The 143,071-nt window shown below is 43.8% G+C and overlaps 7 protein-coding genes and 1 long non-coding RNA gene across 17 annotated transcripts; 2 read left to right on the top strand and 6 right to left on the bottom strand.

The window, feature by feature from the left end:
* Positions 1-728: 728 nt before the first annotated feature.
* LOC111839437 (BOLA class I histocompatibility antigen, alpha chain BL3-7-like) lies at positions 729-3,872 on the bottom strand. The gene is made up of 4 exons (XM_072705799.1): positions 3,571-3,872; positions 2,827-3,111; positions 2,587-2,691; positions 729-862 (listed from the first exon to the last, which is right to left on the bottom strand). Exons 1-4 carry the CDS (start codon positions 3,689-3,691, stop codon positions 801-803), a joined length of 573 nt encoding a protein of 190 aa, XP_072561900.1. The 5' UTR covers positions 3,692-3,872; the 3' UTR covers positions 729-800.
* Positions 3,873-38,068: 34,196 nt separating this feature from the next.
* Positions 38,069-48,649, bottom strand: LOC140581904 (uncharacterized). The gene is made up of 2 exons (XR_011984945.1): positions 48,428-48,649; positions 38,069-41,349 (listed from the first exon to the last, which is right to left on the bottom strand). It is a non-coding gene; the product is annotated as an uncharacterized lncRNA (long non-coding RNA).
* A 15,378-nt stretch (positions 48,650-64,027) lies between these two features.
* LOC111858210 (cingulin-like) lies at positions 64,028-89,015 on the bottom strand. 3 transcript variants are annotated; one of them, XM_023839773.2, is made up of 20 exons: positions 88,627-89,015; positions 78,658-79,600; positions 78,473-78,570; positions 78,060-78,129; positions 77,478-77,599; positions 77,257-77,389; positions 76,478-76,690; positions 76,118-76,266; positions 75,552-75,669; positions 74,931-75,143; positions 74,640-74,840; positions 74,203-74,451; positions 73,925-74,095; positions 73,280-73,441; positions 67,431-67,520; positions 67,258-67,341; positions 66,899-67,017; positions 66,596-66,704; positions 66,179-66,342; positions 64,028-65,713 (listed from the first exon to the last, which is right to left on the bottom strand). In XM_023839773.2, exons 2-20 carry the CDS (start codon positions 79,567-79,569, stop codon positions 65,575-65,577), a joined length of 3,516 nt encoding a protein of 1,171 aa, XP_023695541.2. In that variant the 5' UTR covers positions 79,570-79,600; positions 88,627-89,015; the 3' UTR covers positions 64,028-65,574. The 3 variants fall into 3 exon arrangements, with proteins under 3 accessions (XP_023695541.2, XP_023695540.2, XP_072561652.1); XM_023839772.2 differs by having other exon boundaries at positions 88,642-89,014; XM_072705551.1 differs by lacking the exon at positions 88,627-89,015 and adding an exon at positions 88,300-88,603.
* A 1,101-nt stretch (positions 89,016-90,116) lies between these two features.
* pygo2 (pygopus homolog 2 (Drosophila)) lies at positions 90,117-94,461 on the bottom strand. 3 transcript variants are annotated; one of them, XM_023839748.2, is made up of 4 exons: positions 93,857-94,461; positions 93,609-93,674; positions 92,694-92,743; positions 90,117-92,586 (listed from the first exon to the last, which is right to left on the bottom strand). In XM_023839748.2, the coding sequence occupies exons 2-4, from the start codon at positions 93,664-93,666 to the stop codon at positions 90,955-90,957; spliced, it is 1,740 nt and encodes a 579-aa protein (XP_023695516.1). In that variant the 5' UTR covers positions 93,667-93,674; positions 93,857-94,461; the 3' UTR covers positions 90,117-90,954. The 3 variants fall into 3 exon arrangements, with proteins under 3 accessions (XP_023695516.1, XP_023695517.1, XP_023695518.1); XM_023839749.2 differs by having other exon boundaries at positions 94,314-94,459; XM_023839750.2 differs by lacking the exons at positions 93,609-93,674; positions 93,857-94,461 and adding an exon at positions 93,397-93,592.
* Positions 94,462-94,518: 57 nt separating this feature from the next.
* On the top strand, positions 94,519-109,200 carry LOC111858200 (SH2 domain-containing adapter protein E-like). Of its 2 annotated transcripts, XR_011984924.1 has the most exons (7): positions 94,519-96,585; positions 98,281-98,407; positions 99,511-99,717; positions 102,786-102,945; positions 107,634-107,753; positions 108,231-108,735; positions 108,925-109,200. XR_011984924.1 is itself a non-coding variant. In XM_023839755.2 (6 exons), the coding sequence occupies exons 1-6, from the start codon at positions 96,085-96,087 to the stop codon at positions 108,412-108,414; spliced, it is 1,299 nt and encodes a 432-aa protein (XP_023695523.2). In that variant the 5' UTR covers positions 94,519-96,084; the 3' UTR covers positions 108,415-109,200. The 2 variants fall into 2 exon arrangements, 1 of the variants encoding a protein (XP_023695523.2); XM_023839755.2 differs by having other exon boundaries at positions 108,231-109,200.
* A 2,249-nt stretch (positions 109,201-111,449) lies between these two features.
* LOC111858199 (neuronal acetylcholine receptor subunit beta-2-like) lies at positions 111,450-128,116 on the top strand. 4 transcript variants are annotated; one of them, XM_023839753.2, is made up of 6 exons: positions 111,450-111,747; positions 117,304-117,449; positions 117,702-117,746; positions 118,415-118,524; positions 122,617-123,652; positions 126,890-128,116. In XM_023839753.2, exons 1-6 carry the CDS (start codon positions 111,705-111,707, stop codon positions 127,040-127,042), a joined length of 1,533 nt encoding a protein of 510 aa, XP_023695521.2. In that variant the 5' UTR covers positions 111,450-111,704; the 3' UTR covers positions 127,043-128,116. The 4 variants fall into 4 exon arrangements, with proteins under 4 accessions (XP_023695521.2, XP_072561656.1, XP_072561655.1 ...); XM_072705555.1 differs by lacking the exon at positions 111,450-111,747 and adding an exon at positions 111,754-111,804; XM_072705554.1 differs by lacking the exon at positions 111,450-111,747 and adding an exon at positions 112,102-112,230.
* Positions 128,117-128,342: 226 nt separating this feature from the next.
* Positions 128,343-132,905, bottom strand: LOC111858201 (protein S100-Z-like). Its single transcript, XM_023839756.2, has 3 exons — positions 130,273-132,905; positions 129,061-129,217; positions 128,343-128,932 (listed from the first exon to the last, which is right to left on the bottom strand). Exons 2-3 carry the CDS (start codon positions 129,214-129,216, stop codon positions 128,777-128,779), a joined length of 312 nt encoding a protein of 103 aa, XP_023695524.1. The 5' UTR covers position 129,217; positions 130,273-132,905; the 3' UTR covers positions 128,343-128,776.
* A 147-nt stretch (positions 132,906-133,052) lies between these two features.
* On the bottom strand, positions 133,053-137,325 carry LOC111858204 (protein S100-A16). Of its 2 annotated transcripts, none has more exons than XM_072705558.1 (3): positions 137,150-137,325; positions 135,032-135,159; positions 133,053-134,532 (listed from the first exon to the last, which is right to left on the bottom strand). In XM_072705558.1, exons 2-3 carry the CDS (start codon positions 135,149-135,151, stop codon positions 134,350-134,352), a joined length of 303 nt encoding a protein of 100 aa, XP_072561659.1. In that variant the 5' UTR covers positions 135,152-135,159; positions 137,150-137,325; the 3' UTR covers positions 133,053-134,349. The 2 variants fall into 2 exon arrangements, with proteins under 2 accessions (XP_072561659.1, XP_072561658.1); XM_072705557.1 differs by having other exon boundaries at positions 137,146-137,318.
* Between the last annotated feature and the right edge of the window lie 5,746 nt (positions 137,326-143,071).

Here is a 143,071-nt window from a genome sequence, read left to right as displayed (position 1 = left end):
TGTCATATCAAAACTAAAACAACCAGTAATTTATTACAGCTATTGTATGTATTTTTCAAGTGATAAAAACACCATAATCATATCTCTGCTATAATAAGTATTGCGTCTCAGGTCCATCACTGGACAGGCATCTATCTCCATTAAAAGGCTCCACAAGACCGATGTCCCATTTCGCCCCTTTGGCTAGCAAACCAGCATCGCTTAGGTTTCCCTGCATTAAAAGCAGTGTGGTTCCTTGGTGGTGGAATGAGCTGCCGAACCACATCCAGTCATCAGACACCCTCTCTACTTTCAAGAAATACTTTAAGACTCATCTGTTCCATGAATTCCTCTACTAACCTCATTGTTCTTTGAATGCTCTTATGTTGCACTTAGTGGATCTTGAATAATCTTCTTGGTTATGATTTTCTTAATAGCTATGTGTACGCTTGGAATCACAAAGATGAAAGAGTTGAAGCACCTAACATCTACCAGCCCAGATCCCTAGTATACTTCACATTTTTTATGGCTAAAGTGACATCAGATGTTATATCTATTGTCACCTGCACAAAAGCCAAAAAGCCATTCACTTTGCTGTCTAATCTTATTTAATTCTTGATAGGCAGCATGCTATTGTGCTACATGTACTGAAGTCTGCAGGCAACTCAAGACATAACTAATGTTCTATGGTCATTAGAGAGAGAGAGAGGGATATTGATGGAGTGTGAGAAGAGACGACCCACAAAAGGCCCAAAAAGGTGACAGGATGGCTGATGACAGTAGAACTGTCAGGTTCATCGAGGTCTTTAGCTACAGATGAGTCACTCACTCTGGGCTGCAGTGTATCTTACAGGATCAGAGGTTTGACATGGATCCAGTGGACCTGGAACACAATTATACCAAGCGTTTGGTATAAAGTACATTTAAAGTTGCTTTATCCAGCTACATGTTCAAACACTTCAATCAGATCCTCCTGACCTTATCATAAATAACAGCTTTTTGGACTCATTCATGGCCAGAGTTCTGCAGGATTTATACCTCTCCCACCGCCGCATCATCAGGGATGCCAGCCAACCAGCTTACACCCTCTTTACACTCCTACTTTCCTACTCAGGAAGTTGATGATAAGAAGGCCTATGATGTCATCTATTTAGATTTCCAAAAGGCTTTTGATGTTGTTCCCCACAAGAGGCTCTCACTTAAACTCAAAGCGACAGGTATTTTAGGAACTGTAGCGACTTGGATTGATAACTGGTTAACGGATAGGAAGCAGCGAGTAGTTATAAGAGGCTCGATGTCACAGTGGGCCTGCGTTCATAGTGGGGTACCGCAGGGTTCAATTTTAGGACCACTTTTGTTCCTAATTTACATAAATGATATAGACACCAATATATACAGTAAACTGGTGAAATTTGCAGATGACACCAAGGTGGGTGGTGTAGCAGATACTGAACTAGCGGCTCAGCAGCTACAGCGGGATCTTAATTTAATTAGTGACTGGGCTGACACCTGGCAGATGAAATTTAACATAGACAAATGTAAGGTACTCCATGTAGGGAGCAGAAATATAAAGTACAGGTATTTTATGGGACCTACTGAAATAAAGGTAGCTGATTATGAGAAAGACCTTGGTGTGTATGTTGATGCTTCCATGTCTCATTCTCGCCAGTGTGGGGAAGCAATAAAAAAGGCCAATAGGATGTTGGGGTACATCTCCAGGTGTGTGGAGTTTAAGTCAAGGGAGGTAATGCTAAGATTATACAATTCCTTGGTGAGACCTCACCTAGAATATTGTGTACAGGTTTGGTCACCATATCTTAAAAAGGACATAGCGGCCTTAGAAAAGGTGCAGCGTAGGGCCACAAGAATGATTCCTGGTCTTAGAGGAATGTCATACGAGGAAAGGTTATTTGAGCTAAATCTGTTCAGCCTCAAGCAAAGGAGACTGAGGGGGGACATGATCCAGGTCTATAAGATTCTAACAGGTTTGGATGCTGTTCAACCGAATAGTTACTTCAGCATTAGTTCAAATACAAGAACTCGTGGCCATAGGTGGAAATTAGCGGGAGAACATTTCAAACTGGATTTAAGGAAGCACTTCTTTACACAGCGTGTAGTCAGAGTATGGAATAGTCTTCCTGATAACGTAGTGCAAGCTGAATCCTTGGGTTCCTTTAAATCAGAGCTAGATAAGATTTTAACAACTCTGAGCTATTAGTTAAGTTCTCCCCAAGCGAGCTCGATGGGCCGAATGGCCTCCTCTCGTTTGTATAGTTCTTATGTTCTTATGTTCTTACCCTCTGGAAAAAGGTACCTGTGCATCACCATCTGCACCCCCCACCTTAGGATTTCTGAGAGATTCTGTATTCCCCAAATACATGTTCAAATAAAACTTTAAAAAACTCTTAGAACTTCTGGACAAACCCAGGGTATTGTATAAGAAGAGTTAGATAGTATCTGTTATTGCCTTTGAGGATAACTAGTGCCTGTTATTGTCTGATCAGAGAAACACTAAGTGAGGTCATTCACTATACAATTAATTTACATCAATACACTAAACAAGTAAAAAACCAGCACAGATAAATCCCAGATTTAACCAAAACCCACTCATTTGTCTTCTCCAACAGAGGACGACGGCTACAACCAGGACAATCACAGCAAGGACAGTCACCAGGACAGGGATGATGATAACATCTGGATGATCTTCCGGTTCTGCTGACACACATCAGAGTCACATGTTATATACAGCCATATCTCCATGGTAACAAGCCTGTGTTTCTTCTACCAAACACTCTTGGCAAGTCATAGACCAGAAGATGTGGAAGCTACTCATTTAAACAGACATACCCAATCCAAAGTCTTCCTTTCTGTCCATGTGTGTGACAGTACAGGTGTACTGGTGCTTCTCCCTCAACTGCTGCTCACTGACACTGAGGCTCTTTCTCATCTGGAATGTTCCATCTCCATTAGGCAGCACCTCCCCTCCTGTCAGATCCTGCTCTGGGACGGGCTGGCCGTCTCTCAGCAGGGTCATGTTGATGTGCCGGAGAAAGAAGCCAGTGGCCAAGCAGCACACCTGTGCTCCCCCAGTGCCTGGGTCTCCCTTCTGGATCACCCTGACCCTGGGCCACTCTGTGGAGTACATGAGCATTTCCATGGTACCGGTGATACTTAATAACTGTCAACTTTGAGTGAAAGCATTAAGATACATAACTAAAACCGTATTCTGCAAAATTATTTTCAGCAACTGTGTGAAACATCAATAGCATAGACTTTCAGCAATTGTTTGTCCAAAGGTTAACTGGAGCCAATTTCAAAAACAAAAAAATATTTAAAAAGAAAAATGTAGGTCACCATCTCTTTCTCTCTCTGCCAGTTATCAGCTGAATCAAGTGGCATTTTGACAATGTGAGGATATTACAAAGCCATACACAGAGCTACTAGCAAAATTAAGTCTGCAAATAAAGACGTGAGCGGGCAGTTCTGCCCCATGAAGCATGATGCTCTCATCATCCAGACTAACAGACACATCAGAATAAACACTTTGTTTTGGCGTCTGACAGGTATTAAAAAGACCTCTGTGCTCTGTACCTCTTCTCATTAACACATTCTTGTCCTGCTGGAGGTATTGCCTTAACAATTTAAGACAAAGAGGCTGGTACACATTTATGTAAGTCAGCTTTTTAGCTTCCATTTTTAACTTGGTCCACATCAACTCTGGCACATGTGGATTATATCTTTGCTCCAGGATGTCATAGGTCCTCGTCTCCTCGCCCTCATAAGCATCTCGGAGGAAGAACTGGCTCAGGCGGTCACCTTCCAAGGTACATGCAGCGAATTTCTGAGAAATACAAATCCCTGTGACAGATCAACAAAAAGGGACATTTTCCCAGTTAGTCTTTCAGCAATTGGCAGCTGTTACAAAGATAGAGCTGAATGAAGAGCATTTAATGGAAATACAATTTGCAGATCTGATGTTCAGATTTCAGTGATTTCATGTTCATTTAGAGCAGTGGTTCTCAAACTTTCTCTGCAGGGCCCCCCTTTTCTAGATAGGGACATTATTGACCCCCCCACCCCACCCATTCAAACTACACAGGTTCAGATTCAAACTTTATTTGAAATACAACTCCCTTTTCTAATTGAGTGAAACAAATGCAATTACAAAATACAAATGGTGAAATTTCACCACTGTGGGAGAAAAAAGAGCACCAATTAAAAATAAAAGTCCAGCATATGTTTGAAATCATGCAAATACAGATTTAACGTTCCTGTTAATATTCATTGGCGTACACAAATTAAAGTTTGTATTATGATTTCCGCATTTTGTTATTGATGATAACCGCAGGTTTCAGCCTATACTATAGCACAAAACAACACTAAATCATACCCATTAATTGATAGTCTCCCTGCACTTCATGTAGAAAATTTTAAACATAATTTTTCATGACATTTAAAAGTGATCTTGAAAACCCAAAAGGTGTGCATTATCCTCCAGAGTCCACTGATGAAAGCACACTCCATAGGACATGTCCCATTTTGTTTTAGAGCTATTAACCCCTTAGTTGCTGACCCATTGCACTTTAAGTGGATGCAATATAATAATTGATAACTATTACAGACAAAAATAATCTGAAAATGCAAGGGGTGTGCATTGTTCCCTGTAGTCCACTGATCATAGCCAACTATTCGGACCTCGAAAGGTACAGGTCCAAAAAAATCTAACCACAACTCAACCAACAACTAAGAGCATAACAAAACAAACCTGCTAAAACTTGTATAGATCAAGACACATCTCTGAAGGGGTGAAGCAAAGGCAAATAGACCTACTGGGATGTTTATGCCTTTGAATCACTCTTAATGTCATGGTACCTCTTGACCGAGTTCGACTTGTGAAAGCTTTGTCCTACAGTATGTTTTTGTGCTTTATCTACAGTACACTTAGTGGTACAGTAATCATGGTCCCTAAGAAAGGGGGCAGTGATGGCAGTAGGGTTGGGTATCGTTTGGTGGTTTTTCGATACCGGTGCCAAATAGATACTTTTAAAACGGTACCGGTGCCAAAACGGTGCCTGAACTGATACTTTACAAAAGCCACAAAATGATGGTGGATGACTCAAGAATACATTTTTATTGAACAAAAAATTGAATGCTTAAAATTGAACAATATATAAAAAGTTTAAAGTATATATGAATATATAAGTAAATACAAAAAAGAACAACAAAACATCCTTTCTTGTGAAATACAGCCACACTTTCGACCGTTTAGTTTTAGGCATTTTAACGAAAGTTTAATTTAGCAAGCTAAGATAGCGGTAGACCACCTGCTGCCGTCAGAGCAAGTGTAATGGTGCGTTCGATTATTTCTCTCCAAGTCGGAACTCGGATGAAAACGTCACGAAAAACGTCACTTCCCGTCGGAAACACGCCCCTTTTATGACGTTGAAGTCGGACAAGATTTTTGGTGTGTTCGATTATTTCTCTCCAAGTCGGAACTCGGATGAAAACGTCACGAAAAACGTCACTTCCCGTCAGAAACACGCCCCTTTTATGACATTGAAGTCGGACAAGATTTTTGGTGCGTTCGATTATTTCTCTCCAAGTCGGAACTCGGATGAAAACGTCACGAAAAACGTCACTTCCCGTCGGAAACACGCCCCTTTTATGACGTTGAAGTCGGACAAGATTTTGTTGTCCGAGTTGCCCCTGTGACGTAATTTCAACATGGCGACTTGGTTTGTTTGTAGTTTGTTTACCGATCGAAAAAAGAATATCGCTATGAATGTACTAAAATATTTTATAAAGCTTTTAATGTGGTTTGACTAGTTCGTGTTTCTTGTTTATCTCTCGGAAAAATCTCCATTTCTCAATTTTCTCCATTTGGAAAACTCCAAATCTGCTAAAATATAAAGCAACAACACACAGCAACGTGTTCATGGAGGCAGCCATGTTTGTTCCGAGATGTGGGTAGCTCGAACGGGAGATTGTCGGACGTGATGTCACTCAACTCGGAATTTCCGAGTTACTATGGAGTTCATTTTGTGCCAAAAGTATTAATCAAAATTTTGAAAACCGCCAGCAAATCATTAAGTATCAGAATGAAAATATGGATTTTCCAAAATGGATGATTCAATATCCCTTCCTATTGCAAAATGGGAGGCAGATTTATCAATCAGCTGGAACCACAATTTCTGGTCTAAGACATGCTTAAAAACCTTTGAACTGATTAGAAGTCCCAATTTACAATTAATACAATACAAAATCCTGCATAGAGTGCACTATACAGGGCATCGGATGTTCAGGATGGGTTTTACATTTTCTAACAACTGCTCACACTGTCAAGGGGATACACCTGACAATTACATCCATGCTCTTTGTTTCTGTCCACCTGTTCAGATGTTTTGGCGCAGGATTTGTGAGGACTTATCAAAGTGTCTGAAATGTACCATTCACTTCAGTCTGCTTGTTGGGCGACCTAGATGGTGTCACTACCGAGATTAACACAACCCACATGGCTTTCACCGCTTTATGCATTGCTAAGAAGACTGTCCTCATGAACTGGAAAAATAAAAATAACCTTAATATCAACCAATATAGAGAGAGTTTGCTGGACCATATTAGTCTTGATACAGCTTCTGCCGCCACATTAGACCAATCTCTCTGGGCTCCTTTGATCAGCTCCATCACCTAGTGGCGGTGGGGGGTCACAGGTTTGTCCCGCTTCGGTCTTGCATAGGCAGCCATGTTTGTTGGTTGTTGTTGGTGCGGGGGGGGGCCTATGGGCTTGGGGTGTCTGGGGGTTCCCTGGGGGGGGGGGGTTTCTGGGGGGGTTCGGCGCTGGGACTGCGGTCCTGGCCTGGATGGGGATTTGGTGGCTCTTGGGTGGCGTCTTTCTGGCGGCTGCACGCAGCGCTGCTGGGGTAGCCTGTGCCGGCGGACGTAGGTTGCCGGCCTGGCGGCCGTGCTGCTCCAGGGTGGGTCCGGGGCGGGCTTGGGGTTCTGGGGGCGCTCTGCCTCCGGGCTGGGCTGGGGGGGCTTGGGTCCTGGTGGGTGGGTCGCCGGGGTGTGGGCTGGCGCGTGCACTGGGGCCCGGCCCCGGCGCGGGGACCTTCGGCGCATTGGAGGGGCTGGGGGCCTCTTTAGCTGGTGGGGAGGTTGTTACCATCTGTCCGCAGGTGGTCCCTGCCTTAGGGGTATCCACTCTGCGGGGGTGGGGGGGAATCCAATAGAGTAGGAAAATGGACCCAACCTGGGTGTCTATTGTCTTATGTAATCTGGGAGTTGACTGAATGGTGGGGTGGGTGTAGTTTTTCCCTCTGTGGTGGGGTCTGGTTGGCTGCCCCGGGCTCTGTGGTGCCCGGTGGTGCCGCTGCTCTGGGCCCCCGGACTGGATGGGCCTCGGCTCTCCTGCCCTGGGTGGATTTCGGGGAACGGGGGTGCTTATGGGGGTCAGCGGGGGGGCTGGCTCCAGAGGGGGGGTACTTTGCCCCCCCCGATCCTTTCCTCCCCATCCCTAAATGCTTCCCTCCTCCCGCTCCGTCACCCCAACACACATATAGGGCTTTGAGGTGCAGGTGCATCGCTGGGATGCAGGGGAGGCATTCCTCCTCTGTCCCCCCGTGACCACCTGTGTCTCAATCACACATCACAACTTAGACACTCTCATTACTTACTCTCTCATGACACATACATTTAGGGCCTTGGGGGTGGGCACAAGGAATGGCGTCCAGAGGGCGGTCTGTTCATTCAGCCTTACCTCTGGTACCAGTGCCCACTTCTCAATTTTAAGTTGCACATAGACATTGAGGGTTCTGGGGAGGGGCCGAGCTGACACCAGCTGCTGATTGGCAGAGGGTGGTTAGCACCATGCCCTTCCCCTGTTTTAAAGCACTTTAGAACAACACGCACCAACACCACATATGAGCGGGCGGAGGGAAGCATGGGGTCTTTTCACACCCCCGTTCTCTGTTCACCATCTGGGGCCGGGGGCTGGGAGGAGCTGGCCGTCCGGTCGGGGTCTGGGCTGGTGGGCTTCTCGGCTGCTGTGGGGTCCGGGGTGGTCTTCTTGTCCCCATGCCAGAGGAAAAAAGGGATCCATCTCCGAGGTCTGGTGGCGGTGGTGCCTAGATCTCGGAGTATAGAGTATATATGGGGAGTGTGAATGTGCGTACGGCGTTCATTTCTGTGTCTTCATGTTGGGCGAATGGGTGAATATTTGTTTATGTGTGCATGAGGGTGGGAACGTATGCTTGTGTATGTGTACGCCTGTTTGTCTATACGTATGTGTCAGGTTGGGTCTTAGACTCCACCTGAAATAACATCTCAGGCTCTATTCCCCCCCGCCACACTCCCTGCTGGTGGATGAGGCCCCCGGCTGCCGATGCGTTGGTGGTTCTCGATGTCCGGGGCTGGATGCTCTGGTGTGTGCTGGCTCACTCTCAGCGGTTGCCTGCCGGGGCCTGGCCCTTCCGGCTCTGTCGGGGCCCTGGCTGGGGGGTGGGGGGGCCCTTGGATCTCTGGGCCCGGGGTCCGGTCTGCCCTGGTGTGGCCGGCCGCCGGCGGGGCCTGCGTGCTCGTCGCCACGGCCCCCTGGGGCTCCTGTGATGTGGCTGCCGGATGGCCCCCCTCCGGAGCGCTCCTCTGCCCTTTTCTCGGTGGGGGCTGCAATTGTCCCTGCGGTGGTCCTCCTGGGGTTCCCGTGCCCTGGGGGGCCTCTGGATATCTGGGGCCCGGGTCTCCTCCGTGTCGACTTCATGTCCTGGGTGGGCGGGGCTGTGGCTCCCCACACACACTACTAGACAATTACATGGAGAAACCTTAGGAACACCAGCGCGCTGACACACAGGTGTACACACAGGTGCTCACGGACACACACTGTCTTGATCGGCTGTTGTTTCTGGGCATGGGTTGTAAGGCTGGTTGTGTGTGCTGTTCAACAACATTTAACGTTTGATGGTCGTTGTGATTAGTACAGATGTCGTATGTTGTCTTTCTCTTTTCAACAGACATTGAAGCAGATTATCTGTTTTGTTTTTTTTTTCTTGTGTTTTTTTTTTCTTTTGTTTTTTTTCTTTTTTCTTTCCATTCCTCTCTCTCCCTCTCTTCCCTCCTTCTCCTTTGTCCCCCCCCTCCCTCTCCTTCTTTTGAGGAAGTAAATAAAAATATAAAATAAAATAAAAAAAATAATAATAATAAAAAAAAAATAATAATAATAATAAAAAAAATAATTAATAATAAAATAAATTAATAAATAAATAAATAAATAGATACAGATAAAGTAGTCCTCCGCAGAGGGGGGGTGGAGGAGGGAATATATATAAAAAAAAAAAAATAAAAAAATGAAAATATGTTTTCCAAATATCAAAAAAGTTTAATAAAATCATTTGTTTTCCTTCTTCTCTAATTTGTTTTGCTTCTGGAATGCTTTTCTTTGCTTTTGAATTTTTTTTTTTTTGCTTTTGCAATTTTTTTTTGCTTTTGGAATGCTTTTTTGCTTCTGACTTTTGGCACTGTTTTAATGGGTGGGCGGGCCTTAGCACCCATTTAACCATCTGAGCACGCCCACTCCATGATGCTTCAGAACATCGCAACATGGGGGACGCACTGTCATAAAACTAATATTTTATGTTAAATGTTGGGGTGGGGGGGAGGTCCAAACGAATAATTATGGAATGTCAGGGGAACACGTCCCCTTCAGATTTAATGGCGGCGACGCCCATGATTATATCGGGTATCGACCATATATAATATGGATACAGCGTACTAATTAATAACTTAGAAAGTTATTCTGAAAATGCAAGGGGTGTGCATTGTCCTCCAGAGCCCACTGATCAAGGCACACTTCATAGGACATGGCTGTCCCATTTTAAAATTGTTTCAGAGCTGTTAACCCCTTATAGTGTGATTTTATTCGACTTTTTTATATTTGTAAAACATATTTTCATTCTGATATTGCTTGCGGTTTTCAAAATTTTGATTAATACTTTTGGCACAAAATTAACTCCATAAGTTCCGAGAGACCCCATATGATGAGAAAAATATTGGAAACACGTTTTCCCTTGCCCGGACGCGGGTCACCGGGGCCCCCCCCTGGAGCCAGGCCTGGGGGTCGGGCTCGATGGCGAGCGCCTGGTGGCCAAGCCTATACCCATGGGGCCTGGTCGGGCACAGCCCGAACAAGGCACGTGGGTCCCCCTTCCAATGGGCTCACCACCCGTAGGAGGGGCCATAGGGGTCGGGTGCATTGTGAGCTGGGCAGTGGCCGAAGGCGGGGACCTAGGCGGTCCGATCCTCGGCTGCAGAAGCTAGCTCTTGGGACATGGAATGTCACCTCTCTGATGGGGAAGGAGCCTGAGCTGGTGCGCGAGGTTGAGAAATTCCGGCTAGACATAGTCGGGCTCACCTCGATGCACGGCTTGGGCTCTGGAACCAGTCTCCTTGAAGGTGGTTGGACCCTTTTCCACTCTGGAGTTGCCTGCGGGGAGAGGCGCCGAGCGGAGGTGGGCATACTTATTGCCCCCTGGCTGGGCGCCTGCACATTGGGGTTTACCACGGTGGACAAGAGGGTAGCCTCCCTTCGCCTTCGGGTGGGGGGACGGGTTCTGACTGTTGTTTGCGCATATGCGCCGAGCGGCAGTTCAGAGTACCCACCCTTTTTAGAGTCTCTGGAAGGGGTGCTGGAGAGCATTCCTTCTGGGGACTCTCTTGTTCTGCTGGGGGACTTCAATGCTCACGTGGGCAATGACAGTGAGACCTGGAGTGGCGTGATTGGGAGGAACGGCCCCCCCGATCTGAACCCGAGTGGTGTTCTGTTGTTGGACTCCTGTGCTCGCCACGGATTGTCCATAATGAACACCATGTTCAGGCATAAGGGTATTCATATGTGCACTTGGCACCAGGACACCCTAGGCCGCAGTTCGATGATCGACTTTGTAGTCGTGTCGTCGGACTTGCGGCCGCATGTCTTGGACACTGGGGTGAAGAGAGGGGCGGAGCTGTCAATTGATCACTACCTGGTGGTGGGTTGGCTCCGCTGGTGGGGGAGGAAGCCGGCCAGGCCTGGCAGGCCCAAGCGTATAGTGAGGGTCTGCTGGGAACGTCTGGCTGAATCCCCTGTCAGGAGGAGTTTCAACTCCTACCTCCGGCAGAACTTTTCCCATGTCCCGGGGGAGGCGGGGGACATTGAGTCCGAATGGGCCATGTTCCGCACCTCCATTGTGGAGGCGGCTGACCGGAGCTGTGGCCGTAAGGTAGTCGGTGCCTGTCGCGGCGGCAATCCGCGAACCCGCTGGTGGACACCAGTGGTGAGGGATGCCGTCAAGCTGAAGAAGGAGTCCTATCGGGCCTATTTAGCCTGTGGGACTCCAGAGGCAGCTGACGGGTACCGGTAGGCCAAGCGGGATGCGGCTTCGGTGGTTGCTGAGGCAAAAACTCGGGTTTGGGAGGAGTTTGGCGAGGCCATGGACAACGACTTCCGGACGGCTTCGAGGTGATTCTGGTCCACCATCCGCCGGCTCCGGGTGGGAAAGCGGTGCAACATCAACACTGTTTATGGTGGGGATGGGGTGCTGCTGACCTCAACCCGGGACGTTTTGGGTCGGTGGAAGGAGTACTTCGAAGACCTCCTCAATCCCACCAACACGCCTTCCGATGTGGAAGCAGAGTATGGGGACTTGGGTGTGGACTCCCCTATCTCGGGGGTGGAGGTTGCTGAGGTGGTTAAAAAGCTCCTCGGTGGTCGAGCCTCGGGGGTGGATGAGATCCGCCCAGAGTTCCTGAAGGCTCTGGATGCTGTGGGGCTGTCTTGGTTAACACGCATCTGCAGCATCGCGTAGACATCGGGGGCAGTGCCTCTGGACTGGCAGATCGGGGTGGTGGTAACCCTCTTCAAGAAAGGGGACCAGAGGGTGTGCTCCAACTATAGGGGGATCACACTCCTCAGCCTCCCTGGTAAGGTCTATTCGGGGGTTCTGGAGAAGAGGGTCCGCCGGATTGTCGAACCACGGATTCAGGAGGAGCAGTGTGGTTTTCGCCCCGGCCGCAGAACAATGGACCAGCTCTATACTCTCCGCAGGGTTCTAGAGGGTTCATGGGAGTTTGCCCAACCAGTCTACATGTGTTTTGTGGACTTGGTTTTGTGGACTTGGAGCAGAGGTGTTGTCCGTGAACTAAAAGGTGAGTTTTTTTTGTTTATTTTAACATCCTGATCATACCATTAATTGGTCTATTGGACATTATTAGACTAATCTGACGAATCACACACATAACTGTGGAACGTTAACTTCTAAATAAATATCTAAATAAATATATGCAAATAAATGTAACGTTCAAAGTTCATGACAAAATTCTGCAGTGCTTTAATGGTTAAAATCAGGTCAAAACAGGGGGTAGTTTTACTTGCTTGTTGCCTACAGTTTTTCTCAGAGTAACTCTAGCTAACATAGCATTAAAATAATGTTTCACAGTTAAGTATGTGATTCGTCAGATTAGTCTAATAATGTCCAATAGACCAATTAATGGTATGATCAGGATGTTAAAATAAACAAAAAAAACTCACCTTTTAGTTCACGGGCAACACCTCTGCTCCGACCAAAAGCCACTGAACAAATAATCAGCTCCCAGGTGGGTTCGTCACTTTTTGAGGTCCCCCTGAAACATTTCCGTTGTGGTCCCTGGTATTTGCAGCGCGTTTTTGTGTTTGCAGCGCGTTCGTGTGTTTGCAGCGCGTTTCCGTATTTGCAGCGCCTGTGTTGTCAAACTGATGGAGACGTTTTCTTAATTTGTTGTGGTTTTTTTTACGTTTGCATGTGTTTTCTGAAGTTGCAGCATGGTTTTTTTCTGTTTGCATGTGTTTTCTGAAGTTGCAGCGCGTTGAGCTCTCTCGGCCACCGTACATTTCTCCTCTGCTGATCTCTCGGTGATATTGGCGAATTTGTATGAAAAAAAAAACATCACTTCATTCTGAGTTAAAAATGCATTGTAATGCACGTTACTGACATTTATACCGAGTAAAATATTACCAGTTTTTTTTCTGTAATGCCTTACATTACCGCATTACAGAAAAAAGCAATGCATTACAGTAATTCGTTACTTTTGTAACACGTTACTCCCAACACTGCCGGTTATATAGGTACCGGTGCCGTATTGGCACCGGTTTTCGGTACCCAACCCTAGATGGCAGCAAACCACAGAGGAAAGCAATGAGAGTAACTGTAGAACTTAAAAAGGAAATTATAGCGAGACTTCAAAGTGGTGCACGTGTATCTGCTCTGTTATTCATTTAATTTTATTTTGTTTATCACTTTTGTATGTGTGCTTTGTCATGTGTGTATTAGCGTTAACAATCAATATAAGACTTTTTATCATTAGCTAAGTAGGTTAGGTAAGTTTAAATAGGGATTCATTTGGGGGTCTAGAGTGGATCAAATTAATTTCTTATAGGGAAATTCAATTTGGGACTCTACCAAATCACAACTCGACAAGCTCTCTGAAATGAATTAAGTTTGTGTTCCAAGGAATCGCTGTATATCCTAGAACAGTGGTTCCCAACCTTTTTTAACTCACGGCCCACACAGCCAAACACGTATGTTTCCGCGGCCCACTGCAAAAGAATTTAAACGATCCCGCTTTTTGTGTCGGGTTAACTAAGTACTCGGAAGCAAGGCTGTTAATTGTCTTTATTGAATAAACTGGTAATGTATTGAATAAACAGAAAATATACATAACGGATCAGCAAGCCCCCACAGGCTCGGGTTGACATTTCGAAAACGGGAAAACGAAATCCAGGCAGAGGTCGGATTTGTTTCCAAGTGCCGTCGTAGTTTGATTGGTTTTAAAGCTTCATTTGACAGTATTTCTGAGCACACAACACAGAGCGGTAGCTGCTCGTTCTCTGCTCCAACATATGTGAAACCCAGCGCTAGGTAGTCGCTACTATATTTTCTTCATTTAGGTTTATTTTGAGGCTTTTCAGTGTCAGGCTTACTTGTTGCTGAAGAAACGTCTGTATTTTTTCTTTTCAGCGATCCTGTTGTCAACCATTTATCCATTTTTAAATCTGCTTCAGCATGTATGAATCAAAACTATCTTAGATAGTCTAAGTTGGCGGGTTGTTATTAAACCAATCAGCGAGCTCGAATAGTGAACGCATAGTAACAGTTTATTATTTAATTTCTCATTATTTAATTATATATCAAATTATGATTTATTTGATTTTGACTAGACATTTTTTATTATATTAACAATATTACAATTTCTATTAATAATAATTGGCGGCCCCCCTGCAATACCGTCGCGGCCCACTAGGGGGCCGCGGCCCACAGGTTGAAAACCACTGTCCTAGAAGACAGACATACATACACACACATGCATGCACGCACCCAAGTAGGGTGACAGATGACCAATCAGACAATGAGAGGGTGTATCTAGTGGGATCTAATCAGGGATGGACCATATGGTGAATGGGGACCAAATAGCACACTTTTAGAGTCTGTTTTCAAAAGTCTCTGTATTTACCCATCCACACTGCAATTGTGAAATGGGGTTTTCAGAAGTATATGGCTGTAACAGTGTTTACAAGTTTTTGGGGGTGAAAACTCCAGAGGAGTGTGGACAAAAAGCAAAAATGGAGACTAATATCTGTGTTTTAAATGAAAACATAGCAGTGTGGATGTAGCCTCATACCAGCAACGGGACTAATAGCAGAGCTAAAATCACTCCCTGTCAGCACTGACAGAGAGGACAGACAGACCAGGGTAGGAGGGCCCTTGTAGGGAATTCCTGACAGTCATCTACAGCAATGGCACGCCTCATCCCTATGCTAGCTCCGATTCTGAGCAAGACCAAACATTACCCTATCTAAGCTAGCCGAAGTGCAAGTAAAAGTGTTAGCGACTGTACCAGTAGTTAGCAAGACAGATAGCCTAGTTGATCATAAAGCAACTTGTGCGTTTGGTGATATTTGTTGAGCACTGATCAAACCCACTGTAGGGAAGGGATGAGAATGGAAAAAGGAGACATGTTGAGTGTGGGGGCAGGGCCATCAGGACCATCAGGGCTATGAGGTGACAGCTTCAGATGGGGGTGCTGAGTGACTCAGCAGGCTAAGCCTCTGTGATCAGAATGTTGCCAGTTCAAGCACCGGCCTTAGCAGAAGACTCACATGTCCATGGGCCTGTAGAGCAAGGCCCTTAACCCCCAGCTCCAGGGGTGCTGCACATTAGCTGACCCTGTGCTGTGACCCTCCCAAGCTATGAAGAGTAAGATGGGGTCAGCAAAGAAGCATCTCAATGTACTTGTACAAATAAGCACGTTTTTGTTTGATTTGTTGAGTATCTCAATTGCATCAGCTGGAAGGAATGCAGCACACAAAAAAATGAACTAGCTTCACATTATTACAGATGAAACGACCAATTACATTTATATATTTGTATATTGATCAATGGTGCCAGAACACTGTTCATGATCATTTCGGCCCACTTCAACCCTTGCCAACAGTCCAAAATACAAACTTATGTAAACTGGTGTGTCTATACTATGCATTGTGTGTCTTGCAACAGCAGGGTATATACAGAAATCCAGAGGTTAAATTTAACACTTTTTAATACCTTCTCAATATTTTTTAAAACCCGCACGGCATTGAGTTGCAACCGTTTTTAAACAAGTTTCAAACTGATTTAAAGATTTATAATGTTACACAATTTTGGCCTGTACAACAGAATTTAAATAGGGAACATGGGTCAACAGAATAAATTTAGTGACTGTGATTTTGAAAACATCTTGCATTTAACTTCTTCAGTCACAAGTCCATATCTTTATCCACTAGGCTATTCATGGCAAGTGCCTTAATTGTTTGGCTTTTTCTTCAATGAGTTTGTCGATTTGCTCCAGTTGACCAACTGCTCTCATCCATGCATTCCTGATTTATGAGTTGTGCATCGCATATGCTAAAAGAGAGCGCTGACTGTCATTATCATAAATTTATCACGCTGATTTAAACTCTTGGTGTGTAAACCTTGTAGTTGCCTGCAGGCATCTTACGTTAGCAAGATAAGTTTGGTGATAATTAATGCAGCTAGCGAATTACTTACATAAAAACCTACTACTTGGGGTTGCAATAAGTTATCGTATTGACCAGTAAACGACAAGAAACATAAATAACACAATCAACAAAAATCTGCTGCCAAGTCAATCAGTACTTGTGTTTAAACTAGGGACTGGGGGGGCAGGGAGGTTAGTTAAGTATGTAACTGGGGGGAAACGGAAAGCCCAAAAAAATCATATTATAAGTAGGCACTGTAATAAGCCTACCCTTTGTTGTCTGTATTTAAACGCCAGGAGTATTAGGAATAAAATTCATGATTTAGAGGCTCTTATCTCATCGGACTCTTATGATATTATAGCAATAACTGAAACGTGGTTGAGTGATAAGGATGGACAAGAATATAATATGGATGGTTACACATTGTTCCGTAAAGACCGTATAGGTAAGAAGGGAGGTGGTGTTGCAGTATATGTAAAGGAAATCTTGCAGGCAAGGGAGCTTACTGATATAAGTAAAAGTACGGAAGCTATATGGGTAAAATTAGATGCTACAAACTCAAATAGCCTAATTGTCGGTGTTTGTTACAGAGCACCCAATGTAGCTGCTGAGGAAAGCAGATTGTTATACAGTGATATTAGGATTATGAGCAATAAAAATGATGTGGTAGTTATGGGTGATTTTAATCTACCGGGGATACAGTGGGACATTGTTGCTGGCTCTTCTGAAAATGAACTTGAGATGGTGGAATTAGTACAGGATTGTTTTTTTACTCAGTTTGTTAACACCCCTACCAGGGGAGATGCCATTCTTGATCTTGTTTTGTCTAATAACCAGGACAGGATTGGTAAATTAGATGTTTTAGAACCACTTGACAGTAGCGATCATAACATGGTTAAATTTGAGGTTAAGTTTAGTGCCCGAAGAGCAAAGTCCAAATCAAAAATATATAATGTTAGGAAGGCTAACTTCAATTGTATGAGATTAAAACTAGAAACCGTGAACTGGATGGAGTTAAATAACAAAACTGTTGAAGAGGCATGGGAATTTTTTAAAAGCACGTTATTGCAAGTACAAGAGGACTTCATACCTGTTTCTAGCAAAAATAAATCTAGGAAATTGCAACCTAGGTGGTTTAATAGGGACATAAAGTATAAAGTAAGGAGGAAAAGGGCTTTGTTCCAGAGATGGAAAATAACTGATGATGACATAATAAAGCAAGAGTATCTAAATCTACAGGCTGAATTAAAAAATGACATTAGACGAGCTAAAAGGAATGTCGAAAGGAAGATCGCATTGGAGGCTAAGGATGACGTTAAAAGTTTCTTCCAGTATTTTAACTCTAAAAGAGCTCTAAAAGCTGAAATTACTAATCTGCAGGATAGTAAGGGTCTTATAATTGAAAACGACATTGACATAGTAAATGAGTTCAATGATAGTTTTGCACGGGTATTCACTGTCGAGGACACTAGTAACTTACCAGTTCTTATTACTAATTCAACATCGTCTATAACTAATATATATATAACTGAAGCTGATGTTTTGCAAAGCCTAGCTAAGCTCAAAATAAATAAATCACAGGGCCCTGATGGCATCTTACCTATAGTGTTAAAAGAGATGAGGGATATTATTTGCCGACCCTTAACATTACTGTTTCAAAAATCCTTATCTGAAGGTGTGGTACCTTCTGATTGGAAGCATGCCAACATAACGCCCATTTTCAAAAAAGGGGATAGAAGTAATTTGTCAAACTATAGGCCAATCAGTCTAACTTGTATAACTGGTAAAGTTATGGAGGCTATAATCAAAGAGAAAATGGTAGATTACCTGGACTCAAATAACATTTTGAGGGATAGCCAGCATGGATTTAGGAGAGGTAGATCCTGTTTAACAAATCTGTTGGAGTTTTTTGAGGAAGCTACTCAGGAAGTTGATGATAAGAAGGCCTATGATGTCATCTATTTAGATTTCCAAAAGGCTTTTGATGTTGTTCCCCACAAGAGGCTCTCACTTAAACTCAAAGCGACAGGTATTTTAGGAACTGTAGCGACTTGGATTGATAACTGGTTAACGGATAGGAAGCAGCGAGTAGTTATAAGAGGCTCGATGTCACAGTGGGCCTGCGTTCATAGTGGGGTACCGCAGGGTTCAATTTTAGGACCACTTTTGTTCCTAATTTACATAAATGATATAGACACCAATATATACAGTAAACTGGTGAAATTTGCAGATGACACCAAGGTGGGTGGTGTAGCAGATACTGAACTAGCGGCTCAGCAGCTACAGCGGGATCTTAATTTAATTAGTGACTGGGCTGACACCTGGCAGATGAAATTTAACATAGACAAATGTAAGGTACTCCATGTAGGGAGCAGAAATATAAAGTACAGGTATTTTATGGGACCTACTGAAATAAAGGTAGCTGATTATGAGAAAGACCTTGGTGTGTATGTTGATGCTTCCATGTCTCATTCTCGCCAGTGTGGGGAAGCAATAAAAAAGGCCAATAGGATGTTGGGGTACATCTCCAGGTGTGTGGAGTTTAAGTCAAGGGAGGTAATGCTAAGATTATACAATTCCTTGGTGAGACCTCACCTAGAATATTGTGTACAGGTTTGGTCACCATATCTTAAAAAGGACATAGCGGCCTTAGAAAAGGTGCAGCGTAGGGCCACAAGAATGATTCCTGGTCTTAGAGGAATGTCATACGAGGAAAGGTTATTTGAGCTAAATCTGTTCAGCCTCAAGCAAAGGAGACTGAGGGGGGACATGATCCAGGTCTATAAGATTCTAACAGGTTTGGATGCTGTTCAACCGAATAGTTACTTCAGCATTAGTTCAAATACAAGAACTCGTGGCCATAGGTGGAAATTAGCGGGAGAACATTTCAAACTGGATTTAAGGAAGCACTTCTTTACACAGCGTGTAGTCAGAGTATGGAATAGTCTTCCTGATAACGTAGTGCAAGCTGAATCCTTGGGTTCCTTTAAATCAGGGCTAGATAAGATTTTAACAACTCTGAGCTATTAGTTAAGTTCTCCCCAAGCGAGCTCGATGGGCCGAATGGCCTCCTCTCGTTTGTATAGTTCTTATGTTCTTATGTTCTTATGTTCTTATCGCTTGCTCCATTTTGATCGCGGTTCCCGAAGAGAACTCTATCGGCAATCTATGGCTCATCCTGCTAGTCCCGGATGTAGAGGGTTGAATTTCGGATCGTATTTTAAACCACTGAAATTGTGGCAGCGTATTTGAAACAGCGAAAATAACAGGACTGAATATTGTAAAGCAGAAATAAGAGGACTGAATGTTACTGCTTGAATAATAAAGATGCGAATAAAACACATGGAATATTTTCAACTGAATTTGTTGAATTAAATTAACTGAATTCATGTGGTTGAATTATAAACATGCACTTTAAAATACGTATCTTTTGGAACTGAATTTTGGAAGCCGAATATTTTTGTACTGAATATTTAAGCAATGAAATTACGATTCAAATGTTTTCAGTTGAAATGTTCAATGTTTAAATGTATGCACATATTAAATTACAGTCCCCAAAAGCGTCATTAATGCAATGCGTTTTTATTCGATAAGTGTAATTCAACGTGTTTTTTTTTTTCATCGACGACATTTGTCATTAATTTACTTCCATAGTCCTTAAACGCTGGGTCCTCTAACCACTTACGTGCAAATTTTCACTTACCCATGATGACTATATGACTTAGCTTTTCTGAGTGTAAGCAGCCAAGATGTACGGAGCCCCTAAGGGGACAAAGGAGGAGAAAAAAAAATGGCAGAAGAAAAAAAAAAGAAGTCATTTTTTGCGTTTTAACCCAAAACCTTTGCGAAATAACCCAAAACCTTTGCGTTATAACCCAAAACTTTTGCGACATAAGGCAAAACTGTTGTGACTTTGAACTGGAAATATGAGTAATCAGTCAGTGCAAGGAACATAATTGATAGGAAAACATGGAGCGTTTAATCGAATTTTACTTTGATCTTGGTCTACAATATATGGACATTCAGTTTGTTTTCGGATCTATGCATGATATGTTCACATAAGTCTGAGGCAGATTAATAGGATTTTATGTGAAAGGGGATTATTTCAACGAAAAAACTACTCCGACTTGGATGATGTAATTAACTTTAATTTGTGAGCAGCTTTTGCACTCTGGGCAGCTTCATGGTTATCGATAGATGTATGCAAAATGCAGAATAAATGGACTTCATGTGAGAAAAGAGTGTGCATTTGATTTATATTAATTCATTATAAACATGAAACAACAACAAAAAACGAACAATTCTTTAGGCTTAAATCAACCTCAACAGATTAATTAGCAATGTTACTGAAACGTACTTTAATACCAAGGCTTGCTTTACAAATTACTAATTATGAATTAAACAATCAAATCTTACCACACTGAACTCTAAAAATTTTTTTAACCGTTAAATTAGATTAATAAGCGAAGCGGGGATCAACCACATTATGCAAACAGCGGCTTTGGAAGTTGCACTTGAATGACCAAAAGTACACTAGTCACCTGATTTTATTGTTGCATTACTACGGAAAAGTTTTGGGTTATATCGCAAAAGTTTTGGATTATAACGCAAAAGTTTTGGGTTATAACGCAAAGATTTTGGGTTATATCGCAAAAGTTTTGGGTTATAACGCAAAACATGACGTTTTTTTTTTCTTCTGCCGTTTTTTCTGTTCCCTTGTCACCATAGTATGGAAGGCCAACGGGGCCAAAACGTCTTAAAAAACACGTCGATTTTTCACATGCAAAAAATCAACACGTCGGTTTTTCACATGCAAAAAATCAACACGTCGGTTTTCACGTGCAAAAAATAAACACGTCGATTTTTCACATGCAAAAAAATTAACACGTCGATTTTTCACGGCTAAAGACGTATTTTTTTTAACGCCTTCAGACGTCATAAACAGGCAGAATTTCTCTCTTTTTAAATGAGGACATACACTTAATTATTGTAAAATATGATAAAATATGTGCATGTGCCTATATTATTAATATTCTTAATTACAATTCGTTGGTACTAGTAGTTGTATTTAACAAATTCTTACTACTCTTCTTCTTATTATTATTATTATTATTAAAGTGAGTAATAGCTTCCTCATAGCTATGTCATAGCATTCTGCTTACAATCTTGTCAAGTTTTATACTGTATAACACGTATGCCCACTTCACCTCTATTGGCACACACAGATATAGAGAACAGTCAGAGAGAAGGAAGGTGATTCAAGATTCAAGATTCTTTATTTCTCACATGCATAGTCATACAGGTACAACATGCAGTGAAATGTATAGTGAACCGCTCTTTTTGACTGTGCCTCCATTAAATAATTAAACAAAAAATCAAACAAAGAACACAAGTTAAAAAGATAACATTTGTAAAACAATGTAGGAAAATAGTAAAACTTTGAAATAGATTAAACAAGTCTGAGACAGATTTACATATGTGCAAGTTATAAAGTTAAAGTGCATTTTGCAATGTCTGCACAACAGTGTGAACAGCTTAGAAACCCTTGTAATAGTGTAGCAGCATGAACAGTGCATGTACAGTAATAAATGATAGAGGCAGTATGGAATGACTGGAATGACAGACAATTATTATTAATACAGACAAAAATTAGGCTGCTCTGCAGTGATCAAGAATGTAATACTACAAAAAGGAGGGGTTGTACATGTCTCAGTTGAGAAGCTGAATGGCCTGAGGATAAAAACTCCTCGCAAGTCTCTCTGTTTTGCCCATAATGGTGCAGAACCTTCTGCCTGATTGCAGAAGCTGAAACAGTCCATTCCTGGGATGAGATTAGTTTTTTACAATCCTTGTTGCTCGGCCCATGTCAGCCCCTCTGAGATATGGATTCCTAGGTACTTGAATATTCAACAGGCCACACCACTTCATCTAGACTCATAGACTTTATAGATCTAATAGATCTAGAGTATGTATACGTATTTGTGTGTGTATATATATAAGTATTAATAAAAGCCCTACTACAATTATACAATATATATATATATTGTATAATTGTAGTAGGGCTTTTATTAATACTTTATACTAGTACTTTCTTTTGTGCTCACATGTATTTACATTTCTAGTATTTATTATCTTGATTGTATTGGAACAAGGTTTGTTAGGTCAAATTCCTTGTAAATGTCACATTACTTTGGCAATTCTGATGTACAATTTTCCAGGTTTCTCCTAAGAAAAACTTGGGTTTACGTGCGTAGATTAGCTGCACCACTCTGGATTTGTCAATTAATGGCTGTAGTGATTTTTTATGCTTTGGGACAATTGAAACTGTAATAATAATATACAATTGTAATATATGTTTAATATAATACACTTGACAAACCTTGTTGCTGAGTGAGTGTTTGAATCTCGGCAACAAACTCCGAAATTGTTATCATCTCATCAGCAAATTCATTTTCAATCAATCGCCCACTTGCCCAACGTACACTGCTTTCCATTGTAGTCATTCTATTATAGCAAGATAGAGATATTCAAGGACACGCTAAGGGCATAAATCATAATAACAGCTGTTATATTAAAGTAGCGAAAAATGAGTTACTTCGTCAGTATTAGAGACCGGATAGGCAAGAAGGGAGGTGGTGTTGCAGTATACGTAAAAGAAAACTTGCAGGCAAGGGATCTCACTGATATAAATAAAAATTCAGAAGCTGTATGGATCAAACTTGATGCTAAAGATTCAAATGGCCTAATTGTCGGGGTTTGTTATAGGGCACCTAATGTAGCTGTAGAGGAAAGCAGAATATTATATGATGATATCAGGATTATGAGTAATAAAAATGATGTGGTGGTTATGGGTGATTTTAATTTACCTGGGATACAGTGGGACACAGTCTCTGGCTCTTCTGTAAATGAACTTGAGATGGTGGAATTAGTACAGGATTGTTTTTTTACTCAGTTTGTTAATACTCCTACCAGGGGAGAAGCCCTTCTTGATCTCGTTTTTTGTAATAACCAGGATAGGATTGGAAAATTAGAGGTTTTAGACCCATTGTACGGTAGTGATCATAACATGGTTAAATTCGAGGTTAATTTTAGTGTCCGAAGAGCAAAGTCTAAATTAAAAGTATACAATGTTAGGAAGGCTAACTTTAATGGTATGAGACGGAAATTAGAAACTGTAAACTGGACAGAGTTAAATAGCAAAACAGTTGAAGAGGCATGGGAATTTTTCAAAAGCACATTGTTGCAAGTGCAAGAGGACTTCATACCTGTTTCCAGCAAAACTAAATCTAGGAAACGACAACCAAGGTGGTTTACTAAGGAAATTAAGAGTAAAGTCAGGAGGAAAAGGGCTCTGTTCCACAACTGGAAAATAACTAATGATTTCAAAATCAAGCAGGAGTATCTAAGTCTACAGGCAGAGTTAAAAAATGACATTAGGCTATCAAAGAGGGATGTAGAAAGAAAAATTGCATTGGAGGCTAAGCATGACAGTAAAGGTTTCTTCCAATATTTTAACTCCAAGAGAGCACTAAAAGCTGAAATCACTAATTTGCAGGATAGTAAGGGCCTTATAATTGATAACGAAATTGATATGGTAAACGAGTTTAATGATTATTTTTCAAGGGTGTTCACAATAGAGAACACAAGTAATTTACCACCAATTAATACGAATACAGCATCGTCTATGACCAATATATGTATAACTGAGGTTGATGTGATACTAAGCCTAGCTAAACTCAAAATAAATAAATCGCAGGGGCCTGATGGCATCTTACCTTTAGTCTTGAAAGAGATGAGGGATATTATTAGCCAACCTTTGACTTTAATATTCCAGAAATCGTTATCTGCGGGTGTGGTACCATCAGATTGGAAGCATGCTAATATAACACCCATATTCAAAAAAGGGGATAGAAGTAATCCAGCAAACTATAGGCCAATCAGTTTAACTAGCATTACTGGAAAAATAATGGAAGCTATAATTCAAGTGAAAATGGTAGATTACCTAGATGCAAATAACATTATAAAGGATAGCCAACATGGATTTAGGAGAGGTAGATCCTGCCTAACGAATCTGCTTGAGTTCTTTGAGGAAGCTACAAGTGAAATTGATCACAAAAAGGCCTATGATGTGATTTACTTAGATTTCCAGAAAGCCTTTGATGTTGTCCCCCACAAACGGCTCTTGTTAAAGCTTAAAGCTGCAGGAATTTTAGGAACTGTGGCAGCTTGGATCAAAAACTGGCTAACTGATAGGAAGCAGCGAGTAGTTATTAGAGGCACTATGTCACAGTGGGCCTCCGTTTATAGTGGGGTACCGCAGGGTTCAATTTTAGGACCACTATTGTTCCTAATTTACATTAATGATATTGACACGAATACATACAGTAAACTGGTTAAATTTGCAGACGACACTAAGGTGGGCGGGGTAGCAGATACTAATCTAGCAGCAGAGAGGCTTCAACGGGATCTGGATTTAATTAGCGAATGGGCTGATACTTGGCAGATGAAATTTAACACAGATAAATGTAAGGTAATCCATGCAGGGAGCAGAAATATACAGTACAGATATTTTATGGGTTCCACTGAAATAAAGGTAGCTGATTACGAGAAAGATCTCGGTATGTATGTTGATGCTTCCATGTCCCACTCTCGCCAATGTGGGGAAGCAATAAAAAAGGCGAACAGAATGTTGGGTTATATCTCTAGATGTGTGGAGTTTAAGTCAAGGGAGGTGATGTTACACTTATATAATTCCTTGGTAAGACCCCACCTAGAATACTGTGTGCAGGTTTGGTCACCATACCTCAAGAAGGACATTGCTGCCTTAGAAAAGGTGCAACGAAGAGCTACGAGAATGATTCCTGGTCTTAGAGGAATGTCTTACGAGGAGAGGTTAGCGGAACTGAATCTGTTCAGCCTTGAGCAAAGGAGACTAAGGGGGGATATGATTCAGGTCTATAAGATTCTAACGGGTCTGGATGCTGTTCAGCCAAATGACTATTTCAATATTAGTCTAAATACTAGAACTCGTGGCCATAAGTGGAAATTAGCGGGAGAACATTTTAAAACAAATTTGAGGAAGCACTTCTTTACACAGCGTGTAGTCAGAGTATGGAATAGTCTTCCTGCTATTGTAGTGGAAGCTAAAACCATGGGTTCCTTTAAATCAGAGCTAGATAAGATTTTAACAACTCTGAGATATTAGCTAAGTTCTCCCCAAACGAGCTTGATGGGCCGAATGGCCTCCTCTCGTTTGTAAATTTCTTATGTTCTTATGTTCTTATGTTCTTATGTAGTATTGTGTCTACATTAGCTTGTCCATTATTAGACAATGCCAGCCGGGTGTATTCTGTAAATATCTGATTGCAGTTCAAAAGAAAGCTTCTAAGAGCCATTTTCCTTTGCGCTCCGAATCAAGTTCTCTATCTAGTTTAATGGCACGCACACCTCCGTTAAGCAGTCTTCTGTGGCTCATCACAACCACGCAAAGAATCCGTAATCAAAAACGTAAAGTGATGCAGAAATACGTACCTGCGGCGAAGACCTGCGTTGTCTCTTAGTCACGATACGTTTAAACACGTACGGCGATACGTCCCACTGCTTATTAGTATAATTTATATATTCATTGATGCGACACGAAACTTCCACTTTCGTAATAATAAATATTTATATTATGTTAATTTTTTCTATGACGTAAGTACACGCGTGGATCGTTGAGGTGTGACTGCAAATTACTTGACAGTGATGTAGGTTAACTATTGTTGTCGTATTTCCTCTTTTCGATTATTCAAATTAGAGCACAAGGTGATTCTGTGTTTATTATGTTGGTTTTACAACTTCAAATCTACAACGTAAAGTGAAAACGAGCCTAGAATAACGCAAAATGCCGATAACAATTTCGATGAATGAAGCACTAATGTGACGGATTTCTCCATCGGGGGAGCTGATCAGACATTGCACGGATGATGTATTTGCGCGTTGCAGTTTTTCTGCACAATCGACCATTTTCACTGATGCCCGAAATGGTAGTCAGAGGCACAATATGCTGCCATCATTTTAACATGTTAAATTTTTAAAATGCAGTAATTTTTGCTCCAACATTTTCATGTTGACTAACTTTAAAATAATGTCTGTGGGACAACGAATGATGAGAAAAAGTAACAGCTGTATATTACAAGAATTAAAATAATAATAACTAATATGTTATGATCTGTCCTTGCGTTTGGAGACTTGTGTCATGACCTGCTCGTATGATCCTCGTGTGTGCCACGCCCCCCTCGTTAGCTCGTGTTAATTCCTGATTGTGATCACCTGTTGCCTGTTATTTTCGCCTTGTCCTGTGTATTTAGTCTGCATCTGAGTCCGTTTTCCCCAGGTCTGTCATTAATGTTCGTCCTGTGCTGCTCCCTGTCTGCTTTAATAAACCCCGTTTACCCGTCACGGCTTCCTTAGTCTGATTCTCCGCTCCCTGCTCGTTCGTTCGCGCAGGTCTCAACAACTTGTATGTAAAATGCCATTTATACATGGATAATAAGACTTCAATATAGACACCATTAAATACCAGCAGTGCTGGGATAGCTGAATAAATATGTTGAATGTAGTCACTGGATGGAAGTTACAAGTATGTGCAATTGTTTGTCTAATGGACAAAAGTACTTGAGGCAGGTGTATGACAGCAGATAGGCAGTATAAAAAGGCAGTATATCCATGTTTTTTATGTTCAGTGTGCATGTATTAATTGATAATGAATAGATAATTAAAAAAGAGGGAAACACTCAACTAAGGGACGTTTGTGGACAGGAGTTGGTGGTGCTTTTATTTTGAAAGGGACGCTTTGTCCATTTCAGCATACGTTGCAAAATGCTGCCTGTTTTTGACGTCTGAAGGTATGAAAAATCGACGTGTTGATTTTTTGCATGTGAAAAACCGACGTGTTGATTTTTTGCATGTGAAAAACCGACGTGTTGATTTTTTGCATGTGAAAAATCGACGTGTTTTTTAAGACGTTTTGGCCCCGTTGGCCTTCCATACCTTAGGGGCTCCGTAAACATGTACTTCAGCGCGCAAACTGTTTAAGACGTCGCTCGACCACCGAATATGACGTCAGCATCACAGAGATCATCTATGAATGAAGGAATGAGCTAATCCACATTTAAAATAATTTGCGAGAAATTTAGCAGATAAACTTTAAAACACAAATGGACAATTTGTAGTTAAAAAAAAAATCTAAAATTTAATACCTCGTAAATTTGCGTGTAATACCTTTTAATACTTTTTAATGGCTTTAATTTTTGCTTATGTGATTTACTACCTTTTAATACTTTTTAAAACCCCGCGGACACCCTGAACAGACTCTTATCCCATCTAGGCTATCCCCATACCCTGTGATTTCACACTCACCATAACATTCTATGGGATGTAACAGTATGGAAAATGGAGTTATTTGATTTAATGCATTGGTCTGATAATCACACATGTACCAGTCAGTGAGACAAGTCGCATTCGTTCTGATAAAACATTTTTCTGACCTTTGGGGTTCTTTTCCACCGCACTAGCTACTGTACTTTTGGTATGGTAGTTTTTGTACCTCGACCTCCTGTCAAGTACCAGTTCCAAAAGTTCCAGTACCTTTTTTGGTACTTTGATACTTTGGGGTGGGACTAGAAATTCTTCCTTTTTTGTCGATTGGTTATGCAAATAGTCTGCATCTGAGAAACAATACAATTGCCATCTTGAAAAAAGTGGCAAAAAATAAATTTAGAATTAGGTGATCAGTGGTCATTGTTGACACCCCACAGTGTGAAAACAATGACTAAATGTGACCTCTGCATTTATCCCATATGTGACATAGTGATACTGTAGCAGGGGGTAGCTAATTCAGCGCCTGGGGAGCAGTGCTTGGGGGGGGTACCTAGGTGGTGCCTTACTGATCGGGGATTTGAACCAGCAATCTTTCAATTACAAGTGCCCTTGTTAGAATAGGGATAAATGAAAAGGAAATTAAAACAGTGGACATACCGTTAGTATGATTGAAGCGCTCCCTCAATCTATGAGTCTGACTTTTCATACTTCTGTGCACATTTTCCACCACAAAATATTGGCGGTCAGTATCCTCAACAAAGTTGTTGGCCCTCCAGTGTAGTGTCTCCGTGAGATAATCTTCTTAATATTGTTGTCGTAGTACTCAACTGGGACATTGTTTACTGTCACTACCAGTGTAACTTCTGGAAATGGGGTCTCTCCATAGATGAATGTCGCCATGAGTGACAGTGAATGGGATGCTGTACATATACAAAGGAAAGACTGGTTTATTGATATTGGCCAGCACAAATTCTTATAACTGGCCAAGCATCACACTACATCAGCAAGCTATATTAAGAACATAAGAACATAAGAAATTTACAAACGAGAGGAGGCCATTCGGCCCATCAAGCTCGTTTGGGGAGAACTTAGCTAATAGCTCAGAGTTGTTAAAATCTTATCTAGCTCTGATTTAAAGGAACCCATGGTTTTAGCTTCCACTACAATAGCAGGAAGACTATTCCATACTCTGACTACACGCTGTGTAAAGAAGTGCTTCCTCAAATTTGTTTTAAAATGTTCTCCCGCTAATTTCCACTTATGGCCACGAGTTCTAGTATTTAGACTAATATTGAAATAGTCATTTGGCTGAACAGCATCCAGACCCGTTAGAATCTTATAGACCTGAATCATATCCCCCCTTAGTCTCCTTTGCTCAAGGCTGAACAGATTCAGTTCCGCTAACCTCTCCTCGTAAGACATTCCTCTAAGACCAGGAATCATTCTCGTAGCTCTTCGTTGCACCTTTTCTAAGGCAGCAATGTCCTTCTTGAGGTATGGTGACCAAACCTGCACACAGTATTCTAGGTGGGGTCTTACCAAGGAATTATATAAGTGTAACATCACCTCCCTTGACTTAAACTCCACACATCTAGAGATATAACCCAACATTCTGTTCGCCTTTTTTATTGCTTCCCCACATTGGCGAGAGTGGGACATGGAAGCATCAACATACATACCGAGATCTTTCTCGTAATCAGCTACCTTTATTTCAGTGGAACCCATAAAATATCTGTACTGTATATTTCTGCTCCCTGCATGGATTACCTTACATTTATCTGTGTTAAATGTCATCTGCCAAGTATCAGCCCATTCGCTAATTAAATCCAGATCCCGTTGAAGCCTCTCTGCTGCTAGATTACTATCTGCTACCCCGCCCACCTTAGTGTCGTCTGCAAATTTAACCAGTTTACTGTATGTATTCGTGTCAATATCATTAATGTAAATTAGGAACAATAGTGGTCCTAAAATTGAACCCTGCGGTACCCCACTATAAACGGAGGCCCACTGTGACATAGTGCCTCTAATAACTACTCGCTGCTTCCTATCAGTTAGCCAGTTTTTGATCCAAGCTGCCACAGTTCCTAAAATTCCTGCAGCTTTAAGCTTTAACAAGAGCCGTTTGTGGGGGACAACATCAAAGGCTTTCTGGAAATCTAAGTAAATCACATCATAGGCCTTTTTGTGATCAATTTCACTTGTAGCTTCCTCAAAGAACTCAAGCAGATTCGTTAAGCAGGATCTACCTCTCCTAAATCCATGTTGGCTATCCTTTATAATGTTATTTGCATCTAGGTAATCTACCATTTTCACTTGAATTATAGCTTCCATTATTTTTCCAGTAATGCTAGTTAAACTGATTGGCCTATAGTTTGCTGGATTACTTCTATCCCCTTTTTTGAATATGGGTGTTATATTAGCATGCTTCCAATCTGATGGTACCACACCCGCAGATAACGATTTCTGGAATATTAAAGTCAAAGGTTGGCTAATAATATCCCTCATCTCTTTCAAGACTAAAGGTAAGATGCCATCAGGCCCCTGCGATTTATTTATTTTGAGTTTAGCTAGGCTTAGTATCACATCAACCTCAGTTATACATATATTGGTCATAGACGATGCTGTATTCGTATTAATTGGTGGTAAGTTACTTGTGTTCTCTATTGTGAACACCCTTGAAAAATAATCATTAAACTCGTTTACCATATCAATTTCGTTATCAATTATAAGGCCCTTACTATCCTGCAAATTAGTGATTTCAGCTTTTAGTGCTCTCTTGGAGTTAAAATATTGGAAGAAACCTTTACTGTCATGCTTAGCCTCCAATGCAATTTTTCTTTCTACATCCCTCTTTGATAGCCTAATGTCATTTTTTAACTCTGCCTGTAGACTTAGATACTCCTGCTTGATTTTGAAATCATTAGTTATTTTCCAGTTGTGGAACAGAGCCCTTTTCCTCCTGACTTTATTCTTAATTTCCTTAGTAAACCACCTTGGTTGTCGTTTCCTAGATTTAGTTTTGCTGGAAACAGGTATGAAGTCCTCTTGCACTTGCAACAATGTGCTTTTGAAAAATTCCCATGCCTCTTCAACTGTTTTGCTATTTAACTCTGTCCAGTTTACAGTTTCTAATTTCCGTCTCATACCATTAAAGTTAGCCTTCCTAACATTGTATACTTTTAATTTAGACTTTGCTCTTCGGACACTAAAATTAACCTCGAATTTAACCATGTTATGATCACTACCGTACAATGGGTCTAAAACCTCTAATTTTCCAATCCTATCCTGGTTATTACAAAAAACGAGATCAAGAAGGGCTTCTCCCCTGGTAGGAGTATTAACAAACTGAGTAAAAAAACAATCCTGTACTAATTCCACCATCTCAAGTTCATTTACAGAAGAGCCAGAGACTGTGTCCCACTGTATCCCAGGTAAATTAAAATCACCCATAACCACCACATCATTTTTATTACTCATAATCCTGATATCATCATATAATATTCTGCTTTCCTCTACAGCTACATTAGGTGCCCTATAACAAACCCCGACAATTAGGCCATTTGAATCTTTAGCATCAAGTTTGATCCATACAGCTTCTGAATTTTTATTTTTATCAGTGAGATCCATTGCCTGCAAGTTTTCTTTTACGTATACTGCAACACCACCTCCCTTCTTGCCTATCCGGTCTCCACGGAACAACGTATAACCATCCATATTATATTCATCACCATCATTGTCACTCATCCATGTTTCAGTTATTCCCATAATGTCGTAATTGTCTGAAGAAATTAAAGCTTCTAAGTCATTAATTTTGTTTCTAATACTCCTAGCATTCAAATACAGACCACTAATGGTAGGCCTTTTACAGTGTCTACTTTTAATATTTATTTGGGCTTTCCGTCTCTCCCCACATAAATTCTTAACTGACCTCCCTGCCCCCCCAGTCCCTAGTTTAAACATTCCTCAACTATTCTGCACATACGCCTTCCCAATACACTGGTTCCCCTATGGTTCAGATGCAACCCGTCCGGCTTGAACAGGTCCCACCTGTTCCAGAAGGTCTTCCAGTGCCCCATAAACCTGAACCCCTCTTTCCTACACCACCATTTTAGCCACGCATTTAATCCCCTTATCTCAGCTAATTTTGCCTGACTTGCACGTGGCACGGGAAGTATTCCAGAGAATACCACCGTGGATGTTCTGCTTCTAAGCTTATCCGCGACCTCTATAAATTTATCTTGCAGAACAGCCCTTCTGCCCTTTCCTATGTCATTGGTGCCAACATGCACCACGACCACTGGATCCACCCCGGCTGGGGCCAAAAGCCTGTCCACTCGATCTGGAAGGTCCCCTACCTGGGCACCAGGCAGGCAAGACACCGTACGGGACCCTCTATCACGGGTGCACACATAACTATCTACACCTCTTATAATTGAATCCCCTACTACCACAACCTCCCTCCTACTGGGGTTAGGTGGCTCCTTGGTGCCCAAGGGCCCACCTGCCTCCCCAGTCTCTTCCGGCTCTAAAGCTGGAAGCACCTGAAAGCGGTTAGAAACCGTTACTTCAGGTGATGCCGCCTCTGTGAACTGTGTACGCCCTTTTCTACGTCTACGACCTACGTTCACCCAGCTCTCTCGACCTACCTGTTCATCATTCTCCCCCCTCCCCGCTTGTGACGTACACACAGTCTCCCTAGAAGGCGTATTAACTCTCTCGTTTAACTCATTGCTATGCTGGATGAGAGCCAGTCGCTCCTCTAGGTCACGAACCTGGACCATGAGTGAGTCAACTAACCCACATCGCTCGCAGACGAAGTCCGACTGGACGCAAGCATCCAGAAGGGCAAACATCTTGCAAACACAACACTGAGCTGGCCCCATAATTACCTAACTCACTATGTCCCCGTCCTTTACTCCCAGCCCAGTATATTAATAGAGAATATTTAAACTTTTAGTTGATCTAATTAACGTATAGTTAAAACAAAGTGCCGAGTACACTAAAACACTAAATTAACACTTGCGTTAAATCGGTACTTTATTATAAATTATCCGGCAGCGTCAGCGATAACAACCTTTAAATTTAACTTTTAAAATAACCAAATTTACAATTACTTACCCGAGATTAACTTCCTGCTGAACCACGTTTAGCTAAACTAAAGTGAAGTTGCTCTAGGGAGGCCAAAAAACCACAAAAAACCCTCTCAAAGCAGGCTACTGCCGGAGCGGGAAAAAAAGTGGAAAATGTCCTCCCGGCCCCGACCGGCGACCGAGCAAAGCTCCGGAGCAACTGACCTTTGTTGGAGCACGGCGTCTCCACCGGGTCCGTGGATGAGAAGAGATTCACAGCTGACACGGGGAGAAGTTGCAAATCACCGGTTTATTGTCTGACAGATTGCAATCCGGGAGCGGCCGTCTGACATACATTCAGCATGTACAGGAGGAGGCTCTGCCATATGTATCAGCTGTATCCCTTTTAAAGCCCTTTGGGCATCCCCCCCCCCTTTCTCGGTACCTTCCGTCTACGTGACAATTACAATTACAAAAAAGAACCACATGTGTGATTCTAGCCGGCTCGTAATTGTCCTTCTGGAAGGCTAAAAGATAAGTAGGGGCCGCTGATATTCTCTGTCACCCCCCCTATCTGTTCCGATTAGGTAGCCTTGCCTTGCCGGCGCGCCAGTCAGTTCTTGTTTTGATTAGTTACAGCCTTATAGAATCATTCCCTTTATTTTATTAATTATTCCCTCAATTCCCCCTTTTGATCTCCGCAAGGAGATCACCCTGATTATGCTGATTAGTAATATTTTCCCTTATTTATGAAATTTTGCATTCCCACTTTTGATCTCCGCAAGGAGATCACCCTATTGGCGGGGGAGTTGTAGTTCAAAGCTGTCCAAATGACCTTTGCCCCTCTCCGGCCCGACAGGCAGGAGAGGCATCATCTGCGCATAGGTGCCATCCCGCTTCTCTATCACGGTAGTGATTAGACGAACTGACAGTGTGCGCAGGCAGGGAATACAACAACACCCGCAAGTAACTAAAATCGCAGTAAAAGTAGCAAAGGATAATAAAAGCGAGCCCATTAAGCCTTTCCACTGTCCGAACGCTGAGGTCAGCCAAGCATCCCAAATGTTATTGATCCCGGAGTGTGCATGCATCGTTTTGGAGAGGGTCCGGAGACCCTCGAGTGCCCTGGTCACTGAGCCGTCTGGTGCTGTGTTGTTGGGAATGTAAGTACAGCATTCTTCCCCAAACATAGCGCACACTCCCCCCTTTAGGACTCCAAAGAGTTCCACACACAATCTGTCCATCCAGCCTAGGAAGGAGGGCAAAAACCCTGAGCTTCAGGGAAATTCCTCTCCCAGCCCGCCACAGGCGCGGCCCCCCTTCGGGGTCCATGGCTGGCATGGCTCACAAACCACTAATCATTAACACTTTAAGCATTTTAAGCATCACACATAACACACTTGTTTCCCCCAACATTCCCCTTTTTATCTTGATCTTCATCCAGGTCCTAGTGTTGTCTGGCGGTGGATGAGGTGCTTTTGTTCTTTCTGGTCGTTGGAGCAGGGGTGGACTACCCTGCTCTGGTTGCTCAGGTCAGGGGATTATTCTGCCCCTTCTGTTGAGACCTGAGTTGCGTCTAGTTCAGCCGAACTGACGCTCTGGATTCCTTCCCTCAGGGCCTCCTGGATCTCTGCTGTGGTTCTCCCTGGGTCCTCCGCAGCCGCGCACTGGCTCCAGTGAAACCACGTGTCGCCTTTGCCTTTCAGACGAACCGCGTGTGACGTCCTCTCCGTAACCTGGAAGGGGCCCATCCACCTGGGCTCTGACCACTTCCGTTTGATGACTTTCAGTAGGACCCACTCCGCCGTGTGTGGTTTGGCTGGCTGGTTCTCTGGTCTCGCCTCCGGGATCTGTTTAGAGAAATCTGCAACGAGACCTTGCAAACAATCATAATATGCTCTAGGATTTTGCTCCCCCTCCTCGTCGGGGGTCCAGGTTAACCCTTTCTGGGGTCCTAGGAACTGCCTGCCTGTCTGGAGCTCAAAGGGGGTGAACCCGGTCCCCCTGTTTATGGAACACCTCACTGACATCGTTGCCAGTGGTAAAGCGTCAACCCAATTCATTTTGGTCTGCGCGCAGATTTTTGCCAATTTTTGTTTTATTGTTTGGTTCATTCGCTCCACTTTTCCCTGGGACTGCGGATGATACACAGTTCTGAACGCATGTCTCAATCCCAACGCTTTCTCCAGGGTCAGTCGGTAATTCGGGTGAAGTTCCTCCTCTACCGTGATCATCTGTTTGGACACCACGTACCCTGTGACCCTCTTTGCTTCCTCATCTGCGGCCTGATTTCCTTTCGCTACCATTGTTCCTGATCCTTCATGTCCCTTGCACTTGACCACTGCCACTTTTTTGGGAAGCATCAAGGCCTTTGCCAATTCCCTCATTTCTGCTTCGTGTTTTATTGGCTTGTTTCCTGCGGTCAAGAATCCTGTTCCACATGCACTGCGCCTATAGCATATGCTGAGTCTGAGTATATGGTAACTTCTTTCCCTTCTGCTAATTTCAGGGCCTCGATAACCGCTATCACCTCGGCTCTCTGGGCTGACTGGGCTCCCCCCAGTCTGTCTGCCTTCAAGGTTACATAATCCTGGCCTTGTCTGGCCACCACTGCATACCCTGCCTGCAAACCTCCTGTGTCTGTTCTTCTCTTGCCGTCTTGCTTTCCCCTCTTCCTGCTTGAAAATAACTTTGCATATTTGAGTTAGACACCCCATGTACAACTTCAACTCATAAACCTTGTTTTTTTTTCTTTTCATAGAACTCCCCCCTTGCGCAATGGTCAAGACCATGCACATGCATTATTAGGGTGTCAACCACACGACAAAGGCACAACCAAAAATCCATCACAGTTGTGAAACAGACCATCAGAGTCCTTAGCATCCCCTTTGTTTCCACACAGAGGCCTCATAAGGGCCCCTCCCGTGGCTGAACTCACACCCCAAGCATGCAGCCTGTTCTTATCAGTATTGCAGCTTAGCTTTGTGCACCTCAAGCCCCCCTTTCGCTAAGACCTTCAGCAACGGTGGCTTCAGTGCCTGTGTATATAACACAGAGCAGATCACCCAAATACTGTAGCACTGTGATTCAATCCATCCAAATCTGCCCTAAGCATGTGTTCACATCCTTGCAGTATCCTCGCATGGATGAACTGCTGACCCCTATAGGTGATCGCAAACAAAAACTGTGACTGTTGTGTTAGGGACACACTTAAAAATGCCATCTACAAATCCACAACTGTGAACGACTCTGCAATGGGTGGCACATCTGTTAGCAGGGTGTGAGGACTGGGATCTCCCACTGATTGATCCTCCACTAACTATTTCGCTGCACACAAATCATAAACTAACCTCCACATTTTGTCTCCTGCCAACATTCCTCTACACTTTATTTCCCTTCACACTGCACTCCTATCATGCTCCACAGCCACAAACCTCTTAAGTTTCCTACATACTCTGCACTCCACTGACTCTCACCAACTCACCTTCGGTAGCAGCCTGCATTCCCTCACACTGAAATCTCTCCATCGCAACAAACAAGTATGTTTGTTCTATGTCCAATTCAGCCTATTGCTATATTGTTCCTGTATAAATGGGCCCCACTGTTCTAGAATTTCCCCAACTTTATCAGTAACATCTTCAATCCCGTATGAACTACTGTATGCTGTCCCCTATTGAACAACAAATTTTGTCGCAGAAGGCTGTACTGTCCACTGAGCACCTCTACGCCCCCCTCTGTACATTTTATGTCTATCTGCAGCTGACACAAAGCATCTCTGCCTGACAAATTCACTGGGATATGCTCTAATATTAGTATGGGCATATTTACATGTTTGTAACCTATCTGAACTTCCACTAAACAAGATTTTGGAACATACAGGTGTGTCCTGGCTGATCACAGCTCCAGCACACCAGCTGAACCAGCCTGTTCCCCAGTCTCTCCAGAGTCTGGGATCATCAAATTTGTGGGTAAATGGGTGCCCTTTGAGGAAACCCCCATCCATTGTATCTACTCACTCTGTTCCAATTAGGGACCTGAGGCCAATTAGTATCATGGGGGGCCCCAGCGACAGGAGACTGTTGGCTGTCCACAGGCTGCCCCCGGGGCTTGGGTCCGGAGAGACCACTGGTCCCTGGACTTTTTCTTTCTAGTGGTCAGCTCCTCCAGCTGCATCTGATTCCATTTCTTTGTCAGTTCCCTCTCACGCTCTTTAGCAAAGTCCTCCTCCTCTCTCTGAATGCCGGATTCTGCAGGTCCTGCTCCGTCTCAGTGCGCCACCGCTTTTCTTGAGCTTGCAGATAGGCAGCTGGGCTCTCCCCCTCCTTGATGGGCTCCACCTTCATTTCAACCACACTCAGCCATGGAGGAAACATTAGTCGCAGCTGATGCCAGCAGTTAGCACGGTAAGTTATTCACAGGAGTCCCTGTCGCCGCTGCCAGGCCACTGCTTTGCAGCAGTCTCTCCATTCCGTCTACCCCAAAAACGCAAGTCAGAACCACCTTTATGTCCCCTACCGCCAGGAGCCGACCCATAGTTTCCTCCTCAAATGCTTTTATCCATTTTCCGGCCCCTTCTGCCAGAAGTGGGAGTCTGAGAATCAGGCCCTCCAGATCCTGTCCTGCCCACGGCACATACTGTGTCTGTGCTCCGTTCACCCTCAGCGGAAGCATCGGAGTGTACCTGGTGGGGGGCTTCACAGCACTCCTGCTTCTCACTATTCTATGATCTGCATTATCCTTCTCTACTCCTTCCTCACTCTCTGTTTCTGTCTCCTTCTCCTGAAACTGACTCCATCCTTTAGATGGAGGGTTAGGGGTGTCCAGCAGATGCACCAGCCCTTCTGCATTACTATCACTTGCTCCGTAACCCACCTTTATCTCACTCCCTTGTTTCTCAGGCCCACATGCCTGGCCTTCTGTTCTTCTCTCACTCCCTCGCAGTCCTTCCTGTACTGCCTGCCGCAGCAATGCACTCACTTCCCTGTATCCATCTAAACAACTTGCCGTTCCATTCTGCTCCCTACTTCCTTCATCCTTCTGTGTCACCTCACCTCTGAATTCTACCTTCCCCTCTATTACTGGAAACTGACCCTTGTATGAAGGAGGGGGGGCTTCCACTAACGGACACTGACTTTGATATGACAGTGGCCATATTTCTTCCTGCCTCATCTCTTCTTTCTCACCCCCCTTCTTCTCATTTAGTGCCTTTCTCACTGCTTTCTGCTCCCTTCTCCAGGCCTCTCCCTTTGCTTTAAATAACCTCAATACCTCCAGTTCCTCACTCCTTTTCTTTTTACGCCTTTCTGTGTTCTTATTAGCCTTATGATACTTTATCAGAGTCTCCATCTCCTCACACACTGCCACATCCCATGTGCCCCCTTTAGGCCACTTAGTTACCAGGGCCTTTGATCTATTCCCCCACTTTTTAGACATCTTTTCTATCCTCGCTTTAAGCAGGGGGTGCTCTCTCCCCAACTGCTGTACTGGTGTTTCTGCTGCCTTTACCGGGGCCTGCATTTTAATGCTTTTCTGCACTCTACTGTCACTTGAACTGTTTTCCTGTCTAAAAATGAACAGAGTTCCTCACAGTCAACCCTTGCTCTGTTCTTTTTTTTTTCCCTTTATTTTATTAATTATTCCCTCAATTCCCCCTTTTGATCTCCCCCTTTTGATCTCTCCCTGACTGTAGCTACCTTGATGTATGGCTCTAAATTATTTATTATTATTTATTATTATTATTATTATTATTATTATTATTTATTTTCTACTTATTTCCTCTCTTAACTAAAATCCCTAACACTGCACCCAATTATCTACGGGCACAAATATACTAAAACCTCTTGTCTATAAACTGTTATTTTTCTCACAAAGATGTGCTTTAATACCCTTTATCTCTAAACTTAGTCTCTATAATCCATAAAATCTATTAATCACAATATTTTATTCAAATACATTATTTTAAGATTTATCAAAGTTCTAAATTTACCAACCCGCACTTCCACTACTGTCAATGACGTTTTATGGAAATGCACAAATGCTCTATCCAGACCCCTGCTAACTTGATCTCTTCTACTTCGTACTTATTTCTGCTTTATACATCTTTACTTGCAACTTATCTGTTGAACATATACGTGGGCTTCCCCCAATTTAGCCCAAAACTGCGTACGTAATTATTTTCCCCACTTCTGCATCAAATTAGCGCTCGCTCTCTGGCGTGCTGCTTCGTCCCTCTGCCTAGCATGCTCTCTCTCCGTTTTCCAGAATACCTCTCCCAATGAGCGCCTGTCTCCTATCTGCTGTTCAGCACCCCGGACCACTGCACACATACGCCCCCAGGCGTCAGCTACCTCCTTATCCTTATCTTCTTCACCACTTGCCCCTTCTATGGCTTCCTTCACCACCTGGATCTGCTTTCCTAGTGGCTTTCACACTGCATTTCCGGGGGCGCCCATCCCCCGTCATCTAGCTCCCGATCAAACTCGCGGTCCATTTTTAATCAGTCCTGACTGTTTTAATTCCTCGTCTAGCAGCCCTTCTGCCTCCGGATGTGGGTTCAGCCACCCACACTCAGTACACCACCTTATCTTAGTCGAATGTCCTACCAACAAACACCACCAATACATAAATCAACAACTTCTAAAATAATAAGACTATATTCAGAGCAGCTTACTGTTGTGTCCCCCCTGAACAGGGCATGCCCCACAAGCCCAATCCCAGTCAAACAGACCCGCTCCCAGCCGAAACCCCCCCGATCCCCAGCAATGTCAACTTGGAAGGGGGTGTTCTGTGAGAACTCCCCTTCGGTTCTGACAAACTGTAAGACCGCAAGCAGTGACAGCAGAGCCACGGGCAAGTTCAACCAACAGAGAGCGAGTGATAAGCACCCAGGACAGGAAGAACCCACAACACTGCTCACACACAAACCAGTCCAACTGCACCCAAGCTGGTGCTTTGATTCACCCTTTATTTTTTTTTTTAATTTTTTATTTTTGGGAGGAGGGACCTTATTCCCTCCTCCCAATCTAGATTTCGGGGGTCCTGAATTCCCCGGGTCTCCCACCCAGCTTTTCTACCGCTCGTCAGCAAATAGTGGGGTTGCCACACCAAGGACAACGCGGGGGTCCCGTACCCTCCGCTCCCTAAAATTCTATTTCCCTGCGGGGGTCCCGTACCCTCCGCTCCCTAAAATTCTATTTCCCTGCGGGGGTCCCGTACCCTCTGCTCCCTAAAATTCTATTTCCCTGCGGGGGTCCCGTACCCTCCGCTCCCTAAAATTCTATTTCCCTGCGGGGGTCCACAAACACAATACATAGACAACACAGTGCGTGCAACCTCTCCTCCGTCTTAATTTACCGACGGGCCCCTGGACACTTCAAACTGCTCAATTTGACATATCCAATGTGCAGATTTTGATGTAACAGGCTCTGCTCACCTCTTCTAGTCGGCGCCTCGCAGTTCTCTGTGTCCAAGTAGGCTGCGTCACCACTTAGCCGAATCCTGCGAATCTCCTGGGGATCCCGGACGAGCCCCCAAATTGTTGGAGCACGGCGTCTCCACCGGGTCCGTGGATGAGAAGAGATTCACAGCTGACACGGGGAGAAGTTGCAAATCACCGGTTTATTGTCTGACAGATTGCAATCCGGGAGCGGCCGTCTGACATACATTCAGCATGTACAGGAGGAGGCTCTGCCATATGTATCAGCTGTATCCCTTTTAAAGCCCTTTGGGCATCCCCCCCCCCCCCTTTCTCGGTACCTTCCGTCTACGTGACAACCACATGTGTGATTCTAGCCGGCTCGTAATTGTCCTTCTGGAAGGCTAAAAGATAAGTAGGGGCCGCTGATATTCTCTGTCGCCCCCCCTATCTGTTCCGATTAGGTAGCCTTGCCTTGCCGGCGCGCCAGTCAGTTCTTGTTTTGATTAGTTACAGCCTTATAGAATCATTCCCTTTATTTTATTAATTATTCCCTCACCTTTTAGAGTTAATGTTACCGATGTTCGATAATATTACCCGCGGGTGTTTGATGCGAAGGACGCAAACAGAAACGCCACTCGCGCCCGCAGCTGTCGGTAACACTCACAAGGACAGACAAGTACACACGTAAAAATAAGAGTAAAAAATGAAAACAACAACAACCACCCACGTAACCGTGCTGGCACACAAACGCTCAAATATACTTTACAGATAATTCAAATCAAATCAACCGCTTCAACAGGCACACAACACAACACAAGTGCACACAGCGACTACACCACTCCCGAACAGTACAGCAATCCCAGCAGCCTCTACAGCAATCCCAGCAGCCTCTACAGCCTCTACCTGCAAATTCGCTCAGGTATTTATGTAATACTGTATAGAATGTACATACTGTACTGCACAGACGCTGGTTTGGTTTCAACTTCGGTAGGGACCAAATCCACCCTAAATGCCCCATTCTGTGTGTTTCCCATGTTCTCTGAATGTGGTGTCTCTTTGTTAGCACTATATATGTTTTGTACTCCTCATAAATAACTTGTCTGCACTACACATTGTGATTCCTAGGTGATGTTCATGTTGCTCGAGCACCGAGTACACTGATTGAAATACCATCTGACTCTGAATATTGTGATTATGTACAGCAAATTAGTCTGAGGTGCTCTTTAAAGAAAGGTTTCTATATACATGACGTGAGCAGAGCTCCTGTGTGAAGTTCTAATATCAAACAGCTCCAGAGCTGAGTCCTACCTGAAGAGGCACGGTGAGGAGAGCCCAGGACCAGCAACACCACAGCAGGGAAAACCATGAAGCCTGATGTGTCTTTGAGTAGGGGCCCCATTTTGAAGGTTTGAGGGTTAAGTATTGTTACAATTCCAGGAAATTAGGAAACCACTAAATATGAAGTCGATATTCAAATATAAAAGCTGTGGGGAAGAAACATTTGGCAATGAAACATGATATTGTTTCCTTGTTTGAGGTAGATCACAGTCCATACTTTAGTGCAGATATTCTCAACCCATGGGTCGCGACCCAATTTGGGTCATGGCAAGTTTTGAAAGGGTCGTGAGGCAGAGTTGGAAATGTAAGCATTTTATAAACAGCAAGCTCTTATGCTGATCCACGATCAGATTTCCCTGGCCCAATCCTAGAATTAACCTATATAAACGGGTCTTGCGTCTGCAAGTGCTTAGCACAAAACTAGTGAACACTCAACCAATCCACAAAGCCAACACACACATGCTTAATTTAAGATTCACTGGCACATCCAATCAGATTTGTGCAAAACGGTACTGATTAACGTAAATTGCAGAGTGCACTCCATGGTCATAGTGTTCATTTAAACCTACACTTGATATAGGATCATGACTAGGGTTGCCACCTATTACTTGTGAAAAACCAAGACACTTGGGGGGGGGGGATTAAACCATTTTTGCAGATATACTATGTTAATATTTGTAGGACACCCTATCGCCTCTCTTGCCTGGATTTGTCCTGACGCAGACTCAGTCTCTCTCACTCAGGACTCCTTTGCCAGCTACTGTCCCTTGCTACATTAAATGCAGATTTTTTGCTTTAACAAGTAAATATACATGGTCTAATTATAATCTATTATAAAACCTAATCCTAATATGTCTGAAGGTATACTCCCTTTAGAAATGAAAACATTATTATAAGTATAATCTATAATCTATATACTGTAGTTGGATACCTGATGTGTACTGAGAAGTTGATATTTTCCTGGCCCAGAGAGGTTTAGGCCTGCAAAATAACTGGAAACCTGGCAGCTGATTTAAAGTAATGTGTACAATATCTGATTTTTGCGGTGTTAAATCAATCTGGGTCAACACAATTTCCATCCATCCGTCCATTGTCCAACCCGCTTATCCTACTGGGTCGCGGGGGGTCCGGAGCCTATCCCGGAAGCAATGGGCACGAGGCAGGGAACAACCCTGGATGGGGGGCCATCCCATCACAGGGCACACTCACACACCAGTCACACACACATGCACATCATAGGGCATTTTCAGCAACTCCAATTAGCCTCAGCATGTCTTTGGACTGTGGGGGGAAACCGGAGTACCCAGAGAAATCCCCACGACGACACAGGGAGAACATGCAAACTCAACACAATTTCATTTTTTCTATATAGTGAGATACCAGCTGTGTATTGACAAGAATATGACGTTTTATTCAGGTGTCATATTTCAAGAGAGGTTTATTGTCAATACAACAATATACACTGGTATACAGTGTTATCAAATGCTGTTTCACGCCAGCCCCACATTGTGCATTTATATAGAATATCAAAATAAATCAATGAATAAATAAATACAATTATAAATAAAAACGTTAACGCGTGAACCGCGTAGTTTTGGATGCCTGTCCAGCTACAAAAAAAAGCTACATATGGTAAAAGAAAAATTACCAATAATTTTCATGAAAAACATTTTCATTATATGCGAAAGTTCTATCGTTTAAATTCACTGACAAAAGGTCTAACTGATAAACTGCGCAGCTTTCGCCACCTTGAACGCTCCCGCTACTACAGCGGCGAATAAGGAATTAACTTCAGTTGCAGAACGAGCCGCTGCCAAATAAGAAGCCAAACGAATCAGAAGCTGCGAATAAGTAGCCGACTTCAGTCTCATCTTGAAACCCCAGTTTAATAAAACGCACTGAACACAGGCAGCCCTATGAGTTCTGCGCTTCCATTAGCTAAGGAAAGTGTGTCAGGGTCAGCTCCTGTTGTTCCACTCTGTGTCCCTTCCCCGTATAGCCAGCAGGCGTTGCTGGTCATCCTGTCCCTCCTGTTGTCAGTCTTTGTGTTTTCCCCTGCTCCCTGTCGGCCTCATTGAGCATACGGTTACCTATTAACTCCTCTGTTGTGTGTTCGAATCCCACCTCCTCTGTTTTAGTATTTTGTTCCCTAGTGTTTCATTTGTATGAGTTTTTCTAGTTCCTGTGTCTTGTGATTTGTATTTGGTTTGATTATTTGTGCCCATGCTTGTGTTTCTACCTGTCTGTTATTCCCCTAGTGTAGATTCTGTTTCCTTGTTTCTGTCAGTGTCTTAGTTTTCCCCTCCCAGTCCTTGAGTTAATTATTAGTTTCACCTGTGACCTGTTTTCCCAACCCTTGTTGATTAATCTCACCTGCCCTTTGCTAGTCTTGTTACCCCTCTGTATTTATAAATCCATGCTTCTGTTCAGTTCCCCAGTTGTTTGTTGTGATTGTTGGATGTCAGTAAAGTCTGTATGTTACTAGATGATGATATATGTAGTTTGTGTTTAGTTCTTTACCTACCTGTCAACCTGCTCCTGGTAACCATAAACCTTTTGTTGTTTAGCCTTAGTTATCCCTTTTCAGTTTTGACCCCTCGTGGTCTGTTTTTTTTTTTTTTTTAGTTATTTCTAGTGTCTTTCTGTTTAAATAAACCCCGTTTTGTCTGGTGAGCCGCAAGTGGGTCGTCCACCTTCCTATCTGCCTGCATCATGCCTTGGCCTCGCACCAAACCCGACCGAGTGCTTCAAATCCCCTTCTAGAGCTGAACCTGTATCTATCAGGCCCCTTAACAATAAGCCCCTCATATACACTCACCTAAAGGATTATTAGGAACACCTGTTCAATTTCTCATTAATGCAATTATCTAATCAACCAATCACATGGCAGTTGCTTCAATGCATTTAGGGGTGTGATCCTGGTCAAGACAATCTCCTGAACTCCAAACTAAATGTCAGAATGGGAAAGAAAGGTGATTTAAGCAATATTGAGCGTGGCATGGTTGTTGGTGCCAGACGGGCCGGTCTGAGTATTTCACAATCTGCTCAGTTACTGGGATTTTCACGCACAACCATTTCTAGGGTTTACAAAGAATGGTGTGCAAAGGGAAAAACATCCAGTATGCGGCAGTCCTGTGGGCGAAAATGCCTTGTTGATGCTAGACGTCAGAGGAGAATGGGCCGACTGATTCAAGCTGATAGAAGAGCAACTTTGACTGAAATAACCACTCGTTACAACCGAGGTATGCAGCAAAGCATTTGTGAAGCCACAACACGTACAACCTTGAGGCGGATGGGCTACAACAGCAGAAGACCCCACCGGGTACCACTCATCTCCACTACAAATAGGAAAAAGAGGCTACAATTTGCACGAGCTCACCAAAATTGGACAGTTGAAGACTGGAAAAATGTTGCCTGGTCTGATGAGTCTCGATTTCTGTTGAGACATTCAAATGGTAGAGTCAGAATTTGGTGTAAACAGAATGAGAACATGGATCCATCATGCCTTGTTACCACTGTGCAGGCTGGTGGTGGTGGTGTAATGGTGTGGGGGATGTTTTCTTGGCACACTTTAGGCCCCTTAGTGCCAATTGGGCATCGTTTAAATGCCACGGCCTACCTGAGCATTGTTTCTGACCATGTCCATCCCTTTATGACCACCATGTACCCATCCTCTGATGGCTACTTCCAGCAGGATAATGCACCATGTCACAAAGCTCGAATCATTTCAAATTGGTTTCTTGAACATGACAATGAGTTCATTGTACTACAATGGCCCGCACAGTCACCAGATCTCAACCCAATAGAGCATCTTTGGGATGTGGTGGAACGGGAGCTTCATGCCCTGGATGTGCATTCCACAAATCTCCATCAACTGCAAGATGCTATCCTATCAATATGGGCCAACATTTCTAAAGAATGCTTTCAGCACCTTGTTGAATCAATGCCACATAGAATTAAGGCAGTTCTGAAGGCGAAAGGGGGTCAAACACCGTATTAGTTTGGTGTTCCTAATAATCCTTTAGGTGAGTGTATATTTGCATTATACCAACAATCAGATCAGAGGCATATTAGCCAGCAGAATGTTTAATCTTGATTCATTCATCCTCCACAATAAATAGACTTAATGATAGAGGGGGGACACAAAACAATCTCCAACGCCGGTTACCCCAGTCACCTTCGAATTTTTAAAACTCAGGGATACTTTACTCACGGACAAAAACGCATTTTCCCATGTGCGACTTCCAGATTCAAAGTTAATAATAATCAGCAATATACGTATGGAGCTAATATTATGACAAAACTATTTGAATGTGAATTGTGTAAATTTGAATTATTTACAAGTGTTATTTATCAAAACTGAATATTATATGGGATTTAAAATAGCTTTGAATTTGGTTTTGATTTTATTTTGGATTTGAATTTGAAATTATTTTACTTGAATATTAAACATTTGAAAATTAACACAACTGATTTTTTTTAAGGCAGAGTTTTATAGACATGTATTTTCAAACAAGGAATGTTTTGTTCTGAATTCTAAGACTGTAGATATCCAGTTTTTTTTTTTAAATACAACTTAAAGTTTTCAAGATGAAGAAGAAATTCGGAAAATCAAATTCAATTTTCTAAAATTCAAACACAGAAATTCAGATCGTACAGAAAGTAGGTCAGAGGTCATCCACAGGGAGGCGTAGATGATCTCCGAAAAGTCGAACGAAGCATTTTGGCCAATTACTACGGATCCCCTAAGGTGACAAGGGAACAGAAAAAAAAACGGCAGAAGGAAAAAAAAAAACGTCATGTTTTGCATTATAACCCAAAACTTTTGCGATATAACCCAAAACCTTTGCGATATAACCCAAACCTTTTGCGATATAACCCAAAACAAACAAACAAAAAAAAAAAACAAACAAAAAAAACAATAGATCCCTGCCCAAAACACAATAGAAAATAAGTAATGGATTTAATGGTTATAATGGGAATTGCATTGGTTTTAATGGTGTATACTGGTATGTGATGGATTTTATTGGTGTTAAATCCTATTGGAAAAATGCCCAAAACATACTACAAAAAGGAATTTTGTAATGGTTTTACTTGAAAAAGTTAATGGTTCATAATGGTATTATAATGGAAACCATTAGAATTTCTGTGATGATTTCTATTGGGCTTCTATTGTTTTTTTTTTGTTTTTTTTTCAAGCAGGGAAACATGCCTCTGTGAAGTTTCTTATTTACTCAAGTGATCTGAATTCCCTAGTTCAATTTTTATCAGATTATTCAAGTCAGCCTATGTGTTTCTATGATGCTTCAAAAACATTATTTCTCTGTTCACGCTCCACTTCATCTGCCAATGAATTCAACGATCTTATCAGATCTCCAGCCGCCACGTTTCAAACGATCTTAACGTAACACGCTTCCGCCAATCCCCGCCTTGACGCAATGATCGCCGTAGGGTGGGCGTGGTCAGCTCGGAATGCATTTTCAAAGCCGCATTGAATTTTGCTACAAATATCTCACGGCGTCATGATGAAAATGCAATCGTAAGTGTCCTAACTGTTAGTCTAAATGCATTTAGGACAAATAACATTTAAATGATAATTTTGCTACTGTTTCTGCTTGGACACGTTACACATATCAAATCAATTTGGGTTATACATTTTCATTTTAATTTTGCTACTTATAAAGCATTAAAATAGTATGCACTTTACAACTTAAGACTACTGTTGGAAATGGCAAATGTAAATAATATAATTTAATTTTCAATTTCATTCTGCACCAAATTTTGCACGCGTGGAGGTGATGGAAAATGTAAATTTACATACAGAATTACATTGCCATTTTGAATATTGCGTTGCCATTTTGAATATTGCATTGTCATTTTGCATATTGCATTGCAAATTGAATTTTGCTACACATATGCTTCCATAGCCTACTAATTTGCCTAGCGCTTTGCAGATAAATATTTGCTCGCATAGCCACCAATCAAATTAATTCATATTCTAGCCAATCATAAAGCTGCAGGTAAGGTAACAACCAATCCTGGCCTTCCAGTAAAAAACATGCTGAAGAAGATGAAGGTGTTAGACCAGGACTTTATACGGGAAGATAGTAGTCAGAATTTTGAATAAATCCAACGATTTGATAAAAATTGTACTGACGTACAGAATAAATTAGCCACGCTAGCTGTAATGATATGATAACGCCTTATCAAACTATGATGCAATTAATTTGTTTACCGATGCTAATTCTATCATGACCTGCTCGTTCGATCCTCCTGTGTGCCACGCCCCCCTAGTTGCCTCCTGTTAATTCCCGATTGTAATCACCTGTTGCCTGTTCTGTTTGGCCTATCCTGTGTATTTAGTCCGCGTCTGAGTCAGTATTCCCCAAATCAGTCATTGATGTTGTCTGCCGTATTGTCCTGTCCGCTCCAAATAAACCCCGTTTCTACCCGTAATCACGGCTCGACTCCCCTGCTTCCCCGCTCGCCCGCACGCGACGCAACAAATTCCATTTTTAGCTGGGTGTTTCAGCTGACGTGTTTTTAAAATTAGCAATAAACTTTTTTGAATGCTTATAGGTTACTTGTTAAATCAGTGTTTCATACCAAGTCTACTAAGACCGATATGTTTTGTTTTTTAATGTCTTACAACGTACGTAGCTAATCTAATAATAATAATGAATAGATATGTTATTAAAAGGAGTGCTGTAGTATTTTATTCTAAGTTCTAAGTTACATGAACATACAGTATAAAACAAGTAATTCATGATACAGTAATTATCCAGTAGTACGGTTATGGTATGCAGGACACCAGTGGTTTTATGATTGGCTAGAAAATGAATTAATTTGATTGGTCGCTATGCGAGCAAATATTTATCTGCAAAGCGCTAGGCAAATTAGTGCCAAAATTATTTATATGCGCAAGTGTGAGTTTGCACTCGCAGGTTGGTATTTGCAGGAGGACTTGGATTTGCAAAACAGGTTTTGTACTTGAAAATCATTCTATCTTTGTAAAAAAAATATTTTTATGAAGATGTTTGGTTTCGCATTTACAAAAAATATTGACTTGTATTTGCAAAATATTTTTTTTTGTGAATGAAAATTGTGTTCAGTGCGAGCAAATTTCTTTTTACGGGTGCAAATTGGAAAGTACACATACAAGTACATATGGCACTATTCTGACTCCATAGTAACTCTTGCGTCTTGCATTCAGATGTGACCAACCTGGATGCCGGTGCTGATCCAGGGCCGGCGGGCTTTCTTCGCTTTCAATGAAGCGGGGTCCTTGGTTCCCAATGCGCAGATTCCGCAAGTAAGCGGCTTGTATGTAGAAATATGGACATTCAGGCTACACCCATCGGCAGGTAATGGAAGGCAAGCTACGATTACCCTGGACCGCAGAACGCATCTGATCAAGGCTGGGACATGTAAGGGGATGTGTGCACGATTTCCAGTTCCAGTAAACCACGCCCCTTGACCTCATTTTTGTAGTAGGCTAACAGCGTCCGTAATTACATTTTTGCTTGTAAAAACTCACTTATGTATATGTGGACCTGGAATTCTTGCTAGTCAAAATGTAATTAGAGATATCTATAATAGGGGTTCTTACTAGTAAAAATTTTATTATAGAGCTATATATGATTTTTTACTAGTAAAAATACACTTCTTACTAGCAAAAAATTATCGTTCTTACTAGTAGGAATTGCATTGTAGACATCTTGAATTCATATTTTTTACTAAGAATTAAGTTATGACAATTTAGTCTTATACTAATAAAAGACAGTTTGTCTTACCATAGAACTGGAGTCATGGTTCAGTGTTAAGCAGGGAATGGGTAGTATTTTCTCTTAGTTTTCTGACCCATGTAAGTTGGAGTGTACTAAAGTTGAAAGGTTGCAAATTACAATGTTATTTGTCAGATGCTCAGACACTAGGGTGACCACCTAATCCATGTCAGGAGGGACACTATGAGCTACTTCAGCTTTTACGAACTACTTTAAAGCTGAAAGGGTTCTGTGCTCTGCTAAAATGTTTGGTTAGTTCCTAGATTGAAAGACTCATCCAGCTGTTTCGCATTAACATTACTGATACATATGCATGATTATAGGAGACTGACCAATCAGCACACGGCAAGAACCCAGTGATTAAGTGAAATCCTGCTCCTTTTAATTGAAATGTATGAAATGGTGGTTTACAAATCCTGTTGTAGCTCATAGTGTCCCTCCTGACATGGATTAGGTGGTCACCCTATCAGACACACAGCCTCTTATAATGGGAATAGACTTGGCCTAAGATTTCTTGTGTGAGCGCATGAGATTGATGTTGAAAGGGCGAGTGTCCTGCCAGACAAGGCTGTGGGGGATGTGGGAGTGTCCTGGAGTTTTTGCTCAGAGGAGCAGAAGAGGGGGCCCTGGGGGTGAAGGAGCTATAGTCAAACCTGTTGAAAAACACTGCTACTTTGGAAATTTTGGAGCATGTCAGGAAAGGTAACGTGTCTATTTTCAAACTTGTTCTGACAGGAATTTTTTTCCCCTTCTTTTTTTTTTTAGTTATTCATGTAGTTGTTGGAGCAAGTTTTGGAATAGATGCATTATAAAGTTTGCTGGTGACTAGGTCATAGTTATACTGGGGGGGCTTGATCACGGTCCAGTGTGAACAATTATAGTGCAACAATGTCTTTATTTTTTGAGAAAAATGCATTCTTTTAATGTGTGCACCAAAACCACACCGTGACTATGTTTTATAGAACTTCTATTGAATTGGTTCTGTCCTTTTGTATGGTGGCATGATTTGGGAACCTGAGTCAGGCCAATAAAAGTAGCCTTTTTCGGCTTGTTAGGATGGTCAGTAAAGTCACAAACTCAACTCTCTGACCTTTATGATTGGCAGGTCATAAGGAAGCTTTCTGCCACCCTATAGAGGGAGTTTGTGCTTTAAATAGAAGATTGCCCTGTCCTGTCCTGCCCCCTTCTATATGTCAGTTCCCTGTTCCCTGTTCTTTCGACCAAACTGCAACTGCTCCTAAAGGTCTGTCTGAAGATTTGAGGAGAAATGAATATACAGAGGAAGCAGAGCTAGAAAAGGCATTATTAAAAACATTAAATTACGGAGAGGATGTGGAGGCAACTCTGCATCTAAAGGGACCCCATAGGCATGGAGAGCTGATCTAATGCGCAGATACATAAAGAATGTAGATGCCGGAATGTTATATTGAGCCTTAATATCCTGAAATGTCCTTAGACCTTTATCATTGAACAGATCCCCAAAAGTGGTAATATTGCATTCTGCCCACTGAGAGCATCTAAATGGAGAGTTACCAGATAGAAACCTATGGTTATTGAAAAGAGGAAGATGATAATGCCAGTTTGGTATGGGGCCAGCCTGTCTTTCCAAAGACTTCCACATGGACACTAGATGGGATATGAGCATAGAGTTTAAAATTAGGAAAGGAGAGACCTCCATCCATCCTACTACGCTGAATAGTGGTCAACCTGATGCGAGGGCGCTTCCCATTCCAGATATACTTGAGTAGGATGGAATCCAATCGGTTCCAGAAGTGAGTAGGGGGAGGCAAAGGTAACATGGCACTGAAAAAGTTCACACGCGGTAGGATATTCATTTTAACAACTGAGATGCATGCATATAGGGAATTAGGTAAATGTGTCCAGTTTGAAAGATCGGCTGTAATGACTGACAGGATTTTCTTAAAGTTATTGTTCACAGTATTGTATAGAGAAGGATAGATGTCTATGCCTAAATAACAAAAAGAGGAAACAGCTGGTGTGGTGTCAGGAAGTGGGAAAGAGCTAGAGTCAAAATTTAGGGGGAGAAAACATGACTTGCTCCGGTTAATCTTGTAACCTGAGAGATAATTGAAATGGTCAAATAATGCAAGAATATGTGGTATAGATGAGGCAGGTTTATTTACAAATAATAAAATATCGTCGGCATATAATGAAATGTGGTGAGATGTATTTTTCACATTGATGGGAGGGATTATGTCTGATTGCCTGAGCCAGGGGTTCCAATGACAGAGCAAACAACAGAACAAGGGGAGAGAGGACAGCCCTGGCGCGTGCCTCTACTCAAAGAAAAGGACTGTGAACATATTTGACCTGTTAAAACAACTGCCCTGGGATTACTATATAAGACTTTTATCATGTTAATAAAGTCAGAGCCTAAACCCATATGTTCCAGGACAGACCAAAGATAGTCAAACTCAAGGCGGTCAAAAGCTTTCATAGCGTCCAAAGAAAAAACACCACAAGGGGCCTCTGATTGATCAGCAGAGTAAATTATATGTAGTAAGTGACGGATATTGTCAGAGGCTGAACGAGATTTTATAAACCCTGTTTTGTCTTCATGAATCAACTTGGTCATAAAAGATTCTAAACGGCGTGAGAGAACTTTGGCATACAATTTGACGTCTACTCCAAGCAAGGAAAGTGGACGGTAACTAGTTAAGTGGTCCTTATCTTTTTTCAAAAGAAGAGAGATAACAGCTGTGTTGATATCTTGTCTAAAGGACCCTTGTTTAACAGAGTAATTTATCATGTCAAGCATGAGTGGACCCAGCTCCAACCAAAAAGAGAAATACAACTCAACAGGAATCCCGTCCAAGCCCAGGGATTTGCCCTTTCTCATACATTTCTTGTATGAATCTTGTAGTTCTTGAAGCGTAATTGGTTCAGCCAGAGAAGTGGACTCAGAATTAGACAATCTGGGTAAGGTAAGAGACGAAAGAAAAGATGAAAACATAGGTTTGTCACAGGAAGACTCAGACGTGTACAGGGTAGAGTAGAGAGAATGGAAGGTGTCATTGATACGTTCAGGGTCAGTAAGGACCTCACCAGAGGGGTGCTTTATAGCAGGTATATTAGCAAACTTTTGATTGCTCAGCAGTTGTAGAGCCAGCAGATGGCTGGGCCTACTCCCGTTGAAATAGTAATTTTGTCTGGTTCTCTGAATCAGGAATTTCGCTTTGACTTTAAGCAGCTGATTCAGTTCCGTTCTCACCACACTAATTCTAGTGGCTGTTTGGAGAGAAAAAGAAACTTGATTTGATGCCTCTAGAGAAGTGAGCTCAGCCTCTAGATTAGAAATTTTCTTGGTACGAGATTTATGTAGATATGATGCATATGAAATTGAAAAGCTACGGATAAAGCCCTTGACTGCATCCCAGAGTATACATGAATCATCCACTGAGCCTTGATTTATATTGATAAATTCTAATAGACTAGCCTTGAATGAAATGCAAAAATTTTCATTGGGAAGTAATGTAGGATTAAACCTCCAACGAGGGGCCGGTGAAGGTCGATTAACTAGTGCCAGTCTCAAAACATTACTACTATGGTCAGATAATGACATAGGACAAATGTCTGAGCTAAGTAAGGAAGAGAAAAGAGTGCAAGAGAGAAAAACTAAATCAATCCGTGAATAAGACTTATGCCTAGAGGAAAGAATGTGTAGTTCCTTCCAGAAGAATTAAACATATGCCAGGAATCCAGCAAAGACAACGAAGAGGTACACCGGCTGAGGTTGTCAGTGCAGAGTGACTGTGAGTGGGATTCACTCTCACCTGATCTATCCAAATCATGTGACATGACTGCGTTCATGTCAGCCCCCATCACCACCTCGCAGTCAGACATATTGAGAAGGTAACTGGTCAGTATAGAGAAGAGGTTAGGATCATAGGTAGGAGGAGCGTAGACAGAAAGAAAGGCTAACTTCCTATTTTCAAACAGAACTTTTACATGAGTTATTCTGCCATCTGTATTACTACCCTGCTCAAGTGTATCAATACAAAGGTTCCTATGTATCAAAATCATCATACCCTTAGTTTTGTCAGTAGCTGTTGAAGTAGAGACGACGTTGTAAAGCTTATTATTGCACCTGTGAATATCCTCTTTCTTAAGGTGAGTTTCTTGAATCAGCGCTAAATCAATTTTCCTCCTTCTCAACAAATCTAGAGAACAAACACGTTTATGTGCCATTGACATTCCAACTAAGAATATTTAGATTAGTCATAGCTATCAAATGTTTGAGTAGATGAAAAATGTAAAAGAATATTAAGGATTAATCTCACCAGATGCTTACCATTAGCCCACCCCCCTCCTTCCCCAAAAATAAAAAGTAAAGGAAAAAAAACCTGAAAAACAGTTCCCTCAATGCAGACTGGGCACTGAACAAGCCCAAGTCCACCATCCTCCCTTTTAGTAATCTGTGACATCAGTAGTGGTCTGCACACAATCTGGGAGCCGACACAAGCTCACTAATCTAATTAAAAAATGATCACCTCTATGCTTAAGTATGAGGTAAAAAAAAAGACAAGAAAAACAACAACAACATTGCAAACATAAATTGGCCATATTACACAAACAGCAATGTTATGATTCAAAACCGATTGAATTCACCACATGGGAAACAACAAAGATCAAGCATAATAGCCAATAGAATAAAACAAAATTGACATTTTCCTGGAAAACAGAATCAGATATCATAAAACACATAAGACATAGTTTGCAAGTTTAACTCTGAGGAGAGGAAGAAACAACGCGAAGCCCTACTGTTATGGAGAGTTTCAAAACAATGGTGCTAACAGTACTAGTGGTAAAGGCTTGGCTAGCATGAAAGATTCCAAACATCATTAGTCCATAGCACGACGTTACCTGTGTCGATAGCTTCAGATAGGGGTGGGCGATATAACCAAAATCTTCTGTCACGGTAGAAGCAATTTTCTACCTCGATAACGATATATATCACAATATAGCAATTTGTATCTGGAAATGCATAAATAAAAATTCAAACACAAAGAAACTGTTTTATATAATGTAATTTTATTTAAACTGTGAATTGCAGCATTACTTTAAGTAAAAAAACAACCATACTGTTTACTGCAATGTATTGTACTGCATTTTTTGACTTTGGCCATATTCGTTTGGATGCTTGGATTTGAGATGATAGAAAAGGATTGACGTGTTTCCACCGCTTGCTAAAACAGTGCTCTTGCATACCTTGCAAATCACATTCGTCTCATTCGTATCACTTTTCCTATACCCAAACTAATTCCACACCACAGACGATGCACCTTTTTTCTTTACAGTCTCCTCGTTGTTGGTTTCGTCACATGTAAGCAAACTATCCGCTGCACCATCTTCTTCCATTGTCAAAGTGAAAGTGTATTGCGTGGTTACCAAACGTGCAACGTCAGGTGATCTCAATCGCAATTAAGACAATAGACCAAAATCTCTATCGGTTGACAAATTTCTACCGGTTAGTCGTGTCTACCGGTATATCGCCCACCCCTAGCTTCAGATAAGGAGTTGAGGAGCAGACATGCCTCCTCCAGTGTTTGCAAAAAAGAAGTCTCATCCTTAAAAGTCACTTTAAAAGTTGCCGGATACTGAAGAAATGTCCTTTAGCTCCTTCCTCACCGCAGTAAACAAGTTTAGTTTCTTGGCAGTAGTGGGAGAGTACTCAGGAAAAAAGCTGAGGGTCCCTCCGTCGTCCAACCGAATAGGCCCACATTTCCTAGCTTCACGTAGTGTGACATCTCGGTCATTGGAATGAATAAGTTTAAAAATGCCGAATCTGGGTTTCTTGTTGTTAGTGGCTGTTTTAAGATGATGTGAGGGGGATATAGGGCTTTCGAAGGAACAAACAGGCACACTTACACTCACCTAAAGGATTATTAGGAACACCATACTAATACGGTGTTTGACCCCCTTTCACCTTCAGAACTGCCTTAATTCTACGTGCCATTGATTCAACAAGGTGCTGAAAGCATTCTTTAGAAATGTTGGCCCATATTGATAGGATAGCATCTTGCAGATTTGTGGGATGCACATCCAGGGCACGAAGCTCCCGTTCCACCACATCCCAAAGATGCTCTATTGGGTTGAGATCTGGTGACTGTGGGGGCCATTTTAGTACAGTGAACTCATTGTCATGTTCAAGAAACCAATTTGAAATGATTCGAGCTTTGTGACATGGTGCATTATCCTGCTGGAAGTAGTCATCAGAGGATGGGCACATGGTGGTCATAAAAGGATGGACATGGTCAGAAACAATGCTCAGGTAGGCCGTGGCATTTAAACGATGCCCAATTGGCACTAAGGGGCCTAAAGTGTGCCAAGAAAACATCCCCCACACCATTACACCACCACCACCAGCCTGCACAGTGGTAACAAGGCATGATGGATCCATGTTCTCATTTTGTTTACGCCAAATTCTGACTCTACCATTTGAATGTCTCAACAGAAATCGAGACTCATCAGACCAGGCAACATTTTTCCAGTCTTCAACTGTCCAATTTTAGTGAGCTCGTGCAAATTGTAGCCTCTTTTTCCTATTTGTAGTGGAGATGAGTGGTACCCGGTGGGGTCTTCTGCTGTTGTAGCCCATCCGCCTCAAGGTTGTGCGTATTGTGGCTTCACAAATGCTTTGCTGCATACCTCGGTTGTAACAAGTGGTTATTTCAGTCAAAGTTGCTCTTCTATCAGCTTGAATCAGTCGGCCCATTCTCCTCTGACCTCTAGCATCAACAAGGCATTTTCGCCCACAGGACTGCCGCATACTGGATGTTTTTCCCTTTGCACATCATTCTTTGTAAACCCTAGAAATGGTTGTGCGTGAAAATCCCAGTAACTGAGCAGATTGTGAAATACTCAGACCAGCCCGTCTGGCACCAACAACCATGCCACGCTCAAAATTGCTTAAATCACCTTTCTTTCCTATTCTGACATTCAGTTTGGAGTTCAGGAGATTGTCTTGACCAGGACCACACCCCTAAATGCATTGAAGCAACTGCCATGTGATTGGTTGATTAGATAATTGCATTAATGAGAAATTGAACAGGTGTTCCTAATAATCCTTTAGGTGAGTGTAGGTCCGCTTCTAAAAACGCTTTATTACAAGTAATACAAAATAACCCTGCATTATAATCAATACCAAAATATTGGATCAAAGATAATGCAAAATAATTCCATATCACAAGTGATATCAAATGGTATTATAAATCATAAACAATAATCAAACTGCCAATACAACTGATTATATGTAAATATAAAAAGTGACAATAAAACATGCATATATAGGAAGTACCAATTAGTAAAGTACCAATTAATATTATTGTTACTGTGATTCTCATAAAATGATAATTAATCCCAATAATGATTAAATCAGTACACAAACATTGCAAAGCTATTCACACTCGGACGTGCCATCATCACCCACCTTCACTCTTAGACTGGGGAGCCCATTTCAGTCCTTGTAGGAGATGAACACGTGAGTCCCGAGAAAATGCTGGGTGATGCGCGCTTTATCCCACGGCTGAGATCCAACCAACACTAAGATCTCCCTCTTCCTTTATACTAATTTTTGGGCATTACATGCGGACAGGGGACGAGCTGGCCAAGCTCACCCCTCCCCTCAGGCAAGGCATTCTCAAATTTCCAATCTTGTCCGGGTAATGCGGCTTGTGGTTAAAATTAAAAGTACAAAAACAAGTTCCCATAATCAACACATTCCCCTTTTCTCTAGATAAGATCAGTATCCCACACACCAACTGCTAGATATGGTTTCAATCAAAAGTAATTAGACAGGTATCCTTGATCAACTTCCCCTTTCTCATGTGAACATCTTCTGAGAACAAAATAAGCGGCCCACACACTAATCGATAATGCATAAAACACATGTTGGACCACCCTTTCTTCCCAGGAAAACCCCTAAAATAAGCATCTTTGAACAGGGTTAACATCTCATGAATCAGAAATAACAAGACAAGTGTCCGTTGAACAGAATAAGTATCCCAGGACAAGATAAGCTGATTCTTCTCATGAGAAAGAAGTTATACAGTTCAATCACAGTTCAACCTTGACACAATAAACCAACAATATTACTGTATAAGTGAATCATGGATGATATGGGCACTGTATCTGAATTTCAGGATGATTAGTCCACACAAGGTCAGAATTGATCCACACCTCAATCACCTCATATGTATGTCTGCTAGGTGCAGTTGGAGGTACTCCACCAAATCGTGAGTAATGAAGCCGGACAATTACTACCTCCCAAATCATCACAGTGACAGGGGAACATTCAACATATTTCTTTAATTCTATGCTACTAGGGCGACGTTGCCAGTTACGGGGCCACCTGTAAGTTCGTCTTAATACAGTGACATTGGAGTAAATGCGATGAGCTCTTTCTATGTCAATCTCTCTGTCCAGCAGTGTGGGCAGCCAGATTGGTAGAAATCTTTTAAGAAAACCCACTGTATCATCCTTCTCCATACATTCAGGGAGCCCGAGCAGACGGATGTTATTGCGTCTGCTCCGGTCTTGCAATTCAACTAACTGTTGTTCAACAGTGTCCGAATGTCGGGCATGGCTATTCAAGATTTTCTTTTGTTCTCTCTGTTCCCCTGATAACGAGTCAATTTTGAAGCAAATAGTAGCCATGTGAGAGGATAATTCGCTCCTCATCGACGCCATTTCAGACTTCACAACGGACACGCATCTTTCCAAAGTATCCGCCATGTTAGCATTAACTGTAGCCCCAGCATCAGAACTTTCTGTTAACTTTTTCTTCTTTTGCTTGGAGGACGAGGGCGTTAAAGTCAGCTGTTTACGTACCATAGACATTTAGAAAACTAAACATAAAAAAATAAAGCAGCACATATGATTTAGCGAGGTTAAACTTTGAAAAAAGGTGGCCTTGTGTCAGAGCTCCCTTAATGTGCGTGCAGCGCCATGGATGCGTCACGTGATTCTCCTGTATATTGTATTTTTGATGGATTATTATTTATGCTTTTTCTGGTTGCAACTAAATTTCACCTAGTGGGATAATATTTTAATAATAGATCCTTTATTGTCCCCATGGGGAAATTCTTTTTACACCTCCCTCAACTTGCTCTTTATAGAGTAAGCTATCCACGAAGGGCAGCCACCTGTTGGGTCACCCAGGGAGCTGGGGGTTAAGGGCCTTGCTCAAGGAGCCACAGACGTGCTGAGGCTGGGTTTGAAACAGTGACCTTGTGATTACAGGCCCAGCCCACTGAGCCACACATTGACTTGACTTTTAATCATATTTCATCAATGAAAACTTTCTGACATTACTAAAGGGTTTAAATAAGACACTAAGAAGGTCTGCAGACAGAATTAGAGAACATGATACTACAGAAGAAGCCTAAAAACTGATTTTGTCCACTTTTTTGGTGATTACAACTTTCAGAAAGTAGGAATCGTAGAGGCCATTGCTTTCAATAACACTGCTCTACCCATTTTGCAGTGTGGCATTGTCTATTCCTACTTCAAGGCTTTAAACTACCCATCTTTCTTTTAACACTGCTAAGTCAACTGGCATAAAGTAGCTGAACAGAATAAGAAAATGGGCACACATGCTGGAGGGGACAGAACCTAACAGCTATAACAGCTGGCACTCTTCTGGGAAGGCTTTCCACAAGGTTTCGGAGTGTCTGTAGGAATCTTTGCCCATTCATTCAGAAGAGCTAACACTGAATCTGGAAAAGTGCCAATTCAACATAGACAGATTTTCATGGGAAATTTCAATATCAGAGAAATGCATCAGACTGACTGAGAACAGACTGTGAGCTGCACCAGAGGCAAAGGAGCCGCAGAAGGCCGTGGAGGTGAGGAGCTTCCGTGGGATTGTGGGTTATAGCAGCAGATTCACCTTTCAAATTTGGACCAGAACAGAAAAAAAGCTTTCAATGCCCTCAAAACAGAGTTAGCCAGAGGTACAACTTTAGCATACTTTTACAGAGATGCACCAACACACGTTATAGTAAATGCAAGTCCAGTTGGGCTGGCTCTGCTAGTATAAATGCAAAGGTTATTGTTAAGTCCTTATTGTTCCATATGATGAGACCCTATCAAGAGAAATTCTTGACCTGTCCACAACTGCCACAGACACTCTGAATATTATCCACTTCTCTCACATGCGCATCTTACATGGGCGAATGGCCTTTTTTCATGACTTAAATGTCTTAATTTCTTTGTACGGCTTCGATATTCAAGAAATAACGTTCTTGGAATGACTAACTTCCCTTCCAGTGGCTGAGAGGGTCCATCCCATCAGCCTTCATTAGAACAACCTGATGACTCAGGGTTTTAATCTCCTTGGAGAGGCCTGTCATTGTTCAAAATGCCCACCAATGCTGCTAAATACAACCACAAGTCAGAAACAGTTGGGATGCTATGGGAAAAAAAACGCAGTGATTCTGAAATTTACTTTGACTTTTATTTCATTGCAGACAGTATGAACCCAAAATATTTCATGTTTTGTCTAGTCAACTACATTTCATTTGTAATATACATCCATTCCTGCATTTCAGACCTGCAACATTAAAACTTCTGAATATATACTGTATATACACACACACACACACTGTGATGGCTACAGCCACACAGTAAGATCTGAAACATAGTTACATCCTTAGTTGATTTATTTTGTATGCTTTTTGCTTTATTTACAGTAATTCTTAGTTGATGTGTTTTGCTTTTTGTTGTGGTGTTTGTGGTAGTATACATATTTCGATATTGTAGGGTTGTGTGCAATGATTAATTTAGACAATCATTTGGTTTGCAGTTACTTTGGTTGTGGGGGATGATCTTTTCTATTCAGCATAAAGGTGTGGCTGAGGGCGGAGATCTCTTAAAAGGACAACCCTGGAGCAGGAGCGAACCATGTGCTGCCATGGCAAGAGGGAGGCGTTAAGGTTTAATTACTGTATATGTAGTGATTATTTGGTGTACCCCTTTCTGTGTTATTTGGTTTGCCCAAACTACTATATATGTTCCCTCATATCTCTTTATTAGAAGGTCAGTTTGTCTCAGTTAATACTTTGCTACGTAATGTTAAGTTTTGTTCATTTTTCTTAACCTCATGATTTTTTGGTTTGTGTTGGCTTACTGCTGAGTCCCTCACACACACACTAGGGCTGTCAAAATTAACGTGTTAACGTGGATTAATCCATCATCATGATTAATCTGATTTACATTTTTAATGCAATTAACCGATCTGCAGCGCAGAATGACTCAAAATCCCTGAAATGTCTCTGTCAACCCATTTCGGACAGTTTTGGTGCATTCCATTTGCCCTGGGAACTTGTATTCGGAGTCGGATTCCGAGTTTTGAAGCCGGAAGTGACGACATGCGCGCTCCCGTTTCTTGGAGATCTGAGAAATATCTCGGAGCAGCACAGAGGATCCCGAGTTCAGAATCCAAGATTTTCCTTCTTTTATCAACAGAAGGGAAAGTTGTAGTTTTATACTGTTTATGCACTACTTCTCATTTGTGGCTCATTATATTACACACACATAGTGAAATTGCCATTGCTGTATGGGAGAGGAAATGTAACAGTTCACGCAAGAAACACAAGCATGTTTATTGTGAGGGTTTAGCTGTGTTTTTGGTGGGGTGCGTTTGTCACAGAACTGCAAGAAAAAAACTTTACATGTTTGATTTTTAATTCCAATAACATAGTTTGACTCAGTGAAAATGGTAGTAGTTGTAACTCTGTAAATGAAAACTCTTTACACACACTTTTCAAGTATATCAATATACTTGGAAAGAAATTCATAAGAACAAAAAAATTGTAATTTTTCACAATGCCATACTGCAAAATGGTTAGAAAGCAAATGTCAACCAAAGAAAGGGAAATTCCTGACATTTAAGGCACCCTAGGATACCAAAAAATCCTAATGCAGCCTCTGCTTGAAACATACAGCTTGGTGCCCTTCTTTTTTGCTGCTGATGTATGGCATGAGTGACTGTGTACATCACTGACTGTAAGTCTGACTTAGTCATGAAACACCCGAGTAAAAATGCCATAGTTTGTCAGTTAAGTACAGCTTATAAACGCCGGAAATGAAACAGCTGGCTGACTCACAATGTGGAAGACAGTGTGCATACAGGGGACTGCATGATTCAACAACTGAATATATCACAGGGTGGGAAGACCTGCAACATCCAAAATAGTGTATCACCTAGCATTTTGGGGGGTAATTGCTGAGTGACACAGACACACCTGCGCTCGCAATGGCAAAGGCAGCAGAATTTGCTTCTACAGTAATGAAGGTTGTTGTACAGATGTTACAGTGCTGAGTAAATACTGTAGCTCAAACTTGGCAACATTGTTCATAAACTGCAAGCCATTTTCTTCACCATAGTAGTTCTCGTCCTTCATTCCGGTCGATGTTTACATCCCACCCCAGGCCAGCTTGATTGATGCATTGCAATTTGCAAACCTTAACCGTCCAGATAACCATCCTGGGAAAAAACACATGGAATCACTTTTCATAATCCTTGTAGACTTTAACAGAGCCGAATTAAACCACACACTACCAATATATAGACTGCATACTAATTGTCCCACAACATACAGTACTGGACCACTGCTCCACAATTCTTAGACGCATATCATTCTGTTCCCCAGGCAGCCTTGGGGCACTCTGACCACTGCCTGGTTCATCTTATTCCAACCTAGAAGCAGAAACTAAAATCTGTACAACCTGTGGTAAAAACAGTGAAGAAATGAACCAGAGAATCAAAGCAGGAACTGCAAGACTGTTTTGACTACACCGATTGGAGTGTTTTTGAAGCTGCATCTGGCCAAACTTGGATGAACTGACTGAGACTATGACTTCTTACATCAGCTTTTGTGAAGATATGCGTCTGCCAAACAAGACCTTCTGCACATACTGTAATACAATAACAAGCCATGATTCACAGCCAGACTAAGACAAGTTTTTCAGACTAAGGAGGAAGCTTACAGAAGAAGGGATAGAGCCTGATACAACCAGACTAGAAACTCATTGACAAAGGAGATCAAAGGGGCTAAAAGAAGCTACACTGAAAAGCTGGAAAATAGCTTTTCATCCAATGATCATGCATCAGTGTGGAGAGGTCTGCAAGATATCACAAATTCAAGAAGACCACCCCCACTGCAGAGGAAAACAAATTCCTGGCTGATGACCTGAATATGCTCTACTGCAGGTTTGAAAGGCAGGAACTTTGCTACCAAGAACTGAGTCATACAGTGAACTGGCAGTTTTGCATTATAAAGTATGCAAGCCATACCTGAACCATAGCCACTCAGACATAACCCTGCTTACTAGCTAGGCCGAAAGTGTGACCAAACCCAGCTGGTTGCATCACCACCATCTAACTGGTTGAAATGCATGGAGATACTGATGTTCTGCACATGGATTATCTGAAGGAAAAAGGGTACAGTCTATATATTATTAGTTGTAGTATCACACATTGCGATGTATTGATGGGAAACTAAAAAAAAAAAAAGCTCAGAACTTGAAAATTTACAACCTCCTATTAAAAAAGGACTATAGAACATCTGAACGGAATGGATTCATAATGCATATTTACGCAAGCAAATGCTAATTCCGCTATTGATAATTACATAACACAGCAATTCACACAGATGTGCTAGTAGATCTTGGGGGGGGGGGGGGAGAGAGACCAGAGCCTATCCCAGGAACAAGGGGCACAGGTAGGAACCAACCCTGGGCAGTGGCCAACACACTGCAGGATGCACACACAGGGTCAATTTAGCCTTGCCAATGACCCTGCCCTGCACACTTTTGGACCATGGGAGAAAACCCACACAGACACAGGGAGAGCGTGTGAACTCCACACAAAGGACCCTGCACCAAACCCAGGACCTTGTTGCTGTGAGGCAGCAGTGCTAACCACTGTGCCGTAGTAGTAGTAGTACGTAGTAGTAGTAGTACGTAGTACATCATGATGTACACCTTGAGAACAGTAAATAAGCCCCTCTTCCCAGTATGCCAGGGGAATAGCACCAAAATTCACAGACCTCACTAACTCCAGCCTAACAATAACAGGCCCGTCACACCTCTGGACCCCCCCCAAGACTGTGGAGATCACAGTGCACTTTCAGAGATACCCCTCACTACTGTCCCCCATCACAATATCCAACAGAGATAGAAAATCACTAGATTCCTCACACCCTGGACAACTTTTTCCAGCTCCTCCCCTCCAGCAGACATTACAGGACCCTGTATGTCAAAACTCCGACACAGGAGCAGTTTATTTCCGTTTGCCATCGCGCTCATAGCTGACAGCTGAACAATATCATCTGCTATGCCTCAGCTACTGCTTGAGCACAATGACTAGGTAATTAACCGAATTCTCATATGACTTACCAATTACCTTTGGGAAAATTTTTTTTTATTTTCAGTAAGTACAACACATTAAGTTTATGAATGATTGATATGATAAAAAATAATTCTGTTTTCATAATGAAATATTAGGGTTGTTTTGAAGTAGCTAGGCTGGGTTTCTATAGCTACTCCAAGCTACCACTTGGCATTGCCCCAGCACAGCAGAGCAAGGTTCTTAGCACCCATCCATCCATCCATCCCACCCACTCCAAGCAACCAATGCAAGGCTTTAATCATTCACTTGGGCAACAAGAATTCATAAATGTACGACAAGACATGACAAATGTAGCAAACAGCGGCTAGTATATAAGAACATCCAACACTCCTGGCACTGGGACAGTCCACAGGCAAACTCTTAAGTGCATATTATTTCCTCGCACTTGTAAAATTCCCAGAACATCTGATAAGTATACAAATGCCAAAGGTTAGTACATATCAAAGAAAAATTGACTGGTAAATCAGACGATTAACACTGGTGCCTGTAGCAGTTGAGCACTATGTTTGGGCATGGAGCAAACACACACTGAAGTCCTGTTTAGGGAAGAAGGGCCACATACAGCACTCAGGTACATATTTAAAAGTAATGAGATCAGACACACAATTTGTCACATTTATCCCTTATGTTTGTTGCTTTATTTCTGGCAGTATTTGCCTTAGAATATTTCACTGTGTCAATAAATACAATGGCACTGTCATAATGGGACATAAAGGGGAGACAGTATTAAGGAGACCAAAATTTGAAAAAACTTAAGTCGACAGCTTTGTAAAACCATACTATCTTTTGACACAATATGAATTATTCCATTAAAAATACATATTATATATTCAGATTAGCATCTTTAAATCAAACACTGAAACTTAAATCACTGACAAACAGAGCAAATATGTACAATTAATTTCAAAAGCACAGAGATTGCATAATAGGAACAATTTTCACAATTTTAAGGCATCAGGATTTATCAGAACCAAGGAGATGAAAAACCATGAATACAGGTGTCAGTGTGTGCAGGAATGTTGTATAAACAGACATTCTGGGAGGCCTGAATATTCTCTCATCCGGCTGTGTGGTTATGTACTGTACACACAACAGGGCACGTCAAACCTGTTTTTGGAACAACAGTAGGGTCTCACTCTGCTAATCGCCAACTTCAATTAATGTCCATAAAATGTTTATCCATTAAATGAACACTGGTGGTGCCTCTTTTACTGAGCAATTTCCATATAAATCGATAGCTTGTCAGCCTAATAGAAGCATTACGAGATGAATTTCCTTTGGATTAGCTTCCTTTGGTGTGGTGATCGTGTTGAAGCTCAGTCACTGACTGACTGAAAATTTAACAGTAAAGTGCTCAGAAGTAAAGCCAGTAAATTTGTGACCTATTAGGACTGGACTGTCCCATAACATCCTTACCGCTAGCCAGGTTCACACCCTCCTTCAGTATAGCTTTCCATGTGAGTGTGTGTCTCCCTCCCAGCATATCACCACAGCAGTCGTGTCAAACCGCCAGTGTGCATCCCGAACCCCCCAGCAAACAGGAACTGCCACTGAACAGAGAACAGCATGGAGACACCAAGCGACCGCCACCTACCGTTTTCAGGACTAACCAAACAAATGTGAATAAATAGGCCAATTAGTAGAAAAACATACAAAACTTTCCTTGTGTCAAGTTCATTCTAACCAATGTATCTGAAGTGGTGATATATTGGGCTGATAATAGGCTTCATACTGCAGACCATTACATCTCAAAGCAACATTCCAGTGCCGACAAGCAGGATGGGGAACCAAGATGTTACACACAAATTTCTTTTGAATTAATGTCTTCTGTAGAAAGCTGAATGCCTTCTGCAATGTCCTCACACACACCTAATGCTTAAGTTCACATCCCAGAGCCTCAGAGTGTGAGAAATCAGTGCCATGTGGCGAGTTCTCAGCCTAGTGAAGCCTGGTGCCAATGCACAGGAAATACTAGGCGTGACTAATGCCAGGCACTGCCCACCTGTCACAGAACAAGCAGTACAAAAACATATTTGAACATTATGTGGAATTAAAATTATACAATATAGTGTTTCCAAAGCTATTTGACCACAGCATCTACGAAATACCCAAGAGAACAGAGGTTGCCCAGGGGAACCTGCGCTGGTCCTGACTTAGCAGCTGCTGTTCTGTAGGTGGGGCTCGATCAGAGTGGAGGGGAGGTTGGATGTGCTGAAGAAGCCGTCCTCAGCGTCATCCTCGGAGCTCAGGGTCGAGTCCAGAGTGGGCCTGCGCAACTGCTGGGCCTTCCGTCTGAAAACAGATGACACAGTCTGTTCAGCGTGTGCACGCCCGCACACATGCTTGTACTTACATCTTTATGAGGACTCATTCATTTCTTAAATCATTTCTTAATCATTTCATTTCTCATCCCCTAATCCCAGCTTTGACATCCGTAACCCATACCAAGCCATAACCTTAACCATAAATAATCAAACTAAATACAAAAGTTTTGACCCGTTTGGTTTTTTCACTGATCACAGATTTTTATAAAATTGTTATATTTGTGGGGGACCAGAAAAATGTCCCCACAAGGTAAAAATTACAGGTTTTTAAAACACAATGTGGGGAAATCTGGTCCCCACAATATAATTATAAAAGCGCCATACTCAATGCATGCCATGCATACACACACACACAGACAGCTGCCTTTCAAGGTCTTGAACCATTAGAGTAAACTCCCCCTCTTCCTGGGCCAGCAGGCAGAATGATACTGACCTAAGCTCCGCCTCCAGGGCAGACACACGGGCCTGCAGCGCATCCTTCTGCTCCAGGTGCTCCTCTGCATCCCTTAAACCCTTCCTGCGCAGCCCTTCAAGACGTTCCACCTCACCCTCACTCTCATCAACCTGCCGCTTCAGCGCTTTCACACGTAGAGCCATCTGCAGGGTGCCAGAGGGAGCAGAGTGTGAGAGAGTGTGTGCATATGTGTGCGTGTATATGTATGTGCGCGTATATTATGCAAATGTTCAGGGGCCTTTAGTACTGTTCAAGGCGCAGTGGCATTACATGTAACTGCATTCAAACACATGGACACACCATGAAAAGGCTGCACTGCATCCCCCAGGTCTCACTCGCCAAGCTCTAACAGCCCCCTGACCCATGTGCGGCCCTGAGCTCATGGCACACTTTCACCTGCTCCTTCTGCTCGGCGTGCCGGTTCCTCTCCTCATCCAGGGTGATATTCACCTCCTTCAGCCTCCTTTCCAAGCGGCGCTGCGCTGACTGTATGCTGCTCTTCTCCCTAACAGCAACCATTTTGATCGGTCAGGTTGCTTGATTAGAACTCAACCTTGTTGAGTTGAAAGACTGTACCAGGATACTATCTTAGGAGGGGTAAGACATGCGGACGCAGGCTGAAAAATCCCCACAAATACATCTAAACAAGCATACAGTATGAGTGTATCCATGTGTGACTGAGAAAGGGAGCGCCAGCACCTTTCCTCACTGTGCAGCCTGCCCTCCAGCTCCTGGATTCTGCTTTCTAGCTGGGAAACCCCAGAAGTGGGGCGTGGTTGGTCTCTCAGCTCCTCCACTTGACCTTTCAGGTCCTTCAGCTGAGGCACATGCAAGAGTGGTCTCCATACCACACCATGCTTGTAAACACTGACAGCAGTCACCTCTCAAAACCATCATCTGCCATGAAGATCTTACAGAAATCACACCTGCCCGTTTACGTCATTTTAAAATGAAATTGATTTAAGTGAGAAAGGTGGACAGGAGCTGCAGTGATACTGAAAATTACTGCTCTGACATGCAGGTCCTGTGAGTAAAGTAGGAAAGCTGATGGTTTGCACCTGTCTATCCAAAGCTCCCTTGTCTAGTTCCAGGTCTTGCTTGAAGGACCTCTCCTGCATCAGCTCCGACCGCAACTGCTCCACCTGCGTGTAAAGGGCTGGGCACATGAGACACAGGGAACAGGCCAGAGGCTCCTCCCCTTGCGAAGAGTGGGCGGAGCCCGGGTACCCACCTGGTCACGGCTGCGGGTTACTCGCTCGCTGAGCAGCTCCACGCTGCTCTTCTCTTCATCAAGCTCCAGCTCCAGGGTCTTTACCTTGTCCTGCAACACAGGCAGCCTGGCCATCAGAGACACCGCCATGCTTAAACCCTACAGGTGGGTAGATTTTATCGTGCATGCAATGCCATGAATTTTGCTACTCATGCTATGCATACAAGATGATTTGGTAAAATTATACCCAATGTCAGAATTGCACGCGTCATGCTATATGCTAACAGTTAGGTAGTTGTGATCTCCCTAGCTACAAGTCAATTTATGCAAGGGGTCAAATTGCAAGAACTTATAGCAAACAGTCCAAGTTAACATGATAATAACCTGTAGCTACAGGTACTAGTATGTTACTCTGTGTTTTAAGCAGTTAGATAATCAAGCAAAATGTGCTGCTCAGGGAGTTTTTTAATGTTAGTTAACAGATAAACAGAAGAAAACAGAAGAAACTGCTGTAACCTTTATCGGCCCTTATATTATCTGCAGTGGAAAGTAATAGTGAGGAGTTTAATTCCATTTTAGTCTTATTCCATCCTTCTACACTCAGTGACAAAAAGTTAAGCACCCAGACAGAATGGTAGAAATGAAATGAATCTGTAAGTAGTGTAAGATCATGCAACTCTATCACAATGAATATGATATCAGATCAAAATGGAAAACAGAGTTGCCAGTAAGGACATACTGCTGGTCCAACATCAGTAGGGTGTGGCACCCCCCGGGCCTGAATTCATGTGGTGATACTGTGCGGAAGGGAGTCGTACAACCATTGTATCCTCTCCTGTGGTGGTTGTAACTGGCCCTTGAAATCTTGTAGATTGGCACTGGGTTCGAGTTAAGGTCCGAGCTGATCCCACACATGTTCAATTGGGGTAAGATCGGGGGACCTGGCTGGCCACAGGAGGATCTCTATGGACTGCCTGCGTCAGGTTGACACCTGTGCCGTGTGTACTCTGGCGTTGTCTTGTTGAAACGCCGTACCAGGATACTGTCTTAGGAGGAGTAAGACATGCAGACGCAGGATGTCACTGACGTAGCGCTGTGCGATCAGGGTCCCCCCACTCACTCCCAGAGGTGACCTGAAGTCATACCCTATGGCTCCCCACACCATGATGCCAGGAGTAATGCCAGTGTCTCTCTCCACAACATTGGCAGGATTGGTCCTCTCCCCTCGACGCTACCATATGCACACACAGTGGTCAGCCGTGGTAATGCAGATCCGAGATTCATCATTGAGCATGGTACGACATCATTCATCATCAGTCCATGCCTCCCGGTTACGGCACCACTCCAAACGCTGCCGTCTCTGCGCTGGTGTTAACGGCAGCCTATGCATGGGATGGTGAACCTTTAGTCCAGCTGATGCCAGTCAAGACACGGTGCGGGGTGACAGAGGGTGTTGTAGAGAGTCCAATACCTGGCAGGTGCAGATGTCATGGGGTTCTGTAATGCTTGTCGCACAATATGACAATCCTCCCTAAGTGTGGTTTGTCTTGGGTGACTAGAAGCTTCACAATGTGTGTGGCTGCCCTCATGTGCCCATTGGTTCCAACATCAGGTGACTGACACCTGCATGCCCCACTTGTTGGACAATTGTACAATACGACCAGCTGGCCTCAAGCAAACCCAAAATGCGACCCCTATCGAACTGTCAAGTGCTGGTAATGCTGTCTACTGCATCTACAAGGCATCCTCTGTCTGGTGACTAGACGTGCCAACTCCTTGCAAATTGAATAATTTACATACACATCATTGGTCTGCACATGTACCAAATTACATCCAAATTGGACTATTACTTTTGTCACTAAGTGTATCATTTCATTGACCTGTATGTTAGTTGCTTCTCTGTCTTTAGTTTTATTTTGATATGTGAGGCACTTTGAGCTGCATTCCTTGTATGAAGTGCTATATAAATATCCATCCATCCATTATCTCCCGCTTATCCGAGGTCTGGTCGCGGGGGCAGCAGTCTCAGCAGGGAAACCCAGACTTCCCTCTCCCCGGCCACTTCATCCAGCTCCTCTGGGGCAAATCCCGAGACATTCTCAGGCCAGCCAAGAGAGATAGTCCCTCCAGCGTGTCCTGGGTCTTCCCCGGGGCCTCCTCCCAGTGGGACATGCCCGGAACACCTCACCAGGGAAAGCATCCAGGAGGCATCCTAATCAGATGCCCGAGTCACCTCATCTGACTCCTCTCAATGCGGAGGAGCAGCGGCTCTACTCCGAGTACCTCCCGAATGACCGAGCTCCTTACCCTCTCTCTAAGGGAGAGCCCAGCCACCCTGCGGAGGAAACTCATTTCGGCCGCTTGCACTTGCGATCTCGTTCTTTCGGTCACTACCCACAGCTTGTGACCATAGGTGAGGGTAGGAACGTAGATCGACTGGTAAATCGAGAGCTTCACCTTTTGGCTCAGCTCCTTCTTTACCATGACAGACCGATGCAGTGCCCGTATCACTGCAGACGCCGCACCGATCCGCCTGTCGATCTCCCGCTCCATCGTCCCCCCACTCGTGAACAAGACCCCGAGAAACTTAAACTCCTCCACTTGGGGAAGGATCCCATCCCCGACCCAGAGAGAGCATTCTACCCTTTTCCGACTGAGGACCAAGGTCTCAGATTTGGAGGTGCTGATTCTCATCCCAGCCGCTTCACACTCGGCTGCGAACTGTCCCAGTGAGAGCTGAAGGTCATGGTCTGATGAGGCCAACAGGACCACATCATCTGCAAAAAGCAGAGACCTAATCCTGAGGTCACCAAACCGGACACCCTCAACGCCCTGGCTGCGCCTAGAAATTCTGTCCATAAAAACTATGAACAGAATCGGTGACAAAGGGCAGCCCTGACGGAGTCCAACCCTCACCGGAAACAAGTCCGACTTATTGCTGCCCATGAGGACCAGACTCTGGCACTGGTCATACAGGGACCGAACAGCCCTTAAAAGGAAGCCCGGCACCCCATACTCCTGGAGCACCCCCCACAGGACTCCCCGAGGGACACGGTCGAATGCCTTCTCCAAGTCCACAAAACACATGTAGGCTGGTTGGGCAAACTCCCATGAACCCTCCAGAACCCTGCGGAGAGTATAGAGCTGGTCCACTGTTCCACAGCCGGGACGAAAACCACACTGCTCCTCCTGAATCCGAGGTTCAACAATCCGGCGGACCCTCCTCTCCAGAACCCCCGAATAGACCTTACCAGGGAGGCTGAGGAGTGTGATCCCCCTATAGTTGGAGCACACCCTCTGGTCCCCCTTCTTAAAAAGGGGGACCACCACCCCGGTCTGCCAGTCCAGAGGCAGTGCCCCCGATGTCCACGCGATGCTGCAGATGCGTGTCAACCAGGACAGCCCCACAGCATCCAGAGCCTTAAGGAACTCCGGGTGGATCTCATCCACCCCCAGGGCTCGGCCACCGAGGAGCTTTTTAACCACCTCAGTGACCTCCGCCCCCAAGATAGGGGAGTCCACACCCAAGTCCCCATACTCTGCTTCCACATTGGAAGGCGTGTCGGTGGGATTGAGGAGGTCTTCGAAGTACTCCTTCTACTGACCCAAAACGTCCCAGGTTGAGGTCAGCAGCACCCCATCCCCACCATAAACAGTGTTGATGTTGCACCGCTTTCCCACCCGGAGCCGCTGGATGGTGGACCAGAATCGCCTCCAAGCCGTCTGGAAGTCGTTTTCCCTGGCCTCACCAAACAGATGTTCCCAGCAGACCCGCACTATACTCTTGGGCCTGCCAGGCCTGGCCGGCTTCCTCCCCCACCAGCGGAGCCAACCCACCACCAGGTAGTGATCAGTTGACAGCTCCGCCCCTCTCTTCACCCAAGTGTCCAAGACATGCGGCCGCAAGTCCGATGACACGACTACAAAGTCGATCATTGAACTGCGGCCTAGGGTGTCATAGTGCCAAGTGCACATATGAACACCCTTATGCCTGAACATGGTGTTCATTATGGACATTCCGTGACGAGCACAGAAGTCCAACAACAGAACAACACTCGGGTTCAGATTGGGGGGGGGGGGCGTTTCTCCCAATCACGCCACTCCAGGTCTCACTGTCATTGCCCACGTGAGCATTGAAGTCCCTCAGCAGAATGAGTGCTCTCCAACACCCCTTCCAGGGACTCTAAAAAGGGTGGGTACTCTGAACTGCTGCTCGGCGCATAAGCGCAAACAACAGTCAGAACCCGTCCCCCCACCCAAAGGCGAAGGGAGGCTACCCTCTCATCCACTGCGGTAAACCCCAAGGTACAGACGCCCAGCCAGGGGGCAATAAGTATGCCCAGCCCCACTCGGCGCCTCTCCCCGCAGGCAACTCCAGAGTGGAAGAGGGTCCAACTCCCTTCAAGGAGACTGGTTCCAGAGCCCAAGCCGTGCGTCGAGGTGAGCCCGACTATGTCTAGCCAGAACTTCACAACCTCGTGCACCAGCTTAGGCTCCTTTCCCATCAGAGATGTGACATTCCATGTCCCAAGAGCTAGCTTCTGCAGCCGAGGATCGGACCGCCAAGGTCCCCGCCTTTGGCCACTGCCCAGCTCACAACGCACCCGACCCCTATGGCTGTTGAGCCCATTGGAGGGGGGACCCACGTGCCTTGTTCGGGCTGTGCCCGACCAGGCCCCATGGGTATAGGCCTGGCCACCAGGCGCTCGCCATTGAGCCCCACCCCCAGGCCTGGCTCCGGGGGGGGGGGCCTGGTGACCCGTGTTTCCATCATGTTTTTCTTCATAAGGGGTCTTTTGAGCCGCACTTCGTCTGGTTCCTCACCCAGGACCTGTTTGCCTTGGGTGACCCTACCAGGGGCATAAAGCCCCGGGCAACTTAGCTCCTGGGATCACTAGAACACGCAAACCACCACGATAAGGTGTCGGCTCCAGGAGGGGCATATAATATTATTTATTATTATTGATTAGAAGAGAGATACTTCAGTTTTGCATGGTTCCCCCCCCCCATTTGTCAGAGCAGCACCCTTTCAGAATCCATATAACAAATCATATCCATACTGATCCTCCTCTCCCCCTCAGCCCCCAATACTCTCCTTACACACTTTTTTCACAATGCAGGTTTGAAGAAAAAAATAAAATGATGCGATCTGAACAGCATGTACACTATACATGTGTGCATGTGTGTGTCAATCACATCATCGACGTCATGTCTGTGTTCCGTACTTGGGCACGATTAGTGAACACATTGTATCCATACCGCGCCCGAATCCGACTAACTGTGCTCTAGCACACCGCTCCAAGCAGGGCAGGGCGAACTGCACCTGCGCATGGTACAGCGCCATCACACTAGTCAAAAGAACTGGAACAATCTTGGGCACAGTATGGATCGGTTAGTGTGAGTGCATCTAAGTGACACTGCTCATGTTCCTGGAAGTTTGCATAAGACCCAAATACTTTATAAAAAAAGGGTTACTCTGTTAACAAGATGAAGTGTTACACAGCTGTCTTTTCCTTCCTCTGCTGCCACCTAGTGCTGCTGCTTCAATATTGGGACAATTAGTCTCTAAATGAAATCAAGTGTAGATCTTCTTACATATAACACTTTTGTGAAGTGGAAATAAAACCCATTACTTTGAGTTATTGTGCTAGCAAGTGTCTAAGACTGGACTCAACCATGTATTCCCTGACTGGGGAAAACAAATATTAAAAAACTGCATGTCTTCATTCTCTACTTCAAGCTGAATAGACTGAAGCTTTCAAGTGCAAGAAAGGGCAGGGACATCTTCATACACAAGATCCTGGCTACTGATCGACAATGTTATTCATCAATAATAATCCAAATCACACTCAAACCTCCACCCCCCTCACCTCTAGGCCTCTCACTTCCCTGGCCCTCTCAGACAGGGAGGCCCTCTCTGCATCCAGCTCCTCCTCCAGATGTTTGAGGCGGTTGCTGAGAAGCTGTTTATCCAGCAGGGCACTGTCCCTCTCCTCACTGCATACCAGAAGCTCCTTCTTCAGCCGAGACACCTGGAGAACCCAGAGGACACCCCTCACTTACTGGTTCTCTGAGATTACAGAAAACATCACACACTAGGACAAGGGTGTCAAACTGCAGTCCTGGGGGGCCGGAGCCCTGTGTAGCTTAGTTCTTCCCTGTTCCACCACAACTGATTCCGCTCAAGAGCTGCATGGTAATTAGCACAAGGAGTTGAATCAGGTGTGTTAAATGAGGGGAAACCCAAAAATGTGCAGGACTCCGCCCCCCCAGGACTGCAGTTTGACACCTGTGCTCTAGGAGGTAGTTAAACCCATGACCAACAAGGGCTGAGTCTCCCTTAGCCCCAAAAGCATGTGACTGATCCAAATATACTGAAACTCAATGCATCCTTCCTTGTAGGAACCAAACTGGCTGTAGGGAATTTCAAAGCTCACACAGGGACCTGGGAGCATACCACTGCTTCCAGGTAAAAGACACTGGAACTGCCCAGGTAGCACGGCCCGCTTCCCCACCTCCTCCTGCAGGCTCCTCAGGGAGGCCTGCGCCCGCTGCTGCTCGGCCAGCCGCTCCTTGGCTTGCCGCTGGGCTTCCAGCTGCTCCCGTCGCGAGCGCTCTCGCAGCTCCTCCAGCTGCACTTGCAGGCCCTGCACGCCCTGCCTGGAGTCCATACTCAGCTGCTCCATCTGGGGGGGAAGAGGTGGAACCATGATCTGTAAGTTGTAGGTGTTATTTATAGAAGCTTCCTCACAGGGACAACAGTTTGTAGGGTTGTAGGGAGGCAGGCAGATACCTCCTTGTTGAGCTTCTCGAGTGCTCTGTCCAGGAGCCTCTTCTGCTCTTCCAGGTCCCCCTTGCCCCGGCGTAGTGCCTCCCTCTCACGTTCACGCTCCTCGAGCCGACGGTTCAGCTCCTCGCGCTCCTGGCTCAGCCGCGCTGCCCCGCGCCGCGCCTCCTCCAGCTGGGTCCGAAGGCTCTGGTTCTGCTCCTCCAGGGCCTGCTCAGCCTCTGAGTTCAAGCACACGCTAGACTGGAGCTGCGTCTGGGGCCGCATGCCAGTGAGCCAGTGTGCCAGAGCGAGAGAGAGTGAGAGTGAGTGCATGTGCAAGTGCTCTCACAACCCAAAAGACCCACAAAGTTCACCTGCCAAAAGACCCCAGGTTTCACTCTTAACTTCTATAGTTTCAGGTCCATAAACAGGGGCAGTCTGCAGGGATGACATCACCTCACCTCCAGGCGGCTGAGCCTCTCCCTGAGCCGGCTGTTAGTCTCCACCACTGCTTGCTGGGCTTCCTTCTGGGCAAGCAGCTCCTTTTGTGCAGCACCCAGCTGCTCCCTATGGGCCTGCAGCTCCCGCTCGCTCTCCACCAGGCCGTCCTTCAGGCGGCCCGTCTCCATGCGCACGGCGCCCAGCTCCTGCGGCTCTGGGGGCTGGTCCACATAAACCAAAATGAAAACCGTGAGAGGAGAGCTTATAAACGCAGCCTCAGAGGCTTCCTGTTGGCCATGCTGAGGTCATACCTGCTTAACCCTCTCCAGGGCTTTTGCCAGCTCCTTTTTGTCCCTCTGTAACTGGTCCCTCAGCCTGTCCATCTCAGCCCTCACCTCAGACTGCTCAGCTTCCAGCTTTGTACAGTTTTTCTTCAATGAGATGAGCTCTGCTTTAGTCTTCTCCAGATCTTCCTGCTTCTTCTCTAGCTCCAGGTGGGCCTGCTTGAGGCTGGCCTGCAGGTCCTGAGACAGGGAGCCCAGGGTGGAACATGGAGAATGAATAATATCAACATCTCAGCTGCTCAGGGCTGTCCTGCAGAGTCAAGACAAGCTGACCTGATAAACAGCTAGAGCTGAGAGTGTGACCATTACTCAGTGCTGCAAACATCACTGCTGGCTCACACACCTCTTCGTTTTGCAATGTTGTTCCAAACTTTGTTAGAATACTTTCTTCTTGGGTAAACTAGGTGAAATATGCAAAAAACTAAGTGTGAATAAATTGGGGGTGAGAGTGTGCAGTGTGGGATGCAGCTGTATGCACTCCTGCTTATACAGACAGGCCTGTATACACGGGGCTGTTCAGCCAATTTGCTTTTGCATTATTCCACTGCGCCTGCATGTCAGTTAGTGTCACGCATGTGTGCACATTACCGAGTTCTGCGTTTGCATGCTTGGCCCTGGAATCTGTTTCTTCATGGCCACTAGTCTGTCTTGCAGGTCCTTCAGCTCCTCCTCAAACTCATCCTTCTCCAGCTGAGCCCTCATGAGCCTAGATATCACCAGCACACAGTTAACGCCGTTCAGCCATTTACTACTGCACTAAGCCCAGGCACTCGCAGTGGTTACCTTCATGTCTTCACTTATTACCGATAATCTAAGGGCGGCATACTTCACTGTACAGATATTGTGGGAGGGTGTCAATAATAAAAAATAAAAATAAAAACGCAAGCTAGAGGCATGTGGCAGATTGACAGTGGCTGCTTGTGGAAATACAGGGCAGATGAAGTATTGCCAAGCACTGCAAATCTCTCAGTACTTGGTCTGTATAGACAGCATAGACATTGATAAGTAGATAGTTCACCCAGGTAGTGGACCCAAGTGGTGTAAAATACAATAATATACATATATAATTTTTTTTTTAATTAAATCCCAGAAACATACTAGCATGATAAATATGACACATCAGTGTGTTAGATGTGACCATGGCAGCTACTCACTCTTGTTTGGTGCCAAGCAGTTCATCCCTGGTGGAGTCAAACTGCGCCCTCCAGTGGTCAGTCTCACCTCTGCAGGCATCTTGCTGCTGCTGCAGGGACAGCACTGTGGCGTTGACCCGCTGACGCTCAGTCTCGATGCTCAGCTGTGACTGAGGGGGTTGTGATTAGGGGAGGGGGGGGGGGCAGTACTAAAAGTCAAGGATGCTTTGCATAGAAATTTGCCTGTGGTCCTTCAGCAGAAGCACACCCAGGAAGTGCACTGGGTACTCGCCTCCGTTCCCACAGACTGGCAGACACACGCAGCCATGGTGATCAGCGTGCGCCTGAGGCTGCCGCACGTGTCCGTATGTGGGCATGTACCTGTGTGACCTCCTCCATGCTTCTCCTCAGCTTCTCCATGTCCTGGCTGTACTCTTCCCTCAGGGCCTCCATCTCCTGGTCATGTGTGGCCACCTCATCCTTCAGCACCCCCTTCAGGGCGGTCAGTTCGCGCTCTCGCTGCCGCAGCGTCTCTTCCTGACGCTGCCGCAGGGCCGCCGCCTCCGCCAGCTCTGCCTGCAGCGACATCACGTCCTGCCGATGCAGGGAAAAGGCAGCACCTTGCATCTTCAGACTAAAGAAACAACCTGACGCTGATTTCAGATCATGCAGGAAGCCATCTCTCCCCATTCACATCCACGTTTAGAAAGTCTTACCCTCTATGTCACTGCCGTCACCAACGTAATGAAAAGCTCTCATGTTTTTTGGTAATGATGCAAGTTAATTATGATTTAAGGATTCTGAAGTATAAGCTTGTTTACAGATGCTGCATGAATAGTTATGTTGCAAAGTTTAGCAAAGCCCAATTAACATAAATTCACAGCCATTTGGAAGACGTGGGACTGGGATCTTGCATCCCCATGAGCCACAGGCACTATCCAGCCCCATGAGGACACTGGTTTGTGACCAGCCACCCTCCCCAGAACCTCCCACATTCATGCACCGCCCCCCCCCCCAACAGACAACCAGTTTGTGGGCTTTAAGCTCCCTGGTCTCAGTAGAAGCTACGGTCTCCCCACTTTACATATTCAAAGTATCACGTTACCGTGGCAGCGGCAGTGGAACATGGCCAGGCAGCATGTGTGCATGTGCTTACATACCGTTCTCAGCGAGTCCGTCTGGGTCGTTCCCTCAGACAGCTGCCGCAGCTCCTCCTGCAGCTGAGCACGCTGGTCCTCCAGGACGCGGGCGCGAGCCTCAGCCTCCTCCCTGTCCATCCGGAGCGGAGTCAGCCTGGGGGGGGGGGAAGCGGGGCACCTTCAGCATCCCTCTGTCACATGGTCACAACTCCACCCCCCACCCCAGGCCTCCCGTCCCTCACTCAGTTTGGGCTTCCTGGAGCTCAGCCTTCATCTTGTCCAACTGCCCCTGCAGTCGCAAGTTCTTCCCAAGAAAGTCCTCCAGCTCTGCCTTGAGGAACTGATCACCACCACCCTTCTGGCTCTGGCGGGCATGACAATTCCCATCAGTCATCTTACAGTGGAACAGTTCTTCAGAGTAAGATGGGTAAGAGTAAAATATCATCCTGCATCAACCAGTGCACTGGATGTGCCGGAGACCAGCTACAGTCATACAAATCTACTGCCCACTTCCTAGTTACAGACACACTGCAGTATACCCTAGCACAGCACACTGTCCTCTCTCTCATGGAGAAGACCTGCTAGTGCAGGACGACATTACCCACCCCCCATTGGATTAGGATTAATAAATAATTAAACACAGAACAGGCAAAACACACACACAGGTAAGTAGGGCTGGACGAAATGGATCAAAAACCACATCTAGATTTTTTTTAGGCAGAATAGCGTTTCACGAGATACAGCTCAGTATCCACCTCAGTGTCCTAGAGGCATTCAAATAAAGGCGCTTTGAGCAGGAACACGCTGATGTCGAAACAACATACCTTTGGGCTCAACGTCTTTTCAAAAAGAAAGTCGACTTTGCACTTGAGGGATGCATCACTTTCATTGGTCCTGAGAGAGAGACCGACAGACAGAAAGAGAGAGAGAGAGAGAGAGAGAGGAGGACACCTGTGAACAAGGTCAAGCTAAGCTGGAAGCAACCATTGTCAACAGAAAAATTAAGTCACTATGCCACTGACATTTTAACACAAACTTAAAGACTAAGTTAAGACATAGATTCTTAACTCCTTAACAATACTTAATGAATGTGCTTGGTCACGCAGGGGATCATGCCTGGGGGGGACGCCAGTGCTGACTGCTGTGCACTTTGCCAAGGTGCAGCTTATGATAAAGGCTAACTGTCAATGTGAACCACACAGCCCAAATGCAGCATCAGAAACAGGCTTCAGTTTACCCTTCTTTTAAGATATTGTAGATGGCTTGTTTCCGTTGGTCCTCCTCGCTGTTCGTCTCTGCACTTTGTCCCTGATCCCTCAGGAGGTCAGGAGTGGCCTTCATGCAAAACAAGGCCAAAGGTCATGCAGAGCAGAAATTTAAGCAGGAACACAGGTATTCTGCACCTATTGCTCACTCACTCACCTGCATCTCACTTGCAACCAGCTGTACTTGTTTGAACTCGGGTCTATTTGGAGACCAGCAGGCAGGCCTAGAAGAGGCGGCCTTTGACCTGGAGAGGGAGCCTGACCTCCGCCCCAGGCTGCTGACAGAGGAGGCAGAGGAGGCGGAAGGCAGGGAACCGTATGGATTTGGAGCAGGAAGAGACACCGAGCAGGACAAGGAGGCATCCGACTCACTGCTGCTAGAGACCAGGCTGGAAGGAGACTTGCGGCTGTCCGCAGGGCCCTGCTCTCCAGTGCGCCACTTAGTGCTGTTGCTACGGCCACCACCATCAAACTTACTGATGAGCCTGTCGACCGGGCTGATGGAGTTTGTGTCGACAGCTGGGGTGGGGTCTTCAAAAAAGTGGACCGGAGGTGGTGGTTCTGGGAAGGAATCTGCCAACAGAGGATGGCTCTCGCTCTTTTCGCTGTCCTCTCTATTGTACTTCTGCTCTGCCTCCACCACAGCCCCCCCACTCAGGTTCCCGCTGCTTCCAGAGCGGCCATCCCCTGGGGGCCTGCTCAGTGGAACCCCTTGGACCTCCCCCTCCAGCAGGGAGTCCTGAGAACGGCCCCGGCGCAGGAGCTGGCCCTCCCCTTTTGACACGTATGGGTTCAGGTTCTCCTCCTCTACCCCGGGGCTCAGGGGCGGGGCCTTCAGCTGGACCCCATATGAGTCTGCCCTCTCGCCCTCCTTCAGGACCACGTAGGGCTGTCCGGACACCCCCTGCACTCTGACGGCCACCCCGTACTTAGAGGTGGTGCTGCTGGGACTGTTGCCCTTGCTCCTGCCTCCCTGATACACCCCTCCAGTTTCATGCAGGTCCTTGATGAAGCGGATCTGGACACCATAGTCCAGCGGTGCCTTCCTGTCTGCAGAGAGAGAGCTCATCCCTGCACAGGATGTCCAGGTAGAAGAGGACCTGCAGGACGACAAGAGGAAAACAGCCCATTTATAACCTGATAAAGGATATTAAGCATCCAGAAGCTAGGAAGTCAAAAATAAAACATGGTGCGCAGAGGGCGACGTGTCACTCTGTCAGGAGACTGAACTTCACCCCGATCCAGAGGGGGTCACATTCAGAGGAGCACATCCATCTTACCCTGCATTTACATCTGGACCCTGCGGGATCCTGCAGCAGCACACTGAAGTGTGAAAGATAAGTTGGAAGGTTTTATGTCACCGTGCAAATATCTTATTGCAGGTTAATATTAGAAAAACAAGCATATGGATTACACATTACTTTCATGTTCATATATTCTCATGTTAAAATTGTTTATGGCTTTTGAAAAAATTTCAGTTTGACTGATTTACTTATGCATTAACTGAATGCCAGAACAGTAATTTAGCTCGTGAATTTTCAATAAATGTTGTGAATAAGATTAAACTGATGCTTTTACACTAAAATTCAATCATGCAGTATATCCAACTGTAATCAGATCAAAAAAAATCTGCAGACGTACTTGAAACACTAACATCTCTTTACAGCTCAGTAGCATCTCTCACACACACAAACAAAATAACACCCCATGAACTGAGCACAGCCCACAGCAGTACTGGTCCTCCAGGCCCTTTCTGACCGACTAACCGGCCCCCACCACACCTCTGAGAATGAGCTGTCACTCCGCCTGCGTGGGCTGCAATGCACCATCTATTACTGCACATAGACCAACTCTCTCTCCCTCTCTCTCGACACCCTTGAAGGGGCACTTTCGACAGCAGGGTTACAGGCAGTAAGAAAGATTTCCTTGTTCCATTTTACTTCCTCATTTTTTGTGTATCCAGTGTAGGAATGTAACATGGGCTCTTTGAAGATAAAGGGCACCAGAGTGAAACTGGAGACATATGGGTGTAGCAGCTCAGGGGGTGGGGGGGGCTAAATCAGCACTGAACACCACTGATAACCACAGGAGGGGGGTCACCTCAGGTACACCATACTGCCGGGGGGGTTGTACTGAATACTGTAGCTACAGCATATGGTCACTTGATCTCAAAATATTTTTACATTTTCACCAAATTCCCACAGTTAGACCCGTGCAGTTAGCTGTACTCCTCCAGCATCAATTCAGCTGCTCCATCAGACTCAGTAACTTCGTCAGGCGAAATCTCTCTCACCTTCTCACCAGCCATCAGACATTGTACATCAGACATCTGCACATGCATTTTCGAGCCTGTGTGCACCGCATTACATTTTATGGCACTGTCAGATCCACCATGACATTTCACTGTAGATGATATGGTTTACTGTAACAAACTACTGTACAGTGATTGATGTCATGTTTAACAAGCATGGGTGTTAATGATTCTGCTGATTGGAAAAAAAATAAAAATAGTTCTCTTTGCTTGTCGTTTTTAAGTGTTCACTCTGATTTCAGAAGTCACTCTCGTCATCTATATCCAGTTCTTGGATCAACACCATTACCTAAATATCCCATATCTGAAATATTAGTGTATATTTCCACCGGTTTAAATTGCAGCTCTCCAGCAACATGGCATTTTAGTATAGCTTTCATAGGCTTAATTTTCATTTAGCTTTTTTTTTTTTTTTTTTTTTTTTTAAGCATTTTGCTAGATTTTTCATTTATAAATATATTAATAGAGTTAAAGATCCTGCTTGTTTTCTCTTCCTAGTTTTTTTTGTTTAACAAAGCTGTACAGCTTTGTTAATTTCCAGAAGGGACACTTTTTATGCTTCCATAAAAAAATGGTTTCAAGCTTCAGCTATAACAAAGTGCTTATTCAACCAAAATAATCCATTTAAGGGTCCTTCTAATGGAAAATAATTGATTAAATATCCTACACTATGATACCATGATATTTCCAGAGATTATCATACGGTCAGTATGTCATGCCCAGGTAACCCTAATGCCATTGGTATATGAATCTTGACGGAAGCTACAGTCTACAATTTGGGGGGGGGGGCTCCTTGACCTTTGCATGGTGTCTGCGCCTGTGCTAGTCTCTGGATCGGGACCCACATAAATGGCCAAACTTAGTCTATTGCTAGGAGTATTAGAAACAAAATTAATGACTTAGAGGCTTTAATTTCTTCAGACAATTACGACATTATAGGAATAACTGAAACATGGATGAGTGACAATGATGGTGATGAATATAATATATATGGTTATACGTTGTTCCGTAGAGACCGGATAAGCAAGAAGGGAGGTGGTGTTGCAGTATACGTAAAAGAAAACTTGCAGGCAAGGGATCTCACTGATAAAAATAAAAATTCAGAAGCTGTATGGATCAAACTTGATGCTAAAGATTCAAATGGCCTAATTGTCGGGGTTTGTTATAGAGCACCTAATGTAGCTGTAGAGGAAAGCAGAATGTTATATGATGATATCAGGATTATGAGTAATAAAAATGATGTGGTGGTTATGGGTGATTTTAATTTACCTGGGATACAGTGGGACACAGTCTCTGGCTCTTCTGTAAATGAACTTGAGATGGTGGAATTAGTACAGGATTGTTTTTTTACTCAGTTTGTTAATACTCCTACCAGGGGAGAAGCCCTTCTTGATCTTGTTTTCTGTAATAACCAGGATAGGATTGGAAAATTAGAGGTTTTAGACCCATTGTACGGTAGTGATCATAACATGGTTAAATTCGAGGTTAATTTTAGTGTCCGAAGAGCAAAGTCAAAATTAAAAGTATACAATGTTAGGAAGGCTAACTTTAATGGTATGAGACGGAAATTAGAAACTGTAAACTGGACAGAGTTAAATAGCAAAACAGTTGAAGAGGCATGGGAATTTTTCAAAAGCACATTGTTGCAAGTGCAAGAGGACATAATACCTGTTTCCAGCAAAACTAAATCTAGGAAATGACAACCAAGGTGGTTTACTAAGGAAATTAAGAATAAAGTCAGGAGGAAAAGGGCTCTGTTCCACAATTGGAAAATAACTAATGATTTCAAAATTAAGCAGGAGTATCTAAGTCTACAGGCAGAGTTAAAAAATGACATTAGGCTATTCAAGAGGGATGTAGAAAGAAAAATTGCATTGGAGGCTAAGCATGACAGTAAAGGTTTCTTCCAATATTTTAACTCCAAGAGAGCACTAAAAGCTGAAATCACTAATTTGCAGGATAGTAAGGGACTTATAATCAGAGCTAGATAAGATTTTAACAACTCTGAGCTATTAGTTAAGTTCTCCCCAAACGAGCTTGATGGGCCGAATGGCCTCCTCTCGTTTGTAAATTTCTTATGTTCTTATGTTCTTATAATTGAAAACTATATTGATATTGTAAATGAGTTTAATGATTATTTTTCAAGGGTGTTCACAATAGAGAACACAAGTAACTTACCACCAATTAATACAAATACAGCATCGTCTATGACCAATATATGTATAACTGAGGTTGATGTGATACTAAGCCTAGCTAAACTCAAAATAAATAAATTGCAGGGGCCTGATGGCATCTTACCTATAGTCTTAAAAGAGATGAGGGATATTATTATCCAACCTTTAACTTTAATATTCCAGAAATCGTTATCTGCGGGTGTGGTACCATCAGATTGGAAGCATGCTAATATAACACCCATATTCAAAAAAGGGGATAGAAGTAATCCAGCAAACTATAGGCCAATCAGTTTAACTAGCATTACTGGAAAAATAATGGAAGCTATAATTCAAGTGAAAATGGTAGATTACCTAGATGCAAATAACATTATAAAGGATAGCCAACATGGATTTGGGAGAGGTAGATCCTGCTTAACGAATCTACTTGAGTTCTTTGAGGAAGCTACAAGTGAAATTGATCACAAAAAGGCCTATGATGTGATTTACTTAGATTTCCAGAAGGCCTTTGATGTTGTCCCCCACAAATGGTTCTTGCTAAAGCTTAAAGCTGCAGGGATTTTAGGAACTGTGGCAGCTTGGATCGAAAACTGGCTAAACTGACAGGAAGCAGCGAGTAGTTATTAGAGGCACAATGTCACAGTGGGCCTCCGTTCATAGTGGGGTACCGCAGGGTTCAATTTTAGGACCACTATTGTTCCTAATTTACATTAATGATATTGACACAAATACATACAGTAAACTGGTTAAATTTGCAGACGACACCAAGGTGGGCGGTGTAGCAGATACTGATCTAGCAGCAGAGAGGCTTCAACGGGATCTGGATTTAATTAGCGAATGGGCTGATACTTGGCAGGTGAAATTTAACACAGATAAATGTAAGGTAATCCATGCAATGAGCAGAAATATAAAGTACTGGCGAGAGTGGGACATGGAAGCACTTTATACCTCAAGAAGGACATTGCTGCCTTAGAAAAGGTGCAACGAAGAGCTACGAGAATGATTCCTGGTCTTAGAAGAATGTCTTATGAGGAGAGGTTAGCAGAACTGAATCTGTTTAGCCTTGAGCAAAGGAGACTAAGGGGGGATATGATTCAGGTCTATAAGATTCTAACGGGTCTGGATGCTGTTCAGCCAAATGACTATTTCAATATTAGTCTAAATACTAGAACTCGTGGCCATAAGTGGAAATTAGCGGGAGAACATTTTAAAACAAATTTGAGGAAGCACTTCTTTACACAGCGTGTAGTTAGAGTATGGAATAGTCTTCCTGCTAGTGTAGTGGAAGCTAAAACCATGGGTTCCTTTAAATCAGAGCTAGATAAGATTTTAACAACTCTGAGCTATTAGTTAAGTTCTCCCCAAACGAGCTTGATGGGCCGAATGGCCTCCTCTTGTTTGTAAATTTCTTATGTTCTTATTCCAAAGCTAGCTCACCCTAAGGCCCAGGGATGGTGGAGCACCGCCTGCTGGAATGGGTCCCTGCATGTTCAATAAAGGCCCACAGTTCATTACCCACCGCTGCTCTGGGTAAATCATTGACTACACACAACATGTTTGCTTAGTAGAGTTTACTTTATAGCTGGCTGTTCTACACTGGTGCCCCACATGCACTGGACACAACCCAGCTACCAGCAGGCCATGGGGGGTGGGGGACCTCACCCACATGTCAAAGAGAAAAGAACAGACCAGACCCTTGCTTACATTCATCATCACTCAACCACAGGGAGCAAACAGTAATGCCAACATTCTACAACATCCATGTCTCAAGGTAAAGAGTCATTTTACTGCAAAATCTTCATGTTACAACTTATATTTCACACATAGACATCCAGCTATAGCCAAGTACATCCTTCCATTCATTTCCACACCCACTTGTTCTATGCAGGGTCATAGGGGTTTAGAACCTATCCTGGAGATTACGGGCACAAGGCAGGGAACAACCCAGGATGGGGCGCCAACCCATCACAGGACACAAGGCAGGGAACAACCCAGGATGGCGCCCCAACCCATCACTGGGCAGACTCTCACACCACTCACTCACACCTACAGAAAATTTGGCAACTCCAATTCCTGACATCATGTTTTTTGGACTGTGGGGGTAAACTGGAATACCCGGAGGAAACCCCACGATAACTGGGAGAACACGCAAACTCCACACACATGAAGCCACAGTGGAGACAGTGGAGACTCTGACCCTTAGCCAAATACAGAATTTTAAAAGAGTACAGGTCTACTTAATTTTCCAGTTTTTTTAAATAAAGCTAAACAGGAGGAGTACTTTGTGATTCACTAAATGACTAACAAAATCTAAACTAATTCTGAGGCTTAACCCTTTCAGGCTCAAATTGAGTTTTTGTTGCTAAAGGACAACCAAGACCTGCAGTGGTACTTTTGAGTAAAAAAAACTCATAAAATATGTATCTGGGGTAGTAATAAGGTAGTTAGTTTTTAACTGTTGCAAATCAGCAACGCCTGCCTTGAGAGGGTTAAATTGTAACAGCATTTTACTAAATGTTTTGTGCTGGTCTGCCTTGGGTAGTTTTAGTTATGAGACCATCAGTTTGAGATCAAAAGCAAATGTTTCACCTTTTAATTTCAAATGAAGGTTTAGTGATGGATTGAGCTGGTATTGGGGTAGCATCCTACATGTGACTCTTCCAGCATTTCAGAAAGGCATGAGGGGGGGGTGGTCTCAGAGTCTGTATTAAACATTAGTATACTACTATACTTTCCTATTTAACCAAAAATGCCAGACATTCAGGCTATTCTTCATAACTATGATCTCTTTCCACAGCACAGTATATTAGCTCGTATTAAAATGTGCATTTAACTTTTGTAGGTTTAATTATATGGATAGATTACAAATGGGCCAATTCTGGACATAGCAGGCAATGCAATGAGAAGGGAATTTTGGATAGAGGAGGCAAGTCTCAAGATGCAAGTGAATCCTGAAGAAAGGAAGCAAGCAAGCACAACACCAGCAGCAGAAGCGAGTAACAGCTGAAAACTTTCTATGAAGGGCCTTCATATTTCTGGAGGTATTTTGCTGTGCACATTCAGTGTATGTATGACTGCCAGCACACATGGGGAGGGGAGGGGGGGCATTCCTGATCCTATTGTCGACATGATGCAGAGCAGAAAACAAGGGCAGCTATGCTAGGAACTCACTCTCACCATACCAACCTGGCTGCATGCTCCACCTCCGAGTCTCTGTCATGGTACATGAGCTCTCGGTACAACTGGTTCAGCCATTTGACCTTCATAAACAGTGCGATCGTTTAGTGGAATTTCTGCCGCAAGGGAGGAATGTTTACATAAACACCAAACAAAGATGAACGATTGAAATCATAGATTAAATGACCAGAGCAGGAAGCCTTGCCAAGTAATTGAGAAATTGTTAACTAGCCTGACACACAGTATATCTGAGGCACCCCACAGAAATCGTTCACATGTTTATGTGCAAAAGCCCCAAACAGCAGCAGTGCGGTCAGAAGACTGGAACTCCTGCATGCACAGGAAGACTAGAAAAACTAGAACTCCCATCTGTAATGCGAGAATGTTTGTTGGAATACGAGACAAGCTGGTTTATTCAGGCAGGAGCCATCCCTAGACAGCCCGGCCTGGTTTAGCATTGCAAACCTGCACCCTCACCAGCTGTTGCCGCTAACCTGCTGCTGACACCCCCTTCCCCACCATTCACCTATTGGTGTTGTTGCTGCTGCCACTAGCGCTAACATGCTACGGCTATCACTAAGCTTCCATGGTGCAATGTTAACTTGTTAATGCAGTCAACCTGCTGTGATTCCAGTCGTCATTAATGCAGTAACCTATCCTCCTGTGTGGCTGCATAAAGTTAGACCGGCTCTCCCCAAAGCTCAGGATCTATGATCCATTATGATTAAACTTCAAACTGCACAAATAAGAATTTTAATAAGAGAAAATACTGAAAGGGGTATTCCTTAAATCTTCTAGTTCTCCAATTCTGAAAGGTTAAAACACGACAACAGAACAAGCTGAAAGGCTGGGACCTAAGACCAGGGTGTGGCGCTTAGGGTAAGCGAGCTCCATTCACACCTGACCTCATTTCTCTGAGCCCCCATGCACAGACATTTTCAGGCCCTGTCCCTTTCCTGAACCAACCGAAACTCTCACATGAGGATTGATTATAAAGTACCCAAAGCCCATGCACTGCTCCTAAATGCAAAGTAATGCCAACCAAAGATGACTTCCTGTAATCATTCATGATTAATCAATAAACAGCAGATTTAGCCCATACCTCTGTGTTGACATTGCAAGGTGTTCCTACTAAGCCCATACTAAAAATCTACATTATAGGAAGGGTACCACTTATATCCATAAAACTGTATTTGACACAGCCAAAAAAAAAACATCAGGCAGACCACTACATAGCAAGTTCCCCTCAACAATCTTTGACTCCTTAATGGAAAAAAAAGAAAAAAATATGGAAAAGCGTTACTGTTTGTACATTTGTATGTTTTTCCAAGATGTACTTTCAGATTAATTTGTGATAGACAGTCATACCTACAAGATCATGTTAAATCAGAGACCAATTCACTAAAACCAGTAAAAGGCTTCAACTACAGAAAGGATCGAAAGTGTTTCACTATATTTAGAGCTTCCAAAAAAACAGACTTGAATTGTCCCCTAGCTGGAAATCTGTAAATATCAGTTACCAGATAGAGATACTTTATTAATTCCGAAGGAAATTTAGGCATAATAGCTCAAAAACACAATGATAGACACAGAATACACACAATAATAGAATAAAGCAGAAAATTTAATGTGGTGTAATGGCCATAGTAATTCATCTTGCAACTTAGACCATCTGCAGTTAGACAATCAGCTACTTCAGTTTAATCAATAAAACAAAGATTAAAAGTACAGGATATTAAGTAACTTAATTTTACCGACCCGACACAAGCTGCTGGATATATTTACAAACGGAGAACTTCCTCACGTTCCGTACCTTTGAGGTTACCCAAGTTTCTGGTTTTCAATACTAAGGCGCGAATACTCAGTAAATACACAACTATTAAAAATGTGAAAGTGCTAAAGCAGAGTTGATGATCACCCTTTAGTATGTTTACGAACCCTGTAACATCGGAAAGTGACCTGATTGTGTCCGTAAGTAATAACATATTGCGCTCGTTAAACGGCATTAAAGTATAGCGGAAATTAATATATAACCGGCACCACATTTCGCACACCGAAAACGAGGCTGATTATACAACACAAACAGGATAATAGTGCCGTTACGGCAACTACAATTAAACAGCATCGAGGGAGTACGTACGTGCTGGGAAAAGGAAACGAAAACTAACAGAGGCAACGAAAGATGTTCATGGAAACGAGATTAACATACGTAATGAAATATTCAACATGTAGGTTTGTACTTGCATGAAGAAAATGAACATAGCCTAAGAGGGCTCTTGACACCCACGGGTTTAAGATTAAAGCCACAGGTGTTGCACCTGCTCTTTGTTTCAAGATGGGCTGGCCATTGTAATTCAACGATAAACTCAATCAGCAGTATGTGAGCCTTCCAGTGCAGAGACGGAATAATTGCGAATTTACAAACAAATGAAGGCAGAATTGAAACAGTGCCGACACGTCACTGTACCTGTTTATTACTTACAAATCGCTTATCTGTAGATCCAAAGGCTGTTAACTTTCAAAATCAAGTTAAAGTCCTTCTTCTCTCAAACTACACTTCGAATCGTACTCAAGGTTGTATTAGAAAACATACAAGTTAATATAATAGCTGGCAGCCGGCAGCTCGTATTTCACAGTGACGGCAGAATTAAATTCACTATGCGGATGCAACCTGTTACTTCGCGACGGCTGGACTTCAGTCCTGCCCACGTCACTCCCTCATTGGCTGAGAGGACCAGGGGGCGGAACAACAGGCTGCAGAGTCCTTCTTCAAACTGGCCGGAATAGGACTCTGACAAGCAGACGCTGCTCTCTCGGTTACCTTTTTGGCTGTCAATCAATCCAATACATTCGCCAAAACAAACCAACAGCAGAACACTGGCTACTTCTCAAAAAAGGGTTTTGAAACAATTTCCCCCCCTTATCATTACAATGCAACTGGGAAAATGAAGATAGGAGTTTAAAAATAAACTTAATTTTCCTGAGATAAACCGCAAAGGGCAGTATGTAACTCTCTGGCATAGGATTCATGATTCAGAAGGTCATTTGTTCAAATCCCGTGGTTGGTAGTTGCAATACTGTTGGGCTCTGAACCTCAATTGCTGTATGGCAGGTGTAGGTAACCTTGACCCCGGAGTGCTGCTATCCAGCCAGTTTTCCATCTTCTGTGATGAGTTACTATCTCCCTGAGATCATGTGTGATTCATCAAGGAACAGGTAGGATACAAACCCTGCTGGATACCAGCACTGCAGGATCAGATCTGCTCTCCACTGCTCTAGAGACTGGCCAAGGGCATAGGCTAAGCATACAAAGTACTTCCACAGTATTGGTAGGGATATGTCCCTATTGTCCAAACACAAATCTACACTAGGGTGACCACCTAATCCATGTCAGGAGGGACACTATGAGCTACTTCAGCTTTTACGAACTACTTTAAAGCTGAAAGGGTTCTGTGCTCTGCTAAAATGTTTGGTTAGTTCCTAGATTGAAAGACTCATCCAGCTGTTTCGCATTAACATTACTGACACATATGCATGATTATAGGAGACTGACCAATCAGCACACGGCAAGAACCCAGTGCTTAAGTGAAATCCTGCTCCTTTTAATTGAAATGTATGAAATGGTGGTTTACAAATCCTGTTGTAGCTCATAGTGTCCCTCCTGACATGGATTAGGTGGTCACCCTAATCTACACCCTTGTGACTGGCTAACCCTGCTTTCTGTAGCTAGGAAATTTGCTGCATCCCCTCCCCCATCATCACATCAGCAACATCAACTGAGAAGGGTCTATCAGTAGCATTCCTGGCTATGGGCTCGACAGCATGTCACTTGGGATAAATGCGTCGACCAATCAAATGCTACATGCCTCCTATGAAAATACAGAAATATGAAGCCCTACTTAACTGAGAGCTTGATAATTTCAATTTAGAAATAAAAGCCAAAAAAGAACAAATAAGTACAAAAATGTCCTCTTTACTTCAGTTCAGTACCTTCTCCTCCATTGGAAAGTCACCAACACAGCACATGGAACAGCACAGATATCGGTACAAAAATTCACAACATAAGGAGAGATGCTAAAAACAAGGCAACTTTAACAAAGTCGTGTTAAAAAAAGTTACACTATTACAGAGGCCTTTACCGAGGCGATAACATTTTTTCATTCAAATTATCAAGTTTACCTTACAGCCTCAAGCAGAGACCACACAAAACAAATATCTTACTGCATTGAAGTGTACAAACACCATACAAGTATGATTTGATACAATACACTTTGCTATACAATGTGATTCATTTAGCATTTAATGCAATGCTCTCAAGTGTCCAGCTAATGAATACAAAAAAATTTAAAGCAGGGAGTGTACATCTTATTGGATTTTCCTGCAATCCATGTGAAATGGGGGGAAAACATCACATGTTCATATCTACACCTTTATACAGCCTGGTCTTTCCCAGACACATTGAAGGTCCATAAGGACCATGGGTAAAGCATGGACGACCGTGGGTGAAGCGTGTAGCGGAGGCCTTGGTTGTGCATGCTGTGACATGGTCAGGCGGCATGACAGTCAGTCACAGCACACGTGAGGTAGCGGTTTGGGACAGCGTCAGTGGGTCGGAAACACCATGCAAAGGATGCCAAGGCAATGACCAGGGTGTCTCTTGATCCAGAAAAGAAATGAAAGAGCGATTCGTGAGACTTCTTAAAATAATAATAATAATAAAAAAAAAAAACACAAAAAAGAAAAACAAAACTCCAGTGGCACTGAGCTGGGGAGAAGAAAGCTCCCCGAAACAGCATCAGCCCTCATTGGCAGCCACTAGCTGGCCCAGGCCCTGGCGTATGTACACAGCCTGGATCTCCTTGGTCTTGAGGCAGAAGTCGCAGGCCCAGACGGCAGCGCTCTCACGAGTCAGCAGCCCGTAAGCCGGCTCGGTCAGGCCCGTGCAGTCCCGGTGGAACCAGCGCTGGCACGACGCTTCACACAAGATGGCCTCTTGGTCATCGTGAACCTCTGACAGGCAGAAGCCGCATGGGAAAACCATCCCGCCGCCGAGCTTTTGGGGCCCGGGCACGGCACCGGATGGAGGGGTGGGACCAGGGGGCAGCGGGGACTGGGTACTCGGGGTGGGAGTAGAGTTTGAGGGAGGGTTGGGATTGCTGCTGGAACTGTTGGCGTTGCCATTATTTGTCATGGTGGCTGGACCAGAACCCGGTGGCTGGCTGGGCAGGGGAGCCGGGCCCGGGGTGCTGTTCTGCTGGCTGTAAGGAGTGGGACCAGGGGCAGAACTGGGGGGTGTGGGCTGCTGCTGTTGCTGGGCAGGGTTTCCTGTGGGAGCACCTGCAGAATTAGGGCCTTGCAGCTGATTGGACACTTGCTGCTGGGGAGGCTGGGGGCCATTCAGAGGTGCAGATGGAGAAGAGTTGGGATTTGAGGGGGGCGGGACGGACGGAGGTTGGTTGGCTGCATTTGGGTTGGGTGGCTGGACATCAGGGTGACCAGGGAAGCCACCTCCGCCAGGCTGAGGGGGTGGGGGCCCAGCGGACGAGGGCGGCCCGGGGGTGACATTGTTAGGGGGTGGCTGGTTTAAGTTTTGCTGCTGCTGAGATGGGGGCATGCTTTGTGGTCCCACTCCTCCACCAAAGTTCTTCCCTTCCTCACCCCCAGGAGGGCTGGGACCGGGGTAGGGCCCATCCTGAGAGGGAGGAAACGGCCCTGGCGGGGGTAATCCAGGAAGCCCCCCCACCATATTTCCTCCACCTCCTCCACCAGCTCCCAGGCCACCCATTAAGCTGATTCCCCCTGGCATGCCAGCCATGGGGGTGAGGGGGCCATGCGGGGGCCCTCTCGGACCCGCCCCACCAGGTAAGGGGGGGCTGTTGAATGGGTGCCCACCCCCTTGTCCATGCTGGGGCTGTTGTGGTGGCATTCCGAAACGTGGGTGTGGGGGACCCCCCCCTCCTGGAGCACCCATGCCCCCAGGAGAGAGCATGGGGTTGAACCCAGGGCCGGGGTGCATGGGGGGGCTGAAGTTAGGGGGAATGCTGAACTGCGAGGGCCCACTAGGGGGAAAGCCTCCCCCACCAGCACCTCCCCCACCACCCCCAAAGCCAGGGATGCCCCCAAAGCCCAGCTGGTGATGGGGCCCTGCATTGGGTGGCGGGGGCCCGAAAGGTGGTCTACGATTGGGCTGCCCGCCACCTGGCCCCCCCGGACCTCCCATGAACCCCATGCCCCCTCCCATCCGGCCCCCACTTCCATAGCCCCCAGCACCGCCACCTCCCGGGCTGGGCAGGAATGGAGCCCCAGCCCCTGCTCCTGGACGTGATGGTGGGCCAAAGTCATCATCAAAAGGGTTGGAAGCGACAAGGTGGTCCACCATAGGAGTGGGAGGGGGTGCAAACTCAGAGAGGTGGGAAAATGCAGCTCCCTTGTGGAAAAAAAATGTAGGGACAAGAAGAGAGACATTAAAACATGTGGACAAATGGTGCAAGAGGAAGACCTGAAACACTGATACATTCCAAGCATTGCCAATACCTGAGTGCTGGATTTTCTCTTCTTTTTCTCTGGACTTTTCATCTGTGCACCTGAAGAAAATGGATAGAAAAAGATGGATTCAGAAACACACACAAAACTGAGAAAACTCCTACAGTTTCTTTTCAGAACAGTTACCCTTAAGATATCACTACAGCTAACACTAAAGAGTCTGACAAGCATGGAGCAGGTTCCACGTTTTAACAGCTAGGACATCACTGATCCAAAAAGCAAGCTTCCACACTAGAAATACAACCAGTCCAGCATCAAGTTTGCAGAGGCAGACTAAACCAAATGGCAAACTGTGCCAGGGGAGTTCTACACCCTGTCTATGGTGCATTCCCTATCCCCATGCCTTTGGTGACGATCTGCCTCTGTAAATCTGACTGCCATGCTCCCATGTACGGTATGAATCGTCCGGGTCCTCCGCATAAAATTTGCCCTTGCTCAGGGCATAATGGCAGGTGGACGAGGCATACAGACACAGACACCCACACAAAAGATATCTAGACATGTTTGAAAACCTTAAACCCAACACCTAGCTGGAAATCTTAGGAAACAACAACAACAAACAACAACAAACAACAACAAAAGAGGCTGACAGCTATTCAAACTGTTAGGGTTATAAGATAGACATGACAAACTAATTTAATAAAAAATAAAAAATGGACAAAACAATATCAGTAGCTGCAGAAACAGACAGTACCTTACGGACTGGCGAGTGACCGAAGAAGATAAGAGACCGAGAATGGACAGACTAGCGGAGACGCCGGCAGGCGGAAAGCTCGACAGATAGCCAAAGACAGACCCATTGGAAAACAGACAACCAGACATTCAGGTACGTGCGTACAAGTTGAGGTTTACAGGAGAATTTCCAATCAGATGTGAAGGCAAAGGGACGGACGGACACACGCCTACCTTTGCCCCGTTTTCCTTGACCTTGTCCTGCCGGCAGCCTCCCAGATTCGGCAGCCATTAATATGACTGTCGGTGCGGTGCCATGTCACCGTTCGTATACAAAGAAGAAAAAATCTAAATAACTAAAATTGCCTTTAGATTAGGCGAATGGACTCGAACGATCAAGACAACTGGGATATCAGTTCATATCATGCGGACGGCCGTGTCCCGATCGCCAAGTTTTCAGCTGTCAAACGGTTGGGACTCACCCTCGGCCCTTTGCCACGAAACAGCCGCGATTAGACAGCGAACGTCGGCGAAACTGCGGGCTGCACAACAGTTTAAAAAGGTAAAGAGAAGGCCGGCCGGCGGTGAAAACTGGGGGCGGGGGTAATGGAGACAGGGGCGCCGCCGAAACACCCCCTCCTAAAACATAATCACTAGCAGATGCTCTGCCTTTAGTTAAAACGCCGCAATACGCGTTTAATCATGGTTTGGCTTTTTTGTAGTACCGACAAAAGTGTTTGCGAATCGCGTGTTTGCCGCAAAATCTTCGACGTGATTAGCCGCGTCCGTCGATCGAATCGGCAAAACGCACGAGCCGTCGCAACTCAGCCTGGGGGCCGCTGTCTTAGCGAGCCTCACCCGCTAAGCAACATTAACCATCATTTCCCTGTGAGCGTCCCTCCCTTCGCTGCCTGCTAGTCAAAACGCGCCGCTCCTCACCGTCATATCCGATACCCCGCTCCTCACGGATGACAATAAATTTACGTCGCGACTAAACCAGCTAAATAATGAACTCAAAAGTGAATACAAACCGCAGCTTAATCTAGCCTACGGTCGCCACCGGACAAAGAGGGACCGACGGGAGGGACTCGCACCCTGGAGCAATACCATCGCTTCAAATTGTAGGGTACACCGTTTCCAAGATACTGTGGCATTTCGTGTATTTTTTATGGCTTCGAGAACATTTTTATTTCTTCATTGGAATATATTAAAACACGAAAAAAAATGTTTGTTTTTTTTTATCTATAGACATCGTATAACCTTTAATACAATGTGTGTAGCTGCGTTTCAACCCGAATCATAACCCCTACTTTATTTTGAAGTTTTGGAACAGTCGAGGATGGGTCACTTTTAAACATTACAGTAGGGGCGGAATGTCTGAGGTCTGCATCGCGGAGTTTCTGTTTCTGCAGTTATTATGTAAATTTCACTAAAACAATTATTATGTTTCAGAAAAAGTCCAACATAATTTTAGGTTATGTCTCCAGAAGCCTTTGGTGGACACTTCTATAATATGGCTTTATCTGGCGGCTTCACTTGTACGCATGCCCAGTTAAAACACACAAAAGGCACGTAGGATCCTGTAGTTTTTCCGTAAATATAATTTAACTACATCTCAGTAAATTGCTGAAACCATTTAAAACGCAGCAAATTATACGGGCAGGGAAAATGAAGTGAAGTGTTCAAACGAAATCGCCCAGGAATATATTTTTAAGGGCAAACATCGGTCAAATTTACACACATATAGTAAAAAATAGCCTTTAAAATACGCTTGGCACATACTTATAAGTATCGTATTTTTCAGTGAGCTTAAATGTATATTAACAAGAACATTTACAATAATATAGAACACGTTCCATAATCATTTTCATACTTTTTTAAGATGGTGGTTATTGATAATACATGTGGAATATTTAAAAACAGGCTGTTGATTAGCACCATAACAATATACGTTTATTTGGGGAGATAAAATGAGAACTGCTTAGAAAACACATGATTTTCTACGCATTCTTATAACTACAGCACTTTAGTAAGAAGGTGAGCTGTAAAACCCTTGAAGCCAGGGTTCGTACAGTTTTAACACAATGCAAAGTCGTCCCCTTAGATTCCTTCACCGTCCTGTTACACTACGTACACCCACCCCCTCTCCCACCTCCGCTGCCTCGGACCCTGGGCTCTTAGTTGAAAGAAGACAGTCGCATAGCTTGGACACTCTGGGATGAAATCTTTGACAGTGATTATAATAAGGCTGCTATTTCTTTTCTTTTACAAGTCTATCGTTTGAACATCAGGTTGTATTACGACAAGAGATTTAAAATAATAAAGGAAACGAGATTCTATATTAATAGCTTGTTAGAAGTTAAGAAAGAATATTAGAGGCTATCTTGTGGCCCATGAGAAATTGCTTTATATCGGTTTTGCATTGTTAGTGTATTATTTAAACAATTTGTTCTCTTCCTACTTTCATAAGAGTAGTTCGATTAGTAGGCTACTGTGTACGAATAACGATATGCAATAAAACTTACCCATGAAATAATGCATTAAAATATTTACACCTATGAAATAACATTAGGCTGTATTTAACTGTTAAGACATCTGTGCACGTGTTTGCTTAATCGAGTACAGCTAATTCTTTAAAGTGCGGGACAGCGTGTATGGCTTTGAGAAATATAGCTAAGGTCGAACTTTGTAGACAGATACATAAGCGACGATGGCGAAGTGGTTCAAAGATTTCCCCATCAACCTGAAGAACGGTAACGAGAGGATACGCTCTGCCTCGGAATCAAGCTCGCACGCTCGGGCCAAGCCTGGAGCCGCAGCCAGCATGGGCACCAAAGTGGGCACTAAGGGCAGCCAGCGCAAGTACTCGGGAGCTGAGAGTGGCGGCGGGATGACTTCGCTTATGTCCGTCAGAAATCGGAAAAATTCGGCCGTCGAATTGGGACGGAACGGAGCTAATACCGGCGGTTCGATTAAGGACGGAAAGGTCTGGGATAGTCTCATACCCGGGAAGAGTCGCAAAAACCAGTTCAAACTCGACCCGGGAATGGAGGAGCACCGGCCACTTAAAAGCTTGAGTTCATCAAACGCATACATCAATCGGTTGATAAAGGTAGACAAACTGGACAAAAACCTAAATTACAATAGCGGTACCGGAGGTCCAGTGGTACAGGAAACCGAAAAAGGAAAGGGGACTCGCAAATCAGAAACGGTGAGTGAATTGATTGTAAACTCATGTGCAGATGTGTTTCTTATTTCGAAACATATGTAGTTATTACCTCAGTAGCGTAAAATGCGAAGAGAAAGTGTTTTGTAGCAATTTTTAAAACGTCCCATTGTGAAAACACTGGCGAAATTTCTCATTAATACGAAGTAGTCCAGATTTAACATGAATGAATGATATTTTTGGGTTGGACCACAATAATAAAATACACAGGATTTAGTTTTGGCATAAGCTAGTGCAGAACAGAATTTGTTGTAGTAGGTGTGGCAATTCAGAGAATCCCATATTATACCAAGGTAAACTTCTTTAATTTAATTATTACCAGAAGCCAGATATTAACATTAATATCATTACATGTATACTTAGACTGTTTGTGGAATACATTATAGCACCTTGCAAAGTAAGAAGTTGTATGACAAAAAATTTTGTCAAGGCAACCAAAGAAAGTTGTGTAGCTATGAAAGCTGATATTGTTGTTTCTTCCTCCTCTTCGTCATCTTTTGTCTCCAGCATACTGTACAGACTCCTCCCTGTCTGCCCTCCACCTCCCTCATCTCTTTCTCATTCCTCGCCCTCATTTCACTCATCACCCAATCCTTTCAAATCAGAGTGAACCTGTGATATAATTTTGCAAATGCCAGTTAGATATAGCTTACCCATTCACAGTAAAACTGAACATAGTTAAGCTCTTTCTCCGCTTTCTCTGTCATTGTTTATTCTTTTATTCTAGTCGTAAGTTCCTTTTTCAGAAGGCTGTCGTGTCACCTGACGCTCTGTTCAGGTGCATGCCTCTGGCTGTGCTTTGAAGATGCAGGGAGGGGGTTACTGTTATGGGGGAGAGACAGGCACATAAAGGAGAAGAATAAATGGCCGGGCGTCAAGTTTCCGTCTGCCCATACCTCTTTCATTTCTCTTCAGTTTTTTTTCTTTTGCATTTTTTTACCGAGCATGATCACAGTGTCTTTTAGGAGCCTAGCAGAAGAGATTACGCAGTCTGGTGGTCGACGAACTTGCCGTGTAAGTGAAAGGTTAAAATTTCAAATGACTGGAAAGGACCCTGTAGCAGGACTCAAATTTGAAATAAAAGGCATATCTGTACTTCCAGGTAAAACTCAGGGCTGGTCAAGCCTATTGGCGTCATAGAGGTGCTGACCTGCCAGCCAACTTAACATTGCCTCGGAAAAGGGTGGCACCGCTGTATATGCTTGCCTAGGATGCCACATCAACGAGGACCAGTACTGAAAAAAAGCTATACTAGTGCACCTGGACCTTCATGCAGATAAGGATAGCTAATTTTTCTAGAGATGAGCATCCATCTTAAGAATGAGTGTGAATGCATGTGAAAAGAGTCTCTTCCTCAGGACCAGGGTTGCGTGTATTTTCTGGGGCTACACACACATCCGAAATATAAGTAATCTCAGCTCTGTTTGTTTCCCAAATCTCCATGCCCTGATGCTCTGCCTGTCTCCGGCCATCTCAGTGTGCTTGTGGCCACTAGCCTGTGAGATGCCAGTGGCTGTATTAGCTCTGTGAATGCTTACATGCTGTTGAATGCATTCAGCACATGGTGACGCCTGCTCATTGGACCTAGTATGAGACCTATGGGGATACAGTATTTTAGGTTAGTCTGCTGGAGTTAGGATATGTAAAGACCCATGTCCTGTGGCCGTATCTTTCATCCAGGTGATCATTCTTGAAGACTACTCTGACCCCTTTGATGCTCAGAAGACCCGGGAACAGAGGGAGGCAGAGCGTGTAGGAGAAAATGATGGATATGTGGAGCCATATGACGCCCAGCAGATGATAACAGGTGTGTGTGTATGTGTGTGTGTGTGTACACGTGCACTGAACTCAGAAGGCCAGCAACCTGCAGCGTGAAAAACTTTTGGCTCCTCCAAAATTGCCATGGCAACCGTATTGTTCTGGGACAATGGGTGCAGTTTCCTGTCCCTGCATCCTGTTTCCTGTCTCTGTTTCCCAGTCCTATTATCTGTAGGAAGTTGCCCCCCCAGTCCTCGCGCTCTTACTGTACGTACACCCACATGTGGGAAGGCCCATCTATACCCTACACTTCTAATAACTTTCCAGAATTCAGGAAGAAGCCAATCACTTGTCCAATCATATGGCTGCTTGACCTTTCTCTCCATTCACTCCATTGTCTCAGGCTAAACAGCCATACAATAGGTCTGACACATATTGTTATTCATGGCATTTCTTATGAAACCACTGCGTTCTGCCATTATGCAGGCGTGTGGTCTCTTAAACTTATTTTAGAAAGTTAATTTTGTGCTTTTTTGTTTTATGGTAATGCAAAATTTGTATGTTTTACCAACAATTTATGTATGTAGACAACTGCTTATTGTTTTGTTCCAGTTATGGGAAAACAGGAAGAACTCCTAGCTGGCATATGGAGGTATATTAGAAATGATTGTGTGCAGTGGTGGCTCTGAGGCTAGGGATCTGTGCCAGCAACTGGAAATTTGCTGCCTCAAACCCCATGAATGCCCGGAGTGATTCTATTCCATTGGGCCCTTGAGCTTAACCTGCAATTGCTTCGTCCTGGGTATGATGTTAATCTACATCCAGCCCTGTAAGGAGGTCCTCCAACTTGCAGGGAAAAACTTGGGGGTTTGGAGGATTGGCACTCCAGCCACTGGGAAAAAAAAAACTCACACTGGTCCATTCGGACTAGTGTGGTGCTGAGGTATCACCTGCCGCATGGCTGCACTCAGGTTCTCATCCCTGAGGTGGTTTGTTGTGTGGTGGGTGTGGCAAAGCACTGTAACCAGTGCATGCTCTTTACCCCCCCCCCCCCCTTAAAGTAACAGTTCAGGTGAAAATCTGGAAATGCTGTTGGAGATTAACTTTACTGCCTACCCCTACCAACTGCCCTATGTACTTTGCTTGCTTCAGAAATTCGACGGAGAGGATCCAAGGACCTGTTGAAGATTTGTGTCCAGATGGAGGGTGGGGAGGGGCCCACTGAGGAGGCTCGGCCACCCCCAGCTCCCCAGATATATGATGTCCCGTACGAGGGAGACACAGATGATCTCGGAGATGCGGGCGAGTATGAGCTACCTTGGGAGTGGAAGAAGGAACAGCTAATGAAGACACAGCCAGGTACAGAAGCACAGCTGTTAAAGCACTTCATATGGACCATGAAACTGAACATGCTGTTGTACCCTGGAGTAGAAGGCTTAAACGGAAATTCCTCCAGAAAAATAACAGAGAACAGGCCCTTTTCACAAAATTGTCACCTTCTTATATAATCAAAAGACATCTATTTCGGTTTTGTATTGGCAGTCTATGGAGATTTAAATCTTTCCGCTCTGAACAACAGTGTTTTCTGTCAGTTGGTATGCAATATTTAATAACTTTTCAATATTCTCATCTTTGCATGGAAAGTCAAGGCTGGGCCAATCCAGTTTCTAATTGGTAATACTCCCATTGTCTAATCCTACATCCCTGGTGTCCATCCACCCATCCATCCATCCATTATCTACCACTTTTCCGGGTTGGGTCGCGGGGGCAGTGGTGTAAGCAGGGAAACCCAGACTTCCATGTCACTTCATCCAGCTCCTCTGGTTGAATTCCAGGAGGGAGACATAGTCTCTCTAGCATGTCCTTGGTCTGCCCCGGGGCCTCATGTCCTTGGTCTGCCCAGTGGGACATACCCGGAACACCTCACCAGGGAGGCGTCCAGGAGGCATCCTAAGCAGATGCCTGAGCCACCTCATCTGGCTCCTCTCAATGTGGAGGAGCAGCGGCTCTACTCTGAGTCCCTCCCGAATGACTGAGCTTCTCACCCTATCTTTAAGGGAGAGCCCAGCCACCCTGCGGAGGAAACCCATTTGGGCCGCTTGTATTCTCGACTTTGTTCTTTCGGTCACTACCCACAGCTCATGACCATAGATGAGGGTAGGAACGTAGATCGACTGGTAAATCGAGAGCTTTGCCTTTTGGCTCAGCTCCTTCTTCACCATGACAGACCGATGCAGCGCCCGCATGACTGCTGACGCCGCACCGATCCGCTTGTCGATCTCCCGCTCCATCCTTCCCTCAGTCGTGAACAAGAGATACTTAAACTCCTCCACTTGGGGAAGAACCCCCTCCCCGACCTAGAGAGAACACTCCACCCTTTTCCGGCTGAGGACCATGGTCTCGGATTCTCCAGAATCTCCTCGAAGCCGTCCAGAATTCGTTCTCCATGGCCTCGCCAAACTCCTCCCATACCTGAGTTTTTGCCTCAGCGACCGCCGAAGCTGCGTTCCGCTTGGCCCGCCGGTACTCATCAGCTGCCTCCGGAGTCCCACAGGCTAAAAAGGCCAGATAGGACTCCTTCTTCAGCTTGTCCACCAGTGGGTTCGGGGATTGCCGCCGCAACAGGCACCGACCACCTTACGGCCACAGCTCCGGTCAGCCGCCTCCACAATGGAGGCGCGGAACATGGCCCATTCGGACTCAATGTCCCCTGCTTCCCCCGGACATGGGTGAAGTTCTGCCGGAGGTAGGAGTTGAAGCTCCTTTTGACAGGGGATTCCGCCAGACATTCCCAGCAGACCCGCACTATACGCTTGGGTCTGCCAGGTCTGACTGGCTTCCTCCCCCACCAGCGGAGCTAACCTACCACCAGGTGGTGATCGGTTGACAGCTCCGCCACTCTCCTCACCCAAGTGTCCAATACATGCGGCCGCAAGTCCGATAACACGACCACAAAGTCGATCATCGAACTGTAGCCTAGGGTGTCCTGGTGCCAAGTGCACATATGAACACCCTTATGCTTGAACATGGTGTTCATTATGGACAATCCGTGACGAGCACAGAAATCCAATAACAAAACACCACTCGGGTTCAGATTAGGGGGGCCGTTCCTCCCAATCACGCCTCTCCAGGTCTCACTGTCATTGCCCATGTGAGCACTGAAGTCCCCCAGCAGAACAAGAGAGTCCCCAGGAGGATTGCTTTCCAACACCCCTTCCAAGGACTCCAAAAAGGGTTGGTATTCCGAACTGCCGTTTGGCGCATAAGTGCAAACAACAGTCAGGACCCATCCCCCCACTTGAAGGCGAGTGCCCCCTCTCGTCCACCGCGGTAAACTCCAATGTACAGGCACCCAGCCAGGGGGCAATAAGTATGCCCACCCCTGCTCGGCGCCTCTCCCCGTGAGCAACTTCAGAATGGAAGAGGGTCCAACCCCCCTCAAAGAGACTGGTTCCAGAGCCCAAGCCGTGCGTCAAGCTGATGCTTCACAACCTCGCGCACTAGCTCAGGCTCCTTCCCCACCAGAGAGGTGACATTCCATGTCCCTAGACCTAGCTTCTGCAGCCGTGGATTGGACCACCAAGGTCCCCGCCTTCAGCCACTGCCCAACTCACACTGCACCCGACCCCTTTGGCCCCTCCTATAGGTGGTGAGCCCATTGGAGGGGGGACCCTCGTGCCTCCTTCGGGCTGTGCCCAACCAGGCCCCATGGGTGCAGGCGAACAGGTGGTCGCCATCGAGCCCCACCACCAGGCCTGGTTCCAGGGCGTCTGGGCAAGGGAAAACGTGAATCGATGTTTTTACTCATCATAAGGGGACTGATGAGCCGCACTTCATCTGGTTCCTCACCCAGGACCCGTTTGCCGTGGGTGTGTCCTACCAGGGGCAAAAAGCCCCGGGCAACTTAGCTCCTGGGATCATTGGAACACGCAAGGCCCTCCACCACGATAAGGTGTCGGCTCCAGGAAAGGAGATCCCAGGTGTAAGAAATGTTAAATGGTGGCTTAGGTCATAGTGAAAAGTTCACTTGGAAACGTATTTCAACACACTAGCAAAGACAAAACAAAAAAGGGAATAGCCTGAAATAAGTCCACATTTCAGTGGGGTTTCACTGGAATAGCTGTATAGGCAGACACTAATTATACAGCACACACTTAGATGCTGTGCAAGTCCGCAGGTCCAGGCTCCTGGAGACAGACACTGAGTTCAGCAGTAAAGTTGGGGCCTTCATCTCTTTCTCTCTCCCTCTCTGTGTTTGTCTCTTTCTTTCTATATATATACAGTATATATATATATATATATATATATATATATATATATATTTTTTTTTCTGTCTCTGTCTCACTCTGTCTCTCATTCTCTGTATCTTTCTGTCTCTCTTTTTCTGTCTCTGTCTGTCTCTCTCACTTTGTCTCTCTTTCCCAAAGGCAGCCCTACCACTGTCAGGGAGGAGCTTCCGCATCCAAGCCGCCACCAGCACCTGCGGCAGAAGAGCTGGAGCCAAAAGATCTTGAAAAGCTCGCTGTCCTCCAGCTCGGAGTCAGAGGCGAACCTGGTCAACCGCACTCTGCCTTTGGAGAAGCAGTGGTGAGGCTGTGAGACAGGCTACGCTGTGGCTGCATGTATGAGTAAGATGTTGCAATCCAATGGGGAGCTGTTGAATCAAATGGGGAGCTGCGATTATAATCTTGATACAAAACAGGATGGGCAGATGCTGCTGCTGTGCGCATTGGGAGTGGTTGTGTCCATTCCTCTGTTCCTTTTCCATTACCAATTAATATACTGTCCTTATTCATTTAAACTAATGATCTACATTGTTTGTTGTTAGCTTCCATTATCAGTCCCTTCTTCGTTCTGAGACATCTGATAAGTAACCTTCTTTGCCAGATCTTTTTTATTTGTCTGATTTCTACCAAACTTTGCAGACACGTTGTATGGGTGAAATTCTGAGACATCGCCATTTCCTTTCTCAAATTATGGGGTATGAGATGATTTTCTGAATACAGTGGTACCTCGGTTCTCAAACTTAATCCGTTCCGGACTCCTTATCGAATCCTAAAAAGTTCGAGTTCTGATCAAATTTTTCCCATAAGAAAAAATGGAAAACCAATTAATTGGTTCCCGGCCCCCCAAAATTTCACCTAAATATGTTTTTTTATTATTATTAGCATTTAAACACAAAATGAACAGGATAAAACAAGAAGAGAATTTTTTTCTTAATGGCTTCCAAAACAATAAAGATCTTATCTCAACATTACCCATGTCCTGCCCCGATCGTCTACTCCTTCCGTGTGCCACGCCCCCTCGTTAACCTCGTGTGGGATCCCCATGTGATCAGCTGTTTCTGGTTGTTGTCATTAGTCCTCTGTATTAAGTCCGCGTTTCAGTTTGTTTCCCCAGTCCGGTCATTCGGTGCGTTCGACTTGCTTACATCGCTGGCTTAAAGCAATGATCCTGATGCAATGCATTACGGTTAGATGCATTGCGACCTCTCACCCGGCTGCACAAACTGGAACCGCCTCCGTGACGACACACCTTTGCCCTTAGTGGCTGAAGAGTTTAGTTACATGCATGACGTTTGTATCCCAGGCAGTTCCGATGCGTAATCTGCCATTTCTCCCGAATATCACGTAAAGCAGTGACAACTGGTTTTCAGTTAATTAACCTGGTAAAATAAAGTTTAAATAAATGATATAAATGCTCTAATAGTACACGTAAGTTAGTGGTTTATTTATTGTTAGTTACTGTAATGTTGCGCTGCTTTATTTGGTTAATTGTCCAGTCTGTGAAGAAGGCATACATGTAAGAATTGCATTGTAGTATGACTCATTTCCTGGCATGTACAATTTATATTAGGTCAGCGTTCACGGTTCGACTTCTGATATTCGGATCGAGTTCTAGGTCAAACTGGTTTGTTCGACTTTCAAGAAATTCGAGTTCTAGTGAGTTCGAGAACCGAGGTACCACTGTATTATAAAAATTAACTCAAATTATATATATTTTTTTCTGTTGCCAGCACCTCTGCTTGACAAATTGTCTCAGTAGTATTCCAATAGTCGATGCAAAATTCATTGTGGGAAATTTAGGGGCAATTTAATTGTGCCCTCGTCCAAGTCAGTGGTGGCATATGAAAGAACAGCCACAGATCTGGTGAACCTGATCACATTAAGACAAGTCACACCAAGTACTCCAGAGGCGACAGATAAATAGCCTAACCCCAAGCTTTGCTCTTGGCTGTGAACATATGTATGTGTGTGTGTATGTCTGAAAAGGAGAGTGATTAACCACATGTAATCATTCAAAATGTGCGTTCAGCCATCTTGTATGACAAAATCATTTGTTCAGCAGTAAATCCTGCTGTATTGTGGATGATGAATTTGTATTCTTTGAAAGTGGCTGTAGACTAAATCAAAATCAACATTTTTGTAGCAATACAACGTCAAAGAAGTGGTGGTCACCACAGTGATCACCATTCTGGTGGACCGTCAGTGCAGGGTCCGGACCCCTCGCAACCCAGAATGGGATGAATGGTTTCAGATGAGTGGTTGAAAATGAATGGTTGGATGGATATATGACATATCTTATGAGTCTCATGAGAATTGCCTGGTAATCGCCTCAACTGAATGTGCCAAACTCATTAACTTGTTGATTAAGTCGGGAGTAGTGATGGCCAAAACGACAACTCATGAACTATTTGCTGTATTTTCTGACCCCACAAGATAGTGCTCTTGGTTTACTTTGGGGCTTTGAGTCCTTTTTTGAACAGAGAGCACTATCTAGTGGGGTCAGAAAATACAGCAAATGGTTTATGAAGCATAGTTTTGGTCATCATTAGTTGGGAGTACTGAGCCACAGCCACTATGCAGCCAGGCATGCACACAGTACTAGTACAACAGATTGTGGTATGCGGAGAGGCAATGAAGGCAACAGAGCTAGAGACAGTCTACAAAAATCAAACGTAAGTGAATTTTAAAAAGGTATATATATAATTTTTATATGATATATGATAAAAATTATATAATAATTTTTCAGATACTTTTAGATATTTAGAATCTAAGACTTTGACCTGTGCAATCTATGTTTGTACAAAAAGTTTGATTCTTTTGGATTTGAAAATTCAGATTCTGATTTACTGAAAAACAAACAGTTCAAAACAACAGTCTGGTCACAAATCGGACATCACTGTCATTCATTTGCATACGTATTTTTGCATGCAAGTATTATTTCTTGCTAAGACCATATTGTGTTGTAGTTTGCATAGTGCTTTTCTCTCCGACTGACGATCGATTCTGCATTGTACTGGACTTCAGTATTACTATATCAGTCACGTTAGAACAGATTTGCGGTGTGATATGCATTGACATGGACTGACATGGACTGACAGTGATTCCATTGCATGTGTGGACTAGGTTTAGCAGCTCTTACTGCCTGCACATGCTAGTTGGAAGGCCATGCTTCCTATTTGTGAAGTCAGAATTATGATTATGTTATATTTAGATGTTTTATTATCAGAGAGAAATGAAAAAATGGCACCCACACGAAATTGTAGCTAACTGGAGCTAATGTAAAGTTGATCATTTTGTGCCGCACTATCAGTCCATTTGCTATGGATAGAATGATAAACGGCATTGTTCTATATCAAGTAAAGTGTGCACAAATTACAGATGTACACAAGCAGTGGCTCATGATAGTTGTAAAAATAAACAATTAAATACCATCCACAACTTAAAGTTGAAGGTCATCACAACTTGGCAATTGGGGTATCAAAATTATTTCAGAATTTCCCATTCAAAAGTACGAGTTTGGGGGGCGGAGGGTGTGGGAGCAGTAAGAATTAATGGGGGTGGGGGAGTGACGGGGCTGTCCGGGGAATACAATGCTGGCATTCCAACATCCTTTCTAGTTAAATAAAGAAATTTAAGGCTGTTAGCCACTCCATGGCATATCCCGGCATTGTGCCCTTTAACGTCTAAGAAACCCAGACCAGCATAAGCAGTTGGAAGATGGATGGATGGATGGATGAATGGATGGATGGATGGGTGTTTGCCGTAACTTATGCACAATTAAATTTGTTCTTTAACCTCTATGCCACTTGTCCTAAAACTCTTATTGGGTTAATTGTGATTGCTGAAAAAACCTTTTCATTCATCCCTCCATACTTCCACTCTCATGGTTTTTAGGGCTGCAAAAATCAAACTTTGTATATACAACCATGGAAAAAATTAAGAGACCCCTCTATATTTTTAAACAAATCTACATTTTTAAATCCTGGTTTAATCATGATTCTGCTGGCAGAGGCTGTGCAGAGCAGCAGGCTGCTTCCAGGTTAATTTCTAATACAGCAGTACAGAAGAACAAGGTGAAGCAGGAGACACTGGGAATGACCCGAAACCAGCCAGGTAGAGGGAAGAAGCGACTTTCTAATGCCAGAGATGACTGTTAATTTATCCGAGAATTTCTCATGAATCGGAGAATGACATCAAGTGACCTTCAAAAGGAATGGGAAACATTAAGTGCAGGTGTGAATTGCACTGCTAGGACAGTTCATATCAGGCTCCTAGAAGCAGGACTGAAGTCCCATAAAGCAAAGAACAAGCTCTTCATTAATAAGAAACTGGGAAGAACCAGGCTGCAGTTTGAAAAAAAAAGTACATTATTCACAGACACACACCCTTAAATTCAAGAAATGAGTGAAATAAAAAATTGTGCTGTGGTCTCTTAATTTTTTCCACGGCTGTAGACTCAGCAGCGGATTAAAAGCATTAAACAACCACTCAACTGCTGAAGCAAAGCATAAATATTTATCATTCCTTTCTTTCTCAGTGTCTTTTGTTCTACTTTTATGCACGCAGCAATCCCGCATTTTCTTCATGAAATGTCGTTTCTAGTTTGACAGTAACTCTGGTCCCTTGAATTCATTTCCGTGTGACCTGATAAGAACATGCTGATCGTCCAGTGTGTGTGACATGGTGTACCAGGAGATGATGCCTGTGGCATGCTCCATACATGACTCTGCTCATGCTCCTGACATGACTCTGCTCATGCTCTTGAAACAACTCTGTTTATGTTCCCATTATGATTCTGCTTACATTCATGATTCTGATATGACTCTGTGTACACTCATGCTCCAGAAATGACTCTGCTCACACATGCTCTTTATCTGACTGCTCACATTCATGCCCTTGACCTGTTTCTGCTGATGCTCATGTTCCAGAAATGACTCTGCTGACGATCATGTTCCTGACATGACTCTGCTCATACTCATGCTCCCCCAGCTGGTACCATGGCTGCATGACGCGTCAGGAGGCTGAGGCCCAGCTGCAGACCTGCAGGGAGGCCAGTTTCCTTGTAAGAAACAGCGAGTCGGGCACCAGCAAGTACTCTATCGCCCTCAAGTGAGTGACTCTGCTACTGCTCTGTTACATAGTTCTTATCTTCATAGTACCCTTTATCAACATGCCTATCCTCGAAGATTCTTTGTCTTGCATTGATGACTGTTAGTGTTATTGCATAAGATTTTTCCGTATTGTGTGATGTGTTTAAGGGGCCTCAAAGTTGTATAAAATCATCAGGATTGGAAAGCGCCTCAAATGATTCCTTCATTGTGACTATCCATGTTCCCAGAATTCCTCTTTGTGGCTTCACTGATTCTCTGTCTGGCCCTTAAATTCTTCTATGTGACCTCAGCTGTCCTGTGTTAGGCCTCAGAATTCCTATCTGTGGCTCCACTGTCTCTGCGCCTGGCCCTAAAATTCCTCTCTGTGGTCCACCAGTACTGTATCCGGCCTTAACCCTCCTCTCTGAAGCCCCAGCCCCTCTCTCTCTCTCACTCTCTCCTAATGCTCTTTTTTCTGGGTCTACTTGTCCCACAGGACAAGTCAGGGCTGTGTGCACATCATTGTGGCTCAAACCAAGGAGAGTGGATACACCCTGGACCAGAGCAGCTGTGTGTTTCCCAGCATTCCTGAGATGGTCCACCACTACTGCACCCAGCAGCTGCCCTTCACAGGGGCCGAGCACATGAACCTGCTGCACCCGGTTCCCCGTCTGCACTAACGTACCTGCAGAACCAGCTGGATCTCACAAAAGCAGCTGCACTTACTATCTCCCTGTCTGTCTCTGTAGGTTGAATGCTGACTCTAGGTGCAAGACTGTGGCTTTTATCTTTTAGACCCACTCTGTATGTCCTTCATACACTGACCCCACCCACCATCTCAGATACCTCTTTTCCACTAGTGTCATGCCATTTCTGGTGTGGGTGCTAACACTGAACTAGTTTTCAGGTGGTGCTCAAGTGGCATGACCTGAGAACCGGGCGTGTTTCCACTAGTTAAGAACAACATTTGTAACAGATGGCGATTTCTCACACAACAATGGGCACGTAACAGTTTTGAGTTTGTTTAATAATGTTTTTCGATGGAGAATGTTTATGGTAATGCTAACTTAAGTGATACTTAAGTTAGCAGTAATTAAAACATTCTTTTTACAGAACATTACCTAGCTACATTACAAGCCATTACTAATTAATATTTATAACTAATTATTTGCTGGATTTTTGCTGCGTAGATTTTGCAGTTGTACAGAAGACGGACATCACCCATCATCCAGATATCAACGAACAAGCCATTGATGGGACACAGTAGTCCGTGGATTCAGTCGGACACTGTTCATCCAAAACATCACTTTGCCACAGTCATTTGACTACATATATTACTGTCTCAAACATATAGCAGGGAGAGCAAACACCAGTTTTTGTTTGTGTGCACCTGCAAGGAAAAGTGTTACATTTGCGTGTTGGAGGCTGTCTGCCTACTGTGGGGCATTTAAATATCTTCTATCCCATGCTGCCTTGTGAGAGTTCTTTTTTGTAATTTTGTCTTCTTTAGTTTTTTTAATTTGCTAATAATTTGCTCCGTACTACAAATGTCACCCACTTTCTCCAGCTCTACTTTAATTTCTGCATGTTTTCAGCAAACACTAAAGTCAAACAAAACACCAAACATTGGTGAAGTTTACAGTGCATCGTAGCCCCTCCTCACACATGCCAACATCGCGGGTTCGCAATTTCAAACCGGCAATTCTGTGGTGGTGTGCCAGAGATTTTCAGGCACGGCACCAGATAATTGGAAGAGAAAAGCTTCGAATGAGTTACAAATTAGGTACCGGCTAGGCAATGCATTAATGGAAAAGGGCTAAGACAGTGGCTTAGCCCCCTAAGAGCTCCACCCCCTTTAATATGGGGCCAGAGAGGAAGAGAAATACAGATGGGAAGTTTGCCTTAAATCTGGTTCTGACTAATCATGTGGAAAACATGTCATTGTTCTCTAGCCCCATGTAAGTGTGTCAGTTTAATATGTTCACAAGGTATTTTCGGGCCATATGCAAGGGACCAGCTCGGTCTTGCTGCTAGTGTCCCCTTTTTGGACTTCACTCGTTCTCTTATTTCTCATCCATCTCCCTTCACTAAGAGCTCAGAAAGCATTTTAATGGGAATTCTATATTTCAGAAATGTATGTTAGGGATTAAAATACAATAAATTTCACTTTATAATGTGCAAAATACCTGATATTCATAGCATCCTAAACATGTATTTTTTAATGAATTTTAGGAATGAAACGTGTTAATGAATACTTCTGACCATCTAATGAGTGAGACAGGGTCTGTATGCCACAACAATGCACGTTGGTGTATTTGTTTTAAAATGAGTTCAATCTGTGCTTCTCAGTTAAACACATAATTCTTCTCATCATAACAATACAAACATCTGCAAACATACCAGGTGCATCATGAAATTATTAAATAGACATGACTTTTGATTTTGTGTGTACATTCCTCATAAGGGTATAGGCTTTAAATCTGTGACTGTAATGAGCAGAATTCAATAGGTACACATAAGGTGCAACTATAAGTACTGTCTGTCCTTAAGTCAAAATAAGTTTTTCTGCTAGCCTGTTAATGTCCGTAGGTGTGACAGTGCTATTATTCTGTGCATACCGTAGTCACTCTTCAATCAGTTGTTTCATTTGTAATTGTGTTCCAGTCAGTCATAGTGAGTGGTACTGTTTTCAGTCAGTCACCCTGTCTGCTGTAGTGTCTTCAGCCAGTCACTCTGTCTGTTGTAGTGTTTTCAGTCACGCAGTTCGTCAGTAATGGCCAGTGGCCCTTACAGGAAGGTAGAAGCACTTGGGGAGGTCCCAGCTGTTCAATTATTCACAGATGCAGCACTAGGACCATCTGCACAGCAATGGATAGAGAAGCAAAGGAGAGAGTCAGGCTTCATTGTCTCACATCCTTTGCTCTTGCTCACTCTCCTTCAGCTTTCTTTCAGAGTAGCTGCTATTTACACCAGCCCCCCATATCCTTTGATGCCCATCTGTATCACACAGTATTTATAATACACTCTTCTTCCTTTGTTTCTCATATATTAATCATTCAAGTATCTAATTGACCATGTAGCTTCATTTAATACACAGTACTTTAACCTTTGCCTTTGAAGCCCCCTGTCAAACGGTCCCACCACCAGACAGACTCACAGGAGTGCCTTATCATCTTTTCTGTTTAGCTTTTCAGTTCGAAAGTGGAATTGGGGGATAGTGTGACTGAAACAGGCAGCAAAAAGACCAAATTAAAGGGATACATTACACAGAAGGGCAAGCTCTTAGATGGCTCTGATTGTGGCACGATTATTTGTGCTGAACTACCTTAGAAGCTGGTGTAAAAAATTACAAAGATCCTGATGCAGTTTATCGCTGATGGTGTGATACACACTGGGTCCACGTACAACAGTGACAGTCTTTGATCTTGGTGATGAATTAGGAGTTTGCCAGTCCGCCAACACTCTTAAAAGCACAGCTGGGATAACTGCACACCTCTACCCCTCCTCTACCTAAACAAATAATTAAATGATTGTTTTGTTGTCGTTGTGAGAAAATCTCACTAAATCAGAAATAAACTTCTAATAATCAGTGTATAAATTTTAAATATTTTGCCTTTATTCCAAAATGTTCTCAATTTTTTATATTAATATATTTCATCAAGAGTCACTTAGTGCGATTTAGTCACAATGATGATAGGCTTTGTAAAAAAGTGCTAACCTCTACAGTGAATACCAATAATAGCACTCCGTACCACCACCACCTCTGTCGCGTAGCGTAGCCAGCGTACTCCGACTTGCGCTTGATTTATTTCAGGAAATTTGGGCAAAGGTACGGGAAAACAGGGTCCCGGCCACAGCGAGCTTTAGTGGGTTCCTATAAATAAGCCGACACGAACTCACTATCGATCATCCTGGAGAGCATCCCTTCACACATATACAGCACTGCGAATGGGCTTTCCCCAGTGCAGCGATGGGTCCGTGGATGCTGATGTACCTTCTCGTCATTGCGAAAAGTGAGTAACCTCTCGATCGTTTGGATTAAAGGGAATTTGTTGACAATATCAGAAGAGGTATTTATTTGTTTCGCCTATCGCTCCGTGGGCTCTAGGCTTGCTGCCAAGGTTGGTAATAGGGGCAGATAGGTAAATGGACAGGTACGCAGACCAGAAGAGCAAGAAGATACCTTTATGAACGTTTTGTGGCCGTTTTATGATGAAAACGGTAATTATGTACAGATAAAACTAAACGCGAAGCACCCCGGGCTGTGGAGCGTTGTATCATTGCGTGCGGATTTATTGGAGTACAGCCTTGCTCGTCGTTACACTGGTTAATTAGTGCACGTTTTGATGTTTATATAACCTGCTTAATGTATTTGTTATTACAGCAGTTGTAAAGCAAAACGTATAGCCTATATTTTTTCTTCAGATGAAACAGAATTATTACTAGTGTAAATCTCACTTAGTAGTCACGCTGTGCTGTATATAAAGGGGATAAAGGTGAGTGTTAAATTTACAGTTATATAATTATACACAGAACGCAGTATATATATGGTTTCGTTAGACGTTTAAACTGGAGGGTTGTACTAGGCCTATATCAATTCAAATAAATGCGGCCAGATTCTTTGACCGTTTTTCTCTGTTTTCTCCATATCAGTACCTTAATCCACAAACACACACACACACACACACACACACGAAAACCCTCAATCGCAAAAAAGATGAAAGCGCACATTTACGGATACAAGCAAACGACTTCCCCGGCTCATGGGCGCCGGTCATGTTTTAATGCGGTTTAATGAAGCGTCTCCCTTTTAAAAGAACGATTTATTACCGCACGTACTGCACATGAATTAGCGGAATCAGCTGGCAGGTCGGCCGTCCGTCAGTCGTGGACAGGGGGTCGCTTCTACCTCTAATAGCTTTACCGTTGTCCGGCTGATAGCCCCACGGTATTAAGGCTGACACCCGATGGATGGGGAAATGATTCATAGTGTAAATGATAACGGGTAAAACAAAAACACGAAATAACTACAGTAATAACTGGTCGGCACTGACAATATTTGCTTCAAGTTGTGTTTCGGTAAAGCCAAATTATTGTGTACCCAATACAGAGTATAACCACCCTACGATAGATCATGATATCAGTACTACCGATCTGAAATAAATTTTAGTTGGATTTCTTTTCAGTTTTATTTTCCTGTGTCAAATACCTGCAGTACCAAGCAAGTCTTATGTGAAGAACAATTACCTAGCTATGACCCTTTAAATCTCTGTGGCTGACTGGAAGCTGTGTCTTAAAGTGGCCTGGGGAAATTTTACTAGCTGTGTGCCGTGCAGATACTATGAGGGCCTTCTCAATATGTTCCCATGCATGGCTACTAGGGTTATGTTGGTAGGGCCCTGCAACAAATTGCTCCAAAATGTCAGGGCACTTCTTCCATCCACAAGCCTTTCTCTGTCAAGCCGTGCATGGTCATGGCTCCCTTTTTGATTAATTATGCCTGATTTGTCCAAATTGGCCACCACTGATTTTCTGTCCGTTTTGTCATTTGTTGTATTATTTAGAGATGCACTGATCCATACCTATTTGACGGCCATGCGTGACCAAGATCAAAGTAAAATTCGATCAAACACTCCATGTTTTCCTATCAATTATGTTCTTTACACTGACTGATTACTCATATTTCCAGTTCAAATTCACAACAGTTTTGCCTTATGTCGCAAAAGTTTTGTTATAACGCAAAGGTTTTGGGTTATATCGCAAAAGTTTTGGGTTTTAACGCAAAGGTTTTGGGTTATATCGCAAAAGTTTTGGGTTATAACGCAAAGGTTTTGGGTTATAGTACAAAAGTTTTGGGTTATAACGCAAAACATTATTTTTTTTTTTTCTTCTGCCATTTTTTTTTCTCCTCCTTTGTCCCCATAGTACAGTACGGAGCCCCTAAGGGGACAAAGGAGGAGAAAAAAAAAATGGCAGAAAAATAAAAATAAATAATACCACTATAGTAACATAAATAATTAAGAAATACACTCATAAAATAATAATAATAATACTTTTTGCCCCTCCTGGAGCCGACACCTTATCGTGGTGGAGGGGTTTGCGTGTTCCAGTGATCCCAGGAGCTAAGTTGCCCGGGGCTTTATGCCCCTGGTAGGGTCACCCAAGGCAAACAGGTCCTGGGTGAGGAACCAGACGAAGTGCGGCTCAAAAGACCCCTTATGAAGAAAAACATGATGGAAAAATGTTTTCCCTTGCCCGGACGCGAGTCACCGGGCCCCCCCCCCCTAGAGCCAGGCCTGGCGGTGAGGCTCGATGGTGAGCACCTGGTGGCCAGGCCTATACCCATGGGGCCTGGTCGGGTACAGCCCGAACAAGGCACGTGGGTCCCCCCTCCAATGGGCTCACCACCCATAGGAGGGGCCATAGGGGTCGGGTGCCTTGAGAGCTGGGCAGTGGCCAAAGGCGCGGACCTTGGTGGTCCGATCCTCGGCTGCAGAAGCTAGCTCTTGGGACATGGAATGTCACATCTCTGATGGGGAAGGAGCCTGAGCTGGTGCGCGAGGTTGTGAAGTTCTGGCTAGACATAGTCGGGCTCACCTCGACACACGGCTTGGGCTCTGGAACCAGTCTCCTTGAAGGGAGTTGGACCCTCTTCCACTCTGGAGTTGCCTGCGGGGAGAGGCGCCGAGCGGGGGTGGGCGTACTTATTGCCCCCTGGCTGGGCGCCTGTACATTGGGGTTTACTGCAGTGGACGAGAGGGTAGCCTCACTTCGCCTTCGGGTGGGGGGACGGGTTCTGACTGTTGTTTGCGCTCATGCGCTGAGCGGCAGTTCAGAGTACCCACCCTTTTTAGAGTCCCTGGAAGGGGTTTTGGAGAGCACTCATTCTGGGGACTCTCTTGTTCTGCTGGGGAACTTCAATGCTCACGTGGGCAATGACAGTGAGAGCTGGAGTGGCGTGATTGGGAGGAATGGCCCCCCGATCTGAACCCGAGTGGTGTTCTGTTGTTGGACTTCTGTGCTCGTCACGGATTGTCCATAATGAACACCATGTTCAGGCATAAGGGTGTTCATATGTGCACTTGGCACCAGGACACCCTAGGTCGCAGTTATAGTCGTGTCATTGGACTTGCGGCCGCATGTCTTGGACACTCGTGTGAAGAGAGGGGCGGAGCTGTCAACTGATCACTACCTGGTGGTGGGTTGGCTCCGCTGGTGGGGGAGGAAGCTGGCCAGGCCTGGCAGACCCAAGCGTATAGTGCGGATCTACTGGGAACGTCTGGCAGAATTCCCTGTCAGGAGGAGTTTCAACTCCTACTTCCGGCAGAACTTCTCCCATGTCCCGGGGGAGGAGGGGGACATTGAGTCCGAATGGGCCATGTTCCGCGCCTCCATTGTGGAGGCGGCTGACCGGAGCTGTGGCCGTAAGGTGGCAGTTTTGCTCTTATGTAAATGAGTGAATTGATTTTCAGATTTAGTTTAAGAACTTGGCTGTTGCTTCAAGTTTGTCCCTAATACTGCCTGCTTGTTGTTATGCCCTCAAATTTTTATCAACTTACCATAATCAGTTATCTGCCCTTTCCCAAAATATCCACACCCTCCCCATGCTGTAATGTAGACCTCCTGAGCTTAGAGGATCTTCAGTGGGTGTAATGCAGTAAGACATCAGTACGTGTCCACTTTGTGATTGTAGTAGATCTGTACTGGGTGAAGTTAAGGGCAGAGCATTAGATGCAGTAAGGCTTAAACAAGCAGCACACATTAAATATTAATAGTTTTTAATGTCACATCTCTGGCTAATAATTTTCTCATACAGCCACTAATGGCTGCCACTAATTTAGGCACCTTGCAGATGATGTAGGACAATTATTTATGAAGCTTCATAAAGCCAGAGCCCCTAAATGCTTCAAGTCTTCAGCGCGTCTTTAAGTTATGAGCTTGTCCAGACCTATTACACTCTTAAAAATCGTTGGCTCAACTGAAAAAAACTATGTTAACAATTTGCATGCTTTTTAAGTTTTGCTGGTTTCAATTATTGAGTAAACTATATGAGTATTTTAAAGTTAGACTAACTTAAATATTTAAGTACAGCCAAAATGATTTGCCTTTACTTCTTCAAATCTAATTAAGTTAAAACAACTTATATCACTACAGCTTATGAATGGACATAACTCATTATTTGAACTGTTTTTCCGTCTTTATTTTATTTCCCTCTTACGGTCGCTCTCTGCCAAAGCAGGCGATGTACAGTAGTTCTAGGACCAGAAAATGTGGGATTTTATGATCATGAAAACAGACACGGCAGCTGAATATTAATAACTAGTTATGTAGCTCGCGGGGAAGAACGAAGTCTTTTTATGGAGTTCTTAATAAGAGTAACACAAAACTCAATAAACCCCAAACAACTGAGAAACACGGGGAGGTCTGACGCTGGTCAGTAAAGTACACACACGGTGAGTAATTTGTACAACCCTAAAGACATGTGAGGATCAGTCAGCGTTCACGTAAGATATGGCCAAACGCACACGACAATTAGGAAATACAGCAAATATTAACATTATCAAAAGGGGGCTATATACAATGTCTCAGCATGCTCAGCATAACTCGATCACTGACGATACAATATTATCGGGCTGGATATGATGTACGATACTGAAACAATTCTTACATCGCTAGTCAGTTAGATTAAGATAAGGCTTTTTCTTACTTTAAATTCTGTACGGAAATTATAAGTCAATGGAAAAGAGAAAATACCGAAAGTACTGTATCAAAAGTACGGTACCTGGTGCAGTAGAAAAGCGCCCAAAGCTTCTGCGCAGATGAAACTCACTTCAGAAGTTGCAGTAACTTAGAATTTTTTAGTTGTTAAGAGAGCGCAAAAATATTTGTTCAAAATATGTAAATAACTAAAATGAAAGCGTGTTCTTTAGTTTTCTATTTTGACCAACTTATAAAAACAAGTTAACTAAGGTGGGAAGATGTAACAGATGTAAAGAGAAACATCTTTATTTTAAGTGTTACTTTCTATCCCCTAGAACCATTTTTAGAGTGACTGTATGCAGATTCCCATAGAGAGGTCAGGATTAATGGCAGAGACAAGATCAAATGACCATCAGTGATTTTATGTTTAGATTATGTGAGAGAGTGGTAGGGGGGTTATATCATGTGGCAAAGGTCCTTGTTGATCCAGACCCTGAAACCATCAGTTAGGGTTGTCAAATGCTGGACCTTAGTAGGTGAGCTGGTGCAGATAGAAAAGATGGCCAGAAAGTGAGAGAGATTCTCACTTGATTTTCCACACTTTATTGGGTTTAGACCGGGGGTTGTGCTCACCAAGGTTGATGTTGCTTAATTCCAGGATTTATTCAGAGTTTAGAATATTGATGTAAAAATCTAGTGTTTTAAAAAGTATGAATAGCCTAGTTTTGCTCCTTATAAATAGATTTAAACACATACATTTGCTGTGCTTGTGTTGGTGCTACCCAACCATGCTCAATCTGTAACTTATGTACTACTTTTATATGAAGCAATAGGAATATGTTGTTTAGTACCTGTCCCTCTGTACTCAGGAAGCCTTGCAGCAGACACAGAAGAGCGGTTGGTCGAGCATCTCCTTAATCCTGCCCATTACAACAAACTGATTCGCCCGGCAACCAATAGGTCAGAACTGGTAACGGTGCAGCTGACGGTGTCCCTGGCACAGCTAATCAGTGTGGTGAGTGAGTGGGTAATTCACCCTGTTTGTGTGCTGCGTGACAAGCTGCTGTGGTTGCTCTCTGCTGCCCTCTAGGGTAAATATCAGGCTACTGCAGCAATGTAACATTCTAGACTTTCCTCTGTGACTTTCTACTGTGAGGTAGTTTATGATGTGTTTTATCACATTCTCCACCTCTCCCATTGAGGTTTAGTTGTCTGTGTTAACCTGGTGCAATCTTTGATTGTCATTTGTTGTTTACCCTCATTACAGCATGAACGGGAGCAGATCATGACTACAAATGTCTGGTTAACACAGGCGAGTATTAGGTTACTTCTCTTTCCCAGTAAACTGCTATCTTGGGAACCCATTGTACAATAATTCTGCATGATGTGTCCCACAGCACCACCTAGTGCCCACACCAAGTTAGAGCTGCTCTTTGCGCTCCAGCCTATAGGCAGGCTCTTCCTCCCTGTCACAGCTCAGACTCTTGGCACGTGCTGCTAGGTGTGTCACAGTGTTGTAGTCATGTGACCATCCGCATAAGTAAATAGCAGCAGAAATGGCTGCTGTTTGCCTGTATGCTGGATAATGGAGCAGGGAGGGAGAACAAGGCCCAAACAGAGCCCTGGCTTTGTGTGCAGCCTCATAGTAGCTGTTTTTGTAGCAGTGGACTCTTACAGTACAAGCCTTCTGTTTGAAATAAACTAAATATTTTCTTCTGCTTCAACCGACTGCTTAATAAGATTCTCATGAGTGCCTTTTTTCGGGCTTCCTCCTCGTTATTCTGCCTTGTTCACCCCAGGAAGAGCTTGAGCTAATTAATCAGTACAGAGCTATGCAACCACAACACCATAAGCACATTTCACCCACTATGTTCGCCTCTAGCTCTTCGGTAACTGTCGCACAGCTCGCTGCATACCCACATTCCCCGCTGTGGCAACACCCAGCAGCCTGTCGTTCGCTAACATTCAGTCACTCTGCAGGAGTGGCAAGACTACAGGCTGACATGGAACCCAGAGGAATATGATGGGATGCTGAAGGTCAGGCTGCCCTCTAAACACATCTGGCTGCCCGATGTGGTTCTCTACAACAAGTGAGTGCTCTGTGTGGACTCCCTGTGTGAGGGATTCCCTCAAAGTGGCGACACAGTCCCCACTCACCTGTGTGGACTCCCTGTGTGAGGGATTCCCTCTATCTATCTATCTATCTATCTATCTATCTGTCTATCTATCTATCTATCTATCTATCTATCTATCTATCTATCTATCTATCTATCTATCTATCATCAGCAATGATATTCCACTATTTTGCTGGGGAGGGTCCCCACAGTTACATTTGCTCAATCACCGACCACACTATTACTGTATTATCCAGCCATTCTAATTTTCCCTCAAGTCTGCAACAAAGACACTGCATATTGTTTGCCCTGGTGTGACCAAGCCTTAAGGATTAAGGGAAAAATGCACATTTAAGGAGCCCTGAAACTGATTGTAGACCTTAATAGAAACACATGGTACTGGAGGGTATAATGGGGACTGTAGTGCAAGACGAAGTGCATGTTGGAGGTTTGCTTTGCATAAGGCTGATTTTAAGACTTTTGTTGCTCTCGAGGTAGATATTTGGGTGTGGCTATTTATGGGGTTAAAGGTAGGCTGAAACCAGCCAGCAGGGTAACTCATTGTTAAAGGAATGCTGCCTAACAAGCTCTGGGTAGTAACGATGAAGGTGGTGAATGATATTGACAGGCCTTGCAGCATCCTTTGTAATATAAAGAGGCTTTTCTGGCAGGTATTTAGGTGTTACTGTAAAGGCAGTGTAAGGTAATACCGCGCATTAGGCCTGTAGGTGACTGAAAAGGAACCGGCAGCGTCGCTTCCAGCCTGTCAGGCTGACACCTGTCATCCTACCTGCCTCGTTTCACCATGCTGACATCACCCGTCTGCTGCGCCCGGGGGCCGTGACCTGCCATCCTTGACCCACTTATCGGGAGAGGGGGGCAGATTCAATATTGACTCGAAGACTGTGTTTGCTATGTATCTGGCCACGGGGGTGTGTGTTGCCTGAAGGGGTACAGTGGATATGGTCCCTTATCCCCATGAGCATCTGACCACTCTGACGCAAGCCGCGGACGTGGCGTCTGGCCCCGCCCCTTCGCTGCAGACTAATCGGCACATCTCTGTCACTTTAGCTCCCCTGTGTATCCCAGGCGTCCTTCCTGCCCTACTTCAGCTGTGTATGCCTGTCTGAGCCACAGCACTGCCCATGTGCCCCCACCCAAGTCAGCAGTGATCCAGCAGGCCGGGTATACCCAGCTCTTCCAGGAAGTCCGCACTCCTGCTGCTTTGCAGTTGAAACATACTTAACATTCTCATAACTACAAGAGCACTACTAAAAACAACTCATGCACGTAGCATAACAGTATGGTCACGTTGCAAAAGATCACAACTTACACAATTAAAACAATTAACTTGTGTCTCAACAGCAAATAATTTCACCCATGAATTAGTCAGTGCCACCAAAATGAAACGTACAATCAGCATCATTTTAACCAGTCAAAAAGCTGATATATTGTCAGTATGTCAGCATAAATATGCTCCTGAGCTCCACAATTCTGAATGATAGTCATTTGCTGCCTTCTCATTGTCATTGACTGATCATTCTTCTTTAGCAAACTGATACTTATTTATGTCAGACACCAACAATTACACCATTACAAGGCTCTACATTACAGTACGTAAAGTTCACTGGTAAGAGAAAGCACTCAGATGCACATGTAACTTGTACAAGTTCTCTAGATATAGGATCATAGCAAACAAAAAAGTCACACAGTACAGTATAACAGAAAAACAGCAAAATGGAAAAACAAGGACAACAAGAAGTCAACAAAATCATGTACTGTGGGAACCAGAAACAACAATGCTGCATCACTGCAATTTATAGAATATATTTTTGCATGAGGTGAACTGTTTTGCATGATGTGGCTTACACGATGATCACATACAGTTATGTGAAAAAATTAGGACACCCATTAAATATTTAGTACTTGATTAAGAAATATCAACATATCAATATTGAATCTTGTTTCAAATTATATTTGTAGATGAAGGTGATTTAATTTCATGACCGATGAAAAAACAAGAAACAAATTCACTTGTTTCACAAAGGAAATTAACTAAGATGCCAATGCCTACTGAGGAAGAAGTTAGGACACCCTGTGCCCTAATAGCTAGTATTTCCCCCATTGGCTGAAATAAGTTCAATGAGACGTTTCCTATAGCCATCTTTCAATCTCTGACATCGACTGGCAGAAAGTTTTCCCCACTCTCTAATGCAGAATTCCTTAAGCTGTGTGATGTTTGAAGGGTGTCTTGAATACACTTAGATTCTATGATGGTGAGCTGGCCAGGTTCTGCTGCAACAAAGCAGCCCCAAACCATGACATTTCCACCCCCATGCTTCACAGCTGGCAAATATGTCTTTGGTTTACACAAAACTGTCCTCTGTTACTATGTCCAGATAATTCAATTTTAGATTCATCTGTCCAAAGCACATTGCTCCAAATGTCCCAGTCTTTGCCTAGGTGGGTCTCTGGCAAACTTCAGTCTTGCCCTGGTATTTTTTTGACAGCAAATGTTTCCTCCTTGCACAGCTCCCATGTAGATGGTAGATGCATGTACCTTGACATCAACTGTGGCAAGACCTTCCTGTATGAACCGTGATGACATTTCAGGATTTTTGGAGACTTATTTCAGCATCTTGCAATCTGGTCTTGGGCTGAACTTGCTAGGACAGCCTGCCCTGGCCATACTGGCAATTTTAACATTTTAACATTTTTAAATGTTCTCCACTTGTAAATTATTCTCCGGACAGTGGAATGTCTTGAGATCTTTTTATATCCTTCCCAGACTCATATGCATCTACTTGCTTCTTTCTGAAGGCCTCAGAGAGCTCTTTGGATCTCACCATGGTGATCCCACTCATTTCAACAATCAAGAGCAAACCAAGCTAAATGTCTATGGTATAAATAAGACAGACTCCACCAAAAAGCTCTGTAATAATGTTCTAATTATTTTCACCTGATGTGGTGCACCTGAATCTAACTCTAGGCATTTTAGATAATAATGGATATGAGGGTGTCCTAACTTTTTCGTAAGTGGAAATTGGCATCATAGTTAATTTCTTAATTGTTAAATAAGTGAATTTGTTTCTTTTTTTGCATAGGTGATACAGTTACATCATTTTTATCTACACATGATTTGAAAGAAGATTTAATAGTGATATGTTGATATTTCTTAATAAAGAGCTAAACATTTAATGGGGTGTCCTAATTTTTTCACATGACTGTACATATATGGTTTTGGGTGTAATATTACTATAGGAAACAATCTGTTTGTCAGGGTCAGCTCCTGTTGTCCCAGTCTGTGTCCTTTTTCCCGTTGTCCCAGTCTGTGTCCTTTTTCCCGTTGTCCCAGTCTGTGTCCTTTTCCCCGTTGTCCTAGTCTATACTGCTTCCCTTGCTCCCTGTCGGCTGCATGGCTCAATGAGCTGAGCATGCAGCTATCTGTTAGCCCCTCTGTTGTGCTGTATGTTGGATATTGCTTAATGTAAGATGTATGTTCTGCCTGCCTGCCCCGACCCATTTGTAATTAGTCTTTGTTTATTCCCTGTTTACTTTTGACCCCTTGTGGTCCTTTATTTTTGTAGTGTTCCCAGTTTTTTCTGTTTTGTAAGTGTTACTTGTGTTTTCTGTTTTTTAAGTGTTTCTTGTGTTTTTTTAGTTCAATTAATAAACCCCGTTTTGTCCTGAGATCCACAAGGTGGTCGCCCACCTCCTTCCTACCTGCCTGCACCATGCCCCATCCACGCACCAGATCCACCCAGATCCTTGACCGAATGAACCACTGGGGAGCTAAACTCAGGCAGGAACTTACATTCTGTCAAGGACAGTAAAACTGTAACAAGGATGTAAAACTGTAACAACTTAAATGAGTGAATGAAAAGGGTTATTCTCACAAAGATATGGAACATGCCTTAGAGTTGATATATTTGTCAGACTACTTCAGGAATTCGTGGTCAATCTGGATATCCCAGGGCTTTGCTGTGTCTGTTTTTCACACAAAGCCATGTGTGATATCCGAGAGCTGGTGGTGTATCTTCTTTACATGTACCACTCTTGCTGTTGCAGTGCTGATGGGATGTATGAGGTGTCTTTCTACTCCAACGCCTTGGTCTCCTATGATGGCAGCGTCTTCTGGCTTCCGCCAGCCATTTACAAGAGTGCCTGCAAGATCGAGGTCAAACACTTCCCATTTGACCAGCAGAACTGCACAATGCGCTTCCGATCCTGGACCTATGACCGCACTGAGATAGACCTGGTGCTCAGGTCAGATGTGGCCAGCATGGATGACTTCACACCAAGCGGTGAGTGGGACATCATCGCCCTGCCAGGCCGGCGCAATGAGAATGCCGCCTACGTGGATATCACCTATGACTTCATCATTCGGCGTAAGCCCCTCTTCTACACCATCAACCTGATTATTCCCTGCGTGCTCATCACCTCGCTCGCCATCCTGGTCTTCTACCTGCCATCCGACTGTGGAGAGAAGATGACCCTCTGCATCTCTGTCCTCTTGGCCCTCACTGTCTTCCTGCTCCTCATCTCCAAGATCGTGCCGCCCACCTCCCTGGATGTGCCACTGGTGGGCAAGTACCTGATGTTCACCATGGTGCTGGTGACCTTCTCCATTGTCACCAGCGTGTGTGTGCTCAATGTGCACCATCGCTCTCCCACCACTCACACCATGCCCCCCTGGGTGCGCCTCATCTTCCTGGACAAGCTACCCTCCTTGCTATTCATGCAGCAACCCCGCAGGACCTGCGAGCGGCTAAAACTTCGCCGGGCGCGGCGGGCCCAGGAGCAGGCACGGCTGGGTACAGGGCCGCCTCCAGAGGACAGGGGCCTCGCTGCAGAGGACAGCGAGTCTTGCACTTGTTATGTCAACCAGGCCTCAGTAAAGCAGTTTGGTGGGGAGGCAGGGGCAGGCGGGCTGAATGGGCTCAGGCCAGGGGCAGACAGCATCTCCGTGGCCCCCAGTCCAGGGAAGCCGCCCCCCATTCTTGGGCACACACTGCTGACACGCGCCTGTCCTGGGTTGGACGAGGCGGTGGAGGGAGTGAGGTTCATCGCCAGTCACATGAAGAGTGAGGACGACGATCAGAGTGTAAGTTACTGCTTCTGTGTCTCCAGTTTCTCCTGTACCTCCCTTTTATGTCCCCTGTATTTATTATAATTCTGTGCTTTTCACCTCTTCTTCCGCTGATCCCCTTGCAGATCCTCCACCTCCTTATCTCTTCTATCCTTCATACTCATACTGTCTCTCTTTCCGTTTCTATCTCCTGTCCCTCTCTTACTTCTACTTACTGGCCTTTCATGCTTCCTCCTGTTCAAACCAGTCCTTACACAATCATGCTGTCGAAGAATTCACTCAATTCACTTTAGGATTCACTTCATGAAGTCCGACCAGGTAATCTGTCGTGTGATTGAGACTCCAACTATTCAAAATATTAGCCAGACTCAAGATCATAGAAAGAGCACAATAAAGATGTGCTCATACTTGTCTCAGTTGCCCTATCGAGTATGCAAGTCAGTGAATTTCATTTAATCGTGCTGCATGTATAAAGATTTTATCAAATCTCCTCTACCAAATTTTTACCAAACTCATATTTTACCAAATATTTTTGAATTTTTATGTTGCATCCAGTTGTTCCTGTATACTCTATCAGCCCAAATTTCCAGAAAATGCCAATGAACAAAGCGATCCCTTTGCCAAAATGTTTGTTAAATTGTTGTCGCTATCTGATCCGTACAGCCTACCCAATCTGTTTCTTCTGGGTTCAGTTCATATAGTGTACATATGTGCATGTGTGTGCCATTATTGACATCATCATTGAAGTCATGTCTGTGTTCCATAACCAGACATGGTTAGCGATCACACTATGCGTACTATGAGTCCAGTTGAACCATAACCAGGCCCACCACTTCAAGTGGGCCTGGGCATAATTCAGTGTACTGTGCCTCGGCGACTGAGCGATCACACTAGTCAAACAAACTAGACTTTGGGGGTCAAATGTGCTTGGGCATGGTACAGATCGCCTAGGGTAAGCACACCCTAAGGTAGCAGAATAGGTTGCAATGACCCTTCACACTCACCTGTGATCTAGGCCCAAGAAGCACTCTTATATCATTGGTAAATCCTCAAATAATAACTCAGAGTGGTAGAATGATGGCTCACTGCTGCTTACACTTCTAGGGTTGGGGGCTCAATCAATCAATCAATCAATCAATCAATCAATCAATCTATCTATCTATCTATCTATCTATCTATCTATCTATCTATCTATCTATCTATCTATCTATCTATCTATCTATATCTCTCTCTGTCTGTCCTTTGCAACCTGAGGGACTAATCCATCCATTTCCAGCCATAGCCTCGTACTTTGAATTCTATTTCATAAATATTAAAGAATGTTTTTTTTTTGTTAAATGTATTAATAGTTACAAATATAAAGGCACGTGCTCGATTTAGAGAGTACTACATCATGACCGTGAACAGTAACCTAGCATGCAATATCAGACTTTTACCAGACTTGTTAGTGTCTTGTGTTTGTAGTTTGTTTGCCTCTTGAAAAAAGAATATCACTATGGATCTACTAAAATATTCTAAAGCTTTTAATGTGGTTTGACTAGTTCATGTTTCTTGTTTGTTTGTCTCTCGGAAAAAAGAATCTCGCTCCAAATCTGCTAAAATATAAAGCAACAACACACAACACCAACATGTTCGTGGAGGCAATCATGTTTGTTCCGAGATGTGTAGCTTGAACGGGAGATTAGTCGGATATGATGTCACGCACCTCAGAATTTACGACTTTGGAGAGATAATCGAACATCCTGGCTGCTTCACAATCAGCTGCAAACTGCCTCAGTGTGAGACAACGCGAGTAATATGAAAAAAGCAAGGGATGATTTGGGAGTCGCTAGCCTTGTCACCCACTAATGACTGGCAATGAATGCAGCTACAGCCAATGAGAGCACAAGGCATGGAGTAAGGGGAAACCCAGGAGAGGAGTTGTACAACATAAGTAAGCTTACAGCAAAAGTCTGCTTGCAGTCTTCTCATGTGTGTTTTCATGACAAAACATAATTTGCAGACCAGACAACTTTGTTAGGGATTCCTCCTGGTGAAACATCATGTAATTTGTTATCCCCTGTCACTGATCAATCATGTAGTATGAAAACCACAATCTCTACAAGATTCCCAATTACAAGACATCAAGTTATGTAGTGTGAACAGTACAGTGATCTGACAACTTAGCATAAAGTGGCAATTTATTGTGTGGATGGAAATGGTTAATCTGTCCTGCTAATTTATCTGCTGCCAGCAGCAATCCCCCAGTTGACAAGTTTTACTGCTCTGTGAAATTTTTCCACAACGTAAACCAGTCCGTGGTGATCAATAGGTTGGCAACCCCAACCTCATGCTGTTTGGGATAAGCTCCAGCCCCCCCTGCAATCCTGACCACTATAATTGGTTAGGAATTGATTGGTCTGGAGACTATTGATTCAAAGTACAAGATTCCATAGTGGTAATATATAATATCATTCCATTGAGATTTAAGTTTATGTTTTGAGGGTGAGGAAATCATAGGGGAATTGAGGGCACCTAAATTATCTATCGTAGTGTTACATCATTGACCAAAGAGATCTGTTTGTTCATGGATTTCACCATGACCACTGTTATTGTCTGGCTTCTGAATATTGGAGTACAATCATGGATTCAGTTTTAATCCTCAGGTCATCCAAAATTTATTTAAAAGTATTAGGAAGGGAAGAGGGTTTTCCCAGAAATCACATGTTTTTGTAGTCTTTCTAAAGCAAATTCATAATTAATCTCTTGTATCTCAATTTTTGTAAAGGCTGCCCCAGAACAAGAGCAGATGTTTGGTCCAAGTCTATGTGGAGTTAGAGAGAACCACGAAAGCCAACTCTAATGAGAAACAGGCTGGAGCCAAGCAGCTCGATTGATGGCGTGAAAATAAATCCTGCATCCCGTCACACTGTAATTGACCAAGCGGGATTCCTGACCGTGCTATGAGCCATATGTCCTTCCAGACATCCATAGCTGTGTACTGAATGTCAAACAGAGAAATGCTAGCTGTCAGAAGATTGTTTATAGTGAATAGGCCAGTGACACAACTGAAACCCTAATTGATAAACAGCATTTTCCTATTTTGAATTGAGTTATTGTTGTACTGTAAATAATCATTAGCTTAAGCAGCTTGTATATGTTTAGCTCTGTTGGTGTATGAGTGGCCAGTGATCTTTTCCTGACCTCACCTCTCTGTAATTGCACACATCTCTGCATATTGACATTGTGTCTTACCTCTCCTGCCACCCACAGGTCAGTGAGGACTGGAAGTATGTTGCCATGGTCATCGACCGCCTTTTCCTCTGGATCTTTGTGTTCGTCTGCATCTTTGGCACCATTGGCATGTTCGTGCAGCCTCTCCTGCAGAACTACACTACCAAGACTCTCCCCCACTTGCCCGGCTGACCAATACAAGCCATGCCACACAGATGGACACAGCTAACGACCAATGCCGGTTGGAGTGGGGGGTGGAAGTTAGGACTCCTGTAGAACTGGACTGATGCAAAGGATTGTCATATTCAGATAATTTTGTTTGATGAAAACGTCAGTAAATTTGTATAAACTTTAGGAACTGTTTAGTTTTACTAATGAAAGTAGCGTGTTTCAAAATACCCCATACTTTAAGCTCCTTTTTTTTTTTTAAAAAAAAAAAAAAAAGAACACAAGCCAAACAGGAATACTGCTTACATGACATCAGAAAATCACTTCTCTCTATGCACACCTTTTAACAAAAACATACACCCTACTCTAATAGTTACCTACCTTCCTGTCTTGCTTGACTGACATCTATGCTAGCAAAAAAAGTGTAAGCAGCAAGATAAGCATCAATGGATTAGTGTAGTTTGGTGTATCAGTAGGACATTTCTGTTGTCATATCTATGTTTTTAGCAGTATGGGTATATTACAAATCAACAAAGCAGTGTCTGTACCAGACATACACTCACAGACGTCACATGGACATTGTTCACCTCAGTGGCATTGACACTAAAGTCAAACAGCCGACATTTGGCAGTTTGGTGTATTTTTTAACATCAGCATTTTGAACACATCTTCCTGTCACATATCAGAGGGCGTCTTAGCCCTTCTCATACTTTATTAGTCTCTACTGATTGCTGACTTGCTTTTCTGCTCTCTCACCATCTTTTGGCTCATTTTAGTCCACTCTGCTCTGCCAACTCACTCCTACTTTCTTCTCCATCCCCTCTTCCCTTCATATATCTCTCCTCCATTTCTGTCACTTAACACCTCTCCAGTCACCAATCCTGTTACTGATGGGCACTTCCATTTACTTCAGTTTCACAGTAATCCGTGTCATCATACACTTAAGCTTTTGTGTACATATTGACCATAATGTTTTTATGTGTTTCACATCAGCTAATACTGCTTTTATGTTCGTTTACAACAAATATCTGTTTCTGGATACTGATCTCTTCTCTATGTATGTCTTCAAATGTCAATATACACTGCAGTTATATCACATTTGTTTCTCTGTATCCGGATTTTCAATTCTGTACATTGCAGATCCATACTAATTTAATACCTGTTCATGCAAAGTTGATGCCTGTGGTCCACCTATGAAATTGGTCCATTGCCATTATGGAATATTTGCATATTAATGTTATGCTGCCCCAAAAAAGGAAGTTGGGAGCATGTATAAATAAAGATAAATTCAGTCAAAAAGATCAGAACAGTGTAATAAAGCAAGTTGGTTAAAATCCATGTTTATTCTAATAAGGAGGAACAGTTGGATAATTTCGTACAAGGCTATAACATTTTAAATAACCAGAAATGACCATGACAGATTTAGCAAAAAAACAATTGAATACTATTTTGATGGATCTCCAAACATTCCTGTTTCTTGTGCTAATGTGCTGATGCTACTCCAGTCGTGTTTCTAGCCAGCCTGAAGATTCAGATTTCGTAGGAATGGTGGGTGGGTCTTCTTTGGGAATGACTGGATTTGTGAGGCATCTTCCCCTACACTCTACTCCTCATTCCCCTAATATCACTTGCCAGAGGGGTGAGTCCTTGTGGAAACATGGTGCTTCTCTGCCTCCTTCTCGTAGTTTTCTGATTGACGTATTTAAGTGTAGCCCAGACGACCTATCCAGCCTCTCCTCCCCTCCAAGCCCCGCCCCTTCACTCCTTCTTTTCAGGCTTGTCCTGGAAGAAGTCGTTGCAGGCCACAGTGAGCGCGCCCACCAGGATGACGAATTCTGTGAAGTCCACCTCACCGTCATTGTTGGCGTCCAGGTCCTTCATCACTTTGTCCACTGCGTCCTTGTCCTGGGCATTCTGGGGATGGATGGGCAGAGCTGGGCTGTGAGTGTGCCAGTGAGTGATGAATGATGTGCATTGGTGCGTATTAGCATTAGCCTGTGTGCCCCATGTTAATACGCTTGTGTGTCTGTGAGGTCACTCACCCCCAGGTAGTTGCCCAGCTCCGCCGTGAGGAGCTCCTTCAGCTCTCCCCTGCTCAGGGTTAACTTGTCCCCCTCATTCCCTGAGTACTTGTGGAAAGTCTGGATCATCAGCTGCATTGCATTCTCCAGGCTGGTGGTGGGCTCTGTGCTGGACATGCTGGGCAGGAGTTTGGGAGGAACGATGCAGACAATACAATGAAAATCAAATGCAGCTATGGACACTCGCGGATGATCCTGTCATCGATGATCATGCAGCAAGTAAAAGTGGTGGCGTTGCTTACTGGGCCTGATCAAACCCTATCTGTAACTTACTGATGCCTGACCACACAGCTACTTAGCTAACCAAACTTAAATGATCAAGCATATTAACAATAAAATATTGTATTTCTTTTATTCTTCAACTATCCATAAAACATCTCCTTCTAGTCACAGGGACCTGTGCTAAAAAATACTACAGCTGGGTTTGAAATGCAGTCATCATGTAATAAATGAAGAAAAGCATCGTCTCTAATGGTGACATTTTTTGTGTGCACCAGGAAAAAAAACAGTATCCTCACTATCAAATGATTATGAAGAAGAGAACCAGAAATACAACTGTAGACACCTTTCATGTTTCACAACCTTGACACCACTGGATGTATGCTGTTGTCAATGTGTTAGTCGTTGTCATGGTAATCCCAAATTCACAACGCTTTGTTGTCCCTGCCAAGTTTCCTAGGAAGCTTTTAAGAGTTTTTTTAAAATACTTTCTATTCCCAAACACACACAATGGAGAAAGAGGAATAGTACAGGCAAGACACTAACAGTATGCCACACAATGACAACAAGGGCAGCAAATAAACATAATACAACCTACTGCAATGCCCTTAAAGAATATTAAGGAACTGCACCAAGAATAATAAAAAAAACACAATCGTCACTTGTACCTTCTTTTAATAGTTTATATTTCATAGATTCGTATGAAAAATACATTAAGTGTAACCCAGGGATTAACTTCAAAACCAGTTAAAGGATTCTGTCGTGTGTGTTCAGCTAAACACTTAAGCTTGGTTCATGGCTTTCAGCATGTCTCAGCTTTACTTTGACAGCTGTTGGTTTCTCTACCTCAGTATTAGAAAAAAACAGTAAGGAAAAGAAATAGAAATTCTTGCATCGGCAGAAAAGGTTAAAAGCCCGTGGAGGATGGGGACCGCTGCCCCCTCGAGTTCTTACCTGGTTGGTGAGGGAGCAATGCCTTTGTTTGTCGCAGAGAGAGCGAGAGAGAGAGAGAGAGAGGAAGACTGATGAAGGGGAGATTCTGTCTGTGGCTTAAATATCAACTCCCCCCCCACCTCGCCTCACCCTCCAAATCTCCATTACCATCCCCACTTGTCCTTTCCCCCTGGTCTACCTTTCTCCTTCTGGTGACGCAACAACCCAACTGAGACACACTGGGGGTCATGTATCAGGTGGGGGAATGTCCTGGGCATTTTCCTGCTCCTTCATTACCTCATTATTAGGCATGTGGCGATGTGACCCCGGCTCTGTCCACTGAAGCTGGGAAGGTGAAGCCAACACCATGGTGTTCTGGTTGGGCGAAGACTTTAGCTCTGGTGGAAGCATGCCAGGGCATTTTGTCTGCATTTGTGAGAACCAGTGTACCAGTGTTGTGGCCTACATAGAGCTACAGAGCTACCCTACAAACACTGGAACAGCTCTGCAGTGCAGCAGCCTACTAAATGGTACTCGACTACACTAAGGTGACCTTTACAGTGAGGATGTACACTTACAGATACACTACATGTATCTTTATCCTTGAATTCAGAACGATTAATTGCCACAGGTGTATTAAATCAAGCACTTAGTCATGCAGTCAGGTTTACAGACATTTGTGAAAGAATGGGTCACTCTGAAGAACTCTGAATTCAAGCGTGGTAATGTCAGAGGATACCACTCTTGCAATAATTCAGTTCATGAAATATCTTCCCAGCTAGATATTCCACAGTCAATTGTTAAGTGGTATTATTGAAAAGTGGAAGCATTTAGGGAACAACATAAACTCAGCCATGAAGTGGCAGAGCACATAAAGTAAGTGCAGGATTGCCAAGTGCTGAGGTGCATAGTGTGTAGAAGGTGCCAATTCTCTGTTGACTCAATAACAGAGTCCAAACTTCCTTTGACATTAACCCCAGCACAAAAACTGTGTGTTGGGAGCTTCATGGAATGGGCTTCCATGGTGGAGCATTTGCATGCAAGCCTCACATCACCAAGCACAGGCGTCAGGTGAAGTGATGCAAAGCTCACCACCACTGGACTCAGGAGCAGTAGAAATGTGTTCAATGGAGTGATGAGTCATGTTACTCTGTCTGGCAGTCTGATGGACGAGTCTGGGTTTGGCAGATGCCAGGAGAACAATACTGTACCTGGCTGACTGCATTGTGCCAACTGTAATGTTTGGTGGAGGAAGGATATTGGTATGGGGTTGTTTTTCAGGGGTTGGGCTACACGTCTTAGTTCCAGTGAAAGTAACTCTTAAAACTCAAGACATTTTGGACAATTATATGCTTCCAACTTTGTGGGAGCAGTTTGGGGAAGGCCCTTTTCTGTTCTATAATTGACTGTGCCCCAGTGCACAAAACAAGATCCATAAAGACATGGTTGGGTGACTTTGATATGGAAGAAACTGACTGGCCCACACAGAGCCATGACCTCAACCCAACAAACACTGTTAGGATAAACTATGGAGATTGTGAGGCAGGTCTTCATGTCCAGCATTAGAACCTGACCTCACAAATGCTCTTCAGGATGAGTGGGCAAAACTTCCCACACACTCCATAGACTTATAGAGAGCCTTCCCTGCTGTTATAGCTGCAAAGGGGGGACCAACTCCATATTGAGGTCTATGGTTTTAAAATTGGATGCCATAAAATTTCCTGTAGGTGTAAAGGTTAGGTGTCCCAATATTTTTGTCCATATAGTATATGTTCACTTGCAGGAACATGCTGAGAATGTGGTTGCCAAATGGGCAAGACAGAGATATTAAAAGCAGCAAGTGTTTAAAGAAACTAAAAAGCTTGTATACATTTACCTGTTTGAGAATCCCAGCTTGAGAAAGTGATGTGTTCCATACTGGGGCTAAGTGGAACATACCAGACTCGTTCTTCAGTGTCCTCCAGGACCTATGTTACTCAGATGAGCTCAGCTGGTCCATGTCAGCAATTCAGATTTGCTATTTCCTCACAACAACAATCATATTGTGTCATTAAATATGAGACCTTTGTAAGGTTCTGAGTAAGTGAAGCATCCTGATGCAGACCCACCATGCATCATCGGTGCAAACACAACCCTCCATAGTGTCACTCATACAGCATTATATTGCATGCAATCATACACAGGGATGCACAGCATACATACTGTATTATTATGCTCTTTAATGCATACAACGTTCTCTCTGGTGTAACCCTTATCCTTCCAACTGCTCATTCAGAACAGAACCACCATGGGCCTGGAGGCTATCCCAGGAGGGGTAGAGGACTCTATGGAAATGCGCAAGACCATCACAGTGCAAACACTCACATATGACCGCCAGTTCAGAAACCAATTTGCCTTAACACATTTATTTGGTCTTAGGGAAAACACCGAAGTAGCTGGAGGACACCCACAGAAACAGGGAGTAAATGCAAAGCACAGCTGTGGAATCAGGGCCCAAATGCTGTCGCCTATCCCAGGACGTGTGACATGTGCCAACCCAAAATTTCAGCTATCATTGCTTCAGATTCAAAGTAATATGACACAAATATCTGCCAATGCTGAGAGTCTTTTTTGTTAGAAAGCCTCACATGTACATATAGCAATTGCATATTTAATTTGCCATGCAGCCCTCTATTGGGTACGCAGCAGGAATATAGGCAGGTGCTGAATTAGCCCGTCCCACTAATCGAAGTGAAATTATAATTCTGTTTAATGAGCAGCATCATTAGTACACTTAAACAGGAAAATAAAGAAGGATAAAGTTATTTCAATTGTTTATTTCCCTGGCAGATGCTTTACAGCAACACAACTTAAAACGTCATTATTTTACATGTATCCATTTTCACAGGAAGCAGTCTGTGTGTGGTGCCTTTCACATACATGGGAGAAGCCCACCGTGTTTCCGGGATTTACACTGCCTAACGCTACCTCTACATACACAGTATTGTGATGAAGTGCCAGCAGGGGCATCGAGGCGTAAGGTGGGCACACCAGCCAGTGCAGTGGGGCTGTCCTGGTCACACACACCCCCACCACCCACGCCAGGCCTCCAGGTGTCCAGGGCACTAGCTTTCTGGTGTTCATTCCATCTCGCCTTTAAATAATTTACCCCCGTTCCTTACATGGATGGGATGTCATACACCTGATATTCCAAGTCTTTATCTGTTGCTAATTGAAAGGCATTTAAAAAGTGTGCAAAGAGTAGACTGTCGTGTAAATGTGTGCACAGGTACCGAACACTAATGCTGTCAGCATGTGGATGCAGCCACACGGGTATTAAATACTAGTGCTGCCAGGATGCTGCAGTATCCATACAAGTATTAAATACTAGTGCTGTCAGCATGCTGCAGTATCCATGCAAGTATTAAATACTAGTGCTGTCAGCATGCTGCAGCATCCGTACAGCTATTAAATACCAGTGCTGTCACCTGACGATGTAGCCATACAATTATCAAAAACTACAGCTGTCAGCATGTTAATGTACCTGTACAGGTGTTAAATGTTCATCCTTCCAGGAGTTGGGTAACATTGTGTGGTAAGGAGAGCTGGGTCGTGTCTCAGTATAATGTTCATAATAGAATAAGGGCATTACTGTAAAAATTACAGAATAGTTTAAAAAAAAAAAAAAAAAGTGAGTTAAGAACATACAAGCATGCAAGTTTAAGTCATAGCAAAGAGATGGATTAAGCATATATTAATGTTATGCACAATGCTGTAGTGTATGTTTGCTAAATGGTTTGTGTTATGGTTAGAAAGGATTGCTAATTGTAGTGTCATAGTGAATATATGATGGCATATACTGTAGTGTTATATGAGTGCACTCGTATGATCGTAATTGAGGACAGTAGTGGCGTGTGCTTATGACCTGGCGATGTCACATGGTGTATGCTGGTGTGAATGGTGTGAAGGTGCAGTCACATGGTGTACATGGTGTGAGGGTGAGGTCACATGGTGTGAGGGTGCGGTCACATGGTGGGTGTGTATGGTGTGAGGGTGCAGTCACATGGAGTGTGCTAACAGAGTGTTATGCTGTGCATGGATAAAGCCAGTTGAGGGAATCTATGATGCTTCTTCTTGCTCTCCTTCTGCTGCTGGTGTCTCCTTGGTGGTGGTGCGTTGGTCGCTCAGATTGCTAGCAAGGTAGCCCACCAGGGTCAGGTATTCCTGGAAACCGACCTTGCCGTCTGCATCGCTATCCAGCCCTTGGCGCATCTCCTTAATGGCGTCCTTGCTGTCCGTGTCCTGAGAAGGGCAAAAGATGAGTTTTTGGCCTCAGTACAGCACCCTAATAGCTCCTGTCAATATCAGTACCAGATACACATAGACCAGGACTCCAGTTTTCAAATACACTGTCAACCAAATTCATTTTAAATTTTTTTTATGCCGTACTTGTTTTGATTTACAAACAAATTCAGCTCTATTAGGACTTCCGAGTTCATACTAGTTACCAAAAAACAGCTCCAGATTGTTTTGATACTCCTTGCTAATAAAATTCAGCCTTAGGATTTAGAATTCAATATAAAGAGTGGTCGCCAACACATTTTTTAAATAAGCTGTGATTCAGTGCTATCTAGTATGGATACAGTGCCACTGCATATAAAGCAAGCGTTCATTCCTCGCAGTGTGAATGGTGGTTTCTTCAGTGAATGGCAATGTTACCCCAGCAGTGGCAGTCTTCTTAAGCTTGCTTTTGATCACGATTTAGCACTAATAACATTCATTGAGCAGAAACTGCAGTCACCGTCATGATGTTGCTCAGCTTATTCTTCACAAGGTTCTGGAAGTCCTTCTCTCCCAGGCTGTCTTTGCCCTTGGCTGATTTTAGGTAGACGCTCACCAACGTCTTAATGGCGGATTCCATCTCTCTCTCTCTGTGTCCCAAAGGTGAAAAAGAGGGAATGAGGTGGGAGTGAGACCAATCTGTCACCTTGGATAACAGCACTAGTGTTGGGTAAAGTAAATCTGAATCAACACTGATGCTGATACCCCAGAATGTGCACATGTGAGGGGAGCTCTATTGGCAAATATATAAACAAACTTGCAGTATTAGAAGAAAGGTATAATGTGGGAGAGTAAATAATGTAAGCAGTGTGTCTGTAAGTGGCGGCGATGGGGGGGGGGGGGGGGGGGGGTTGGCTGGGTGTGATGTGAGAATGCTGCAGAGGGTGCGAGAGGAGAGCCTCCTGACAGAAATAGAGACATCGCCTGTTATACAGAATGCAAGGTCTGATCTTTGATAGGTTATTTGATCAGCTGGGGGTGTTCATGTTACTGCAGTATCTGCCACCAACCTGCCACTCTCCCGCAAACACAGTCAAACGGCCTCACACACACTCTGCACCACACCTAGATGTCACACAGGTTTTTAATCCAAAGAGACTCCTCATTCTTCTTTTCATTTTATTTTTTACATTTTTACACAAACCAGATTATAGAACTAAATATGTTAATAGGGAAAAAAAAAACAAATTACCCATAGAACACTTCACTGCACTTGAACCAATAACCTTCAGGTGAAAAGTGTGCATTCTAAGCACTCAAATATCATCCAGCTGAAAGGGAAGCCTTCATTCTAGCATGATTTCTCTGTGGAAACATTTCTATCCAACATTGCTAATTATGACGAGGGAGCTTTTTAATTACTGTTTTAACGGTCATTTGCTATCTTAACCGTCTGCTGTTGTTCCCAAGAACAAAATGTCACTGTGCCTTTGCTGATTGGCTAGATCAGGCTGATTTCGACAGTATTTGCTGAGAAAGTAGGCAGCCTATTTGTTAGAGAGGTGAGGCAGCCACCCAGTGAGGCAAGGCTGCACACAAATTCACAGGTACGCCCAATACCGGGTGTGACTCACTTCCTTATTAACAGTGTATTTGCCTGTCATATCTGGGCCTGTATTATCTGTCCTCTGTAGGTTTTTAAGTGAGCAGTAGTAGGATGTCTTGTCTATCTTATCGATGGACTAATTATCCATTACCACGCTAACAGCAAATAGCGTTTCAGCAGTCATATATCTCTGAGCCATCAGATAACTTGTCCCTATAACCGTTTCATCACTCTGACCAATAGATCACCAGCTCGTTCATTTGAAGTAAAAGAAAAAACAATATAGCAAATTGTTATATGAATAGACTGGCGGTGTCCATTTTCCTTCTACCTTTTAAGATACCCAGAGTTCGGTTACCGTGAGGAATGAATGTGATATGTACCCTACCGGAGCGAAAACAATACCGGCGCTCGTATACCATAAAACATTAACAGAGGAACAAGTTAGGCAGATATATTAACTGCACTAAATTGGTCTACATTTTTAATTCGGTTTTTTTCGAGAAGTTTCAAGGAAGGCGATACACGCAGCGGTGCACATAATATTGATCACTGTCAACAACACAAGGCTCGGTGCTTAATGCCAGAACGCGCTTCATGTCGGGCTGCTCCGAACAGAGGCCATTAAAAGGGTGTGTTATGGTGCGGTCTGTTACGGCATTGTATAGTGTTGGGCCAAGCAATATACACACGTTTATATATATCCCTTTTACACTGTACGCTATTATATTAACATAGGCCTATATAGACCCGTAATACATGATTACTACATAAGTCATATTTATGCTGCATATCTTTCTAAAATGCACTTTCGTTACAAAAGAAAAAAAACTTTCAAAAGCAGACAACAGCCTCCCGTGATTTGTCACAAATTACCAAACTTACGTTAACATAATCTTATTATTAGACGCAGTCCATAAACGTTTCGTTGCATCTTGATTTCATTCAGTAATGTATCTTAAACTTACGAATCGAGTTGCGTGTTCTTGATGGATTTTAGTAGAGGTTAGTTATATGACAGAAAAAACTTACCCTATAAATATGACCGACAACGATCGGGAAAAACGATGCAATTTAAAATACTTTTAGAGCTACTTTCTGCCTTCCCTTCTCTCCCGTTTCCCTCCCTGGAATGGAGCAACTTGCCAGGCTAGACGCCCTTAGGAATTTCTTCCGCGATTTCGTTATTCCTCTAACTTTTCTCCGACAAGTCATAAGGGCGTGTACCTGGAAGAGTGAAAAGCAGAAGAAAATAAAATGACACACAGAGATCTTATCTTTTTTAACATGGGCCGCACAACCGCTTTGAAAATGTTGTCTTTATTGTGTGTATGATTACAAAGCCGATTGTTTAGGACAAGGGCCCGTAAAGTGTAGTTTTAAACTTTTGTTAAGTAAGTTGGAATGTTCAACGGGCTGATAGGACCCAACGGATAGAAGGCAAGGACTGTAAGGAGAGAGGCATGTCAATACAGGCTGCAGTGGGATAGGACAGACAGCTAACCCTTTCTTTTCCAAAAAAAAAATAGAAAAAAGCTTTAGTCTGCACAATGCTTCTGAATTATGAAAAATTATAGTGCTGATGTCAGTGAGCTGGATTTCCATGCAATTCTCATGGTTTCGGAAGGTTTGTGAAATTATTCTTCCACCATAATGTATTTATCCAGAATTTATAACAAATCCCTCAGTGTTCATTTACTGGTTGTAAGGTGTGTGTTACACTGATACTGACATTATGTGACAGCATGCAGTCCTCTGTAAGAAGGAAGTGGGGGAGGGGACTAATTACTTAATACAGTGGTGCTGCGGTTCAGTTGTAATTGCAGTATTGGAAATTTTATGTTGACTTTATTTACATCTATCCTGCTATATAAAAGGATGAAATCCTAAGTTTTAATTCTGCTTTTAAGGTATATAAATGTGTGTAATGACAGAAGTTTGGCAAACGCAACCTGCTGTCAAGCTCTCCTGGCTGGTGCCCTGTCAGTGTGTTCAGACCAGGGTTCAAGAGCAGTCGTCAGACATATCACACTGCACATTGCAGCTCTCAGCAGCTCCTCAGCATGGCTGTAAGGGACACGTCTGCTGACAAGAGCAGTGTGATTAAAACCCAAGTCCTGTATTTACCCAGGACCAAATCTGCACACAGCTTAAGGGACTGACACATAAAACACTGCATCTTAATAAAAGACTTAATCTAAAAAATACTTACTAACCACCACAGTTTCTTTCTGTCAAGCATTTTCTCTATATGAGTGATTTATTATGGGTGGGTGTGGCAGTAATAAAGCAACTCTGTGTTTATGCTTCTTTAATTACAGGTTTTTTGTTATAAGCAATTTGGCCGTTGCAGTCTGACTAACGTGTCCTGTTGGGTGAAATCGTATTGAAATTTCAAGTAAACTAGCCTGTTTATAAGCTTGCCTTTGTTACTCTCACATACACTAATGTCAGAATAGTTATAGCTGGCTTCCACCCTTTGTTGCCTGAGACTGATGATGGCTTTTCCCTCACTGGGCTCAGACATTATCGTTTATAAAACAGCAAATTTCGTCGTAATGACTGAGGTACTGACCAAGTGGGCCGTTATTATTACTCCAGTTTCATGGTCTTTGCTGAGGGGACACATTTCACACTGGAACCCAACATGCCCAGAGGGGCCTGGGGTTGACACCTGTGCTCATAAGCCAATCTTAGACCTGAATAGCAGTGACAGGAAAAATTAAGCTTTCAAGCCTGTGGTGGACGGGGTTATTACACGCTGCCAAACTGCTTTAACTCCACTATCGATTCCAAATGGGAGGAAGCAGTCAGTGATTGACAGTGCATGATGTACTCATGCTGTGTTCCATTTACTTCAGATGTTGGAGCTGGGAATGACATCACACCCAAGTTAACCACATTCTAGTACAACTTGGAAAGCCATTTAGCAATATCAGGGACCTGTTTCAAAAAGCAGGATTTCTTGCTTAGCTGTATAATTTGTTGGATTTAAGGTACCTTAATGACCTTTATCTTTGTTCACTTATATTTAGCCCAGGCTACCTTAAATCCGACAAGTTATCCGGTTATGCAAGAAATCCTGCTTTCGGAAACATGCTGCATTTCCAGCCAGGTTCATTATTAGCCAATGTTAGCAATTTCAGTTGATAACAAGACATTGCACAGTATTTTGCATAAAAATATCACAACAACATGTCCACAGATAGCAGTTAGACAGTACAGTGAGTACGACTGATTTATTGAGCCACATATAAGACATTGGTGCTAATAAACAGTATATAACTACAGCTTTCATTTCTGTTGATAAAGGGTGCAGCCATCTTGAATTCTGAGGTTGGGGTTGCAGAGGTTTCTCTGACGTCCAAGTCAGAATTCCAACTTCAGTGGGCGTTCTAGTTGAAATTTCTGACTAGAAACTCAGAAATTCTGACTCCTGAGTTCAAATGGAACACAGCATCAGCCTCTGTGCTTTCTCAAGCTTGTGGTGGATTTGGTTATTACCTGCTGCCAATCACCAACTGCTTTAACTCCATTATTGATTACAGATGGCTGAAAGCAGTCAGTGATTGACAGTACATGCTGCACTCAGCTTCTGTGCCTTCCCAGGTTCTTTAATCACCCCTGAATGGTCTCCAGGCAGTGATAAGTTTTAGATGAAGTACATGTGCTGCGTTTAAGTTTAAGTTTAACTGAGCAAAGCCTCAGTTCACACTGGGCCAGGGAATAGGAATACAATGTTTCTCAGCTCCCTGCATAGTGAAGACTCAACTCACAGTGGCTGGAGGGGGGAGTGTCAGTCAAATATGCCGACTATGGGAGGGGGGATTCTACGTGAATTGTTGTATGATCATTTCTTATGACGAAAAGGGACAATTATTAAAATTTGAACCATGTTGTACCTGACCTGTAGTGCAAAGAGAAACTATTTATAGTGCAGTTCCAGCTAGCTTTGCTTTTCCACTGCAGAAGGGTCATCTTGGTAAAGGTGTTGCTGGATTTGGAGAGCGACAGTGATGTTTAACCAAAAACATGCTGATAACACTTTACCTGAGGGGACACAAATAATGTAGTATTATGCTGTTGTAAGAACATAAGAACATAAGAACTATACAAACGAGAGGAGGCCATTCGGCCCATCGAGCTCGCTTGGGGAGAACTTAACTAATAGCTCAGAGTTGTTAAAATCTTATCTAGCTCTGATTTAAAGGAACCCAAGGATTCAGCTTGCACTACGTTATCAGGAAGACTATTCCATACTCTGACTACACGCTGTGTAAAGAAGTGCTTCCTTAAATCCAGTTTGAAATGTTCTCCCGCTAATTTCCACCTATGGCCACGAGTTCTTGTATTTGAACTAATACTAATTTATGTGTATTAATTAACCACAAATGAAGTGTTAGTTACAAACTGATGTCATGTTTGTTCATTGTTAATGAAATGTCATGCATCATTTATCCCAAGCAGTTGCTATATTTGTTACTATATCTGTTAATTCTGTAGTCTGTAGTCCTTGCAGGAACTTCTGAAGGAAATACTAAGGAACAAGAAATGAATAACACAAATTAAATACTGATATCATCAACCAGGTTTGGTGCCAATGTGTTGGAGTTTACCCCATTGGATGAGAGGGTTCCCTCCCTTTGACTTCGTGTAGGAGGACGGATTCTGACAGTTCTCTGGGCGTAACCAAACACCATCCAGCCTTCTTGGAGGCCTTGGAGGGGGTGCTGGAAGACGCCCCTTCTGGGGACTCCATTATTCTACTGAGGCTTCCCTTAACGTAATCCAAGCGGTGATCAGTTATTAGGCTTCTGTGCTAAAAACATAAGACAATTACAAACGAGAGGAGGCCATTCGGCCATCAAGCTCATTCAGGGAGAACTTAACTAAAAGCTCAGAGTTGTTAAAATCTTATCTAGCTCTGATTTAAAAGAACCCAGGGTTTTAGCTTGCACTACACTAACAGGGAAGCTATTCCATACTCTAACTACACGCTGTGTAAAGAAGTGCTTTCTCAAATCTATTTTAAAATGTTCTACTAATTTCCACCTATATGGCCAAAGTTCTAGTATTTAATCTAATATTGAAGTAGCCATTTGGCTGAACAACATCCAGACCTGTTAGAATCTTATATACCTGGATCATGTCCTCCCTTAGTCTCCTTTGCTCGAGGCTGAACAGATTCATTTCAGCTAACCTCTCCTCATAAGACATTCCTCTAAGACCAGGAATCATTCTTTCATTCTTTCCAAGGCAGCAATGTCCTTTTTAAGGTATGGTGACCAAACCTGCACGCAATATTCTAGGTGGGGTCTTACCAAGGACTTGTATAATCTTAGCATCACCTCCCTTGACTTAAACTCCACACACCTAGAGATGTAACCCAGCATCCTATTGGCCTTTTTAATTGCTTCCCTACACTGGCAAGAATGGGACATGGAAGCATCAACACACACACCGAGGTCTTTCTCATAATCAGCTACCTTTATTTCAGTGGAACCCATAGAATATCTAATAATAATAATAATCCATACTATTGATCCCCGCGGGGAAATTGTCTTTATGCCTCCCTCAACTTGCTCTTTTTGTAGTAAGTTGTCTCTTCTGTACTTTATATTTCTGCTCCCTACATGGATTACCTTACATTTATCTACGTTAAATCTCATCTGCCAGCCCAGTCGCTATTAAAATCAAGATTCCATTGTAGCTGCTGTGCTGCTAGTTCAGTATCTGCTACACCACCCACCTTGGTGTCATCTGCAGATTTACCCAGTTTACTGTATGTATTGGTGTCAATATCATTAATGTAAATTAGGAACAATAGTGTTCCTAAAATTAAACCCTGCGTTACCCCACTATGAATGCAGGCCCACTGTGACATTGTGCCTCTAATAACTACCCGCTACTTCCTGTCTGTTAACGATCCAAGCTGTTACAATTCCTTGCAGATTTGAGCTTAAGCAAGAGGTGTTGGTGGGGGACAGCATCAAATCACAGTTTGCTCATAACAAACACCATGCTCAAATATAAGGGTGTTCATAAGTGCACTTGGCACCAGAACACCTTAGGCTACAGTTCAATGATTAGTTTTTTTATTGTATCATCGGATCTGCATCCATATGTTTTGGACACTTGGGTTAAAAGAGGAGCGGAGCTGTCAACTGATCACCACCTGATGGTAAGTTGGATCTGATGGAGGGGGAAAATTCTGGATAGACATGATAGGACCCAAAAGCATAGTGAGAGTGTGCTGGGAGCATCTGGCAGAGCCCCCTATCCGGGAGATCTTCAACTCACACCTCCGAAAGAACTTCTCTTCAACCATGAGGGAGTCTAACTCTGAGGCGGCGGTGAGCAGTTATGGTGGTAAGGTTGTGGGTGCTAATCACGGTGGCAATCCCTGAACCTGGTGGTGGATACCAGTGGTAAAGGGAGCTGTCTGGCTGAAGAAGGAGGTCTTCAGGGCTTGGATAGTTTGTGGGACTCTGAAAGTAGCGGTCAGATACTGACAGGCTAAGCGGAAAGCTGCTCTGGTGGTTGCTGAAGCAAAAACTCGGGTATAGGAGGAGTTTGGTAAAGCTATGGAGAAGGACTTTTGGTCCGCCTCAAAAAGGTTCTGGCAAACCATCAGGCAACTCAGGAGGGGGTGGCAGGGCTTCACCAATGCTATTTACAGGAGGGATGGAGAACAGTTGACCTCAACTGGAGATATTGACAGTGGAAGAAATATTTTGAGGATCTTCTAAATCCCACTGATATGCCTTCCTTGGAGGTAATAGAGTTGTAAGACTCAAATGATGACTTGCTCATATTTGGGTCCGACGTCACTGAAGTAGTCAAACAACTATTTGGTGGAAGGGCTCCGGGGGTGCATGAGATTCGCCCTAAGTTCTTGAAGAATCTTAATGTTGTGGGGCTGTCTTGGCTGACACACCTCTTCAACATTGGGTG

The sequence above is a fragment of the Paramormyrops kingsleyae genome, chromosome 23 (assembly GCF_048594095.1).
Source record: "Paramormyrops kingsleyae isolate MSU_618 chromosome 23, PKINGS_0.4, whole genome shotgun sequence".
NCBI classification, from domain to species: Eukaryota; Metazoa; Chordata; class Actinopteri; order Osteoglossiformes; family Mormyridae; genus Paramormyrops; species Paramormyrops kingsleyae.
The sequence above is the reverse complement of the archived record's forward strand: the minus strand, read 5'-3'. Positions and strand labels throughout refer to the sequence as shown.

Coding starts and splice junctions, on each gene's coding strand:
- LOC111858201 (XM_023839756.2), bottom strand. CDS start 129,216: ATGTCCAGCACAGAGCCCACCACCAGCCTGGAGAATGCAATGCAGCTG. Junction 128,933..129,060: donor AGCTGGGCAACTACCTGGGG/GTGAGTGACCTC, acceptor ATCCATCCCCAG/AATGCCCAGGACAAGGACGC.
- LOC111858210 (XM_023839773.2), bottom strand. CDS start 79,569: ATGAGCTCTCTCTCTGCAGACAGGAAGGCACCGCTGGACTATGGTGTC. Junction 76,267..76,477: donor GCATGGAGGAGGTCACACAG/GTACATGCCCAC, acceptor CAACCCCCTCAG/TCACAGCTGAGCATCGAGAC. Junction 66,705..66,898: donor AGGCTGCACAGTGAGGAAAG/GTGCTGGCGCTC, acceptor GGTTGCTGTTAG/GGAGAAGAGCAGCATACAGT.
- LOC111858199 (XM_023839753.2), top strand. CDS start 111,705: ATGGGTCCGTGGATGCTGATGTACCTTCTCGTCATTGCGAAAA. Junction 111,748..117,303: donor CCTTCTCGTCATTGCGAAAA/GTGAGTAACCTC, acceptor CTCTGTACTCAG/GAAGCCTTGCAGCAGACACA. Junction 123,653..126,889: donor GTGAGGACGACGATCAGAGT/GTAAGTTACTGC, acceptor TGCCACCCACAG/GTCAGTGAGGACTGGAAGTA.
- LOC111839437 (XM_072705799.1), bottom strand. CDS start 3,691: ATGTGGACCAAGTTAAAAATGGAAGCTAAAAAGCTGACTTACATAAAT. Junction 3,112..3,570: donor GAATGTGTTAATGAGAAGAG/GTACAGAGCACA, acceptor TGTACTCCACAG/AGTGGCCCAGGGTCAGGGTG. Junction 863..2,586: donor CTGTTGGAGAAGACAAATGA/GTGGGTTTTGGT, acceptor ATTGTGTTCCAG/GTCCACTGGATCCATGTCAA.
- LOC111858204 (XM_072705558.1), bottom strand. CDS start 135,151: ATGGAATCCGCCATTAAGACGTTGGTGAGCGTCTACCTAAAATCAGCC. Junction 134,533..135,031: donor AGCTGAGCAACATCATGACG/GTGACTGCAGTT, acceptor TGCCCTTCTCAG/GACACGGACAGCAAGGACGC.
- LOC111858200 (XM_023839755.2), top strand. CDS start 96,085: ATGGCGAAGTGGTTCAAAGATTTCCCCATCAACCTGAAGAACGGTAAC. Junction 98,408..99,510: donor CGCCCAGCAGATGATAACAG/GTGTGTGTGTAT, acceptor TGCTTGCTTCAG/AAATTCGACGGAGAGGATCC. Junction 102,946..107,633: donor CTGCCTTTGGAGAAGCAGTG/GTGAGGCTGTGA, acceptor ATGCTCCCCCAG/CTGGTACCATGGCTGCATGA.
- pygo2 (XM_023839748.2), bottom strand. CDS start 93,666: ATGGCTGCCGAATCTGGGAGGCTGCCGGCAGGACAAGGTCAAGGAAAA. Junction 92,744..93,608: donor TCAAGGAAAACGGGGCAAAG/GTAGGCGTGTGT, acceptor CATTTTCTTCAG/GTGCACAGATGAAAAGTCCA. Junction 92,587..92,693: donor AGAGAAAATCCAGCACTCAG/GTATTGGCAATG, acceptor TTTTTCCACAAG/GGAGCTGCATTTTCCCACCT.